This window comes from Numenius arquata, chromosome 17 (genome assembly GCF_964106895.1).
Source record: "Numenius arquata chromosome 17, bNumArq3.hap1.1, whole genome shotgun sequence".
NCBI classification, from domain to species: Eukaryota; Metazoa; Chordata; class Aves; order Charadriiformes; family Scolopacidae; genus Numenius; species Numenius arquata.
This window is the reverse complement of record NC_133592.1, coordinates 13,473,999-13,616,415: the sequence shown is the minus strand read 5'-3', so window position 1 is coordinate 13,616,415 and position 142,417 is coordinate 13,473,999. Positions and strand designations below refer to the sequence as shown.

General features: G+C 43.9%; 4 protein-coding genes across 5 annotated transcripts in view; all 4 read right to left on the bottom strand.

The window, feature by feature from the left end:
* LOC141472955 (myosin heavy chain, skeletal muscle, adult-like) overlaps nt 1–6,340 on the bottom strand; it is a 16,844-nt gene extending 10,504 nt beyond the window's left edge. For both annotated transcript variants that reach the window (XM_074160248.1, XM_074160247.1), the window contains exons 1-13: nt 6,137–6,340; nt 5,901–6,044; nt 5,649–5,805; nt 4,534–4,561; nt 4,321–4,435; nt 4,135–4,227; nt 3,277–3,340; nt 3,019–3,117; nt 2,813–2,916; nt 2,597–2,735; nt 1,267–1,385; nt 1,024–1,173; nt 144–314 (exon numbers count right to left, since the gene is read on the bottom strand). In XM_074160248.1, coding sequence (XP_074016349.1) covers nt 144–314; nt 1,024–1,173; nt 1,267–1,385; nt 2,597–2,735; nt 2,813–2,916; nt 3,019–3,117; nt 3,277–3,340; nt 4,135–4,227; nt 4,321–4,435; nt 4,534–4,561; nt 5,649–5,805; nt 5,901–6,044; nt 6,137–6,340 — 1,587 coding nt within the window. The remainder of the gene's footprint in view (nt 1–143; nt 315–1,023; nt 1,174–1,266; nt 1,386–2,596; nt 2,736–2,812; nt 2,917–3,018; nt 3,118–3,276; nt 3,341–4,134; nt 4,228–4,320; nt 4,436–4,533; nt 4,562–5,648; nt 5,806–5,900; nt 6,045–6,136) is intronic.
* Nucleotides 6,341–37,828: 31,488 nt separating this feature from the next.
* Nucleotides 37,829–62,302, bottom strand: LOC141473061 (myosin heavy chain, skeletal muscle, adult-like). The gene is made up of 38 exons (XM_074160371.1): nt 62,099–62,302; nt 61,866–62,009; nt 61,614–61,770; nt 59,969–59,996; nt 59,754–59,871; nt 59,575–59,667; nt 58,823–58,886; nt 58,632–58,730; nt 58,435–58,538; nt 58,216–58,354; nt 54,605–54,723; nt 54,358–54,507; nt 53,116–53,286; nt 52,030–52,336; nt 51,866–51,936; nt 50,951–51,038; nt 50,742–50,859; nt 49,494–49,617; nt 48,625–48,761; nt 48,170–48,425; nt 47,034–47,276; nt 46,773–46,949; nt 46,542–46,687; nt 46,364–46,454; nt 45,886–46,275; nt 45,528–45,654; nt 45,305–45,423; nt 44,673–44,869; nt 44,074–44,257; nt 43,822–43,987; nt 43,526–43,650; nt 42,980–43,288; nt 42,676–42,879; nt 42,271–42,396; nt 42,006–42,176; nt 41,815–41,919; nt 41,576–41,671; nt 37,829–37,969 (listed from the first exon to the last, which is right to left on the bottom strand). Exons 1-38 carry the CDS (start codon nt 62,300–62,302, stop codon nt 37,829–37,831), a joined length of 5,808 nt encoding a protein of 1,935 aa, XP_074016472.1.
* Nucleotides 62,303–89,815: 27,513 nt separating this feature from the next.
* LOC141472959 (myosin heavy chain, skeletal muscle, adult) lies at nt 89,816–111,316 on the bottom strand. Its single transcript, XM_074160252.1, has 39 exons — nt 111,296–111,316; nt 110,267–110,509; nt 110,034–110,177; nt 109,782–109,938; nt 108,054–108,081; nt 107,844–107,955; nt 104,218–104,310; nt 104,025–104,088; nt 103,834–103,932; nt 103,634–103,737; nt 103,414–103,552; nt 102,909–103,027; nt 102,661–102,810; nt 101,670–101,840; nt 100,712–101,018; nt 100,545–100,618; nt 99,387–99,474; nt 99,175–99,292; nt 98,733–98,856; nt 97,989–98,125; nt 97,631–97,886; nt 96,397–96,639; nt 96,006–96,182; nt 95,775–95,920; nt 95,597–95,687; nt 95,119–95,508; nt 94,836–94,962; nt 94,529–94,647; nt 93,682–93,878; nt 93,193–93,376; nt 92,941–93,106; nt 92,645–92,769; nt 92,173–92,481; nt 91,820–92,023; nt 91,431–91,556; nt 91,166–91,336; nt 90,975–91,079; nt 90,736–90,831; nt 89,816–90,114 (listed from the first exon to the last, which is right to left on the bottom strand). Exons 2-39 carry the CDS (start codon nt 110,471–110,473, stop codon nt 89,959–89,961), a joined length of 5,823 nt encoding a protein of 1,940 aa, XP_074016353.1. The 5' UTR covers nt 110,474–110,509; nt 111,296–111,316; the 3' UTR covers nt 89,816–89,958.
* Nucleotides 111,317–118,207: 6,891 nt separating this feature from the next.
* On the bottom strand, nt 118,208–136,150 carry LOC141472960 (myosin heavy chain, skeletal muscle, adult-like). The gene is made up of 39 exons (XM_074160254.1): nt 136,130–136,150; nt 135,385–135,627; nt 135,160–135,303; nt 134,908–135,064; nt 131,812–131,839; nt 131,602–131,713; nt 131,311–131,403; nt 131,118–131,181; nt 130,927–131,025; nt 130,727–130,830; nt 130,507–130,645; nt 130,002–130,120; nt 129,754–129,903; nt 128,763–128,933; nt 127,805–128,111; nt 127,638–127,711; nt 127,289–127,376; nt 127,077–127,194; nt 126,627–126,750; nt 126,405–126,541; nt 126,045–126,300; nt 124,808–125,050; nt 124,400–124,576; nt 124,167–124,312; nt 123,989–124,079; nt 123,510–123,899; nt 123,227–123,353; nt 122,920–123,038; nt 122,073–122,269; nt 121,584–121,767; nt 121,332–121,497; nt 121,036–121,160; nt 120,564–120,872; nt 120,211–120,414; nt 119,822–119,947; nt 119,557–119,727; nt 119,366–119,470; nt 119,127–119,222; nt 118,208–118,505 (listed from the first exon to the last, which is right to left on the bottom strand). The coding sequence occupies exons 2-39, from the start codon at nt 135,589–135,591 to the stop codon at nt 118,350–118,352; spliced, it is 5,823 nt and encodes a 1,940-aa protein (XP_074016355.1). The 5' UTR covers nt 135,592–135,627; nt 136,130–136,150; the 3' UTR covers nt 118,208–118,349.
* Nucleotides 136,151–142,417: the final 6,267 nt, after the last annotated feature.

Here is a 142,417-nt window from a genome sequence, read left to right as displayed (position 1 = left end):
GCAATAGAAAAGATCAAGAGATTTTTCAACAACTAAAACTGAATGCATGAAACTAACCATGGAGAAGCCCCTTTTTTGAATAAAATTAAACCATTTAAATTTAACATAATAAGTTCCTCAAAATACAAGACATAAAAATTTACTTTCTCTATGAGCTCAATGCAGGCAGCCAGGTCCATCCCAAAGTCAATGAACGTCCACTCAATTCCTTCCTTCTTGTACTCCTCCTGCTCCAGCACGAACATGTGGTGGTTGAAGAACTGTTGCAGTTTCTCGTTGGTGAAGTTGATGCACAGCTGCTCCAGGCTGTTGAACTTGCAAATGGGAAAAAAAACAACAGCCATTGTCAACATGCACAGCTCTTAATCATTCTCAACCCTTTACAAGTCTCCCCGGTTAAAACACAACTGTATTATCAGCAGCACACCATAGCAGGACCTATATGCAGCTTCCCAAAGAAATACCAACATAATGAAAATTTTTTCCAGAGCAGATATTCCTAGTGAATCTACTAAAATTAATAAGTCACTTTGACATTTTTTTGTTGTCAGAGTGTATGCCCTGCTCTCCAATTTTTAACCACTTGGTATCTTTGATGAAACACTTACCTATTCATTCCTTGGTCCTTTAAACAATTTACATATATTTAAACTGTTATATAGTTGTCAACGGACTTCAAATCCTACTTCTGCTCTGCAAGCTCTTATATAAAATTATTGTAATTATGTTGGTTTTTAAAAAAAATCATTAACATTAAGTACAAATTGTTAAAATATTACAACACATAAAATTCTATTTGCTACTTCTACACAAAAAACATAAGTCTGTTCTTGTACTGATGAAGTGTCTGAGGATTTTTCTCTGTGCTACAAAGGAAAATGGACAATTGAAGGATATTTTTTTTTATTTTTCAGAAAATTTGGAATAACTAGCATATTAAACCTTCAGAAGAATATTATTTGGAAGTCATCTGATATAGCAATCTCCACCTGTAGGAGCAGTTCTCAAACCTGGAATCCTTACATCAAAGATCTCAAAGCCAGCAATGTCCAGGACACCAATGAAGTACTGTCTGGGCTGCTTGGTATCCAGCTGTTGGTTGATACGAACAACCATCCACAGGAACATCTTCTCATAGACAGCCTTTGCCAGAGCACCCACTGAATTGTTCACCTAGAATGAAGAAGAAAGCAGCAGAGGGACAATAGTAGCCGGAGCAAGAGAGTAAATCAAGACAGAGGTCCCCAGTCACCAGCTGATTGTTACCTGCTGCACGGTTTGACCCTTGGTCACATATTCATTCCCAACCTTGACTCGGGGGTAGCAGAGGGCCTTGAGCAGGTCAGCTGAGTTCAGACCCATCAGGTAGGCAGCTTTGTCAGCAACTAAGCAGAAGAAGGAGGAGACAGAAAAATTAAAACTAACAATACATGCAGCATTTTGAGTGATGAACCCTTTCCAAAGTAACTGCAATATTGAATGTCCTCATGATCAAATTCTGCTCACTAGATCTCAGAGGAAGCATGACAGTCATTTAAAAAAAAAATGAAATCATCTTTGTTTTGAAAACTTTTCAGAACAGTATGCCTAAATGGTATTTGTGTCTTTAAAGGTCTTCACAGAATCATCTGGAAACAATGTGTTTATCAAAAATTCATCCTGAAAGCTGAAGTTCATCACTTCAACCCAGAGCTGATTGGTATCCATAAGCCAGGCAACAAAACACCAAAGTGTTAGCAGGTTGGCCACCTGAGTGTAATCCAAAACATACACTTAGGTACTTGGGCTACCTGTATTCTTTGGCAGCAGCTATAACCCTAAAAGGGAATGCATTCCAAAATTAGAGGCAACAATTAAGTGGTGCCCCTTTCTGGAAACATGTTACACTCATAGCAGAAAGGCAGGCATGTTCATTCATTCAGAATCAAAACCTAAAAATTCCGTCCTGAAGCTGGCCGTCTGAAACTGTTCTTTGGAAGAGGAGGACAGTAATTTTAAACCATTTGTGCATTATATAACATTTAAGTGATTAAGAGGTCAACTGAGAAGTAGATCTCTAAGTCAGTTCTTCCCTGTCATAGTGCACCTATGCTTCACTTACTTAAACTGATGTTCAACTAACACTCCTATGTAGTGGCAGTTATGGGTTTGAATCTCCACAGGAGAAAAAAGAAATTGAAGAAAAGTTCCCTTTTAGCTGAGCAAAATTCCTAAACAGCATGTGATTTATGAAAGAGATTTTCTAACACTGAATTTAATGTCTCCATTTTCTTTAAAAAAACAACCAGAAAGATATCTTCTGAAAAATCTTTCTCTTCTCAGTGGGCCTTGTATTTAAGCACACTGAGCAGACTACGCTATCCAGAACTGTGGTAGCCCAGGAGACAATTATGGATACACGTGCAAAATATACATCAAATAAAGATTAGGTAGTAATGGCAAAAAGGGTATATTTTAGATGGTAGTTTCATACCTATATACTAGCTCCATGTAAATACTTTTTACACATTTCCACTGTTTTCTTTCTCCATCTTCCAAATACTGAATTATTATTGCTACTTCTACGTTTAAGAGGTTAACCACAGACTGCTGATACCTTCTGTGCCATCGGGCTCTGCCTGCTCCTCTCGTTGTTTCTGCTTGAACTTCAGGTTCCCATAGTGCATGACAGCCCCTGTCAGCTTGTAGATGGCTGTTTTTTCATCAGCAGTGAAGCCCAGGATGTCAATGGCGCTCTGCAACAGGAACAATAGAATAAAAGCTTTGTCTGGGAGAGATGATAATAAGTACAACATTTTTAATTGTCACTTACATCTGTAGCCATGAGCTCCTCCTGGTCATTAATGCTGGCAACAGTGATCTCACCTTGACTCACAAATTGGTAGTCATATGGGTTGGTGGTAATGAGGAGCATGTCTGAAAGTAAGAAGAGAGGACATGCAGTGTTAGTTTATTCAAGCGAGTAATAATGTGAGCTAGTATGCAGCAATCTTCTTCCAAGTTAGTAATTCTTCCTACCAATTAGCTCTGGCTTCTTGTTGGACATGATCTGATAGAATATGTGGTAGCTTCTTTCTGCCTTAAGCTGGAAAGTGACTCTGGACTTCTCCAGCAGGTCTGCAGGGAAAATTTAATGAGAAACAAGAAGCAAAAAAGAAAGTAGGGAGAAGATGGAAAGAAAACCAGGGAAGGCAGGACAGATGGTTGAGTGAAAAGGTGTTATATGGATAGATGGGTGAATGGATGGATTGTGAACAGTTGAGGAAATTGTCTTACATGTTTCAATATCAGCAGAAGCTAGTTTTCCTGTGGCACCAAAGTGAATTCTGATGAATTTGCCCTTTAACAGAATAAAAGTGCCATAAGATTTACATCATAAAAACATCTGAAATCAAGAGTTTTGCCATGTAATCCACCGGGCACGAGATTTCTACTTAGACACATTTTCTTAGGAATCAGCTATAATTCCAACAATTGACGAAAAGTTGTCTTTTACATTTTTGACCATTAAAATAATAAATAGTGGCACAGCTTTATATTTTATGTATGCTGAATGTAAAAATGGGAAGGAATGGGTGGATCTAGTTAGCCAAACTGTTCTATCTATATCCTGCAAACAGAGAGCAGTCATCTTAACAATCGGGAAATAACCATTTAACTAGTTCAGCTGCTTAAATCTGTCTTGCTATCAGATAAGCCATTTCCCTTCTGATTAATTGAAGTTGACATAAAGGAAGCATATTAGTCCAGTAGAAACTCTCGTTACCCCATCCCCTCTGTTTCTCTCTCACTTTTCTTTCTTTCTCTTTTCTTCTTTCCTTCTTCTTTTTCTTTCTTTATCTCTCTATTTCTCTCTTCCTTTCCCATCTTTCCTAACCACCCTACTTTCTTCCTGGCATTCTCTTTCTCTGTCTTTCCAAAAAACAAACAGAAATATAGGTAAAAATAAATGAATACCTACTTTAGAATACCTACTTTTGAAATCTGGAGAATTGCCTTTAGGATAAGTGGTAAAGTCATGATAAAAAAATTTAGTCTTACTCTTGAAAACATGATGGCTGAACAACAGAAACAAATGACGGCCACGCACTCCTGTTTACTACTTTTTAGGAGTGATTTGGTAAAGCAACTTACAAAGCGTGAGGAGTTGTCGTTCCTCACGGTCTTGGCGTTTCCAAAGGCCTCCAGCAGTGGGTTGGCGCTGATGATTTGATCCTCAAGCGTTCCCTGCAGGATTATAATTATTAATAGTTATCCTTTCCAAAGATGATGTCAGGAACAGAGGAAAACACTGTTTCAGGCCAGCGTCTATTAATTCACCTGCATTTTGCCTGACTGCTGCTCCTCCTTCTTCTTATCCCCACTGGCTGCAATTGTTGCAAAGTACTGGATGACACGCTTTGTGTTCACAGTCTTCCCGGCACCGGATTCTCCACTGTGCAACCAAAGAGAGAAGCAGAGAGCGTGTGGTCAGGCAGGAGGTCCCCTGGCACCGGGCAGCCCTGCAAGGACCCGAGCAGGGGGTGTACATACGTGATCAGGATCGACTGGTTCTCGCGATCTGTGAAAGTGGCAGAAACAAACAGACTTTGTAAATGAACAACACAAAAACCCTGAAAATTAATCCAGAAAATGTAAGTAATGACAAGAAAAATGTCTGCGTGCTTTTTCCTTTGCTTACTAGTAACAGTTTTAAAAAATTCAACTATTTGCAAAGTAATGCTTTTTGATGAACAATGAAAACTCTTGAAGGGACATGTCTTTCTTCCCAAATATTCTCTTTATGGTCTTATTTCTCCTGCATACAATAAATTGTTACTGACTTTGTTGGTTTGATTTTCTGCTACTGTATTTAGAGCAGTAGAGAAAGGGATAGTAAAAACCTGTGAGAAAGGAATCCTGACCATAGGTAATGGTTCTGATCTCAATAGCACAGAGAAAGAAAGGAATGCAAAGGTGGAAGCAAAACTAGCAGCAATATATAATTTTATTTCATTTTTACATGTCATGATTTTATAAAGACAAATGTGAATAAATATATTTTATACTGATTTTTCCTCTAACTCTTCAATGAATTAACTTCACATCGGTAGAGAGAATTTTCACATCACATATGGATCTCATACCATGTTCACTTTCACTGTTTCATTACAGACATAATTATGTTCCTTGCTCCACCTAGTCCATTTGGCTTATCGCTTTTCCTGACGCACTATCTAAAAAGATGTTATACTTCTTTTTAGAAATACTGATGCGAAAAAAATCCTGTTTAAATTAGCAGTGATTAATGCTATGACTGAAATAAAACTCTAATGACACGTTAAGAAAATGTCAGCACATTTCTCAGGGAAACTGTGATTCCTTTTAAAATTTCTTTTGGATGGAATCACTCTGAGAGCCACTCACCTGCTAGCATGAGCTTAAAACAAACAGCCAAGCAAAATGCCAAAACACTTTACTGTGTACAGGGTGTCTTTCATTTAAAATAGTAGAAACGATGGTGTGAAGATAGTAAAATGTACAATAGCATGCATGCTTTGAAAAAGTGCTTTGAATGCTTTGAAAAAGTCTCCTTGTATTACTGAGACAGAGTATTCCCTCAGAGAATTTCATGGTACAGTCTCTCTGAGACAGATAGAGCCACTCACCAGTCAGCATGAACTGATAGGCGTTGTCAGAGATGGAGAAGATGTGTGGAGGGGCCTCCTGGCGCTTCTTGCCTCGGTAGGCCAACACCACCTCCGGGTTGTACACCGGCAGCCACTTGTAGGGGTTGACAGTGACGCAGAAGAGACCCGAGTAGGTCTGCGAGGAAGGGAGACGGCACGTTGGCTTCCACTTGGCCACTTCCAGAGCAGTTCCTCCCAGCTACCCAAGGGAAGAGTGCTGCTGGTACTTACGTAGATCATCCAGGCTGCATAACGCTCTTTGAGGTTGTACAGCACAGCGGGTTCGTGGAGGTGGGTCATCATGGCCATGTCCTCGATTTTATCGTACTTGGGAGGGTTCATGGAGAAGATTTGATCTTCCTTCACGGTCAGGGTCTGTCAGAGTAAAGAGAGAGAAATGCATGACTGTCAGCTAAGAGCGCAGAATGGGAACCAAATGGTGGCCTTCAGCGTTGTTTCTTACTCACCTCTCCACCTTCAGTCTTGACGGTGACCTTCCCTGTTTCTCTGCTCTGGATTGTTCCTTTCACAAAGGATTCCTTAGGATGCACCACGAAGACTGATGTCTTGGCATCAAAAGGCTTGTTCTGGGCCTCGATTCTCTCCTTTTCCGACTTTCGGAGGTAAGGAGCTGCCTCCCCAAAGATGGCCATTTCAGAGTCTGACGACATGGCTGCAGTTTACGGAGGGCCTTGTTGGCAGAGAACACTGTGGAAGAACAGATATGTTGCTCAAATGTGTAAAAAAGTAAGCATTTGTTGTTGAAGAAAAGATGTGAAAAGAAAGATAATATATTAACACTAATCATAGCTTTGCTTTTTCGAAAGTATTTGTATATTTTTACATTGGTTTGACTCAACATTTACGGAAAATGTGAAAATTATATTTTGACTTAGGGTCCACTGCACTGAAATTGCATTTGAAGTAGTCCATAGTCACTTAGTAGAGACTACAGTTTAGGCACTGTGCTATGGAGATAAGAACTTCAAAATTTCCTTTCAGCTGCTTGGTCATTATTTTAAAATTCACTTGTAATAATTATAATACAGTTTCTTCCCAAGTGATACTAATTCAAAAGATTGGAAGACTCATACACAACCACCTTGAGTGTCATACAGACAACTCAAGATCTTAATGGCTCAATTTCAATCTCTAAAACATTTGTATCATAATATTAATGATACAATATTTGCTAATTTGAGTGAGTTCTTGAATCCAGGCATAAATGGCTACAATGCCTGTCAATGGTGTTCCAGGACACACTGACATAGCTCCATTTCTATTATTTTCTTTTGCTTTTTTAAAATCAATATACTTCTAGGGGACAACAAAGTTAAACACAAACATTTGAAGCTCAACTCAGGAATTTAAAAAATATGGAATTTTAAAGCCAGCATTAATTTCTCTGAAATTTTCCCAGAAAAAAACAGTTGGGACCTTAGGAAAACATTTCTTTATTTCTATCCTGTATAGAGATAGGTCCTTAATATTTACACAGCCTTTAATATTGTGTTATATTTGCACTAAAATGGGACAGTAGCATGATAATTGTTTATTTGTCTCTGTAGGAACAGGTGGTGGCTTACAGAAGAGGAAGGTTGTAGCTTCCATTTTTTGTGAGGCAGAGAACAGGCAGAGCAGCAAGGGGAACAAACGGCAGTGCTGGGTTTTACAGCGATGACAAGCAGAATGTGATTGCTCATATTGCAGCTCTTTCATCTCTTACTTCTTTAGTGATTTCATGGCAAATTTTGGACAAAATAATATGTTAATTCACATGCTCTGAGACAAAATGTTGAATTTTGTGCTTTTTCCTACTGTGCTCATCTTAGTCCTGCTGCTGTGACAGCAAAGATGGGAAGCCAGCACACCTTGATCTCTGTCAGGTCGGTTGAACAGAAGTGAAGAATTTCCCCTTCAGGACTGTCTGTTCTTCCATCAGTGGTCAGAAACTTCACACACAGCCACTTAAAGATTGGACCAGATGGTCTTTTGAGGTCCCTTCCAATCTGGGCTGTTCTATGATTCAATGATTTAATTGAAAACCTTACCAGCCTTGGGCATCCCACCGTCATCTACTGTAATTATAGTGGGTTTGAATATAGGGTGAAACGGTGACCATTCACTCAGCCATACAGAAATCCCCCCCAAAAGGATCTTTCTCTGCCCTCATAGAATTAATAAATCCGATTCTTACCTCTCGTGACACCAGATGGGTGGTTTGCAGGCTGGCAGCTGGTCAGTTCTGTAAAACAGAAATGGCAACTCCCTACTTGCTGCTGCACAGAAATCCGGAGTGAAAATGTCCAGGTGTCTTGAAAGCAGATTTAAAACCTGAGCTGAGAAGTTGAGTGCCCTCCTGGAAATGAGCACCGGAGACAGCAGGAATGCTGTGGCACAGAAGGGCACCATCCCCTTCCTGCGAGCCTGTGGACCCCATGCACTTACCTTGAAGCTTCCCGTGGAGACAGGGCAGACTTGTTGCAGGGACATTTTATACGATCTAGCCTGCAGATGCTACAGATGCCTGCTCTTTCTTCGGTCAAAAAATTTTTGGCAAACCTTCTTTGGCAAAGCATTGTCTGGCAAACTGAACTAAGGGCATAATTGTCATTTGACATTGCTAGATATAATTAGAAAATTTTGATGTCTTACTGACTATATGAATACATCTCCTATAAATAATGTGACAAGGGTGTTAAGGAGAGAATCTGGACTAGTCAAGGCACTTAGGGAACTTGGATGCAGGACTTATGGATTCTATTGCTGGCTTTCCCACCGACTCACTGTATGATCCAGGCTGGATTGCTTGGTATGTCTGCGCCGTGGCTATCCCAGCTGTACAATGGGGATGACAACATTTATCTTCCCCATGTGATGGTGTGAAGCTTATAATAAATGCCTGAGAGCAATACATTAAGCAGGGCACTAAGAGGAAAATAAGCATTACTAAAAGCATTTGGCAGTTGTGGTGGTAAAATTCTGAAAGTAGAGGAGTAATCTGGGCCCTTTGTTGTGATAGTGCTGGTGTCTGAGAATCACAGTCTCATGGCAAGATGACTGGCCAGGAGACAAAGATTTTGGCACAGCAATAGGAGGCTGGGCTCTAGCTGAACTACTGGGTTGGAGTCTCAGAGAGATGTGAGGTCACTTCTGATGTATGATGAAGAGCATACATACACTCATGCACATGCACCCATCTGTAAACTTGAAATTGCAAAAAAGTGTGAGATTCTCCAACTGTTATAAACCTGTGCATGAATTCATCCTAAGGGAGATGTCATAAGGCATGCTGTGATTTCTGCTATGTAGATCAGTGCAGCTGAACAACAAATGCTTCTTTCTTTTCTTGACAATGTTTTAATTCATTAGAAAGTACCCATATTGACAATTCAGGAAAGGACCTCAGTTCTTTCTTATGTCGTTTTTTCCAAGTCTGATCTGTTGATCTGTACCATAAATAAAGCAAATTGCTGAGGTAAAGATATGGGCCTGTAGAAATCTGTGCCATTTGAATGTTCATATCCCTTTTCAGCAAGGGGTAGTTACAGGTCATTACAGAGGCTATATATCAACCAAGTTTTTTTCCATTCCTGAAGAAATTTCCACTCCTGCAGAATTCCAGAGCCCTTCCACCATCCCACAGCTCAGCTCATATATCCAGAAGACAACCTAGGTAAAGAGATTTGCAGTCCTCAGTTTATCTATCAATACACAGCACTTCTTTCCAATTCCTCTAATGTAAACAAACCACAGTCTCAGCTAAATCCTGTCTCCCATATGTATTCTCCCTCTGTCAAATTCACCAACTGGGAAAAAAGCAGAAACCCCTTCAGCCCTTCCCTACCCACAACTCCCAGAAACTAGCATCTTGCACGCTTAGACATTCAAAAAGTTCCTGCAACAAAAGCTACTAAGACAGTGCTGCCTATATCAGAGCATCAGAGGTGATAGGCAGTCCTGCTACTCTGAGAAAGGGGAATTTGCTGATAGTCCTGGAGAATGACTCATCTAGTTTTAGGGAAAGGGCACTGTCACTTGAGCTGCTTTAAACGCTGTCAGATCTAAACACGCTCTTCTGGTTATTGGTATTTTCGTTATTGAAAGAGGTCAGGGACACAGGGACAAGGTTAGAAAAAATATGCATGGGATCCAAAGTAATATCCAGCATCAGGGACTACCCTGTGCATGAAGAGCTTGCTCCAAGAAGGGCTCTGACATTCTAGCACCCACATTTTGTGTGGCTGGGACCCAGACTGGAGTCCAAACTGTTCCAAACTGAGGCACTGGGGTGCCACGTGGTGTCCAACAGCCCAGTTGGTTATTGGTCCTGGTCGAGGAGGGAACAGGAGGGCCTTGACATATCAGAACATCGGGTTAAGAAGACCATGGGAGGACTAGGGATGTCTGAGAGTTCTCCCAGGACATGAGAGCTGAGGGTTTTCTCCCATCAGGTTGGGGAGGGCACTCTGACCTCCCATTCCCAAGGAAGTTGTAATATCTGACCTGTAAAGGCAGCATCCTCTGGTAACAACAGGTTAAGTATTAAGTAGAATGATAGAATGGCTTGCGTTAGAAGGGACCTCCAAAGATCATCTAGTCCAACACACCTGCTGTTGGGCAAATACGTCTTTCATGAGATTAGGTTGTTGAACCTGACTTCCAATGGTAGGGCATATGTAACTTCTCTGGGAAAACTGTTCCAGTGTCTCAACACCCTCATCATAAAATTTTGTTTCCTTATATCTATTTGAAAACTACCCTCTTTCCGTTTAAAATCATTGCTTCTTGTCCTGTCACTACAGACACTAATAAAACATCTTTCTTATAAGCTCCTTTAAGTACGGAAAGGCCACAAGAAGGTCCTCTTGAACCTTTCTCAACTCCAGGCTGGACAACCCCAACTCTCTCAACCTTTCTTCATAGGAGAGGTGTTCCAGACCTTGACTCATTTTCAGGACCCTCCTCTGGACCTGCTCTAACAAGTCAATGTTTTTCTTGTATTGGAAATCCAAGAGTTGGAGGCAGTACTCCAGGTGGGATCAGAGTAGAGGGGAAGAATCACTTACCTTGAACTGCTGGCCACTCTTCTTTTGATGCAGCCCAAGATCTGATTGGTTTTCTGGGTTGCCAGTGCACATTGCTGGCTCATGTCCAATTTTTCATCTACCGGTATTCCTGAGTTCTTCTCCAAGTAGCTGCTGTTTTTTTTTTTTTCTGTAGGGTCCTGTCCTCAGTAGTATGTAGCAAGCCTGTCTTATGCAGTATTGTCAGTCTGGGACAAAGTGCCCTCAGGATGTACCTGGATCTCCAGGGCCTATATGGAGAGTCTAGCTGAGTGTGACTTTAGAGACTGAAAATCTTTGAATTTCCAGTGGCCAATGACAGCGCCAGTCTTCTCAGTATAACTCTTCTGGGGTTTTGTTGTTGTGTTGTGCAGGATGTGGACACAGCTGTGAAGCAGGCAGGAGTGAGGTGCATGACCAAGTAGAAGGAGGAAAGGTCTGCTTTAAAAAGAAAACAGTCAGTGAGTCAAGGTGTCTCCAGATGGTGACAGTCACTCAGTGGTGCTTTTAGGATGGTGGGCTTCAATGCAGCATCAGGTCTGATCACAAAAGACTTTGGAAACCAAAAGCCTCCTATGGAATTGGTCCCAATCCCAGGATAGCTTCTCACATATGAGCCAGGACATGGGAAAGAATTCCTTCCTTGCTTCCTAATATCTTCTTAGTAGTCAGATGACATTTCCTTTAGCTGCAAATCATTCAAGCTTTTTTTTAGTAGAAGTTCAAGTGGGTTTGGTCAGTGTTCCCAGGAGGATAAAACTGTACCCAGTGTGCTATTCCACAGCTATATAGCAGAAAATATCCATATGTACTTTTATGAAGATATTGCATTAAAGGTACACGAAAGGTATTCCCAATTCCCAATTTTACTTCAGGAAAAAATACAGTATTGTGTACATTTCTGTGTAGTGTGTTATGAACATCAGGGAAGATAATTGAAAAAATATTCATAAAAATAATGAAAACATAGTGAAAATATTATATCTTTAAGTGTTTTATGCCATAGTCCTATAATATCCATACGTGAGTACATATGGATGTTCACACCTTAACTGTTTAATTGCTTTACAAGTTTTCTGTTCACGAGCAACATGCTGTTTGCCAATATATTTCACAGTCCAAAACTCAGGTGACACCCTGTATTGTTACAAATAGAGTTACAGTGTTTTTTCTGCCTTTTCAAATACTTTAAATTATTTAGATTTGTTTTCAGTCTTCATAATAACTTAAAAGTCTACTTTATTTACTGAATTGTATTATCAAATTCAAACTGCAGACAGTTTTCCCCACTGTGATTGTCTTATATTGTCCAAAGACAATAGAAAAAATTCAAAGAGACAATAGAAAAAGTTCAAAGTACAAAACAATGAAGAACTTTTGGTTAGCTTATGGACCCTCACACAATTTCTACACATTGAGTGGAATGGACTTGGAGGGAGTAATGACAATTTAAACTTGATGATGTGTTTGTGTATTTAGGCACAATGTCAATATCAGCTGATTATCAGTCGGCAGAGAGAAGAATACAATTGTGGAAAGTTGAGGAAAATGCCTATGTACTGAGCTCATCTACACTATGAAGGCTTCTCATAAAAGAAACTGTCCCACTGCCTTTTCCAGAAGCCACACAGTCTAGTGAAGCACTGACCTATCTTCTCAATATGACCTTGAAGTGAGCTTTTCGGGGCGCTTTTCAGATTACAGCAACAGCTGAGAAAAGAAGTAGCTGATTCCCACTCCTGCCAGGACTTAATGGAAACTCAGGAAGGGATGGCTGGAGAAATTGATTCCTTCTTATGTCCTCTTTCTGATATTAATGTCCTCTGCTCTTTGCCCCCATTCCCAGGATGACATATAACTGAATCCCTTTTCCTTATCCCTCTCAAGTCTCCTTCTATGTACAAGCATAGTTTCTGAGGGGAATAATACCATGTTGAACTAGCACAGCAAAAGTTTTTAGTGTAGCAGTCTTTGCTAAACAAGATCCAGGATCCAAGGTAACGGAGATGGCCGAGCACGACATGTTAATAAAACTGAAATTCTCCAGTATGTTTATTCTTGGCCTAATTCTGGGCCTACTCAACAGCAACTAATTTTTGTTCACTCAAATGCATCTATTTGGGGAAGCACTATGTGTATTGAAGATCGTGGTCTTACATTTGAATGAATTATGTCTACTCTATAATTCAAAGCGAAAATACAGTGCAACTAAAAGTGTCTTAATGATTTTCTGGTAACAACACCCTCTGTCCACCTGAGTAGCAAGAAAAGCCATAGTTTTCAAAGATGTATCATATGAAGGAAACTGCACCATCTCAGTAGGCAATACTGTAAATATGCTCCTGCAATGCATCCAGCATCTTGGCAGGAATGGCAAGCTCTATTTCTTCCAAAAGCAGGTGATAATTTAGAGACAGCTTAGCTAAGAGCTTGAGAGGAAATCAGTCTCATGTCTTGGAGGAAGTCTCCAACTATCCAATGAACTCGAAGACTGATTAAACTATGACTCCCTCTTAAGTTACAAGTACTTAGGAATGAGATTTAAATTATGATGGTTTCAATGTCAGAACAAAGAATCAGCATAATTAAATAGCTGGAACACAAAGCTAAATTCACTATTCCAGATTTATCTTATTCAACATTGTATGGTTGACACAGATGCCAAAGTCAGAAGCTCAGTCATCGTCAGTTCCCTGCAAGGTCCAAATTACCAGGGGGATTGAAAAGGCACAGGCAAGCAGCATTCACTTTAAGCATATTAGAGGAAAATCTCATTGCTGGGAGTATTTTTGACTACCCTATAATTACATCCCAAGCTACTAGAAAAACTTTCAATACAAAAAGACATTTGAATGTCTTAGTTGTTTAGGACCATCATTAGTCCTTACAAATCTGGTCATCTTGGTCTCACGGATCACAGCTGACAGCTCTATCTCAGTGACATCTCACAGTTAATTTTCTGTTCTAGAGGAATCCTCTTGTTAACATTAAATTTGACACACTGAGAAAACAAAAAGAAGCATGTTATCAGTTTTATTTTTTAATTTGCTGCTTGTCTTGTACATTCACCCAAATAATATTATATAAAAAGGAATAATTCTTTGCTTGATATTTTAGTAGTCAGCTGTAAAACACCTTGTTCATTAAAAGAACTACAGACCATTGAAAATTTTTGCCAACATTTGACATTTTGATTAAACAAAACAAAAAAGTGTAAAGGAAGGGAATAAAGATGAAAAATGTAGCTTATTTACATATCTTGCTTGAAAGTGTATTGGTAAAGTGATTCCAGAACAGCATGGTTTCATGAATAACTTGGGTGTGTGTCAGAAGTTTGCTAGAACTTACAACCCATCAGCACAGCGCTGTATAAGTCTTCCAAGAGTAGATTTATATATTAGCAGCCTCTCCAAAGAGACTGGCTGGCTATTTACAGACCTCAGTAAATGCACTTGATGTCCACAACAAAAAATTACTTAGAAGGGACTTAATCAGTATCATCATTAGTGTTTTGAACTGGGACAACACACAAAAACAACAGAAACATTGGCAAATATAGCTGGAAAAATTGAACTAAAACATATGGAACCAATATCCTGAAATGTTCTTAGGTAATCTTTGCCTGATTTTTTTTTTTTTTTTTTTTTAATCTATCTCAGCTCCTTGGTCACAGGCTGAGATGTCAGGAAATAATCTCAATGATTCCTACCAAGGAAAACAGCCTAAACACTAGATTAAAGTTTTCAAGGCAGGGAAAAGCAATTTGGTATGCTTACAGACGTCAAAGATGGATGAACATAATGGACAAACATTGGATATCCAGGGCTTCTGTGTCACTGACACTATCAATACAAACAGTACTTCTTTAATTTCCTGCAGTTGAAAAGCCATGGTGAAATCAAAGAAAGTTTGTAGGCAGCCTACTCTGGAGCGTTCTTCTGTAAGAAGTAAAAATTGCAAAGACTCATGTTCAGTCACTTGGCCACTCATGAACATATAATGAAGGGATTTGAGCTACTCATCCTTTCTGGCAGCTTTATTTTCTTTCACAAAGCTGGTCTTTCTCCCACCAATGATTAATTTATATTTCCTAACATGTTGTCCTGTAAGCTTCTTGCAAAGAAGTCTATAATCCGAAGTCCTCGATTCTCTTTCTTGTCTGCTCTAAGTTCACAGACATTGGTGAATTACACCAGAGAAAACTCTGTCTTGTGCTATGTCTTTGCTAGTGTACTGCACTGTGCCAGGGAACATTTGCAGATATGGGAAGCCAATATACTGATAAAATATTACTGGATTCCCTGTCAAGCTTTTGACCTGTGCCAGCTGCCAATTTGCTAAACAGATTCAAAGCCATAACTGGACAGCTGGCATTTTCTGGGACCGTTCCCAATACAGTCTGCATCCAGCTTCACCATTCTTGATACAGAAATAGTTTACTTCTATAAGCATAAGCAGTTCTATGCCAGTTGGCCTGAGTTCCTGGACATGTTTAATTTCCTAGCGTAGCTGTAGCGCTCCTGTAGAAAGGTTTGGAACAGCCACAAAGGTCTCTGTCCTTGGGAAAGGAAGGACCTGCTGGAAGAAGCAACAGTAGCTTGATGGAAAAAGGGAAAGAAAATAGGTCTTGCCCCCATTAACTTTCTGCCAATGTTTCCATCTCTGCAGGGCTGGACTCCACTGTAGCTGAATGCAAAACACAGCAAAGTCAAAAGAGAAGAGGCAGAATGAGAGTAGACCCTGGATACAGGCTGTCCTGCACAGCAGTGCGGCATGGGCAAGGCTCTGCAGTACTGACATTCCCATGGAAGAGGGAGGATTTGGGCATGCTGAAAATAGATCCTTCTTGAGATGTAGATCAGGCAGCTGCCTCACTTTCTGCCACCCCTTAATACATGGCTTCCCCTCCACCAAGTTCTGTGACTCTGTGTAAGACCAGGAGCAAGAAATTACATCTTAGCAGGGCAGCACAGGTCGAGTGGGAAAGTGGAGACATCTCAAGACTGCCAGTCCATATTCCATTAGAACACCTGTACCTCCCCATGTTTTTTTCGTGGTGCTGTTTGTCTCATGAACTGGAAACTACTTCTGCTGAAATAAGTGTGTGGATGAGGACTCAGTGGTGGAAGTAATACACCTTGTGAAATACCATGCTAAACAACTTTAGGCTCTATGTAAAGGTGTAAGGATTTTCATAGTATATCTTGCAAGTGTCTCATTTGGAAGTTGAGCATGTATGGGCTGGACAAATGGATTGTTGTGACATTTGAAAATTGTCTGGACTGTTCAAGGGATAGCAATCAGCAGCTAATTAGTAGTTAGTTGGCTGGGAGTTGTTAATGAGAACAGTACCCCTGTAGTTAACAAGGAGATCCTATCTCTCAGAATCTTCAGCAATACCCTGAGTATGACACAGAATGCACCTTTGGCAAATTTACAGATAACACAGGTCTAGGGGGATTGGCTGAACATCCCAAACAGCAGATTCAATCCAGTGGGACTTTGATAAACCTGATAATGAGGCCAACAGAAACCTCATGAAGGTCAGTAATGAGAAGTGCAGAGTTTTCCACCTGGAGCAGAGTAACACCATATGGACAGGGAACTGTCTTAGCATTAGCCCTGCCGGAAAGGATGTGGAAGTTTTGGAAGATATTAATGTAAGCCAGCAGTGCTTTCTCACTGTGAGGAAAACAAATCCCATAGTGGGTTGCATTAGGAACAGTGTGTCCAACAGAATGAAAGAACTTACTTTCCCTCCCATACTTGGGGCTGATGCAGTCACACCTGGAATGCAGTATTGCATTTTGGGCTCTGCAGTTCAAGGGGGATGTGGAAAAACTGGAGACAGTCCAGTGAAGGGCTACCAAAACGGTGAGTGACCTAGAGAACACTACCTGGGCTAAAAGCTCCCAACAAGTAGAGGACAATGACCTGCCTTTACACCTCCCACTATTTCCTAGCTGTGCTTCCCTCGAGCCCTATGCTCCTTTGGTAAAAACATTTCCCCCCATAAAGTAGTGGAATAGAAGCATAGTGTCAGAGGTGGGTCATTGTGAGAGTGACTGAAGAAAAATTTCATTGTATTCAGTGACTAAAGTCTCTACACCTTCTTTGGGCCAAAACACACTCTTAAGGGCTTTACTGTTGTGGTTTAACCTGGTAGGCAGCTAAGCTCCACTCAGCTGCTTGGTCACTCCCTCCCAGTGGGATGGGGGACAGAATTATAAGGGTAATAGTGTGAAAATGCGTGGGCTGAGATAAAGTCAGTTTAATAGGTAAAGCAAAAGCCATGCACATGAGCAAAGCAAAACAAGGAATTCATTCACTGCTTCCCGTTGGCAAGCAGAAGTCTTGGCATTTTCAGGAAAGTGGGCTCCATCACACATAACAGTGACTTGGGAAGGCAAACACCATAACTTCAAATGTCCCTCAGTCCCTCCTTCCCTCAGCTTTTATTGCTGAACACAACATTATATGGTATGGAATATCCCTTTGGTCAGTTGGAATTAGCCATCCTGGCCCTGTCCTCTCCCAGCTTCTTGCATACTGCCAGCCTATTTGCTGGTGGGGCAGTGCGAGAAGCAGAAAAGCCCTTGGCACTGGGTAAGAACTGTTCAGCAATAACTTAATCAACCTTGTGCTAACAACAACACAAATCCAAAGCATAGCCCCACACAAGCTACTATGAAGCAATTTAACTCCATCCCAGCTAAAACCAGTACATGGATTCAGTAACTTTTGGTGCAGAAAAGGTGTTAATGATGTCTTATTTCCTCCTTTAAAGTACTGCAGCAATGGAATATCCAACCGACCTGTGGAAACACTCATAACTTTTTCAGGCTCAGCAGGTACCACTGTCAGTCCCAGCAGCTGATCTGACTATATTCAAACCTGATGTCCTAGGATCATGTTGTCAGTAGTTCTCAACTGCTATGAGATTTGGTGGCTGTTCCTTGTTCAAACTAATGACAAGAGTTTACTTTATGAAGTAGGTGAGCTGAAGCTCTCTCATCTCTTTGGGAAACCTGAGGTCTGTCTCCCTCTTTCACCCAAGTTTCCTATTTCACCTCTTTCTGACAATGTTTCTTCTATCAAATGGCACTAAAGTCCACCCAGATATTCAACAAGCTCCAACAGGAAACTTCTCCTAGTGTCCTTTCAGCCTGTGTGAGCCCAGCCTCTTGCCCTTCCTCTATAGATGAGCTCCAAAGGTGATGTCTCTGCACATTAACTTGATTCCCTCTCTAGTCAGCAGAACAATTGAAACTATTCTCTTCTATGTTACTGGTTGTCCTGGTACCAGAGTTCTTCCTGTCCTGAAAAAAAAAAAAAAAAAAAAAAAAAGCCTCAAAATCTAGAACTTACTAACATAGCAGGCAGATGCTCCTGGCTTCAGAGCAAGACACAGTTTTATTACAAGAACACAGAAAGGCAGCTGGGTGTTGAACTAGGAGAGTCAGGTTGCTGCTGATCTGTTCCACTTGCACAAGGAGACAAACCTGATCTCACTGACCTGTGCTTCCTGTGTGTGAGGCTGCATCAGCAATTTAAACCTTCAGGTGCATCCTTTGGAGTTGAAAGTTGGGACCGGTGATAAGTTCTCATCCCATTTCATGTGACAATTGCCAGAATGCTGCAGACACACACAAATGATCCTTGGGAGATCCTTGCAGTCTGTGCAATCCCAGCTTGTAAGGACTTGTGCTAGAACCTGACTTAGTGGCACAAAAATAAAAATATTTCAGGGAAATGATGATCTGGCCTCAAAACTCAGACTGTCTTTCTCTAAAATATCTTTTCTTCACTGACTTTCTGCATAATGTTTTCTTACCTAATTATTCATCGGTGGTTCCGTTTCTAAGAGGCTGGACCCCAAGAGCTTTCTGCACAGCAAATACGTCACACACATCTTTCCTATGGGACTACATCTACATTCTCTGAAGATTATGTAGTGTACAGATGAAAGGCCTGGGGGGTCTTTACTCCTGCACTGCAGTTATGCAGTCATTAATGAAATGATATGCATTTGCAGTTGTAATTTCCAAAGAATGAGGCTTATCAGATAATAACTATTGCAGTTAACTGAGTTACTTTCCTTCCTAAAGCAAATTTTGTAGATTCAAAATGCTTTCAGACTGCTCTCCAGCCCTTGCAAATACATATAGGTCTTTTGTGCACATCCAGGAACATATAATTCCTAGCTCCATTGGATTTGCTTTTTGTTGTCCTTGAATCCAGATTTCTTCTGCTCATAGCTGTACTAACAATCCTGTACCACAGTGAACACAGAGTCATGGTGCAAAACATGCCAGAGATATTCCTATCTAATGCAAACCGGAGCCAGGTGATGAGAAAACAGACTGCAGTGATAACCGGGGCTACCACAATGCCCAGCTCTGTACTTGAGCTACTGTAGTTCCAGCTAGACAATGTAGAACTGATTCATGACGGCAGGCAAGCCCAAAGCCTTTCTCAGCTGGGAATTCAGGTTCCCAACAAACAGACGGCAATGACCTGCCTTTACATCTTCCACTAATTCTTATCTGTAGCAATAAAACGAAGCCTTTAAAACGAGCCACAGGATCAAAGCAACTGTATCACAGGCAAGAAATCTCTCAGCTGGACTCCTGTCCCCTACAAGATATTGAGATAGCAGATATTATGGGAGTGTTTAGGGGAGGTGGTCTCAGCATAGATGAGTCATGACTCTCCATCACCCAAAGGATATTAGAAAACTAAGTAAATAGCTACATTTTGGTGGGAAAATTAAGGCACTGGGTTACCTTCTGGAGACTTTCCTGTCAACTGTTGGCTGCTAGTTACCTTAAGAAAAAGATAAAGTTTTTGCTGAACCTATCAGCAGGGCAGGTGGACAGCAGGCCAGAGCTGCAGCCCACAAACTTATCTCATCTCATGGGGATGGCAGGGAAAAGTCAGCAGGAATGCCAAGATCCAAGAAGAAATAGCTTGTCCCCCATGTCATGAGCAGGCCCTTCCTTCACACCCGCATGCACAGTTCTTCCACAATTGCTGGAGTTATTAGGTGTTGCCTTTAAGCAGCTGCTCTCCCAGCTGATGGGATGTCGGAGAAGGGGCAGTCAGAGTGTACAAGAGGCTTCTGGGCTCTGTGTTTTCACACTGGCTACTGATGGATAGAAAGGTCCCTGAGGAACTCCCCAACACACAGGTCTAAGTCCCCCCTTGGTGCACAGGCCCTATTGCTGCCCATTGCTGGCTCAGTTGGGCTGTGGTTGCCTGGACTATAGGCAGTGAAAGCTTTTAATAGGTATTGTCCTGCCCTGCTCAGGAAATTTCTTGCCTGATCTGCAATAGAGGAGGATGAAAAGGGTAATGAAGAACGGAGAAAATTCCTGTGCTTTTACTGGACTGGCAGGGCAACTGGTCACTCTTTCAGCCTTAAAACATATCTTGGGCACTAGAATTCAATAAGTGTCGCTGAAAGTCAGCAAATATGAATGTGGTAATTAAATAAAGTAGTAGGAAATCCCAGCATGAAAGATCTTGGCTCTGTATCTCATCGATCTTGAATTGTACCAGTACACCAAAACAGAATGTCACCAGTTTCCCTGTTGACCTGGGACTGACAAACTATCACAGTCTTTTTTGGAAAATGACTGGGTTTTGTGTGCTGGTTCACGAGAAAGCAAGAAGGGGTATGATGTCAGTTTTTAAATTGGCAGAGTTCTTGCAAAAACACTACTGGGACATAGGGAATGTCTACAAGCATTTTGGGAGAAGCCTCTACTATTCATTAAATCCCTTGATCTAAAGACAGTCACAGGTGTATCAAAATAGCTGTGATTGCTGGGCAATCTGCACCATAACATGAAAATTTGGATTGAGTTTGTTGCTGCATTGACAACTGAGATGATAACAATATTTGAGTCGCATGTGTTGTGTGGGACTGCGGTAAGTACCATACTCCCCCATCAGTTCAGAGGTAAGATGAGAGCACAACAGCAAAGAGTGACTGAAAATAAGAGTCAGAGCATCAGCCAAATCATGTGTGCTGTGATTTCCCAAACACACACAGTGATGTTGAGAGCACCAGCTGTGATACTTTGAAAACTGTTAGGGGAGCACTGATGGCCCTGTATAAAGCTCTTGTGATACCTGCTCTGAAATACCCTGTACTGTCCCAGCCATACACATTCAGAAAACAATGACTCAGGATATACAGGGTGCAAAGAGAATTTGTGAGACCACAGGGGAACAGAGAAGCTCCCTTGCAGGAGGAGCCTGGAAGAATTCAACTTAGCAAAAGCATACTATTGCAGTGTGAAGGCTGAGGTGGGAAGAAGCACTGTGAATAGATCTGCATAACTCTCTTGACCCATCTCATCTGGGGCAGTAAAGCTTGGGTCCACTCCTGGAGTTCACTGCTGCATTCCTGTTTGATGTCCTGCTCAGGGAAACTGAAGCTGTAAGTGAGCTCTCACACTTGCAAATAATGACGCCAATGCCCAAGCAAAAGAGCTGCATGCCAGGGAGAAGAAAGTACAAGAAAATAAACCACCTAACTCTTCCTTTCTGAAAGGAATGGTGAAATCTTATTAAGACAACTGGGAGAGGACTGGGGTGACTACCCTATGCCTAAAATACCTCCCCAGGGATCTGTGACCTGTCCCGACAGGAGGCAAGACATCCTTGAGCTTCAGCTGACCCCACAGAGGAGCTGCTCACCAAACCCCTGCTCAGCTCCAGACCTGGGGCAACATACTGCAAAGTGACCGTGTCTGCCCAGCTGCCACGTGTTCATGCCACCATACTCACTCCTGCCTCTGTCTGATATGGCATTTTTCTGTCCCCTCACCATCCCCAAACGTAGTTGAACATGTCTCAGGCCTGCCATCAGTCCTAGTCATTCAGTTCCTCCTCTCCCAGCATAGTGTCCATCCTCTGGAGCTGCTCCTTTGCTTCTGGGCCTTGGCCAGCGCCCAAGAGGCACTGACAAGCCACCCACTTTCTTTCAGATGGGACAGATCCTTACAAAGCAATCCTATGGCCTGTTGCCTCCCTGGGCTCTCTGTCTCATGCTATTCACATCGATGACTTGCCAAATTCAATACCAACAGCAGCCTGGAGCCAGTATCACCAGGCATGGCACAAGCTGCTTTGTCCAGACAAAAAAAGGGTCCCAGCTAGTCCTGGGTCCAGCAGCTTTCCATCCACTCCATGAATGCATAGAGTGCTTTGTCGCCCATGTGCACGCTCTGCCCAGAGACACAAGCAACCGCTGCTTCTGGTGCTGCCCGTGCTCAGCCTGCCGGCCTGTGCAAACAGAGGGGTGTCCTCCCTCCCAGGGACCAGCACCGGCCCTGGCTCTGCAGCAGCAGCACCTGGGCTCCATGCTCTCCATGGCCTCTTTGCCAGGTGCTGACCTCGAGGGGGACCTACCTGCCTTGCTGCTGCCTGTTGGCTGGTGGTGACAGGCAAGTCAGGACCCGTCAGCAGCTCTGGGTCATCCCAAAGGCCAGCCTGGAGCAGTGTCTCCCTGGAAGTGGCTGAGCCTCCATGATGTCTGAGGCTGACAAAGTACGGGAATTATGAGAACAAGTAGATGCACTGAGGTTTTTGCTGAGCACTGGCCCATTCTGCAAGTACTCCTGTCTCAGGCACCTCTCAATCCTGATGCATTTGTTGTGTGTGGGATCAGGAGTCTGCACCTGGTTCTCCTCCCATGGATTTGTGTGGCAGCTTTTTGAATGAATGGAAACATTCAGTAGCCACTCTGTTGGTGGTAAGGAGCTGTGAAAATTAACTACTAGTTGTTTGAAGAATATTTGACACTAAGTGGTCTCCAAAGGATGGTTCTTCATAGTAGAGCAGGCTGAAATGAGACAAAGAGCTCTTCCTAATCTACCAGGTATGAACTGTGCACATAATTTTTCAAATTTATGTTGCTGGTTTGAAAGGACCAAATCACATTGAATTTCATGTGGACATCTGCGCCGTCTTGGCCTCAGCAATTCTGTCAGTGGTTCATCCCTAAGGATCCCAGACCAGACAGTTACTTTTATGGATGTTGAAATCATTGCTCCTCGGGGTTGGGTTTCAGCAACATGGAGCTTGTTCTTTATTGATATCTTAAAATTTAAGGGGGTGGTTAGAACTTTCTAGGGAGTGAGTGTAGCATTTGGTTTGTCAACTGCACAGAAGATATGATCTGTCTCTATAATGAGAACACAAGGATTTATATAATTAAAGACATCATTAATAGTCTAAAGTTGTGGCAGGGGAGGATTAGATTAGATATTAGGAAGAATTACTTTACTGAGAGAGTGGTCAGGCCCTGGAACAGCCTGCTCAGGGAGGTGGTGGAGTCACCATCCCTGGAGGTATTTAAGAAACGTGTAGATGTGGCACTTCAGGGCATGCTCTAGTGCCCAGGATAGTTGGTTTGTGTCTGTGGGTGGGTGTGGTGTGTGGTTTTTTGTTTTTGTTTTGTTTTGTTTTGGGTTTTTTTGTGGTTTGACTCGATGATCTCAAAGGTCCCTTCCAACCATGAAGATTCTGTGATTCTGTGATAAGTTCATCTAAAATAATGACTTTTTTTTTTTTCTGCATTCTGAATAGTACATATATGGAAAAATGAATGGACACCCACATTTGCCCACACACTGTTTATGGCACTCCAACATTCTCCTTCTGTGTTGGTTCTGTGATGGCTATGCAGAGCTTGGACTCTTCCTGGGAAGAAATCTCTACAGGAATGCACAGTGTGGTGACTTTCTTCTGAGAGACCCATGAATGTTTCTGAACACAAATTCCATTATTCCACCTATTATTTCATTTTCCCAGTCCTCAGTTTACTTATTTCCAAGTCAATTCATCCAAATACTCATCAGCTTTTTTGGAAAAAAATAGATTCCTTTGTGCCAGTGGGTTAAAAACCTTCCCAGGGTGATGTGATGAAAGACCTCCTGGAAGAACTATTTATCCACTCCTGTTTTTCCATGGAGGAGAGGGGACTCATTTTCTTCTTTGGCAGCAGGACTGAGGCGCTAGAAATGTCCCCCTTGTCTGGTCTCATGGAATTCACCTGGAGAGAGGTCTCCTACGTGGCATCAGAGTTCCTTATGGAACCAGGATCATCATGTGTTGGGCACATTACAGGTACCACTGAGAAATGTCTGCAGCAGCTTCTCTGCCCCCTCAGTCTTCAGTATCAAAGACTGTAACAGGCACTAACTCAGCCAAGTCGTCAGGGGGTTTCCTGAATTTTACTATGGAAGATTTCACACAGCCATGCTTAGATGTGCCCTACCCTCCCTCCATTGCAATGCTTCCAATCAGTTCCCGGAGCTTTTGGGAAAAGGAGACAGTGAGTGGGGATGTAGTTTGGGAAAGTCGTCCCTACAGCAGGGTGAAGAAAAGAAGAATGAGCCTTTGCAGAGATGTGTTGGCACCCCACACTGTGGGGCTTGACTCCTGTGCCCTCTTCTTCTGTCCCCCCAGACCCATGGAACAGGGAGGAGTGGAAAAGCCTGGGACCCCACTGCCACAGCTGGGCACACTCAGCATGGGGCAGTCAGCCCTGGGACAGACCAGTACCAACATGCTTCTCCTAAGGGGGCAGGGATGGAAGTGAAAACTGGGCCAGAGAGAAGTCTTATTGCTGCTTTGCTGCTCTGGTCCAGTGCATCTGATGTAACACACCCTTTCCAGAGCATGAAAACATTACTTACCCTGTGTGAATCTGACAGTTTTTTCCCTCCCAGGAAAAAATTCTGGTCCCCTGCCATGAAAGGACAACCCTGCTCTGGGTCTCTTCATATCTGTAGGGAAAGAGGGTTGTTGATGATGGTGCCTCACATTTAGCCCAGGTGCTGGGCTTCCATCAGTGCACTCTTGCCAGAGCAGCAGTTTCCTCATGTCCTCAGCTGAGATGTCCATGTGGCAGTCCTGCCAGAGGCAGTCCTGTGCCAAAGGGCTTGTTATCATGCCCAGGAAACAATTCACACATGCAATGGCTTCTTGGATTGTTTGGGAAGACCCTGAGTGTCGTGGCATCTACTGAAGAGTGGATTATCCGCATAACAAGGAAGTTTGGCTTCTGTTTTATGCAAAGCACTCATGGCTTTTCTGATGCAGTCCAACAAAGTATTAGGTAATGTGGGCAGAATGTGATTCCATTTTGTTGTCACAATCAGTGAGTATAATGTGGCATGAACGGACCCTTTCTGTAGCATGGCACCGTATAATCTCTAGCCAGTAGCTTATCCAGAAGAGAATGCAGGTGGGTGCCAGTGAGTACAGCGATCTCCTGTTAATAACATAATCTCCAGTAATCTCCTGTTAATAACATAAACAAAGAGAAGCAAAGTAAAAAAAAAATAAAAAATTAATGATGTGCAGCGACAATTCTGGAAATAGTCCATTGCATCAGTCATTTTAGAAGAACAGAAGACACTAACAGTCAGTGCAATATTCCCACCCCTTCTTATAAATTCAATATTTAGAAGGTACATGGTTCTTCCCCTAACAATTCTCTCCATAAGGGTGAGAAATGTTTGGTATGGCATGAAAGTTTTTGTTAAATAATTCTTGTGATTGACAGATTGCTATTGCTGAGTGTTCATTTTAGTATATTAATTTGTCTACATAATAATAATACAGTTTGTGCTCTACAAATCTAGCCAGACAGAGAAACTTGACAAGTGTCCCTGTCATTCGTTATCCATTACACTGCCAAAAATTCTTGAGCAGAAGGCTTGAGCCTGACAGCCCAGCTGGGATCAAAAAAAGAAGGTTGAGCTTTAAATTAGAAACAAGAGTGCTGTCACTTGGAAATCAGAAGGATGGGAACACAGAACTAGGCACCTTCTCAGTCTGTCTGTATCAATCCACGGGTTTTACAATCAATTCTGCAATCTCATTGGAACCCAAATTACTACAATTATAATGAAAACCAATACAGGGATGGAGAAAAATTTATGATACGGTGTTCACCACTGCAGTGACCAGAATTTGATTGCATCTTTTCAGTTCTCAATTTCTATAAAATTTATTTGTTCACCTCTAAAATTTTTACCTCCAAAATTCTCAAAACATGGATCTAGCATATAGGTGTTTACATCAGAAATGTACCTCTAATTCTCAAAATGAATTAGCATAATCAGTATATGGTCTCTTTACATTCATTTATTTTACTCCTTATATTTTCCTTCAGCCTAAAGAGATTTTTTTCCTCCTTGTTTTTTTCTCCTCGGTAGAGTTGCACAAAGAAATCTATCTTGTGTCAGGTTCATCTCAATAGACAAAACAAGCTAATCTTTTCAAGTAACTCATAATAAACTAGTTCATCCATTATCATGGCCATTTGAATAATCCTGAGCTGCACTTGTTTCAGATAAATCAATCTTTCTCAACTGTTTCATCAGTACTTGTTTTATTGAGATGGCTCTTTATGAAGTATGCATTTTCCCCATTCTTCAATATGCTTTATTCTTGGGCCTTTCTGCATTTGTGAAATCACAGAATCCAGTTAGTTCTGGTCTCCAGATCTAAAAATAATACTATTCTCTAGTAATTCATAAGTGTGGTGACAATATTTGTGCATTTGCCAATTGAATAGTAGCCTACACTGATCTATCAAAACCAGAAACCAAACCATGCTTAAATGTTCTATGACATTTTGAGAGGCTCTCAGGATAGACGAAAACCAGTAAGTGACTTTAGTAAAACTTCTCAGAAGTCCTGATATCCCCTTAAAACACACAGACATACTAAGACACAAAGGCTGAGATCAAAAGAAATCCTTTTTTGCTGAAAGAGTGGTAATCACAGGGTCAGTGTCAAAATGGAAGAATGTGCTGCATTGTGCAGCAATGAATTGGGATGAGCATTGCCATTAATATATGGATGGTAGATTACAGAGTTTTAATAGTTAATTTTCAGGTGATCCTAGAAGTTAAGAGACTGCAAACATACCAGAAGGCAGTGCTGAAAAAGTGACACTGGAAAAATAAACTGAAACAGTTGCTTCAGACAAGAGATGTAACTTTATAAGGACAAGTACAAGCTATTCAAACTACAAATAAACAATAAAGTGCACAAGATGAAGAGCAACTGGTTAGGTCTCATTTTGCACAGAGGAAAGCAGAAATGCTGCTGCAGCAGTGGCTGGGCATTCCCTGTCAGACGGCTCATCAGGGGTGCCACAGGGTACACCGCACACATTATGTCTCCACATGGACAATTATAGTGCCAAAAGACAGTGTGATAGAGCTTCCTATTCAGTCAGAGCAATCCTACCTTCACAGCAAAGGGAGAAAGAAATCTCAGCAGTGCAAGTTGTGACAGAAGTGTTAAACTGACAGTGCTCTCCACTGCAGACAGGAGCGACTATCAGGCTTCAGTAAGAGAGTGCATGAACAGGATGGAACAGGAGAGACAGGAGAGCAAGCCAAAAAAGCAATAGAGAGGTGAGCAAAAAGAAAGCTGGGTTCAAGCATTGTGGGAAAGCCTTTACTGCTCAACAGTAACTCTAATGCCCACCTTGTACAGAAAGAAGTATTTGTTTCTTCCCAAATCAATCCTTTTACTGACCCAACGATCACTGACTGACAGTGTTTTCCACCCCGCCTAAGACTCCCCAAACTGTTTCTGGACAGGATACACTCCTTCAGTGGTCAGGCTGGCACTGTGAGAAGGACCATGATCTCACTGCTCTTTGCTTCATAGTTGTTTGCCTGAAGGTCACACTCAGCCTATCTGTATCTCGAAGAGTTACCTTCTCGTAAAATAGCTTGGCATACAGTGCCCTTCCTTTGTTGTTTTCAGCCATTTTTTTTGGGCAAAGCAGAGATTTGGCAAATGGATAATTTCCCAGGGCACTCTTTCAGTACCCAGGGAGACAGGCATTGAAGTACTCAGGCAATGGGCATGAAATGAAGAACTCAGAATTTGCTCAAGACTGGTAGATCTCTTTTCCAGACATTTCCCGGAGATTCACCTCCACTCTTTCTTCTGGAATTGCACATTTGTCTTTAAATATTGCAAATCTCCACTCATCACTGCATAAATAGTATTTATTCATACTAGTACCCTCTTTATTTTGAAAGAGCCTAGCAACATGTGCAAATGGTGAACATTCTCCACTGTGAAAAAAAAAATGACATTATCAAGCATGAAATTACATCTCAAGAGTCAGATACAGTTTCTTCCTGGGCATCAGATTACTAGGGTTAAAGCAGTTTCACCAGTTAGTCTTCCAGAACTGAAGTCCCTCAAGAAAAAATATGTTCTGTGGAACTGAGATGTGTTTGTCTAACTCTGATGACAGGAAAGGGAAGGGAGTTCATATACTCTAAGAAATACACATCGCTCTTTTACATCAAGATTATTATGAACTTGAAAGTCTATACAATACAAACAAGGTATCAGATGCAGCTGTTTTAAACTTTCTCTCAGAGTTGTTCCTTTATGCCTATTATGGATCCATGTTTTCCCAAGATCAGTTACCTTTGCATCAGCACTTCCCAGCTGACAGGTAGCCTGACTCCAGAAACAGTGTCAGTGCAAAATGACTCCTGTCCTCTGTGCATGGCAGCAAATCACAAAGCAGGGAGAAATTAATTTTCCATTCCACCTCTATTAATATACCATTTTGATCCTCATAATCCTCTGTACTTTATAGGGTGTCTAGTGGAGTTCTGTACAGTCCAGTTTGTGGGAATTGCATGTTTCCTGGTTGTACCATTTATAACATAAAACCCAACTGATATCTTTATTTTTAAAAATTTGTAGAGTTTTCCTATACAAAAAATTCTACAATATCAAAAATTTGTGCAAAACACTGCAAACAAATAACTTATTAATAAATAAATAAAAATTTTTGCTTTAAAATACTATGTGACTGCTTAAAATAAATAGGTGTCATTCAATTCATATTCTTTGTGACATCATCCTAAGTAAATAGAATTGATTATGGCTAATAATAAACCGAACTGGTTCCTCAGGGGTCAGTACTGGGACCAGTGCTGTTTAACATCTTTGCTGGTGACGTGGACAATGGGATTAAGAGCACCCTCAGAAAATTTGCTGACGACACTGAGGTGTGTGATGCTGGAGGGAAGGGATGCCATCCAGAGGGACTTGGAGAGACTTGAGAGGTGGGACCGTGCCAACCTCATGAAGTTCAACCAAGCCCAGTGCAGGGTCCTGCACCTGGGACATGGCAATCCCAGGCACAAATACAGGTTGGGCAGAGAATGGATTGAGAGCAGCCCTGAGGAGAAGGACTCGGGAGTGCTCATGGATGAGAAGCTCAACATGAGCCAGCAGTGCGCACTGGCAACCCAGAAAGCCAACTGAGTCCTGGGCTGCATCAAAAGAATGATGGACAGCAGGTCACGGGAGGTGATTCTACCCCTCTACTCTGCGCTTGTGAGACCCCACCTGGAATACTGTGTCCAGCTTTGGAGTCCTCAACACAGGAAGGACAGGGACCTGTTGGAACGGGTCCAGCGGAGGGCCACGAAGATCATCAGAGGGCTGGAGCACCTCTCTTATGAAGACAGGCTGAGAGAGTTGGGGTTGTTCAGCCTGGAGAAGAGAAGGCTCCAGGGAGCCTTCCAGTGCCTGAAGGTACTACAGGAGAGATGGGGAGGGACTTTTTTATCAGAGAGTGTAGTGATAGGACGAGAGGTAATGGTTTTATATTGAAAGAGGGCAGATTTAGATTCACCTGGGACGTGGCAACCCCAGGCACAAATACAAGTTGGGTGGAGAATGGCTGGAGAGCAGCCCCGAGGAGAAGGACTTGGGAGTGCTTATGGATGAGAAGCTCAACATGAGCAGGCAGTGTGCACTGGCAGCCCAGAGAGCCAACCGTGTCCTGGGCTGCATCAGGAGAAGTGTGGCCAGCAGGTCTCGCGAGGTGATTCTGCCCCTCTACTCTGCGCTCGTGAGACCCCTCCTGGAGTACTGTGTCCAGCTTTGGAGTCCTCAACACAGAAAGGACATGGACCTGTTGGAACGGGTCCAGCGGAGGGCCACGAGGATGATCAGAGGGATGGAGCACCTCTCCTATGAAGACAGACTGAGAGAGCTGGGGTTGTTCAGCCTGGAGAAGAGAAGGCTCCGGGGAGACCTTATAACAGCCTATCAATACCTGAAGGGAGCCTACAGAAGAGCTGAAGAGGGACTCTTTGTCAGGAAGAGTGGTGACAGGACAAGGGGCAATGGTTTTAAATTGGAAGAGAAGAGATTTAGATTAGATATAAGGAAGAAATTCTTTACAGTGAGGGTGGTGAGGCACTGGAACAGGTTGCCCAGGGAAGTTGTGGATGCCCCATCCCTGGAAGTGTTCAAGGCCAGGCTGGATGGGGCTTTGAGCAACCTGCTCTAATGAGAGGTGTCCCTGCCCATGGCAGGGGGGTTGGAACTAGATGATCTTTAAGGTCCTTTCCAACTCTAGCCATTCTATGATTCTATGATTAGATACTAGACAGAAATTCTTTGCTGTGAGGGTGGTGAGACACTAGGACAGGTTGGCCAGAGAAGTTGTGACTGCCCCATCCCTGGAAGTATTCAAGACCAGGCTGGATGGGACTTTGAGCAACCTAGTCTAGTGGGAGGTGTCCCTGCCCATGGCAGGGGGGGGTGGAATTGGATGATCTGTAAGGTCTCTTCCAACTCTAACCAATCTGTTGTTCTATGATTCTAATTATAAATTTCCAAAAGTATGATTAAAATCTTTGCCCCTCAGCAAATAAACACAGGCCTCAACCTTTTCTACACTTCAAATACAATTTTTTTTATGGATTCATGAGAGAAAAATGTAAAATAAAGGCTTCACATTCTCTCTTTTCTTTTACTCTGTGTTATGAAGACTGTGGGATGGTTCCAAACACTTTAAGTCCCTCTGGTGCTACTGGTATCCAGATACCAAATATTATCATTGGTGTCCAATAAGCCTTTACAGAGTTGAACTTGTCCTCTATAACCTTAGGTGAAACAAAATTATCTAAAATCATGGAGTCATGGAATTACAAGATCGTAAGGGGTCTCGGGGGACTATCTAGTCCAACCCTCCTGCTCAAAGCAGGATCAAATAGAACAAGATGCTCAGCTGGGTTTTGATTATCTCCAAGGACAGACGCTACTTAAACACTCTGGATAACCTGTTCCAGTGTTTGAACACTCACAATATAAATCCTTTTTTTCTTATGTTTAAGTGGAATTTCCTACATTTCAGTTTGTTCCTATTGTCTCTTGTTCGGTCACTGGATGGCATTGAAAAGAGTCTGGCTTTGATTTGTTTTCCTGTACACAGATCTTCGTCTGGCTATGAGATTCTCTGCCACAGCTGAGTGACCCTGCCATTTCCCTTGCATACACAATGCTGGAGGGTTGTTAGCTATATTAAACTAAACATTTTCTCAACCCTTTGTATAATCACAAGTTATTACGAGAGTAAAAATGATCCATCTAGATCAAATAGTTCAGAAATGCCTGCACAAAAAAAAGACACTGGAGAGAAGGAGTCAGAAAATCTGATACATTTTTAGTGTATGTAAAAGACTACTGGAGAAGGACTTCTTACAAACACTGGTTCTTAATAGCACAGTTGATGCTCCAGAGCAAGAGTTCATGCTGGATCAGCAGTAGTCCATTAGACATGACAGGTTAGTAAATCACAGAAGAAATTCAACACCATATTTGACAGTAAAAGAAGAACAGGTGCATCACACTAATGTTTCTGGACCTTGGCAAATCTTCAAGAGTGTTTAATTTCATTTCACAACAAGCAAAATGAAGTTGATCATTTTTCAGATTGGCCAGTAACTTGGTTTTCCTTTAAGAGGTTTCTTTTAACAAATTTTACCTATATGGTTACACAATTAGGCATACTAATAGTTTCAGAGTGGGATCATGAAGAGAACCAACTGAGGCAAAGCGGCTGGCAAAGCACCAAAGCCATCTTAATCTGACATTGCTTCTTCATTTCAGTCTTGAACACAGAAGTGAGGCATAAACACTATGTAATGTGTTCTCATGAGACAGAGGGACACATCCAGTCAAGATGCCACTGGGCACCAGAAGATTTTGGGCCCCAGGTGACATAATTACCAAGGAAATATGATTCTTTGCCATCACCACATTCTTACTCAGCATGGATATTGATTTATGAAAGACATGCAAACAAAATCAGAGGGAAGATAAAACGAAAAGGACTCAGAATGATTGTAAGGAGTCTGAATCTAGAGTTGAGCAGAGAAAAAAACTGTGGCCCTGTAAAAGTGTCCTGTGAAAGAGCAGCAAAGCATCTAAGTATACAGAAAAGCCAAAGAACCTGATGCTGGGTGACAATCACATAATCACAGAATCTTAGTGGTTGGAAGGGACCTTTGAGATCATAGAGTCCAACCATATAAAAAAAAAAAAAAAAAAAAAAAGAAAAAAAAACACACACACAAACCCACACAAAAACAAAACAAAACAAAAAAAAACAACAACAACAACAAAAAAACCCACACCAGAAAGAAAAAAGAAAAAAAAAAAAGCACCCACCAACTAAACCCCACACCCATAATCTCACACACAACACCCCACCACAAACCAACAATCCCGGGCACTAGAGCATGCCCTGAAGAGCCATGTCTACACGTTTCTTAAATACCTCCAGGGATGGTGACTCCACCACCTCCCTGGGCAGGCTGTTCCAGTGCTTGACCACTCTCTCAGTAAAGTAATTCTTCCTAATATCTAATCTAAACCTCCCTTGCCGCAGCTTCATACCATTTCCTCTGGTCCTGTCGTTATTCCCTTGGGAGAAGAGGCCAACCCCCGCCTCTCTACAGTTTCCTTTCAGGTAGTTGTAGAGGGCAATGAGGTCCCCCCTCAGCCTCCTCTTTTCCAAACTAATCATGTCCAGTTCCCTCAGCCTCTCCTCATAGGACTTGTTCTCCAGACCCCTCACCAGCTTGGTGGCTCTCCTCTGGACACGCTCCAGCACTTCAATGTCTTTCCTGTAGTGAGGGGCCCAAAACTGAACACAGTACTCGAGGTGAGGCCTCACCAGTGCCGAATACAGAGGCACGATGACTTCCCTGCTCCTGCTGGCCACGCTATTCCTGATACAGGCCAGGATGCCGTTGGCCTTCTTGGCCACCTGGGCACACTGCTGGCTCATGTTAAGCCGGCTGTCCACTAACACTCCCAGGTCCTTTTCTGCCGGGCAGCTTTCCAGCCACTCAGCCCCAAGCCTGTAGCGTTGCTTGGGGTTGTTGTGACCAAAATGCAGGACCCAGCACTTGGCCTTATTAAACCTCATCCCATTGGCCTTGGCCCATTGATCCAACCTGTCCAGATCCCTCTGTAGAGTCTTCCGACCCTCAAGCAGATCAACACTCCCACCTAGCTTGGTGTCATCTGCAAACTTACGGAGGGTGCATTCAATCCCCTTGTCTAGATCATCAATGAAGATATTGAACAAGACTGGCCCCAAAACAGCCCTGAGGGACACCACTGATGACCGGCCGCCAACCAGATTTTGCTCCATTAATCACAACTCGCTGGGCACGGCCATCCAGCCAGTTTTTATCCAGCGGAGGGTACACTTGTCTATGCCATGATTCTCCAGTTTCTCCAGGAGAATGCCGTGAGGGACGGTGTCGAAGGCCTTACCAAAGTCCAGGTAGACAACATCCACAGCCTTCCCCTCATCGAGAAAGCGGGTCACATGGTCATAGAAAGAGATCAAGTTGGTCAGGCAGGACCTCCCTTTCATAAACCCATGCTGGCTGGCCCTGATCCCTTGGCTGCCCTGCACTTGCCGTGAGAGCTCACTCAGGATGATCCTGTCCATGATCTTTCCCGGTACCGAGGTCAGGCTGACAGGCCTGTAGTTTCCGGGATCCTCCTTCCGGCCCTTCTTGTAGATGGGCATCACATTGGCCACCCTCCAGTCATCTGGCACTTCTCCTGTTGACCAGGATTGTTGATAAATAATGGAGAGACGCTTGGTGAGCTCTCCTGCCAGCTCCCTGAGAACTTTTGGGTGAATGCCATCTGGCCCCATAGACTTATGGGTGTCCAGGTGCATGGACAATGGGGGTCATGGCTCTCAGAGAACAGGCATGAACAGAGGACAGCTTGCAGGAACTGTTTTCTAACAGTTAATTCTGGAGGTAGTTCTGATTTTAGCTGCCACCTCTGCTAGGTTGGACCTAACTGCTTTCAGTTTTGCTTTGGCTTGGAGCAGTGAGTGGCTAAGCCATTCAGAAGTGTACCCTTTCCACGCAGCATGACAGATTGATGAGGATGCCAGGGAGTATCTAGCTGCCACAGGAGCTCAAACAGAAGTCTTTTCACATACCTTAAACTCTGTCTATTGGTGGGAAGGTAATTGGTCTTTGCATTTACCTGTTGATTTAGCTTCATGGGCGGAATCTCTCATGCTAGACATTCCCTCAGACAGGCAGCCAGATCCACCAGTGACCCACAACAGGAGGGAAGACAAAGTATTCTTTGAGCATGCAGTTGTTAATAAGATAAATTATCTGAGAATGAATAGCAATACTATAGTGAGAATAACTATACTCTGTCCTTTCCAGTGCCTCCAGGATCTCCAGGATGCCTCCAGAAGATGGATATTTTACTATGTGTTCAGTAATTATATTCTTGGCTACAGTTTCTTCAGATTTGGTTTCCTTAAAATCATTCTTGAAATCTTTTTGAAACACTGATGTCTCTTTTTCCATACTTTGTGTACTGACGGGGAATTAAAAGTTAAGTTATACAACAGACCGAGCAGTTTTGAAGCCGTTAGCTCTCCTGGGAAAACACCCTGCGATTTTAATGCACTCTGGTCTTCACAAGTTATCACATTCTAAAACCTCCTTTTTGGATGCACTGGAAGGAGTTTGGGATTGGAACCTCTTTAAGCTTTCAGTATCAAAAATTCAGGTTTCTGAGTCTGAACACAGCTTCCTTGCATGGTCAAAGACGAGAAAATCTGAGACAGGTGTCTAAGACCAGATGAACCGCCTCATTTTATAGCCCATTCTCTTAATAAATTCAAAACAGCCAATTAAAGAGTCATTAAAGATCAGATATTAGTGGGAATGATTCTTTACAGTTAAACCTTCTTCACAGGCTATTCAAGCTCACAAGGGAAATGAGGGAGAAAGTTCAGATTTCACTACATTGTTTCAAAGATTACATTTACAATACATTATCACCTGAGTTTGACATACCATATTTGGTTTCACTTCACAGGGCTAATAGGAATTACCTAGTAAAGTAATGGATCTAAGAAGAAATGATGAAAGGTTATTTTACTGTACTCTATTTCATTGACTGTCTCATTTGACATCTGAAAATGAAAGTCCTGCACCCCTGGCTTCCCATCCTCTGAGCAATATTTTACTTTTTTTCCTAGGAATTAACAAAAACCCCTAATGATATGAAGAGAGAATATGCCAGTACTTCCATAGCAGCGGACTTCAGGTCCACACAGGAAATACTGCTCTAGCCAACTGCTATTTAGTATCAAACTTCCCACTTCTGACTCTTTGAGAAGGCAGAAAAGGCCAGCCAAAAGCTATTTGAACCAAGATCATTATTCTAAAACCAGCGCGGTCTGGCTGGTGGAATGAAAACAGCTCTTTAGTGGCACTGATGCATGGTGCCCTGCTGCCAGTAAATAAATGCAGAAACATTCATTCTCATACTCATCCGCAGGGTCAGTGCTGCCAAATATGATAGTGCTGTTCTGCTTGAGAAAGCTGTCACAGGCATGCTCTAAAGCAATCTACAGAGTTCCAGAGGTGAAATGTAGAAAAGGCAAACAGCACATCTACTGCCAGATCCTGCTCACTATCCAACAAGATCCAGTTCTCAGCTCCAGTTTAACCTACAACTGTAAGTAACTAAGGTAGCAATATTAATTTTGTGACATATAAGAACACCTGATAAGTCTCATCTAGTCAAAGAAATATGTGGGAAGATCATCTCAATGGAAGTCCAAATGATAGCTATATAAACTATAGCTTGTAATCAACATACCTCCTTTAACCACATATAAACACACAGAGTGTAATTTAAGTGTGTGCTTGCTTTTAGTCACATTTATTATTATCATGCCACATCTAGTCATATTGTAAACTGATCTCAGTAGGTCTAGAATACAGCTGATTAATATATAGCACACATGCAGGAAAACACTTACTGTAAGGATAGACAGACCATTGTTGCCAGGTTGAAGAAGTTCTGCCAAAATCAATACAGCTGCCTACTCCTTTGTCTCAGGTATTTTAAGTATGCTTTTTCCCCACTTATCCTGCTTTAACTAAATGCCAACTGTGTGTGAATTGCTTTCCGATAAAGGATAACTTTCTCAGTAGCAAACAGGTGTGCATTAACTTTTACTCTGAAGATCTCCAATTCATTGAAACAAAGGTCTTTACCCTTAATTTGGACTGATGAACTTTCCTTGCACTATCTACATACACTAAACTGCATTTTAAAGCTGAGCTCCAATATAGATTACACAAAGCTTTCAGGTTACTGAAGAAAGAATGAAGTAAGGCTGTTCAGTATATTTTATTCATATTTCCCAGATATATAAACTGATACCAGAAAAGGCTACTACTACCTCTATAAAACATGCTTTGCTAGATTATGCTTAATTTAGTTGTTCTTAGTCAATATGTTATGTTTTTTTAAGCACAACAACAGGCTTGTAGGAGTGAGGTGTTCCTATTCCCAAGCAGCATCGTGCCTGGTCAGGGTGTAGTAGGTAATGGAGGCACAGCATGGTGCTAGAAGCCTGCAGTTCATTGGATACCGCAAAAACCAGGAAGAGCAGCCAGCCTGATATGGGAGTGCAGGAAAGAGCAACCTCCTGGGCCCTGGTGGGACTGGGAGGACCTTGCTGTTCTGAGGAGAGACATAAGAATTAACTAAAGTCAATTTGGATGCAAGGACCTGCCTGCAAGGTCCCTTTGGGCAGTTGACCAGTTGTTGATAAGTTTTGTTTGTTTCTGTGTCTTTTCTAGTCTTTTTTCATTTTTAATAATGTAAGTGCAACCAGGTGATATGCCGCGAAGCCTGACTTTTTACTTTATAAGCCTTTCGGGGTTTTGTGACAGCTCATTATGAAAGGTTTTGAGGTAGTTGTGCCCCAAGCTATGGCTGGCACGAATCCATCTTATCGTGCCTTCATAAGGCACATAGCACAGGCCTTAGTAGCCTACAGGGTGCATCCATGGCTTGTTCACAACACGACTACTAAAGACAGGTTTGGTGATGTCATCTCAGAAAGGATGTGACAGAGTAGGAGGAGCCCCAGGAATGGCTGAAAAGAATCAACTGATATGTCACAGTGTAATATGCTGAGTGCCAGCACAATAAACTTCTTTAATCTGTACTGTTTATCTTGATACAAATATAATAAAATGAAAATAGTCTAACAAACCCCATCTTCCTCCCACTGAGGAAATCTCCAACAAAATTGAAATCTTCATCCCACAAACAGTTCTCCCTCTGAAATGTTAAAACTACTAAATGTGAAAGATCAGAGTATAACCTTACTTGATTAAGGTTAGGACGTGGCCCTGAAAGAGATATTAAGGACAGGGTAAAAACCATACTGCAGAAAACCGGCTTAGGCTGAGGCACTTCAACACTCACTCAGTCTCAAACAATAGTTTCCCCACTTGATGCTTCTTTAACACCACTTTGCATTGTCGGTCATGTATTGCAGCATATGGAGTGTGTATATATATATATAAACGTGTATATAATGGAATATTTATAAGCATATGTATATGTACTTATACATTTAATAATTTTCCATTATTATATATAAGGATATATAAGGATACATCATAATGCATGTATACAATAGACAGCAGAGAAAGTTGAGGATTTAGAAAAGATGAATGAGATTGCAAAAGAAAAGTCATTTGAAGCATTTACTATGCCAAGACCTCTACAATCTTTATTTTCTACACATTGCTAAAGGAACAAACTACAATTTCAGAGAAAAGTGAGGGAGCTTCACATTCCGTGTGTTCCCTAGTCACTTTGCAATTTTCTAGATTCTCATTCTTCTCCTTAATATTTCCTATAAATCTCATGAGTCTTCACTCGGAGCTTGTTGACCTGCGACTCTGCAATGTCAGCCCGCTCCTCGGCTTCCTCCAGGTCATGATGGATCTTGCGGAACTTGATGAGATTCACATTGGAGAGATCCTCCTGTGGGGAAGAGGGAGCTGTGAAAACATAAAGGCTGACACTTCCATTTTCCTCTACCTGTAGCCTTGGAATTCCTGAAGGAAGGGGAAGGTCCATAGCCTCTGTTTCTACTTTCCAGCTCTTATCTAGGCTCTTAATACAGATCTTCTTAATCTTTTTGCTTTCTTACCTAGAAAATTCACTAAAAGTTTGATGTAACTCCTTTTTATCTACAGAATAATACTAAAACTGTATTTTTAAACCAAATGCATATAGCACTAAGGAGACTGACAACGTGCTATGCTGTATCTTAGAATAACTTGTCAGATCAGGAGTTCAGTGCATTCACGTATATCTGGATTTCAGAACTAAACTGAAAAGAAACCATTGCTGGTCTCCTAAATATCTTCAAATATGACTGTGTTGAATTTGGAATCCTCCTTTTAATGATCCAGACTTGCTGACCTGTAGAAGCAACCTTCTGTTTGATGCTCTAGGCCTGTTGAATCTGGCAAAACATTCACAGAAAACAAATACCTGTAAATGTATACAGGCAGAAATTGCCTGTCTCAAAGAAAAGACACAAGAGTAAACACCAGTCACTTCCTAATCCAAACAGTTATTAAACCCCTTTTCCCTCTTTCTGCCTGCCTGCCTTCAATGACCATCTATCAACCTCTTTTGATTGGCATGTATTTTTAGAACAGGTACATGTTACCTCTGAATGAAAGACTCGGACAATCATGAACAACTGTTATTCAGTCCAAGGACTGGGACTTCGAATTTTGAAGTTGGCAGGAACCTTAGGCCACCATCCAGTCCAGTCTCCCACTCACACAGGGCTAGAACCAATATTAGATCTGCTTGCAGGGACTTGTTGAGTTTTGAGCATCCACATGAATGAAGATTCCACAGCCTCTCTGGGCTCCCGTTTCAGGACTTAAGCATTTTCACGGTGAAAATATTTATCCTACTCTTAGTCAGAATTTTGCTGAAGCAACTTGTGCCCTTTGGGCACCTGTCCTTTCAATGTGCACCTTCGAGACAGGTTGTCTCCTGCTCAACATCACATTTGACCAATGAAAACACCAGAAGAACTCTTTTTTTTAAGTTAATGCTTGCAATTTCCACTTATCTTCTTCTCTTTCATTTGCTTTGACATTACTTCCAGGAGGTAAGTATCTGGAACATGATCTTCCCAGTGTGTGAAGTAAGGCTGACTTGCTGTGGCTTCCTAAATCCTCCATCTTGCCCTTCTTTAAGATGAGTGTTTTTCCAGTCATTAGAGACTTTCACCACTTGCCATAAGCTTCAAAGTTAATAGAGAAATTGCAATGGCATTGTCCAGCTTCCCTGGACAGTCAAATGCTTCTGTCTAGTCTACTGGAATTGTGTATGTCCAGTTTGCTTAAGTGGTTCCTAGCTCAATCTACCTCTATAGTTCAGCTTTCTTGGCTCCATCCTTGCATGTTCAGGCAATGTCCTTATAGTCCTCATGGGATGCTCATCCCTGCTTCCACTTTCCATATACTTCCTTTCTGATTTTGAACTTTGTCAGGTTTTCTCTGTTCATAATATATAGCCTCCTGCTATATATTACTATATACTATACTACTGCTATATATATACTGCTTGACCTTTTGCACATTCCTGTGCTCTGTAGAAGCGGTCCTTAAAAACACAGCACATCAGTCACAAGAGCTAGCATACTGTGTCTATGATCCCAGGGAGGTCTTAGCTCTGCAGTGACTGCAAAGACTTCTAATTCCTCCTGAATGTTCCCCATGTTGTATGAGTTGGTCTACAGACACGAGATAGATAGTTTTCCTGTCATGCTGCTTTCCCAGGGGAGGTGTGAGAACTTTCCCTGACTTGCTGTCCCCAAGATACTTCCTCCCTGCATCCATTTGTCTTTTTGTTTGGGGAATTATGTTACCATCCCCCAACAAACCTAGTTTAAAGGCCTCCTCACTAAATCAGCAAGCATGCTAGCAAATATGCTCTTACCTTATTTGTTAAAATAAATTCACTACTCCCCAGAAGTTCTTGTTCCTCACAAAACAAGATGTAGTCATAAAAAACAAAGCCCTGCCTGTGACAGCAGACATATAACCAGCTGTTGACCTGAAGAATGCATCTTTTCATACCCGAGCAGTCCCCTTGATCAGCAGAATCAGGGAGGACAACACTTGAGCTCCCATGTCCTTCACTGAAGTCCCCAGAGCTCTGTAATCTCTGGGCAGTATCATTGAGTACCAGAAAAAGTTATTAACTCATGATGAAAGAGATCTCAGGAGCTTTCCCAGTCCTGCTTCCTTCTCAAAGCAGGCCCCACATGCCCAGGAGAAACAATGGTTGATAATCTGATAGCTAGCCAAAATTTGTTAGTCCCTCCACAACATTTTGGATTAGAGCCCTCGGCAAGTAGAGAGAGCTCCTGAGAAAGCAGATCTGGTTAGCAGATTAGTTCCTCAACCCTATTTAGAAAGGAGTGTCCAGCCACTTTCACCACCCCTTCATGGAAGCGTGGGTCAGGCTCACCTGGCCCAGATGCCTCCTCTGAGGAAGGGCATCCCACTTGTCACCAGACCCTGTATCTAGTCTATTAGTGTACATCTGTGGGTGGTGAATATGTCTTCTCGTAATGGCAGATGTCAAAGGCTCCCAGCTTCTTGGAAGTCTCCATCAAGTGTAGCCTGAGGCAATTTGTCCTTCCATGTAATGCAGAGTTTGAGCTCTTGCAGCTCTCGAGTCTCTCTGAGAACCCATTGATCATTCATGCCTGTTTGGCATTCCAGAAGTAACACCTGCTCACCTCCTCCTGAAGCTCCTTCACTTGACAATTCATCACCTGACCAGAACGTATAAGCCCAAGCCTCAGGAATAAAACCTGTGGACTCCAGCAAGAAAAATCTGTTTTTTCTCAGAAGCTCTGTTTTGACTGAGAATTCTGAAGAGCTGGGATGATCACTCCACCTGGTGCTGTAAACTGATATATAGAATGTTGCCACCGTGTCTGGAGCACTTCTAGGAGCCACCAACAATCTTGAATAGCACCTCTGGGCCCCCCATCTGCATTTAACGCAGCATGAAATGTTAAATTGCTGTTTGCACACCCTGGTCACTCATATTCCCTAGAGATAGTATAAATAGAAGCACAGCACCCTTCTAAGAATTCAACTTTTTTGCAGAGGTACATTTCCATATTATGTGTAACTTCCATAAGCCTAGCATACTTATTAAAACCACAATTCTATTATCAGGGGACAGAAATATCAAATAAAATAATGATTTTCTTTTTTTATAAAAAGAAACAAAACCATTTAAAAATATTGTATTAGCCAGACAGTTAATAAGAAATTATTTAATTGCTGTGTTCTTGTTAAGGAGAGTTGAGGATTATTTACATTCAAAAATAAGTAAATTTATAATCTGACAGTCCTCATATTTTCAAATATTTCCATATTATTCTGTGAAATCCTAATCAGCCCCAAGGATACATAATCAAATCTAAAACATATCATGATAAACAGAAAAAAACAACGCATAAATGCTCAAAATCACTTCCTCAGTACCCAAGTTTCCCCCTTTAAAAGTGACTTTTCCACAATTCAGGGTGATACTTACAGCCTCCTCAGCTTGTCTCTTGTAGGATTTCACCTTCATTTGCAGCTTGTCCACCAGATCCTGGAGCCTCAGAATATTCTTCCGGTCTTCCTCAGACTAGAGTGGCCAGTAGGGAGGAAAGGGAATGAATCGTTGGTTTCCCACCAGGTGAGGTTAACAATTCCCCGTGGGAGTGGTGTTCACAAAATGTGACTTGCTGTGAGAAAACTCGTTCAGCCCAAGGAGGCCTCCTGCCGTACCTGGTAGGTCAGCTCCTTCACCCTCCTCTCGTACTTGCGCACACCCTTCACGGCTTCAGCGCTGCGCTTCTGCTCAGCATCCACCTCCCCTTCCAGCTCCCGCACCTGCAACAAGAAACCCAGCTTTGGAGATTCCGCGCTGGCTGCTTACGTGACATGTTCACTCACGCACAAATAAAAGCCCTACGCACTCTGGCCTCCAGCTTCTGGAGCTGCTTCTTGCCTCCCTTCAGAGCCAGCTGCTCAGCCTCATCCAGACGGTGCTGCAGGTCCTTCACCGTCTGGTCCAGGTTCTTCTTCATCCTCTCCAGGTGGGCGCTGGTGTCCTGCTCCTTCTTCAGCTCTTCTGCCATCATGGCTGCCTGATGAGAACAAAGGATGAAAGCCATTTTGGGGCCGAGGCATTTTGGGGGAGAACACCTCCACCACCAGCCATGAAAGGACCCCCCGACTCACGTCTGTGATGGCCTTCTTGGCCTTCTCTCCAGCATTGCGTGCTTCCTGGATCGTATCCTCCATTTCACCCTGAATTTGCATGATGTCTGTTTCCAGCTTCTTCTTGGTGTTGATCAAACTGGTGTTCTGTGCAGAGAAAGATTTCAAGACTTGTGTTCTGAGGGCTGCAGTACTAAACATACCACCTGAGCCAGGTCTTTACTCTTCAAGCTTGCAGTAAAAACCTGGAATTCTTTTTAAAATGGTTGTTTACAAAATGTCAGTGGTGGGCTCAGCTGAGGGGTTGTAAGTATGCCTTCCATTCTACACAACAGTAGGGAAGCTCTTCCAGATCATTCAGATCTCTGAAATACACCAGTCCTCCACACTGGATCTATATGACTGGTTTCCACAAAATGCACTGACCTGGGTATGGAGGAGCTGCACACGTTCAGTGGCATCTAGAAGCTCCTGCTCAGCCACTTTCCTCGAGCGCTCCGTCTGCTCCAGGGCTGCCCGTAGCTCCTCAACTTCAGCCTGCAGCAGGTTTGCTCTGCGCTCCACCATGGCCACCTGCTCCTTCAGGTCCTCCTGTGTCCTGAGAGCGTCATCCAAGTGTATCTGGGTGTCCTGTAAAAGAGGCAAGAGCAATTGCAAGGTGGCAGTGTGAGCTTGGGTGCCAAAAATATCAGGGATGTCATTTCTCTTTCTGTAGATTTGCTGAACAGACCTTGAGCACTCCCTGTGTGTTCCTCAGGTTCTTTTGTGCCTCTGCAGCCACGCGGTTGGCATGGCTCAGCTGGATCTCCATTTCATTCAGGTCTCCCTCCATCTTCTTCTTCAGCCGCAGGGCTTCATTCCTGCTCCTGATCTCAGCGTCCAGGGTGCTCTGTAAGGACTCCACAATTCTGAGGTGGTTTCTCTTCATCTGGTCGATCTCCTCATCTTTCTCCGCTACCTTCCTGTCAATCTCAGATTTCACCTGGTTGAGTTCAAGCTGGAGGTGCAGGACCTTCCCCTCTTGGTGTTCTAGGGAGGCCTGAATAAGAAAGAAACATTGTGTCGATAAAAGGATTTCATCTACAGCTCATCTCTTCCAAATGACCTCTTACAGCATAAAATGTGATGCTTTGCTCTGGATGATGTGGAAACTGAGGCTTGACCTTCAGACCAAACACGAAGAGAGCAATGGCATTTCCTTGACAGTCCCAAGATTTTATCTATCACACTATTCCTCAGTATCCCTCTATAGAAAACAGTGATTATGGGCATGTACCTCAGCTTCCTCCAGAGCAGCCTGGATTTCAGATTTCTCCTGCTCGATCTGCTTCTTGACTTTCTCCAGCTCATGAATGGCCTTTCCTCCCTCGGCAATCTGCTCCGTGAGGTCAGAAATCTCCTCTGTGGGAACAAAGACCAATGGCATGGTCAGGCACAGAGCAGAATGGGAAGAGCCCTGTCACACCAAGGTGACCAGCATCTTTGGTGACCTGCAGGCACAGACCCATATGGAATGGTGGTAGCGGCGGACAGGGAGAAAGGCCTGCCAGGAGCAGAGGGCCAGGGACTTACGCTGCAAGTTCTTGTTCTCTCGCTTCAGCGTTTCCAGGTGGTCCAAGGACTCCTCATAGGCATTCTTCATCTTGAACAGTTCCGTGCTGAGAGAGCGAGACTCCTTCTGGGAGGCTTCTAGCTCAGCCTGCGTTTCCTCATACTTCTGCTTCCACTCTGCCAGGATCTGAAGAGAAACAGGGCGTGAGTATGGATGTGGCAATCAGGAGGGGAAGCTCTGCCCAGGAGCCCCAGGCCTGGAGCCCAAAACACCTTGTCAAAGTTCTTCTGCTTCTTGTCCAGAGCTGCGCAGGCAGCATTGGATCTCTCCACATCAATCATCAGGTCCTCCACTTCATTCTGCAGCCTCTGCTTTGTCCTTTCCAGGGAGGCACATTTGGCATTGACAGCTTCAACGTGTTCCTCTGCATCCTGCAGGCGCTGTGCCAGCTTCTTCCTGGGAGGAGATAAGCACAGCTCATTGTTTGAGAGTAAAGGGAAGGCTGTTGTGTGTGCCTGATGAGCTATTCACAACAGCACATTTTGCCACTTCATTGAGTATGTATCCTATGCACAGACAGTGCAAATACTCTCCCGGCCAGTAATTGTTTTCCCAGATCTGATTCCCAGGCTTAAACACCCAGTGTGGCTTCTGTGTCTACCATCCACAGGTTTTCTGTACCATTCTCTGGGTCAGGGGAATATTGTCCTCTACATTTCCTAAACAACACCCTTTGGAGGATACACATTACCTTCAGCCCTTACACTGTGCAAAAGCACAGCTTTAGCTTTTCATGGCAATACCGCAGTTGTGTCTTCAAATTTCCCTTGTTAGTCTGCCTCTATTTTGCTTCCCCACCTTCCCCACATACTTGGCCTCCTCCAGCTCCTCCGTGCGCTGAATGGCGTCCGTCTCGTATTTGGTTCTCCACTGGGCCACTTCGCTGTTGGCCTTGGACAGGGCACGCTGCAGCTCCCCCTTGGCCTCCTGCTCCTCCTCGTATTGTTCCCGGAGCAAGTCACAGTCGTGGCGAGCAGACTGCAAGGCGTGGGCCAGGGCGTTCTTGGCCTGGATAGAAAGCGGGGTTGGGACAGGCATGGTAATATCCTGGGTAATCTCTTCCAACTAATTAATTTAACACTGCAAGCATAGCTGCTGGGAGAGTGTAGCTGTTTGCAATGAAGGACAGAGGTAAGCCTGGAGGAAACAATCCACTAATTGCACTCCCCACAGAAATGAAACTCTTCTCCCAGTATGGCCTGTGCTAAGCAGACCCTGCCACCACTAGGCAGTGGGGAGTTAGGAGTGCTTTCAGTGGCCAGCTGTAGGAAAAGTCATCACCTTTATCTCTTTAGCTCTGGAATAGCTAAGATGAGAAGACTTGAACTGAATGACCTAAGCTGTTTTGTCTCCTGCCTCATCATGATTTGAGTTGCCTGTCTGAAGCACCTCTTAGAGAGGAGGAATCTAATGGATAAGGCAGAATTTGGAAAGTCTTCTCACCTTTATCTCTTCCTCTAAGTGCCTCTTGAGTTCCTCAATCTGTTGGGTGAAAGCCTGCTTGCCTCTTGACAGCTGAGAAATCAGAGCATCTTTCTCCTCCACCTGCCGCGAATATTCACCTGGGAAAGCGCACAGAAAGGAAGTATTTTCATTGTCATTTTTGACCCAAACAAACTGTTTTAGGATGCTCTCCCATTCTGCAGCGCAGAGGAGGGTTTCTCACCTGATTCTGTCTGCAGACGAGCTCTTTGAGCACTGAGGTCGTTGATCATGCGCTGATGCTCTTCTTCCTTTGTCTTAATCTCACTCAGCTGGTCTTCCAGCGTGCGGCACATCTTCTCCAGATTTGCCTGTGGAGATCACAGAGAACGAAAGAAGATGAGTATCTGGACTCCTCTTTCTTCTGAGCCGCGCAATTCTCATTAGAATAGTGTGACCAGATTTGCAAGCTATATTCTACTTACTGGTGTTAGAGGGCTATATATAGAGAGAGAGAGACAAAGAGTTATACTGGAATATTTTAAAAATATATGTTTCATCATTTTTTATTTTCAAGTTGTTTTCGGTATATTTTTCAATACCTTGGCTTTGGAGACAGACTCCATGTTACTGGCCAAGTCGTCAATCTCCATCTTCAGCTCACTCTTCTCCTTCTCCAGCTTCTGCTTCACTCGCTGCAGGTTGTCGATCTGCTCCCCAAGCTCAGCCGTGCTGTCCGCGTGCTTCTTCCGCAGGGCGGCAGCCGTGGCTTCGTGCTGCAGCGTGGCCTCTTCGAGGTCGCGACGCATCTTCTGAAATTCTGCCTCACGCTTCTTGTTCATATCGATCTGAGCTGCGGTAGCCCCTCCTGCTTCTTCCAGGCGCTCGCTGATCTCCTCCAGCTCCCTCGAGAGGTCAGCCCGATGCTTCTCTGCTTTTGCCCGAGAGGTTCGCTCTGCCTCAATTTCCTCCTCCAGTTCCTCAATACGCGCCTGGGGAACATTAGGCACCCTTCACACCCATGCCCTTCTCCTTCCTGACCCAAGACTGCCTGAAAGAGGGGAAGGAACAGACACTTGCCTGCAGCTCCTTGATCTTCTTCTGTAACTGCATGCCCAGGGCTTGCTCGTCCTCGATCTTGCTCTGGATCTGGCTGATTTCAAAGTCTTTCCTTTGGGCAAAGCAAACCATGTTAGAGCTCAAAGAACACAGACAAGTCCACCAGCCCAGCACTCAGGTGCCCCACAGCCACACTCACTTCTTCAGTTTCTCATCCAGCTGCTGCTTGTCATTTTCCAAATCCATTATGCTGTCATGGGCCAGCTTCAGGTCTCCTTCGAGTTTCCTCTTAGCTCTCTCAAGGTCCATGCGCAGTTTCTTCTCCTGCTCCAGGGACCCTTCCAGCTGAACAGAACAAGGCCATCAGTGCTCTACCAGCCGGGTCTAACTCCATACCTGTCCTGTTCTTGCTGTATGGCTGTGTGCTTACATCGTCCACTTGCTGCTCCAGCTTGGTCTTAGCTTTGGTCAGCGTGTTGACTTTGTCCTCTTCTGCCTGCAGGTCATCCAGTGTCTGCTGATGGGCCTCTTGGAGGGCTTTCTTCTCTTTTGTCAGCTTCACAATGGTCTCATCCAGGGCTGCCATCTCCTCTGTGAGGTTTTTCACCTGTTGAAAAAGAAAACAACCTTGTTACAGGAGTTGTAAATGGATCTCTTTTCCTTGAATGATGTCACAAAACCTGTTGTATACCTTGTTTTCTGTGGCATGTTTTTCCTTCTCAACCTTGGCCAGTGTTAACTCAAGGTCATCAATATCTTTTTTCAGCTCTGAACATTCATCCTCCAGTTTCCTCTTCTTGGCTGTCAGCTCAGCATTCATCTCTTCTTCATCTTCTGCTCTTTCACTTAGCTCCTTAACTTTTGTTTCCAGCTGGATTTTGTTTTTTATCAGCTGGTCACACTTTTCCTCAGCATCAGCCAAGCTGTCTGCTTCCTACAATAGAAAGATTTCTTGAAGATGTTCTCATTACTAGTTATATCCTGTAATTTTTTTTCACTCATTCAATTTTGTTGCTTTAAATACTACATAAAATATAATCAGCTTCATATTTTTCACTGAAGGGATATGTCACAGCACAGCCCTATACAGACTCACATGTATTCTGTAAGGTTTTCTTCTGACCTTTGCCTCAGTGATCATTGTTAAGTATCCTGTTAATAATTATGGTGAGAATTTGGAACCCAGCATCCTGACTCATGAAGGAAATGCTCTTTCAAAGAAGTTGAACCCACTCATCTGCAAGTTTATTCTGTGGATAAAGATGTCTCCCATGCTTTTCATCATACACTGAAGCTCTGAAATCGTGGGAATTCTTTCACGCTTCTGTTTCATCTTGTTCCTTTTAGAATACTTCACACAATATTTTATTTAGAGTATAACCATATGGTCACATGTAATTCATATGTATTTACCTATTTCACACTGTGCATATACATGTACTTTTGTAAACTTTGTATATATGCATTTTTTATATATAGTTTCTGTGTAGATTTATAATATACATATATATTCACACGTGTTTACACATAGATATATATGTTTCTATTTTTTTAATATATTTTATATACACACCTATACTGTCATTGAAAATATTTTCTTCTTTACATTGAGTCTGTAAGGATGTAAGTTTAAAGTCTCTCCAATTCAAATCCCCTGCCAGGGCCACATATAGGACAGTCTTACATATCACCTTTATTTGTAAATTTGAGATTCATCATGGTTGCTGTGCAGATTAATATGTCCTATTTGATTCTGTTATTTGGAAGGCATATTTGATCTTCATTTTCTACAAACCAAGAAGCATGAAGTGCACTGGTGGTACTCACAGCCTGCATTTGGAGCTGCAGGTCATTTTTTTCCTGCACCAGTTTCACCATTTTCTCCTCCAGCTCTTTCCTCTTTGCCTCAGATTTTGCAAGCTCTTCCTTGGTTTTCTCAAACTCTTCCTTCATGTTGGCCATTTCCTTCTCAGATTCTGCGCTCTTCAGCAAGGGCTTGATCTTGAAGAATAGCTTCATCCAGGGCCAGTGCTTGACATTCATGAATGCACGAATGTTGTACTGGATGCAGAAGATGGCCTCCCTGAAATGCAAATAAACAGAGTGACTAAATCACAGAATCACAGAGTGGTTGAGACTGGAACTCTAGAACAACTTGTTGAACCCCTCCTGCTCAAGCATAGTCACCTAGAGCAAGTTGCTCAGGATACATAGGAAGAATTCTCAGTGTCATGTCTGCAGAAACAATGTGCAATGAGATGAACTTTAAGAAGAGTGTCTACCTTCTCTCCACCATTCTCTGGTACTCCACTCTCATCAGGAAGCCCCTGCATCTGGCTTGTGTGCGAGTCATGAGCTGTGCCAGTTTCTCATCCCTCATCTCCTCCAGAAGACCTATGAGTCCAGCTTTGAAGAACACCTTGAGAAAGAGGATGTCATAAGGCATCAATCCTAGATCATCACAACACCAACAGATTACATTTCCATAGGGATTACTGGTTTTGGTAACACTGTTACTTTATGAAATGAGAAGGTGATGTTTTTATTTTAGTTAGTTCTCTAAATTGACTGTAACCACTCACACTGTCACACCAATATACTCACAGACATCAGTGTGTGTGTGTCCAGGCAGTCTGAATGGTATGAGTTGTCTGATACACAGAAGACAAGGAATTTCAGCTACCAATTCCTCACTACATCCTCTAGGTTTATCTTGATTGGCAGTCAGGTAACTGGACAGGCCTTTTTATCCCTTTTAGGAATCAATAACTTTGCAGAATGTTCTTTTATCTCAGAATATTTCTTCATACTTCACAAAACACAGTGAAGGCTGCTGTCCATTTTATTTATTTATCTTTTGAATGCAGACTTTCTGTTGTCATCCTCCGAGTTAACAGCGCACACACTGTCTACTGGTGGGACCATCCTGTGGTCTTGGTGCAAGCTACGTCTTCCTGCTACCAGTTATATACGCTACCACTTTTGCTGCTGGCAAACATATCCTTGGCTGTTTATGCATGCTGTTGCTTTAGTCCTTGCACTGATTTTGTTTCTACTGCTTTTATGTATGTACATTTCTATTTATATTTCATTCATACCTCTCAATATTTCTGTAAAAAATGTCCATATTTTAACCAAGTTGTACTTGTACCTTGGTGTGACCAAATTTATATTGGGTGTGATCAATGGCAATGGATCCAAGGAGCTTCTCCGAAGCTTTCTTGCTATCCATGAACTGTCTCTCTGGGACAGCACTTGCATTCAATATCCTGTATCTGTAGGAAAAAAATAAAATGTAAGAATATTATTATTACCCAAGCCAACATTCTTTTTTAAGACAGGCTTGATGGCTTCCCAATATGGCAGGACAATGTCTTGGCTGAACGTTGACTGATTTTTTGAGACATTCCTTTGCTAAGTAGGAATACATTTTCTGAGCAATGTGAGAAACTTTTGCTATAACTTACCCATTACAATTCTTCATGGAGCAGATGATACTGCAGTATCATTGACAGTAAAATAATTGTTAAAAAATAGGAACATATTATAATGAATGTATTATTTAAATAACTATAATATAGAATTTACAAAAAAGGTGCATTAGTTTGAAATTTGAGCTAGCTGGGACTAGAAGAAAACCTGGCACACCAAATTATCTGTGTTTAAGTAATCATATAGCTCTCAGGGTCCTGAAGGAACTTAATGGCCCTGACCAGCCTCACCTAGGGCCTCTACCATGGGCCCATGGTCTCCATTTCAGCTTAGGCCTTGGATCTCATTTCTTGTATGAGTTGCATCATAGCTGTTCTCCAGCTCTGTCTCTGGCCTTGCTTTCTCAATGGACCTTGGACCAATACTGTAGGTGGTCTTCTCCTCCACGGAGCTCTTCTACAGATATTGCAGCTTTGTTGCCAGTGCTGTCTGCTGTCTCTATCCCCATCTCCTGCTGCTCCTGACAGGACCACCCGGGTGCACCCTGAATCTGATTCAATGCTTGCCTTGACTGGGATTGTCAATGTACCCCTTGCCACCCCCCAGCTCTGGCCACCGTGTTCAGACCCTCTTGGACTGCACCCTGCACCCAGTTCTCCTTCTCTTAGGGAGCAGTTGGCCATTGTTGCTTGCTGGTAATTGCTTATACAAATTCCAGCTGTTCTTACAACAGACAATGTCAGGACCTTTCTAGGGAGGGTACCAGTATGTCCTGTTTGCTTTCAAAATCATGTAATACTATCAAAAGAACAGGTGAGACATAAGGTGCTGAGTAAAGACAACTAAGATTATTTATCCCATCTCTACAAAAGATATATCAATGTCATAACATGGTCTTAAGTTGTCCCACCAGGTTAAGCGTGCATAGACTTAGCTATAATAAGACAGTATGCTGTAGAAACCTGACCTCTGTTTAAAGTCAGCATAGACAACTCTGCTGGGGAATCCTTTTCTGCAAATTCTGATCCCTTCCAACACGCCATTGCACCGAAGCTGGTGTAGCACCAATTCATGCTCCATGACACCTAACAATTCAGAGCACAAGTGAATATTGTGGATCACAACATAGAGATCTTCAGTATCACAGGAAAACCTTTACATATTTGAGGATTTTACCAGGTGTTTTTGTTTCATTGGGGATGATGCATCTCACAAAATGTGGGTGAGTGCTGCGCAGATTGGTCATCAGCTTGTTTAAGTTCTCCTGAAGAATTATGAACAAAAGTTTATATTAGTAAATTTATATTATAATATATATTAAATTTATATTAGTAAATATTTGTTCTGTGGATTCCCTTTACAGTAAAACTACTACAATGCCATCAAGCTTGCTGTAGTCATATGAATGGTCCATTTTATGAATACTGTGATAAAATGTTAAAAAAAAAAATGTCCTTCACCTGTGAGAGGTCTACACAGTTTACTTCTCCTAGGCGAATCTGCTGTTCTTACCTGCAGGTATTCAGGACCACGGCTTGTGGTCAGACCAGCAGCTTCACCTGGGATAAGCATATGCAAAAGCCAGGCAGGAAGGCCCAGGCTTGAGAAAGAACTATTAAGCTTCTGACTTGTTAGCAGTCTAGAGCTCAAGACACATGGATATTTCACACACACCAGAATAACTCCTAGAGTGCACAGCTGACATGGTAATGGTAAAGAAGACATTTAACCCAAAAGGCAAAACAATGTCATTACAACACTATATTTCACCTTGAAATCTGGAGGAGAGGGAAAGAAGGCTTCTAGGCTATATAAGAGAATTTTGTTATGATAGATGACAACTTCGTTGTAAATTAGGGGATAAAATGATAAGCTCTGTATCCACTGCAACAGAGATTAAGTGACATGATGGATTTCTTTGCTATAAGAACATGGGTCAAGAACTCTAAAAAACTATGACTACAGCTTGCCAAACTAGAACCAAGAAAACTATGACTACAGCTTGCCAAACTGGAACTAAGAACTATGGGAATTTCAAGGAAGCTTATTTTCTATGTCCAAATCAGCAGAGATAAAAAATTATGTACTTACCCGGAAAAGAGCTGAGACAGTCTGGAAAGAAGAACCCTTCTTCTTCCCACCCCTCTTACCACCACCACCTTCTGCAGAATTTTTTAAAAAAAAGTATTTTAAAATTTTAATTTGTGATTCTCCATATACATTGTACATGCATGAGCCTAAAGATTCTTTTTTACCTGCTTCTCCACCGTAAGAAGCGAAGAGTGAGGCCAGTGTCTTCACAGATGATTTCTGGTACAACCCAATGACAGTTTCGTTCAGGGGATCCTTGTTCTTTTCCAGCCAGCCAGTGATGTTGTAGTCTACTGTGCCAGCATAGTGCACCAGGGAGAAGTGGGCCTCAGCCTTGCCTTTGGCAGGCTTGGGCTTCTGGAAGTTGTTGGACTTTCCCAGATGCTGGTCATAGAGCTTGTTCTTGAAAGAGGTGTCAGTTGCCTTGGGGAACATGCACTCCTCTTCCAGGATGGAGAAGATGCCCATAGGCTGGAATAAGGCAAAAGAAACACAGATGTTAAATTGGCCTTTATACACAAAGGTGGCTGGGCTTATCTCAATAGAGCATGAAATCAAAATAAAGACTGTGGTATCAGCAAGGCAATACTACTCTCTCTTTTCAAATCCAAATAGCAGGGTTAAACATGGATACTTACCCAGTTTACTTTCAAAGGTTCAGTGACTGATGGAAATTTACATTATTTGTGCAAGAAAAATTGAAAAATAAAGTTAAAAATGTCATATTCACAAAAGCTCTTGGTCTAAACAGCTCACAGTGTATGGATATGTCTTAACAAAAAGTCTCTTTGCTCAAGATCCTCCTAGTCACTGAATGCCATGTCCTTTAATAAACTTGACCGCTGACTTAGCACACTAATTGATGCACATGAAAGGATGACTATCAACTGGAAGTTGTGAAATTCCATGTTTTATTTTGCAAATATAAAAAAACCCCCATAATTAAAAATCTCCTGTTGTAGCTAGGCAGAAATTAATCTATCAGAGTTTAAGAGAAACTTGTAGGCTTTATAGTGGAAACTAACTCTAGTTGTTATGAATGAATACTATTATCGGGAGCTTTGCAGTGTTTTAGCTCTTGAAAAGAGGTCTGTACAGAGCTGTTGCCATGAAGGTATTGAAACTTCACAGATAAAATAAGTTACATGTCAGGGATTTCAAATAACCAAAACTGAATGTTTGGTGTGAAAACTGATGCCAAGTAACAACAGAATTCCCAGATTCATAATGCACCTGAACAGGAAGGATACCTTCTCAATGAGCTCAATGCAGGCAGCCAGGTCCATCCCAAAGTCAATGAACGTCCACTCAATTCCTTCCTTCTTGTACTCCTCCTGCTCCAGCACGAACATGTGGTGGTTGAAGAACTGTTGCAGTTTCTCGTTGGTGAAGTTGATGCACAGCTGCTCCAGGCTGTTGAACTGCAAAACACAGACAGATGCAGCTATTTTTGAACTGTGTTCCTACTCATAAAACAGTGAGATTTACTCCATTACTTTCCAGCTCAGACTAGATCTATGGTTAGATCCACTTATAATTCACGTGTAGCACTCTTCTACAGCATCTTTTCTGTAACAAGCATGTACCAGACACAGCTGAAAAGCCTGATCTGTGATTTACTTAACAGCTATATCTAGCAGAAAGAACCGGTGGCAGGGCAAGTGTCCTTTTCCTAACATTGACTAGGGTTATTCGACATACTAATTGCCTGTAGTCAGAGGAACTCTATGTAATTGCATGTCATGCATCTGAAGACTAGCACTGCAGCTCCCTTCTCTCATGTCAGCTCTCTGCTCTTGTCATGCAACAATGGTATCATATATTGGAATAGGAGAAACTTAAGAAATTTAAATTCACAAACTTCCACAGTGAAAACTACACTATACTAAGTGCTACATGCAGCATTCTCAATAACACCTTTCCTTTCATACTGAAGAAAGACAGACTTCAAATTCAGTGCTCTCAAAGGATTTTCTGGTATTTTTTGCAACAAATATTACTAATTTGTACACAGTTATAAAGCATACTCAGGGGAAGAAATTAGAAGATTGGTCCCTAGGCATGTTATAGCACTTCTTTCTGATTCAATTTTAATCTGTCAAGTATTCCATTCAAAATTTTCTCTTCTTTCAGATCAAATCCTTGGTTTTCACTGCATCCTTAAACACATAATTTCATAATTTTTGGTGCCCTAATACATCAAAACTGACATTGCAAAAAGCCTGTGTTAATTTGCCACCATTTTCAGCCTACAATGGCATACCTGATAGTCCTTTAATACCCATTTTCTATGTTTTATGAGAATTTTTGTATTTCTGGAGAGTATTATTACTGAGTTGTTCTTCATGTAAATCCATGACCCAGGTGCTTCTGAGGTCCTATAAGTGCATAATGATTTTTCCACTATCGTGTAAATAAAACAACATATTTATTGAATTTCCTTCATAGTTGGATGTCTCTTCTAAGAAGCATCAACAAATTCTTTTCCTTACATCAAAGATCTCGAAGCCAGCAATGTCCAGGACACCAATGAAATACTGTCTGGGCTGCTTCGTATCCAGCTGTTGATTGATGCGAACAACCATCCACAGGAACATTCTGTCATAGACAGCCTTTGCCAGGGCTCCTACTGAATTGTGCACCTATACAAGGAGGAAAGTGAGTTAGCATATGGATCTGAAGAGAATGCTCATGACGTTAATTCAAGTTAGAGATTCCCAAACATGAACTGGTTGTTACCTGCTGCACAGTTTGACCCTTGGTCACATATTCATTCCCCACCTTGACTCGAGGGTAGCACAGCGCCTTGAGCAGGTCAGCTGTGTTCAGACCCATCAGGTAGGCAGCCTTGTCAGCAACTGATAACAGAAAGAGAAGAATAAGTTATCTGATGATGCACAGGTTTTGATAAAATTATTTCAGAACAAAATATTCTCTGAAGGGTAGTTTAAAATGTCACAGAATATCCTGATTTGAAATATACCCAGAAGGATCATTGGGTTCAACTCCTATCTCCACAAAGGGCAACGTGGAAGTTAAACCATATACCTAAGAGCATTGTCCAAATGCTTCTTGAACACCAACAGGCTTAGGACCATGATCACTTCCCTGGGGATCTTGTTTTGATGCTTGATCACCCTCTCAGTGAGGAACTTTTTCCTTATATCCAATCTGAAGTTCCCCTGACACAACTTTCAGCCACTCCCTCGCATTCTATCACCATACACCAGAGAGAAGATCAGAACCCCACTCTCCACTACCCCACATTAAAGAGGTCACCCCTCAGTCTCCTCTAAACTAAACAAATCTGAGGATATCAGTTGTTCCTCATGAATTATGTCCTTTAATCCTTTCACCATATTTTATGCCTTCCTTTGGACACATTCAAATATTTTTATATCCTTTTTATATTTTGGTGCCCAAAACTGCACACAGGGCTCACGGTGAGGCTATACCAATCCTGAGTATAGTGGTACAATCACATCTTTTGACCTGCTAGCTATACTGTGTTTAATGCACCCCAGGATATGGTTGGCCCTTTTGTCCACCAGGGTAGATTGTTGACTCATCAACCAAAACCTCCAGATCCATTTCTGCAGGGCTGCACTCCTGCATCTTGTCCCCCCATCTACATGTACATCAAGGATTATACTGTCCCAGATGCAGAATACACCATTTGTCCTTGTTAAATTTCATGCATTTGACAATTGCCCAGCACTCCAATCTATGACGATCTCCCTGTAAGACCTCTCTACACCCAAGGTAATCACTGGTTCTCCCTAATTTAATAACGTTGGCACACTTAACTTAGTGTGCATTTAACTGCTGTTTTCAAGCCATTGATAAAGATATTGAAGAGAATTGAGCCATGGGGAACACTACCAGTGACCAGCAGCCAGCCAGATGTTACCACATTTAGTACAACCATTTGAGTCTGAACCTTCAGCCAATTGTTCACTCATCATATTGTGTACAAGTCTAGCTGTATGCTGGATATTTTTTCCAGAAGGATACTGTGAGAGATATTATCCGAAATTTTGCTAAAATCCGATAAACCCACATCCATTGCCTTCCCTTCATCCACTAGGTGGGTAACTTTGTCATAAAAGGATATTAACATAAAAGGACATTAACATTAAGGGATGACTTTACCTTCATGAACCCATGTTGGCTTTTACCAATGACTACATTGTCTTTCAAGTGTTTTTTTAATAATTCCCAGCATAATCTTCTCCGTATTTTTACCAGTAACCAAAGTGAAACTGACAGGCCTATATTTACCAGGGTCTTCCTTTTTGCCCTGTTTGAAAATTGGAGTAACATTTGCTAGCTTCCAGTAAATTGGGACCTCTCCAGATTCCCAAGACCATTGATAAATAACTGTATGAGGTCTCACAATATTGGCCAACTCTTTCAGTACCTTGGGAGGAATCCCATTAGGGCCCATAGTCTTATGTGCATTCAGTTGCAGCAGCAAATCCTGTACAAGTTCAAACTCAGCTAGGAGCTTATCACTGCCCTAGTCACAGTCCTCCAACCCTGGGTTCTGGGGGTCCCAGGGTCCCATTGGTGTTAAAGACAGATCCAAAGAAGTCATTAAATGTCTCCACTTCATCTTTATCCCTATATCCTTATATCTCTGACCAACCTCATTGAGTAACAGACCACTGTTTCCTTTTGCTCTTAACATACTTTAAAAAGCCTTTTTTGTTATCCAGCACAGTACTGGTCAGCGTCAGCTCTAACTGAATTCTGTCTGTATGCATTTTCTTCCTACAGTGGTGAACAGCATCTCTGCAGTCCTCCTGTATAGCCTGACCTTGCTTCCAAAGTCCGTACACATTCTTTTTCCTCCTAAGTTCCAGAAGGAGATCCCTGTTCAGTCAACCCATCTTCTGCCCTACTTGCCTGACTTATGACACATTGGAATTGCCTGCTCCTGTGCTCTTAAAAGATGGGTCTCAAAATGTGATCAGTGGACCTCAATACCCTTGAAAATATATTCCCAGGGGACCTTACTAACTAGTTCCTTGAGCATCCTAAAGTCTGCTCTCCCAAAATTCAGGGTAGTAGCTCTGCTGACAGTTTTTCTCATATCACCAAAGATTTTAAATGCAACCATTTCATCATCACTGTGGCCAAGACAGCCACCAATTGTCACATTACCTACAAGGAGATCTCTACAAACAACAGATCTAGTTGGCTCCCTTAGTACCTGTATCAAGAAGTTATCTTCAACATGTTTCAGGAATTTCCTGGACCTGTTCATGTCTACTCTATGATAGTCCCAGTTAACATCTGGTAAACTGAAAAGTAAGCCATAAGGACAAGGGCAACTGACCTAGAGATTTCCCTTAATTCCGTATAGAACAGTACATAGGTGTCACCATCCTGGCCAGGCAATTTATAGTAGACTCCCACAAGAACATCTGCTTTATTAGCTGTTCCCCTAATCCTTACACAGAGGTTTTCAGCTATGTCATCCCCTGCTGCAAGCTCTGTACAGTCCAACTCCTTTACATAAAGAGCTATCTCTTCACCTTGCCTGTCCTGCCTCTAACTCCTGAGGAGCCTATAACTATCCATCACAGCACGCCAGTCACAGGACACTTCCCACCAAGTCTCACTTACACCAATGACGTCGTAGCTCTGGGACTGAGCCAAAGATTCTGGTTCCTCTGGTTTATTCCTCATACTGCATGCATTATTGTATGCACTTTTCAAATGCGTTCCAGAGCACTCAGTACATTGTGGAGATAAGCATAACTCTCACAAGCACACCATCCCTCAGATGTTGTCATACCTCCACATGGCTTATCTCTAGTAAGCCTAATTTTATTCTATTCCCCCTTTGAATCTAATTTAAAGCTCTTTCAATCAGTCCCACTAACTCATGAGCAAAAATATTTTTTCCCCACTGAGAAAGGTGAATCCCATCAGGCCCCAGAGTCCTGGTGTCACCTAGATTATCCCGTGATTGAAAAACCCAAAATTCTGCTGGTGACACCAGCTTCGGAGTCAGGTATGGATAAACTGTCTGCCTGCTTCTTTCAGTGTCATTCCCTAGAACTAGGGAGATAGAGAATGTGATGTGAGAGAATGGAAAAGGTTTCAGAGACAAGAAAACTAAAAATTTAGAATTCAGGCTTAAAGACAATGAGAAGAAGATATCTAAGCAATGCTATTGTCCTTGGAATGCTGAACTCAGCTTCTTAAAAAAAAAAAAAGTCTTTTCTTCAAAGGAAAAAAGTTTATCATTTTCAAAAAACACCTTTTCTATAGACTGTTAGTATTGCAATACAAAATTTTGCTGGTAGTACAGAGAGATCAGTAGCAAATTATCCTAATACCTTCTGTGCCATCTGGTTCTGCCTGCTCCTCACGCTGCTTCTGCTTGAACTTCAGGTTCCCATAGTGCATGACGGCCCCTGTCAGCTTGTAAATGGCTGCTTTCTCATCAGCAGTGAAGCCCAGGATATCAATGGCACTCTGGCAACAGAATCAGTCAAATAAACCTCTGGGCCATTAGGTGGGACTTTCACCGTACTGGTATGCTCTGTGTCACTTACATCTGTAGCCATGAGCTCCTCCTGGTCATTAATGCTGGCAACAGTGATCTCACCTTGACTCACAAATTGGTAGTCATACGGGTTGGTGGTAATGAGAAGCATCTCTGTAAAGAAGAATAGGACATATCTGCCAGTAGGAATGAAGAAAAATGCCAAACACATTTAGATTCCATTGAACAATTTATAATACTTCCTACCAATTAGCTCTGGCTTCTTGTTGGACATGATCTGGTAAAATATGTGATAGCTTCTTTCTGCCTTAAGCTGGAAAGTGACTCTGGACTTCTCCAGCAGGTCTGGCAAGGATGGTAGGACAGAGTTAGGCCTGAGAAAGTACACTGAGGTGGAAAGGGAGGAAGGAATGTGATCAGGTGAGGAAGTCTCTTACATGTTTCAATGTCAGCAGAAGCTAGTTTGCCTGTGGCTCCAAAGTGAATCCTGATGAATTTACCCTTAACAGAAGGGGAAACAAAAAAAGAGATGACAGTCTTAAAGAGAGGATGAGTAGACTGAGTTTGGAGAACAGGAGGGAAACTCTACTCACTAAAAGGAGTTATAGAGAAATCAGAGCTAGACCTTTTTCAGAGGTTTACTATGAAAGCACAAATGGCAACATCACACATTGCAGCAAGAGAAATTCTGACTTAACATGAAAACCAACATTTTTACTATAAGTGCATTGTGGTTTTAGGAAAGGTACCCAGAGGCTGTGGAATCTCTAGTCCTGAAGACTTTCAAAACTTGACTGTATCAGGTCCTGAACAATCTGATCTAAATTTGAAGTAAATCCTGCTGAGGGCTGAACAAGAGAATGAACATTTTATACAGTGTAAAAAAGATATATATTATACCAATCAACCAATTCTACCTACCAACCAAAGATACCATTCTACCAATCATTCTACCAGTCTACCATCTCAGGATATGTTTGTATTGAATGTAAACTTAGGTTCCATTTTAAGCTTTATTTCTGTCATTTATATGTGTATTCTATCTTTCGTTTCAAAACTTAGCTGTAAAATGAGGAAATATTTGAGGAAACACAAATACAAATTTCTTACGTTGAACTTCAGGAAGCAATCAATATCAATACAATTCTTCCTACTTGTAAACTGAAGCTGGTTTTGACTGAAAACTCACAAAGCGTGAGGAGTTGTCATTCCTCACAGTCTTGGCATTTCCAAAGGCCTCCAGCAGTGGGTTGGCGCTGATGATTTGATCCTCAAGCGTTCCCTACAGGATAATTACTGCTAAAACACATAGTTCAACCCACATAACAACTGCAGAACTAGACAAAACGTTGGTAACTGGTAACTCACACGCATTTTGCCGGTTGGCTGCTTCTCCTCCTTCTTCTTCTCCCCGCTGGCTGCAATTGTTGCAAAGTACTGGATGACACGCTTTGTGTTCACAGTCTTCCCGGCACCGGATTCTCCACTGTGCAACCAAAGAGGGAAGCAGAGAGCATGTGGTCAGGCCGGAGATCCTCTGGCACCGGTCAGCCCTGCAGGGACCCGAGCAGGGGGGTACATACGTGATCAGGATCGACTGGTTCTCGCGATCTGTGAAAGAGGCAGATACAAAGAAACTTTAATGCCAATGAACAATATAGAAAACACTAAAAGTGGTCTAAAAATAAGGTATCATGGTAGTTGTGTGACAAAAACATTTTTTTGGCAGTTAAGTAACTCCCTTCAGTAATACTCTGCCTTCGGAATAATTCTGGATACTATCAAAAATGAAACCTTTATTCAAAAATTTTTTCCTCCCTTTCTTTTTCATTTCCTTTGCTCAGTCATCTTTTTATTAAATACAGAAGAGTGAATGTTTTTGAATGTATGTTTTTTCAAAATCCTCATGTTCTCTTTTTATTTTTTGCTAAGTTTCTTGCAAATCTTCATATTTGAGTATTCTTTAAAAGTTACAGAGTTAAAAAAATAGAATAAAAGAGAAAAAATTCCAATGAAATCAAAATTGCAGGTTAATGTTAGGTTACATGATAAAAGTCCATCTCAACTCCCCAGCACAGACAGTCAATGGCAAGTGAGGGAGTCCAAATAATATCCTGCCCCAGATTTTTCCAAGCCCATCAAAGGATCCATCAGCCCATTGAAAACATATTCTCTCTTTCTCTACCTTAGGCATGATTCTGTCAAGCATGTATATTCTTGGTTGCAGAAGATTAAAGAAGACATCTTACCAGAAAAAGATTTTATAGGTATATCTAAACTAACTTTTTAATGTAATCCAGGGAAGGATTCTTATTCATTCAAGCTATTAGCCCAGAGAGACACAAATCCATATGATTCATGGCCAGTTCCCTCTAGAATATACTGTTGTCTGCATGCAGTTGACTAGCATTTGGAATAATCCCTGACTCAACGCCCAACACCTATACCATATTGCCATACCTGATCTTAATTCTTTACTCACTGAAGTACAAAACACCATTCCTTACGCACACCCAACTTCTTGTTTCCAGCATATTATGCACATGACACAGCCTTGTGTGCTCCAATTTTACCACATGATCAGATAGGTATGTGCAAGTCAAAACTTTTGTCATTTTCAGTTTGCATTCTTTCAAGTGGAAATTCTCAGAGCTACACTTACGAAATCCACCCCACCGTGTGCCACAACCAGCCACAGAGATATCTATGCTAAGGAATTCCTAAAATGTTTGATAGACTGGGGTAGCTACAACACACTGCTACAAGAGGAGGCCACTTTTTTGATTTGAAACATTCTAATTATTTTCTTATGGTTCTTAGAATTAATATCTTTCAATACTATGCCCAAAAGAAGGAGAAATGGCTTTACTGCCCATCGAAATAATGGTTTTTTTGCAGCGTAAAGCTCAGATATGCACTGTTGAAACCCTGAAATGGTATGTTAAATTCTGATACTGTGATAATACTGAGGGACTTAAACAAGAAGAAGATAAAAGATTGGGAGTAATTCAGTCTATGCTACTTCTTGTAATAGTCTTTAGAGCTAAACACAGCTTCTCTCAGGTTTGGTTTAAAGGGACATCTAGAATCTTTGGAGTAATACAATATGGGTGGTCAGGGAAATTACCCTGGAAAGAAACAATTGAAACTGAGCTTTTAGACACAACTTGTTATTCCCCTGAAAGACACTCACAGTAGAATTAACATAAGGGAGTTACAGCCGCTCACCAGTCAGCATGAACTGATAGGCGTTGTCAGAGATGGAGAAGATGTGTGGAGGGGCCTCCTGGCGCTTCTTGCCTCGGTAGGCCAACACCACCTCCGGGTTGTACACCGGCAGCCACTTGTAGGGGTTGACAGTGACACAGAAGAGACCCGAGTAGGTCTGCGAGGAAGGGAGACGGCACGTTGGCTTCCACTTGGCCACTTCCAGAGCAGTTCCTCCCAGCTACCCAAGGGAAGAGTGCTGCTGGTACTTACGTAGATCATCCAGGCTGCATAACGCTCTTTGAGGTTGTACAGCACAGCGGGTTCGTGGAGGTGGGTCATCATGGCCATGTCCTCGATTTTATCGTACTTGGGAGGGTTCATGGAGAAGATTTGATCTTCCTTTACGGTCAGGGTCTGTCAAATGAAGAAAGAGATGCATGACTGTCATCTAAGAGCTCAGACTGGGAATTATATACAGTTTTTAAGCCTTATTTTCTACTCACCTCTCCTGCTTCAGTCTTGACAGTGACCTTCCCTGATTCTTTGCTCTGGATTGTTCCTTTCACAAAGGATTCCTTAGGATGTACCACAAAGACTGATGTCTTGGCATCAAACGGCTTGTTCTGGGCTTCGATTCTCTCCTTTTCTGACTTCCGGAGATACACAGCTGCCTCCCCAAAGACGGCCATCTCAGCATCTGACGACATGGCTGCAGTTTGTTTGGGCTACACCTGTAGAGGACTCTGATGGGCAAAACAGATTATTTTTTTTTTTATAAACATTAACTGGATCCACCTTTAAAAAATAAAGGAAAAAAATTGTTGCTTCTACTGGGGAGCTGTGGGTCAGTGTGTGCATGAAAGACCTGTGAGGAAGTACATGATTGTCCAGTGTCCAAGGTTGCCTGGCATTAATAGTGACAGCTTGAGTCTAATAATTGTAGCAAATTAATTAATGATACTCATTCAAATAAATATTGGTGGTGATCCGTGTCGTCACTTGACTCAAATCTGTTACCACCAACTAGAGAATTTGTAGCACTAAGAGGACACTCTTAGTTTCATCATCTGCATCACGTTTCAAAGCTAATCAGCAGGACTGATTACACAATGCAACACTATACATTCCAACACAATGTATTTTAATAGAAAACACAGGATAGAGTGATAGACTGACTCACATGTTTTTCACTAATGAATAAAATACATAAATATTTTCTTCTGGTGTAACGTCATCAGTTTGGATACTGCCAAGTCAAAGATTTAGCGATAAAAGCCCTGCACTCTGTTTTGGTCTGTAATTAAATATGAGATATCAGCTGCAAGTGGGTTTAAGTCTAGGTCAGTGGAATTATGGGATTTTACATAACACAGACAGCAAACAGCCTGTCAGCAGGAAAGAAATGCTATCTTAAATGGTCTTCTATCATATGTTTACAGCACATTACAAAGCACCATGGACTTCATAGTGTCCTGTGTACAGGATAGCCACCATCAGCTCTGCAAGATCTAGTACTGGAAGCAGCAGAACTACATCAGCATGCTCTTCTCCACCCAAGTTACCTCATCCTACCAAAGAGCAGGGTTTATTATTAAAAGTGCAGCGTGACAGTGATATAGTCATATTGCTTCTAAGATACGTGTTATTTTTCTTACATGTCACTACATTATACTTTTAGACACACTCTTTGGAAGGCAGTTGAACTCCCAACATAATTTCCATCTCTCCCCCTGCATCCCTCCAGTAAATACATATTACAAAGTAGAGCTGCTACACAAGTCCAAATCCTTTATATGCCCTTTTTATGCACAATGAATGAATAAAACAGTGTCTTACCTCTTGTGGGATATGATGAGTTACTTGCAGGCTGGTAGTATGTAAAATGGAAAAAGAACTTCTTTACGTATTGCTGTGAAGTAATTCAGAGTGAATTTGCAGAATGAATATTTATAAATGCCTTGAAGGCATATTTAAAATACAAGCTGAGACACAGATCACCTTCTGAAAATGAGAGCCAGTAGGACTGCAGTATAACAGAGAATGCAAGGCTCTACCTCCTCTTTGCTAGTCAAGACGCCTCACACTTACCTTAAAATTTTCTTTAAAGGCATAGCTGTGTTGTCTCAAGGCATTTTATACTCTTGTTTTCACATGGTACAGATACCCTTTCTTTCTTCAGTCATAACATTTTTGGCAAACTTTGTTCCTGGCAAAGCATTGTTTGGCAGAGTCAACTAAAGGAAAAACTGTCAGGTGATGTGACCAGATATAATTAGAAATTATTGATATCCACTGACTGAATAAATCCCCCATAAATAATATGAGAAGGATGTAAAAGAAGGATTGGACAAGTCAGGCAGAGACAGTTTGAAAGGGCCTGCTGGGTTTGGTCAGTTAGACACTGAAAATAATCCAGGGTGCATGTTTGAGGACACAGAGGTCTTGCTCTTGATGGAGAAAAATCACTGAATCATGGCATCCTGAAAAGATTTAGGTCAACATATTCTCTGGAAGTCTCTCATACAATTCTTAAAGCACAGCAGGATCAGGCTGTTCAGGACCATGTATAGGCGAATTTTGGAAATCTCAAAGAAGGAAGTTGCCACAATCTCTCTCAACACATTTTCCAGTGCTTAAACAATTGTTTGTACTTATTCTCATAGCATATTCTAAGGTTTATGAAGAAATGTGCTAGAAGTTTTTTTAAAAAAAAAGCCATAAAGGAGCAAGTAATTTTTTGTTACAGCTTACCAGCTGCAATAGCAAAGCAGAAGAGATAAGGTGTGTTACAGTCCATGGTCTTTCCCATGACAGTGCTGGTGCTGGGGCTCCCTCAGTATCTGAGTCCATGACCATACTGAGTTTCTGAGCTAGACCCTCACATAGAGTACATCAAGTGAATTCTGAGGTAGGTAGTTAAGTACATACACGAATGTACATATCCATTTGCATATGTGTACACACATACAACTCAGCCTTCATATTCCTTGTAAAAGTGGGAGATGCTGTAGAAATGTTGCTCTGTCCTGAGACACCTGGGAACAACATTCCTAAATTGCTGCAGCTAAATCCAACAGAGCTCATCTGTTGGGCCTTACACATCAGCAGCTTTAAATCCTGCCAGGTCTAAACACACTCTTCTCCTAGTCATTGGCATTTTGGTTATTAAAAGAGCCCAGTGGATAAAGCTCAGTCAATAACACTGTGGCAGGGTTAGAAAAATGGTGCCTGTGATCCAAGGTAATATCCAACATTAAGCACTGACCTGAGCATGAAGAGCTTATTCCAAGAAGGGCTCTGGCACTGCAGTATCCACACTTCGGGTGTCTAGGCCCCAGCTTGGAGCCCAAACCCAGAGCTGAGGTCCATGCTCAGGGCATGGGGAGGCTGATGGAAACACCCTGCACCCTGCCCAGGAGCAGCCCAGAGCCAGCCTGTGGGCAATGGTGAGCACAGGGGTGTATCTGAAGTCTGGCCTCTCTGGGGAGCAGGCACCAAAGGGTGCTGGTGGGGACACATCCCTCCAGCAGGACCCAGAGCACAGCTGTGCTCCCCAGTGTGGGGCCAGCAGGTGTTGCTCTGAGGGGCTCTTGCAGTTGAGTCCTTACACATGGTGTCCAGCAGCCCAGTGGCTATCGGTATTGGCCGAAGAGGGGGCAGGAGGGCTTTGGCATCTCAGAGCAAGTGGTTACGAATGGGCAGGGAGAAACAAGGCTATACCCAGACCCAGGTGGCAAGGACACTGCCTTGAACTGGAGCCCTGGTTCTCTCAATATATTTTCCCAGTTTATCAAATCAATATTTTAAATGCTCTACATAAAGAAATATTTTTCACACCCTTAACTTCATAAGTGAGCAATACCTATAGTATTATAATCTTGCTCTTTTCTTTATATGATCAACTTGCTGTCTCTGTACATCTCAACCTGACAATTGTGATGTAAGGGCTAGTGACAACTACTACAAGCATTGTTTATTTCTGTGTCCTTAGTTTATAACTCTCAATTTTTCCAGCCCTTGCTTTTTTTAAAGATCTGGTGGTTTACATCCTTTTATCCCTTCACTGATAACAGTTCAAAACTAAATACAATTTTCCTCACCGTGAAGCAAATTTCATGACCTATGATACACAAAAAAGATTCAAGAGTATTAAATTAGAAAATATCAAGGAAGTTACAAATACTTCACAGTCCTTCAAGATTTGCTACACTTAGAATCAAAAGGATTTGAAGAGAACAATATTTAAACATGATAATCTGAATTTGCACAAAGGCACAGTGTTAAATTTAACTACTTGTTAATCCAAATGCAAGGATAAACATAGTTGCTGTCTCTGCACTGCTAGTTCAACATTTAATGACACTAAGCTCAGCTAAAAATACAAAGGCTCCTCATAAAAGAAGGTATTTCACTTTGCTTTTTCTAGAAGCCAAGTGGTGTATAGGAGAACTGTTCCATCTTTGGTCCATGACCTTGATTTGCATGCTCAAAAGGGTTAAAGGATCTTTCTGTGTTACTGCAAGAACAACAACAACAAAGAAGTAGCAAGAGCCATTTGCCGTCAGGACTTCATAGAAATCCAGTAACTAGATGGTAGAAAAATCTTTAATCTTTATTATTATCTTGTTTTGACATTTGCGGTTGTTCTCTGCTTCTGCCCTCAGAGTAATGTTTAACTGACTCCTCTCCTCCACAGAAACATTTGCCTCATAGCAGGGATTGCAAAGCTTCAGAGAAGATCTTGGTATTGAGCATAATCAGAGAAATTAGTACAAAATCTTCAGCAACCTTCTCATACTGAAATAAAGTGAAGCAAAAGTGAAGTAAAGCAACATAAAAAAACCAGCTCATTTTAGAAGATAGTTTTCTAAACCACATTTAGAAAAAAAATAGATGCACTGGCATAACAGTGTTACCACCCACAGTAGTGCAAAGGATCAAGAAGTCTATGACAAATGCAAATAGATGTAGAACTTATCTTCCCTTTAGGCTATCAATGACAAGAAAGTTTCATAGGATCTTTAATTTACTGGATTTTAATATGTATATAACACACTGAGAAAATTTCCATTTGACAAGAAAAATAAATGCCACTATCTGCTTAACTCCAATCGGAAAAGACCATCTTGCATGCCTATGTAGACTCAGACATTTGCAGTATAGTAGATGTCACTGTCTAAAAATTCAACTTCTGGTCTAATTTGGTTTTCTAGACTTCCTATGGAAAGAGATAGGTACCCCTGCAAGTGATAAACCCATCTCTACAAAACATGTCATTGTCATGGAAAGAAACACCTTTCATAGTGGCTTACTTCTTCCCATATGCTACAGATTGAACTCAAAATTAACTCATGAGAATGACCATTCTGGGCCAGACCAAATGTCCAGCCAATTCAGAAGGTGCCTAAAGCAGTTTGCTAGTGTGGTCCTTTAGCATATTACATTTCCTGTTGCCATTTCTGTCAGAAGGTCAGCCTTCTGAGCTTGACTGGACTGCCTTGAGTTAGCTTTGCAATACAAGGCCTCATGAGAGCTTGATTGGACTTGTTGAGTTTTGAACTTATTTAGCTTTGTTTAGCTGAAGCAACAAGTTTCCCAACAGTTTGGAGATGAATATCTAACTTGTTTTTAGCTTTAGCCTAGTTTGAGTGAAATTATACCCTATATGTTGATTTGGAAAAAACCCCAAGTTTTCATTGGGTAACTAGATTTATGGACCCAACATGAAGGATGAAGAATGTAACCAAGAGAAGCAATTTTGAGGCTGGGCTCAGCACTACCTCTCCCCTCTATACTTCCCCAGACATACTGGGACACTGGCTGGCACTGGAAGGAGCCACAGCTCCAGAAGAGTGATCTTAAGCTCCTCATCCCCGGCCAGGGTCCTGCAACCTGGCTACAAACTTGTGTGAGTTAATGGAGGGGATGCTCAGATGATTCTTCTGCTCTCCTTACCTCATTGCTACCTGCTGGGCAGCAGTGCTTCTCTGCTGGCATCCCTCTCTCCTCCACCACAGAGACAGCAGGTGAAGAAATGATCCATATGGCCTGCGGAAATAAAGGCAGCTCTTGCTCATAGGCGCAGAAGTGTTTCTACCATCCTGCTATCACAGCAAGTGTTGTGCAGGAGGGACATGTCCCCTAGCACTTAACACCCTCCTAGAAAGCAGCCTGGCTCTCTGTCCCCTGTGCTGTTAACTGGGACTGAGGGTCAGGAATAGGCAGAGACCTATCCAAAGGTGCCTCCCCTCTGAACTCTGTCCCCATCCCTGGGGCTATCAGGAGACAGGAGGGATGGGAGAGCCCTCATACAGCACTACCCAACCTCTGGTCTGTCCTTTTGGGTATCTCTAGTCACCTTCTGTCTGAAAAGCACTCATTTCCTTACCTCATCACAGCACTACTGCCCTGAGACCAGAGTCAGCCCCCAAAGGCTGGTGCCAGAAAGAAGGGGAAGCAGATTCCCATGCAATACTTGCTTACTCTGGCCCCGCCAGGTACCAGCCCCACCATCCGTGAAGGTGCCCTGAGCATTTCCCAGGGGCTTTGCACTGGGATGCAGATGTTCAGGGGCTCCTGATCACAATGCAGCTCCCTTTAGAGCAAGTACTGCGGTCTTCTCTCCACCCTCCCTCAAGCCTGTCCTCCTCCAGGAGCGTTTTGTACCGCTGGTCTGTGCCCAGGCTCCCAAGTCAACCGAGTCCCTCTGCTGCAGCCCTGCCACAGATGTGTCCTTGCAGTTCCCTGTTCCCCTTTCTGAAGCCCAACCTCAGGGGTGACTCCTTATCTCCTCCAAAGTCACTTGGGCCAGGTTCATTTGTAGCCATCAGGTATTCACTGTTCCAACCCAAATTCCCTGCAGCCCTCTTTGTCAGCTCTGAGGAGGGGAACAAAGAAAACAGCTTTTATGCAGCATGCCTCGCTGCTCCTTTTGGGATACTGCTTGAAGGACAAGGCTAGCCCACAGGCTGGGTGGTGGCCCCTGTGCAAAGCTCCCACCAGGAATCACCTTCTGGGCTGGGGCGGTGGCAGGCTCCTGCCCACAACCCCTTCCCCATGCAGACTGAAAGCTAGAGCCCTTCAAGTGCCTGACCAGTAGCTGGTTTGCACTCTTCCAGCTCTGTAGCGGCAGTGGCACCTCCCCAGAAACTGGCAACCCCAAGTTTGCACAACTTGCACGGGGATAGAGATGGGGCCACAGCACCTGTGGTCCAGGGGGTCCCTTGGGCACAGCAAGGCCCTCACAGTGGCCACCCTTCTCCTGGTCCTGCAGGAAATATTGTCCTTCTCACACTGGAGCAGGCACACCTTTATGGGACTGTGGCCCATGGATACACCCACGCAAGGGCAAGGCCAAGGACAAGGTGTCACGGTTTGAACTGGACTGGGTAAGGAGTTCATTGCAAATGCTAAATCCTCATTCAAAGGGTCAAGAGGTGGAGACTGTAACAGCCATACCTTTAAATTGTTGTAGTCCTTGATTTGCGTTACATGTCACAGGAAGTATTATAGCAGGAACCAAACAAACCAGTGAAGGACTAGCCTTGCAAGAAGACATACAAGTGCAGTAGTGAGCCAACCTGAGCTGGATTTAGTGCCAAATAACCACACTGTTTCTTCTGTTCTAAGTGACCACTGTAATAGATGAAACCCAAGTCATGGACTACATAAACTCAATGCATATTTTATAGGCATTTTATTTACGTTTTACAGGAGTAGCTCATAGACCACCCCTGTCATAGGAAATGACATCTGTGTATATATAAAAAGATGGAGAGGAGATAGTGGTTAATAAGGATGCATTGGACAGTATGAGGCCAGTGCATGACTTAAATGGTACGGAATAAGGGGTGGAGATGGTACTGCTTTTGGCTGTGATGGTGACAGTGGAAGCTCTGATGAGCTCATCATTCCAATATTCTTTTTGCATTCACCAGCACTTCATCTAGACAATGCAATGAAGAAAGACCTCATTGTACTAACAGATCACATTTTGACAGGCCGGAAGTGTGATTCTAGAATGAAGGAAGAAGAGGCACTCCTTAACTGAATCAATAAAGAAATTTAACATGGCACAGTAAACACTGAATAAGCGTGATATTTCATCCTATAACTACAGTCTATCGTGAACCCCAGAAAGTACTACATCTGTGCCTGTAAATACACTGTCTGAAAGAGACACTAGTATGCTTTTGATAGATGTAGGAAGTGGTCTTGTCTTAATAATCTGGCCAAAATTAACTCTAAATAGAGATTCTGCTTAAAAAATTGGGTTAATTTAAGAGAAAATAACTTTTTGAGCTAAAAGAGAGAAATTGAACAAAAGGGTTCTGGATCAGAATACCATTAACAGAAGGGCAGAAAACAAGGTATTTTATACATGAGTTGTAGTCCCTGATGTGCTCCAGCAGCTTTTCTGTAAGACCTGCTGGTGTGTCCCCACTGCCCATAGCACCCCATGAGCAGGATTTGCTCAGCTGTGAGGAGTCCCAGCTGTGCAGGTCACACCTCAGCATCTGAACCCAGTGAACATCCAAGGCCACAGCTTGGCAGCCATGGGAAGGATGAATGGAGTGCCACGCACAGGGGCTGCACCTGAAGTTGCCTGTGCTCAGCCTGCCTGCCCATGCAGAGGGACATCCTCCCTCCCATGGAGCAGAGCCTGCCCTAACACGTGAGCAGCAGCATATAGGCTCCAAGCTCTCAGTAGCCCAGCCTCTTCTCTGCTGATTCCAAGTGGGACTCATAGCCTAATAATGACAACAGTCATTTTCAAAGAAAATACAATTTCTCAGAGGCTCGTGTCACATGTTTACGGTAGGCAGAAGGTGGGAAGGCCATCCCCTGGAAATGCATGAAATATCGGTAATTTTGAGTAGGGAGTATGCAGGGACACAACCCTAATGTTGCTCCTTTCCCTGCCACACATGAAGTGTGCGATGACTTCTTAAAATAGACCAAGCTGAAGTGAGGGCCCCACAGGGTTGGTCTGACCTGTTATGAAAATGCCTGTTCTATACTGAGCTCAAGAATCCAACAGTAAACACTTCTCTAAGGACCCCAGCCCAGACAGTTATTTTTATGGATGCTGGTATCATTGCTCCTTGGAGTTGAGTTTCAGCAGAAAGAAGCTAGTGTTTCGCTGACATCTTAAGATATGAAGGAGACCCTCGAGCTCTCTCAGGAGTGAGTGAAACATTTGGCTCTAACAGCTGCACAGGGAATATGATCTGAGCCAAATATAAGAACTGAGGGATTTATACATTTGTTTCAAACATCTTAAGTTCATTTTAAGAAATTATTCTCCCGGCACACGTGCTCACACACTTACTCACTTACAATTGCATGTACCCACACATCACTTACCATGCTCTAACATTTTCCCTCAGGGTCGGTCTTACTGTTGCTGTGCAACAGGATTTCTCCTTGGGAGAAATCTCTATGTGATGTACAGAGTAGCTACTTTTTCCACAAACTTTTCTGAACATGTCCATCATGATCACCCTCTTCTGCCCTGTTTTATCACATCCCCAGCTCACCTTGGTAAGAAAAGAAGTTCTTTGGTACAGGAGACTGAAAACTTCTCTCAGCTGATCAGAAAAAAGAGTGCCTAGGAGGAAGATTTCTTTGCCCCCAGATGTGGATTCCCTTCCTCAGCAGCAGGATTGAGGTGGTAGATATGCTTTCCACAAACACACTTTGTTTCCTATTGAATACTGCTGGAGGCAGGTCTCGTGTGGCATCAGTGTTACTTAGGGAAGCAGCAGCATCACATGGTAGGCAAAGCATAGCTACTATTCAAAAATGGCTGCAGCAGTTAATTTTTCCCTTCAGTCTTTAATACCAAAGGCCTTACAAACTTTAACTTAGGAAAACTATGTGGGAAATTTTCCTGAATTTTACAATGCAAGGTTTCACTATCAGCATGGTCCATGCTCAGAAGTGCTTTGCGGTCTGTCCATTGCAGCATTACCTATCAGTCCTCAGATCTTTTAGGAAAAGGATAATATGAGTGCAGTTGCTTTGGTTACCCATCCCTACAGGAGCATCAAGTGAGGAAGAACAATCCCTTCTCATTGTCCATAGCAGGAACATTATGGGTGGTCTGAACAGCTTTGCTTGCTGATTTCAGAGTACTTGTCCACAAATAAGCTGTTTTTTGATCAGGGGAAGCTGGTATTCTCTTTCCCTCAAGAGATATTAAACTCTTCAAAGTCATGACAGCCAGCATTGTGGAGAACATATCTCCTTTTACCCTGAGTTATGTGGTCATAATCAAACACCAAGAACTACACACACTGCTTCTGGGATGTTAGACAAATCTATCTACACACAAAATCAAGGATAACTCCTTGATAATGCCAAAAAAGAGTACTTAGTCTGCATTGTAGTAGAAAGATGCACAGACTGTTATTTACCCAGAAGTGGCCAGTGAGACAGGTGTCCCTTCACAGACAAGGTATGAAAAGCAGAATAGCAAACATCCCCGGGCTAGTATCTCTGTACTGTTCTCACAGCAGCTCTGTTCCAGACCTGATCCCTGGGACAGAACACAGTTTTGTGCCATCCCCTTGTCCATACAGTAGCAAGGAAAGAATATCAGAGCAACATAATTCTTCAGAGAAAACAGCAGAGACATAAAAAAGTATTACAAAACATCTATAACATTCAGAGACAACCAATGACATCTGACTGGAACGGGGGCAGTCCTGTCTGTGGCTGCTTTGGGAGTGCACAGACTGGCATGGTTAAAGGCATCAGCTATAAAAATTTGCCACTGGAATGACTTGCCCCTGAAGAAATATAAGCAGGGGCTATTCAGGCAGGAGACTTCGGTACACTTGTATGTGTATTCAAACAGATCCTGAATGGTCCATCCTGCTGCTAACCCGTTATTTCTTGATTCCTAAATACTGTGCAGAGCCTACCCTAGAAATGCTTATCCCGCCAGCCCAAATGTTTTCTAAAGTACTTCCCCTCCATCAGCACGCTTGTTAGGAACAGCTGGTTCAAGTGAAAATAATCACCACCACACAGCCTGCAGCGATAGGACAAGGGGTAATGGTTTTAAACTAAAAGAAAGTAGATTTAGACTAGATATAAGGAAAATATTTTTTTACAGTGAGGGTGGTAAAACACTGGAGCAGGTTGTCTGGAGAGGTGGTAGATGCCTCATCCCTGGAAACATTCCAGGTCAGACTGGACAGGGCTCTGAGCAACCTGGTCTAGTTGAAGATGTCCCTGCTCATTGCAGGGGGTTTGGACTAGACGACCTTCAAAAGTCCCTTCCAATTCAAACTATTCTATGATTCTATGATTCTATAGTACTGATGATTGTATTGTGCTTTCTCAGTTTTTATATTGAGATGGAACTGCACAGCACTGTGGCTACACTGGGTAGCATTGGGCTAAGATGCCACCTCTTTATAGCAGTTATGAGAAATTGTTGGTGAATCACAGGACTGGGCCAGGTCGGGTGGAAATACAGCTTTTTATCTCTTCAATAATAACCTGCAAAGTGCCACACTTTTCTCAGTGGTGCTCAGTGATAAGAGGCAATGGGCAAAAACTGAAATATGGGAAATTTCTTTAAGTGTAAGAAAAGGTTTTTGTTGTGAGGGTGATCAAACATTGAAGCTGGGTGCCCACAGAGGTTATTTAGCCTCCATCCCTGGAAATATTCAAATCCAACCAGGCAAGGTCTTGAGCAACTTGCTTTAGTTCACCCTATTTGAGCAAGGAGGTTGGACTATAGGATTTCCAGAGGTGCCTTCCAATCTCAAGTATTCTGGGAATGCAATGTAGAATGGAATGTAGACTGGAGTGTAGAATTCAATATGGAATGTAAAAATGGTCCACACAACTGGACAAACAAAATACATAAAAGAACTAAAGACCAGGAACTGTTGTGAAAGTTAAGAGTTAAGAAGGAATATTAATGTCAGTAACTCTGATAGTCCCTTTCCTCCTCAAAGCAATAAGGAACATAGGTAAAAAACGGCAAAGTTCTCTGCTGCTGTGTCAATAGAATAGAATAAAATAGAATAGAATAGAACAGTTTTAGATTTATGTCATATAATTGTCAAAAATGTTATAATAATTGTCCAAATTGCACTTAATTTGTGCAAAGAAATGGAGTTCATTCATGATCAGCCAGACATTGCCTCATACTGGCACCTAGGAATTTCCGTTACTCAGAAGAGAAAATGCTCAACTTAAGTTTTTGCTTGAATTGTTTCTGTAACTCAAAATAACTCTTGAATAGAAAAGAGCTCTTCTTGACTACATATGTAACTTTTATAAGCCGAATGCTCTTTAGATATCTTCTCCATTTGCACTGATACCTGAGGGAATGGTTCCTAAATGTGTCTGAATTTGGCTTAATAACTCAGATTCTATTCAACAAGAAGATGTAAGATTCAGAAGTAGGACAATTTGCCTTCCTGAACCCTATCTATTTTGAGGGGTTCTTCTCCCTCCTTCTTTAACTGATTTACTTTCCAACAAGCTTCCTACCTGTCAACACTGACTGGTTAATTAGTGTGTTTAAAATAGATGAGAAATGCTAAGATTTGTGTCTTACAAGCCAGTCAGACTGTGGAGCTTTCCAAACATGCTTGTCATTCACTAGTTATCTAAGACACTGCCAAAGTATCTTTAGTGGTGGTTACTGACTTCTACCAGTCCAGCTAAGGCCAGCTGAAAGGTTAGCTTTATCATAAGAAAACAAGCCTAGATGAAAAGCGTCATAGGAACACTGAACAAGCAATGAATCTCACCCTCTGCTATTATAAGCCTCAAAATTACAAACAGGAAAATGGCAACTGCCTGAATTCTATTAAATGCAACAAACCTGATTGCTTTCTCTGTAACACTAGTTAAACTTCTTATTGCCTAAACAAGTACCATCTGGAACTGTTCTTAGAAGTTCAGTGTTAGGTGTTTTGTTCACTCAGAAGCAGCTTCAACCTGGGGAAACAGGTGCCTTTTTGCTTCCTAAATCTTTTGGGATCTAGGTTAGACAGAGTGTTATCTACAAATCTCTTTCAGTTTCCAGGATGTGTAATCAAATGTATGCTGCAGGAATGCCTGGTGACTAAAGCACATGCTGAGATAGAGAAATAGCTGTGCTGTGGGCTCTCATTAGCCTGAATGACCATCAAATAACATTGTATGACAATACTATAATTATTAAGGTATAGGCCCCTTCATGTAGAACAGTATTCAACTTTCAAGATCTGTGGACCAGAAGAATAGCAGACAAGAGAATACAGTTAGCAGACATGGGTCTGTTTCCTGGTAAAATGTTACTTAGCAAGACATCGTGAGGGAGACCTAAACCCTAAGAATGCCAAGCAAATTTGCAGCTGCAGTGCAATTGGCTGATTCTATATTAACTTGTTTGACAGTTAACTTGAAGCACCTTGTGACAAAAACAGGGGTGTTAGATGGTATAAAAAGGAGGCATTTTGGGATGGTAATGGTGGAAAAGGGATGAAAGAGAAAGTACTATTCATTTTTTTATGGATAAGATAGCAGAAGTACAATGATTTCAAGCACAAAAGCAATTCACACATAGTCACTGTGAAAAAACCTCAATAATGAGGTTTCACAAAAAGGTGCTTACAGATATGTTAGGAAAGTAATTCAAGATGAAAGATTGTTTGGGCAAGACTCATTAGCCAGGAAGTAAATTTCTGCTTCTAGACATTATCTAAAGAGTTTTAATACATTCTAAAAGCAGCATGACAGAATGTGAACACGTTTTTTTCATAGAAAAAAAGCATTGTGATGGAAAAATTCTGAAAGAGTCAATATAGATACAGATCAATGTTAACACAGCATGAATGAAATTACTGGAATTGTTAAGTACTTGCAGTTCAAATCATATGAACCCAGACTGGCCAGTCACTGGCAGTCCATGTAGCTGAAAGCATTCAGCCCAGCTCATACTCTCATACTGCAAACAAATTTTTTAGAATGAAGCCAGAATAGCAACAGATGTAGTTGAAAAAAGACTAGATAAAGCCAGAAAAATACAAGATGGAACATGGGGAAGCCACTTAAAGATTATCAAAAGAGATCTGAATCCTTGAAGTAAGAATTACAGACAATTATGCCCAGAGATTTTCTCAAATTCCAGGAAGAGTAGCTCTACGTTTTTGAAGCAAGCTCATGGGCCATAAATTTATGCCTTTGATTGCCCTATAAAGTTAGCTAGTCTACTGGTAAAGAGAGCTTCCTAAAACATCCAATCCATCCTCCAGCAGAATGACCTAAAATTCAAATGAAAGCCACGCAAATGTCAGGATGCTTTGTTAGCAAAGGGTTCAGGAGCCCAAGTTTTTGCATAAAGAGAAGGTCAGATCTGAAAGCAAGATATATTCTCAAACAACCTTGTGTAATAGGCATTGCAATAAAGAAAGGCTGAAAATCCCACTAACCATGGCTGCAGCAGTACTAAAGTTGGAGCACCCCTTTTGGTAGAAGAGAGTATTCCGTTACTGATGGGGAACTATATTATTCTTCCCAAATAGTCAACCCAATAAGCTGCACTGTAATTAAGAAGACAGCCTATGGGTAAGGGGTTGGTCTCCGTTCATTCACCAGCGAGTATGTGCTATTTGATTAACCACATGGTCAAAAAGATGCAAGGTCAGAAGGGTCCACAGATGTCATTGGCAATTTATGGGAAGGCAGTCCTAAGTCTCATGTAGATCAAGTCATTACATATGTTCAAACGTCATGTAAATTCACATTAGATCTGGTACAACAATATGTGCCCAAGACTTGTAAGTTTAAAAAAAGTGTTATATGATAAAAACACATAAATATTATGAAAATGTGAATGCAATGATTTCAATGGAAAACTTGAGGGTTTAAGACAGGAAGGGGGAGGTTGAAATAAATAATAATATCGCCTATGATATTAAAAATCCTCAGAGCTAGATCATTCAGCTTTTATGGATGAGTAGGTTAACATCTTATTGTGGCAGGGGTAAATAGAGTAGGTGGTAAGGAGATATATACATTGTTAGATCTGTGCACGGACGGTTCAGAAGAAATAATTTCCAATTTGATGAAGAATTAAATAGAAAGAGAAACCATATGTTTTTTCAGAAGGATCAGAAGACAGTTTTTTCCTCAATCCAGGTTTAGCTGATAAAGAGTTCATGCTATTCTTATCGAAGACAGCCAATAGACATTTAAGTGTATCTAGTTGAGGTGATTTTGAGAGTAACTCTGTAAAGAATATTGGAACTAAACATTACAGAATCACAGAATCTTAGTGGTTGGAAGGGACCTTTAAATCATCGAGTCCAACCACATTAAAAAAAAAAAAAAAAACAACAAACACACACAAACAAACAAAAAAACACAACACACAAAACCAAACAAACAACACCCCCCCCCAAAAAAAAAAAAAAAAAAAAAAAAAAAGCACCCACCAACTAAACCCCACACCCACAACTTCACACACAACACCCCACCACAAACCAACAATCCCAGGCACTAGAGCATGCCCTGAAGAGCCACGTCTACACGTTTCTTAAATACCTCCAGGGATGGTGACTCCACCACCTCCCTGGGCAGGCTGTTCCAGTGCTTGACCACTCTCTCAGTAAAGTAATTCTTCCTAATATCTAATCTAAACCTCCCTTGCCGCAGCTTCATACCATTTCCTCTGGTCCTGTCATTATTCCCTTGGGAGAAGAGGCCAACCCCCGCCTCTCTACAGTTTCCTTTCAGGGAGTTGTAGAGGGCAATGAGGTCCCCCCTCAGCCTCCTCTTTTCCAAACTAAACATGTCCAGTTCCCTCAGCCTCCCCTCATAGGACTTGTTCTCCAGACCCCTCACCAGCTTGGTGGCTCTCCTCTGGACACGCTCCAGCACTTCAATGTCTTTCCTGTAGTGAGGGGCCCAGAACTGAACACAGTACTCGAGGTGAGGCCTCACCAGTGCCGAGTACAGAGGCATGATGACTTCCCTGCTCCTGCTGGCCACGCTATTCCTGATACAAGCCAGGATGCTGTTGGCCTTCTTGGCTGCCTGGGCACACTGCTGGCTCATGTTAAGCCGGCTGTCCACTAACACTCCCAGGTCCTTTTCTGCCGGGCAGCTTTCCAGCCACTCTTCCCCAAGCCTGTAGCATTGCTTGGGGTTGTTGTGGCCGAAATGCAGGACCCGGCACTTGGCCTTATTAAACCTCATCCCATTGGCCTTGGCCCATTGGTCCAACCTGTCCAGGTCCCTCTGTAGAGCCTGCCGACCCTCAAGCAGATCAACACTCCCACCTAGCTTGGTGTCATCCGCAAACTTACTGAGGGTGCACTCAATCCCCTTATCTAGATCATCAATGAAGATATTGAACAAGACTGGCCCCAAAACTGAGCCCTGAGGGACACCACTGATGACCGGCCGCCAACCAGATTTTGCTCCATTAATCACAACTCGCTGGGCACGGCCATCCAGCCAGTTTTTTATCCAGCGGAGGGTACACTTGTCTATGCCATTATGTCTACTTACTTCATGCTTCCTCACTAATTTTGGTATCTGAGAAAAATGGGATGCTAAGATTTTGAGCAGACTGCAGAAAACTTAATGAAGTGGCTCTGCCTAGTCAGTATGCCATATAAAAAACAGACTAATTTATAACTCTTGGCAGAACAGAACGCTTCACTATGCAGGGTTTAAGACTACTGACAAATCACATTGATAAAAGAATTTTCAGGAATAATTTCTTGTCTTATCACGGACATGGGACAATGAGTTGAGTTTAACACAATTCTTTCTAGATAAAAAAGATAATTACTTTTCTTAGGTCAGTCAGCTGAGTGTAGAGTACTTGTTCTTGCTACTCCTGATAGTTCATCCACAAAATGGAACCTACCTTTTTTTCCATAAAAAGAGATATGGAAAAAATCTGCATTTTCTTGAGGTGATTTGCACACTCATTTCAAAAAAACAACTTTTGTATGATCTGCAACTTGCAAATGCTGTTGTCAGCCATGCTATCGGAATTAGAAGAGCATGCTTGGAAAGATCAATACGGCCTATAAACCGTCAGTGTATATGGTATGATGTAGGAAGCGTAGCCTCATTCTGCTGTTCCCTGGGTAAAAGGAGAGCTCCCAGGAATGTTGGCAGATGATAAGCAGAAATGCAAGAACACTAATCCTTCAGAGTGAATCTTCTCGTTGCTACACTTCGACAAACATTGCTGTGAACGGGACCTGGAGATGGTAAGACACAGTTTCTTTATTAGATTTGATAAGTATTGGATGAGATTAAATTAATTACAGGGAATGCCTCCTATATCTGCCATCGAACTTGTCTGTTAAATATGGAGCTTAACATGCTGTGTTACCCCTTAAGATTTCCTCTAAGAATTTGTTTGAATATTCCTGAAAAAGACTTCACGTGCTGTGGCCAGGGAAGATGGAATTTTGAACTGATTTCTTGAGATAACCCAGTAATCATCATTACTAGTGTGAGTTAGGGAATAATTCTCTAGGAAGAAAGGCAGCTGGGACCCCAATAATTTACATACATGTGTAAAAGGCAACGTCTAGGGCTAAATGTAAATCTCCTGAGAATATTATTGATGAAGACTAGGTTGTGCTACAGTTCATACAAGGCAGGGGCAGAGGTGTCCATCCTCTTTCATAATCCTGCTCTTGTTTTCAAGAACTAGTATCTGCAATGCATTGTGCATTTCTAATTTAGCCTTACTACATAAACAGGGGGGAAGCAAACATTCCATGTCTCCACATAGGGAATTTGGAAAATGGACTTTCATAAACACGAAGTCTTCTCTTTCTAGCTATAACTCTCTGTTCCACACCTAGACTAAAGGAACTTAGTCACTTGGAAAGGTCCTGAAACAGCCAACTGAGAGTACAGAGGTGGGTAAATGTGCAACCTGTGATCGAAAATGGACAGTACTGAATGTGCAGCCAAGATGAACAATGCACACACCTCCTATTTCCACAGCAAATATTAAGTAACTCTTAGGTGACATTCAGAATGCCGTTTCCTTCACACATTGAAGCAGCTGAGTGACTCCAGTTACAGAACAGGTGAGTGAAGTAAAAAGACTTAGAAGTCTTTGAGTAAAGTGCAGAAAGCAGAGGGACGACAGGTGGCAAAAGAGTCACAGAAGGACAAGGAGGTGGATGGAAGGGAATTTAGGGTTACATCATATCAATATTAGGATGCAAATGACTCAGAAAAAGAGGTTAGGTAGCATGTTCCTTAGCTGACCCTCCATCTGTCACAGAATTGGAGAGGTGTCATGATGCAGGCAGATTATCCTAAGTCTGATATGGGACTTTCAGACACTATAAATGGAAAATACAACTAAACTATGTTTTGCCTGAACTTTGTGTGAATATTTCCTATCCATCTTAAGCTGCAAAGATCATTTCACTCAATCACTGCTTTATCAAGCATGCAGGCATGACCTTTGCATTCTGCATCCATGTTGTCAACTCCCTGATGCTCCCTAGGGATTTCTCCAGCTAGCCTGTGTCCTCCTGGAGCAGGGTGACCTCTAGGGGCCTCCGGGCAGAGCTGGCATGGAAGGAGCATGTCCGTGCTCTGCCACACACTCTGTCTTGCACGTTTGCAAATCTTGGACTTTTCCTATTAGTGCCCCCAGTCTGAGGTCTTTATGTATGTCGAATCATATATTCCCAGCAGTATTGTCTTACAAAGAGCTACCCAGGTAGGTAGAATAAAATGCTTCAACAGACTTCTTTTCTCTCTTTTATGAGAAAGACAAGATCTTTTTCAGCTAGTAGTTTCTTCGGGGGTTTGAATAGACTATTAAGTTATGAAGAACTGAATTGATTAATTTGGTTTGTCAGAATTCACTGAGTAGAAGTTTCCTTCTGCAGAACAGGAATATTTTCAGTTAATGTTGTGCTGCCAATTAAACAGTGCTTATTTACTTAGGAGGCACATCACTGGTGTCCAGATTATTACAGCTCTGAGAGTCTTTGCAATCCATGCAGCTTCACTGGAGTACACCAGCTGCATCTATTTTAAACTTTTTCTCAGAGATGTTCCTTTATGGTAATTATGGGCCAATGCTTTTTTCAAGGTCAGTGACCTTTGCATTACTTACCAGCTAGTAGGCAGTCTGACTGCACAGGGTGTACATATGAGCTGATTCTAATTTTCAAGGTAAGGCATCGAACTGGAAATACCGGAAAAATGAAACATACTTTCATTTATATGGAAGAATAAGAGATATTTCTCCAATATAAATAAGGAACATTTCAAGATTCATAAGAACTAAGTGAGTGTTTAAAACATAATGCTTATTATTTGACTTTTTCTGGACGTATGCAGCCTGGTGGCATATGCAGGTTGAGTTGTTGCTGTTAGACACCATTACCACTGTAAACGTTCAGCATGTTAATCACTGATGTAGTTTAACGTTTTACTTTTTTAAAAAGATAAGAAGAAAATTTCTATTTCAACTACAGAGTACTCATCTTGTATTCAAAGAAATAATCAATCAGATGAAACATGTAACGTCTTTGTAAAATTTCATTGCAAAATAATACCATGGCTCTGTGTATGAACACTATGAGGTCTGCTTATTGAATTTTACCAAGATAATTTTTCTGGACACTGAACAAATGGTAAGCAGATGGAAAACAAATAGTTCTATAATAACACCAACTAAAAATGTTTTATTTTAGTTACTAAAAACATAATCTGGACTGAGATAGGCATATAGTATTACCCCAAATTATACTGATTGTATACAGACCTTTCTTTATGTCTTCAGAAATGCCAGCATAAAAAATGTTGACCAGGAAAGTTTTTTCAATAAAACAAAATTCAACTGCCAGTATTTTTCTTCATAGACATTTTCTTTTATCCAAGATGCTTAGTGTGACTTCAAAAGTTGTTTAAAAAAACCAAAGATATGATCTACATAATGTGATGCTGTTTGCTCAAATTGTCTTTTACTAGTAAACCAAATGAAAAAGCTAATTAGAATAACGTAATAACTATGGTTATAGTTGTTCATATAATCATAATGTAACTATTTTAAACATTTAAAAGATCAAACCTAACAATTCTTACAATAAAAAGACAGCAAAGGTTCTCATCACTTTTCCCCACCTCAAACTCCTATTCCTTTCTTTTTGGTGTCACCATTAACTGCAGCACTCTTCCAAGCCCAACATCTGTCAGTTTTTATTTCTCTTCCTCAAAGCTATCATCAGTTTGCTTCTTATCCCTAAATGTCCTCGTCCCTTTTTCATATCCTTTCCTTTCACATATAATCACACCTTTCCAGTCCATATTTCGGGTATTTTGAGCCATTGTCAATTCTCTACTTGTCTCAGACTTCATATGTGAATGTCCAATTCCACACAACTGTTATGGCTATTTCTGTCCCGACTCATTTCTCACTCTATTTTTATATTTCTGTCATGAGCCAGATTGAGCTGACTCTGGCTCTTTATGCTTGTATACCTTAATTCATCAGGACCCAAAATCTGCCTGAGGATGCCCATGGGAAAATTTTGACTGTACATATATTACACCAGACCCTTCTACCCCTGGACCCAGGTCTCTGGCAGGCTCACGCTGGAACAGCCTGTTACCATCTCAATAGCTGTATCATGAAGGAAATGTCACATTCTGGCCACAGACTCCTCCTTGGAGAGGGGATCCACAAAACCAAGGGCATGAAGCAGAGCTCACCTAAATAAGGCAAGTATCTGTTCTTGGCCTTCCAAAGCCCTCTCCTCCTGCAGACATGGCTAACTCATTGCCACATGCCAGGGCAGAAGTAGAGGAAAGACTTCACCTCTGTCAGCAAGAGAAGAAGAGGATTTTAGGGCATTGCAGCCAGTGGGCATTTCTGTGCCTGCAGCCTAGGCCGCACAGGCACTCCCAGACTGGACTGTCCCCTCTGGGACAGGGACAGCGTCTTTGGTGGTGGGTGTCACCCAGCCCCTTCCTCACCTGGGGTCCGCACATGCCACCATGGTGCAAGCAGCACTAATTGCAGGTCTTTGAGCATGTCTTCATTAATGCTTAGTGTCAAAAGGAAAATGCTATGGAGGCAGATCTCCCTGATGTCCCACACTATGGTTTGCAGGACAGGTGCGCTCCAGGGGCACATGATGGGCATTGAGCTCTTGGGACTCCCACCCTTTCCCCCAAAACCCATTTAGTCTAGGTGCCAGGTCCTCAGCACTTGCTGTTCTGCCCCACTGATCTCCTGTCATGGGGAGAGACAGCCTGTGTTTCAAGTGTGTGTTAGTGGCTGGTCCTGTCCCCCACTGCAGCCCTGTCTCCCAGGGAGCCGATGCTGCTGACATGTCCCAGAGGGAAAGGGGTTTGCTTCCTCTGCAAGAGAAAACCTCAGGACAGGAGAGGCAGACAAGGGAGATGAGGGGCAGGAGTTCTTCTTCCCACTTCCCAGCCCTGCTCTGCTTTTGCGCGTGAACAGTGAAGGTGGCCTTTGCTTGTGTTCACAGTGCCATTTTCACATCCACTTCATGGGGAAGAATATTGTGATTACTTGTGTGTTTTGTGCCAGCATAGAGGTAGAGCACGGGAATGACTCATCGACACTTCAGGCCGCAAAGGGCTTGCTGGCTCACCCTTGCTGGCCTAAGAGTTTAGGAGGTCCTCATCTGTGGAGGCTGGATCTCATGGCCATCCCAAGATGAGTGAGGGTGATCCAGGGCCCTGGGCCTCTCCTGGTACCCGCACTGTAAAGGTCCATCCAGATCACAGCTGTCAGAAGAGGTGCTGCAGTCGCTCTCCTTAGACTGCTCTACCAGTGGAGTAGGCAGGGCCATTGATTCTTCGTGTTGGCCTTTCAATAGTCACACGCTTCCAAGCACCTATGTGGTGCCCTTTATGTGCCCCTGCAAGCGAGGCCCTGCACACTGACCAGTGGCTGCTTCTGTCAGCTCAGGGTCTTTTCTTTCACCACTGATGACCCTAACATTTCCAGTCCTTCTTTGGCCCATTCCACCTGTCTTTGTGCTCCCCCAGTGGTGAACACCTGATTCTGGCTGACCCATCTGATTGGAGTTTAACCCATCTGGTGTGATTCAGTGATAACACGTGGGCCAGGAAGTTGCAGCAGTTTTAAAAGCACCCATTTTTAAGTGAGACCTCCTAGTGGCTGGTCAGCCACAGGCCAGCCACCCAGAGGAGGGTCCACCTTGATGGCTCCATGCTGCCCCCACCTGGCAATGGGTGCCTTGAGCAGTGGGCCTGGTCAGCTGCTGCCTGGCTGAGCTCCCTGACTGACAGGACCCTACTGGAGCCCCAAGCCAGAAGAAAGCTGATGGCGCCTGTGTCCTTTGAACAAGACTCTAAGTGGCAAGGTGAAAGGTACGGCCATCGTCCCAAGTGAAGTCTCTGGACCTTGGTTTCCTCTGCCTGATTGCCTGTGGTGACTGTTCCAGGCAGTGACACTGGCTTTACTGAGCTCTCTAAAGGGCTCGTGGAGTCAGGCTGCAGGCAGAGCTGTGTCTCCATAGCCATCACGCAATAGCCATGGGCCTATCTAATGCAAGTGTGACCTCTCTAAGCAGGTTATTAGAAATCTATGTCTCCAAAAGATTCCTTGGAAGTACTGAGAAAAGAGCGAAGCGAGCGCGTCCTGGTAGTACAGCCTCTGCTCGCTCTTGCCTGACAGCTGTGAGGAAGGATATGCTTCGTATCTCAGAATGGATTAGATTTTTCCACGGGGCACAAACAAAAATATTATTGGTGTTGGCTCAGTGAAAAATTTTTAAGTCCTGATTTAGGCATGCAACTAAAAAGGGCACTCCAGATTTCTTTTGACCTCCATTTATAGGCTAGAGATGTGCTGCTGAGGTAGAACCTCCAGGTATACATCCCAAGATTTTAGGTCCAGTCGCAGGATTCAAATCTGTAAGGCTAGTCCCTGGAATAGGAAAAGATCAGCTAAGTCATTTTACACATTTCCAACAAATAGTGCATCTTCTTGCAGAAGTGCAGTTTGCCCTTTTCCTTCTATACAAGGTTATCATAGAAAATTTCCCCAAAAAAGGAAAACTGCCTTTGACAGAGGCCCAGACCATTCTGTCCCACGCTCCTTTCTAACAGGGAAGGTCCCTCTTACTCAGCTGGTGCTGACACATGCTAAAGATTTCACAGTAACCTGTGCATTGTCTGTGAGTGTGATTTTAAAGTGTTTCTAAAATATATTCTACATGAAAATTCGTACATTCTGACTAGTGGGAACATGGAAGTGGGTATTTCCTTGCTATGGGAAGTTTGGTACATACCATATATGTGGATCTAAGTTCCCATTCTAAGTCTAATAATAAAAGTAATCTAATTGATATTGAAAAGTCTCATTAATAAAATAGTTAAAATTTTTATACAAAATACTTTCTCATAACAGCCTCTTTTGTGTGGTATCATAGTTATACTCCCAATGTTACTTCCTGTCCTAAGGTTGACTCTTTCTTAAGAATGGTGGTGCAGCAAAGACAGAGTCTACTGAGTTATCAGCACCCTCAAGTCTTTGGCAGGAGGAATATGGTACAGCAGTGATTTCTTCCTACTTGGTCTTGCATATCCCTGGGTTTGTTTTTACCTATTTCCTTATCACAGTCTACTTCCCTTTTCCTGGTTCCCAACTGAAGTTTAAAAGGTACAGAGTAGCTTCCCCTGCCTTAGTTATCAAGACAGGTAATTCTTCATTATGCAGTGACCCCCAAGGCTTGTCAGACCTTTACCATATATGGTATTCACAGACCTTAACCTAAACCAGGTTAGGTAATAGTTGTTTGACTACTACACAGTTATTAAAACAACCTAAAACCACTTGAGGCCCAGACAAGCCCCAAGACCATGCACTGTCAGGTCAAGACAAACCCTTAAGCCTTTTGCTATTAATGGAAAAGAATCATATTTACTGCTTTACAATAACGTCGATTTTAAGGAACTGAAGCATCTTAGTATAGACAGAGAATGGTCAGGTATTCAGAAGGAGGAGTGAAAAGAAGATACATTGGTGGCAAAGCTGAAAAGTGATTAGCTCAGAAAAAGCTCGCTCTCATCACTCTGTCTTCCACCTTCTGCCTTCTGCCCTCTCCTCTTTCTTTTAATGCCAGAGCCAGTTAGAACATTGATCTGTCAAGCTTCTCCACAAAGTGCTGATTTTATAGTTCTGTTTTGTATGCCGACTCCATTCTCTCCTTAAGTCTCTGGCTTTGTTTAATTAGTCCTCCTATGGAAGCCCTTCCATGCACTTGATCAACTTTATTGCCTTTGGAATCACATTTCCTTGTAAATTCAGATTGTCTCTGGATATTTCAACGTTTACACAGCACTTGGGGAAGACCTTGCTCCTGATGGCTAATTGTCAGCTCAGAGTCCATCTTTTTATATGTGACACTGCATTATGTTTCCCCACATGTACAGTTTTGTGGTTTTAAATGTACTGAATTTTGTATGCTATTTAATGGCACTGTTTGCTCCGTGTCAAGAAAGCCTTCTCCAGTTCTTAGGCTTCTATCATTGTCCTTACTGCCTGGAATAGCGTAATTTCATTGCAAAACTTTGTGCACCTTCCTGTTCAACCCCTCTTCATTTCACTTTATCAATAGCTTGTACAACACAGGCCCCAGCACAAATTATTTTTCTCCCTCATTCTGTGTCTTTGAGGATTATTTATCTGAGTGAGAAGCTTCTTTCTTATCCCATGGCTTCATTGCTTCTATGAGAGCCTTTGTTGGAATACCTTCCTGAAAGGTTTTAGAAATCCCAGTTGATTATATCTGCTGGATCTCCCTGTCCACATGCCCATCTGCCCTTTCAAAGGTTTTGGTGTTGATTCACATATAAGGCTGAGTTGGATTTAATGGAATACTCCCTTTGGAAGGACACAAATTATCTATCCTCAGTTCCCCATACCAGAAGAAAGATTCCCCAAGGCAGGGTAGTGTTTCAGAGCATGGTGTGTCAGAGACTCAGCTTTTGTGGACACTGATCTCATTTACAGGAATTAAAGGAATTGTCACAGAACTGTCACTAGCCTTCTTCAGTTTAGGTTCAAGGGGAGGTGATACTCTTCATGGTTCTAATTAAATTCATAAAGCAACCCTAGTGGCAACTAAAGACGGCCTTCTGTCAGCTTCCCAAAAAAACATAAACTCTGTTGATTATCCACAGATCTGCCTTGGACAGCAAAAGGAGCAACTCACACCTGACATGCTGCACAACTGGAAAGTGCTGGGGTGCTGTATGGGAAAATATAACATAAGATGTTGTCTGGGAAAGAACACTAGAAAGGCTGAAGAGATCACTGTTCTTGTCCTTGCTTTCTATTCATGTGAGGTTAAATTCTATTCATGCCCCAGACACTAAGTAATAAAAAAAGGATAAGAAGTTAGGAACTAGAAGAAAAAAAAGCCATACTGTGACATAGGTACACAGAAGTTATAAGCCAAATTTGTGAACGAAAGCTAATGCTGATATAGGGTTAACCAGTAAAAAGAGAAAAAATGAAAACTGGTTCTCACGTTGCGTATGCGAAGGAAACTACATTATTTATTCTCTAAACATTGAGATTTGCATCAGCAAATGCATTGACTTTGTATCAGCACTTAGCAGGTGACAGCAGCCGGACTCCAAAATTAGCGTGTCAGGGGAAACTGGCTCCTCTTCTACAGGTATGGCAGCAAATCCCGAGTCAACACTCTCTGCTGGGCACGCAGCCCCATGGAAATTGCAATCATAACTGTACCCCAAATTTACAAAATCTTGTCCTTAAGGACGCCTAAAGTAGTTGGCGGGCATCCATAGAGGCAAATGTGCAGAGCACAGGCATGTAAACTCAGTAGAGCTGGCCTAAAACCTACCTCCCTCTTCTCTGCTTCTCTGTTAAACAATCCCATAAGTGTCTTAACCGGGAAGAGTCCAGAAGCGTTGTTGCCGCAGCAAGCCCAACATCTCCTGCGTAAAAGCAGTGAGATTTGTTTGTGCCTGTGTTCCCTTGGAGTGCCTGATTTGGTGGATGTGCTCTGACTGGCAGCACCATTTTCTACCCTCAAAATCCACCTGAGGTGGAGGCTGGCCTTCCTCCCCCTGTCCCATGCACAGAACTCAAAGAATCAGTGTCTTGCTGTTTGGCGCAGTGTATGGGAGCACCCAGCCAAACCGGTTTCGGAGCACAATAGGTGAGATGCAGGGGGTTGTCATCCGACTCAGCTTCATCTCCGCCTTGCCTTGTCTATGCAGAGATAACTTGGGGGGAGCTGCAAAAACGGCTCAGCCCGGGGTTGTCTCAAGATTGCATCACAATAAGAACCGAAACCGAATGGAGCCTTAACTCCCTTAACAAATAAAATGCCCTGAGTCCCATCCCACCACTAGTCCCATGACTTTGAGTGCTAGACATCACAAAATTGGCAACAGAGACTTGGCCATCGCACCACCAGAGGTAAACATCCCAGATAGTGTAATCCACTCAGGCATAATCCTGCACCCCCCCAGAATTAGGAAATATAAACCGCAAGGTTTGAGGAGGAAAATGGGGGTAATCTTCCAACGATACAGCTGGCCTGTAGGAGATTCGTCCCCCCCCTTGTCCAGGACGCTGTACAGGGTAACTTCCCAGGGATTGAGCGACCTTACCTGAGAGAAAGGGTAAGTGATAAAGAAACATACGTATGGTATATGGCATGCTATTAAGATCGTGATTTGTGCACTCTTTTAAGGTATTAATATCTAGCGCGCTTGTGGTTTGTGTTGTTACTTTTCGGGATCACTTGTAGGTTGCAATAGTGTATTCCGTGAATTGTTTTTAAATTGCAATAGTGTAATCGCCATTGTACACATAGAACTCGCAATAGTGACGTATTGGACCTGTGAGTGAAGTCCAAATAAATTGTTAATTTGAACCTCTCAGTGAAGTCCTTTTTCCCGTTTCGTCACACGCAGTTCTCAGGAAGTGGATGTCCAGGACTCTGTGCCTGCTCCCAGTCCTAGGAAAGAGTCAGGTTCTATGGAGGGACCGGAATGGAGCTAGGAGTCAGGAATGGTCCCTCAACAGTTCAGGTGTGCATCCAGCAGGGAAGAGACGTGGTTCTCTGCTCACAGCTGCCTCAGTTTTTGCCTTTTTACCCTGATACTTGCCAATAGGGAAATGCGTTCTCTGTCCAAATACAAGACACCACAAAGCCCAGACCTCCTGCGGATGCTTGCCTGCACATTTTCCTCCTCGGCCCGCCGTGCCATCTCCACTCCTATCCGTTGGGCCCTGCTAGACCCAGTGCTCAGTGCGGGAACTGGCTCCTGCCTCAACCATGAGAACGTGCATGGCAGAGCTGGAAAAGGATACACTGTCAAAAGCATCCAACATCAACACATACTCTGGCCTCCACTTCATAGTGTGCTTCTTGTTGCCCCTTCCTTACCAGCTGCTCTTCGCTCCTCATTTTTTTCTGACTTGGATCCGGTTCAGTTAGCATTGGTCTCTCACCCAGAGCTCCTTCAGTCTTTCTGGTTTCTGAGAAAATCCTCCAAAGTTGTCTGGTCTTCCTGAAAATAAGGGCAGAAGTTACCTGGAAGCGCTGAGCTGTTGGTGCTATGAAAATACCAGCTTAGGCAGACATTTCTGTGTACCTTTTTCTTTGAACATAGTGTGACACTGTCCGTGTGTCTTTCAGCCAGCGGCCACACAAAATGCATAAGGATAATCCATCCAAGATGGCTGAGAGAGCACACGAGCATTTACAGCTGCGCATGCCCGGTGTGCCTCTGCTGTTCGGATCAGGGTCCGAATAAAGGAAAAAGTATTTGCCAATGTCCTCCATTCTCTTCCCCCCTCTAAAAAACATGTTGTCGTGATGTGGCCCTATGAAGTGCGCAGAAGCTCTATGCAGTTCTGGAGCCAAGAGGTGTAGGTGAAGGGAATAGTAGCCAGCTTGGGGGGATAAGAACAGCATAATTATGGGATATTAATGAAGCACCTAAACAGCGCTGTGTCTGCTGTGAATTGGTTGTCTTCTCTGCCCTTTCCCTAGCAAGAAAAACAACATTCTTACTTATACTTTTAGCTGCTTGTGAAATAAAAGCATCTGCTACACCTCAGACAGCTAATGGACACTAAGCTAAACGTTTGCCAATAGCCAACGATCCCATAGCTAATTGGGAGACCAAAGTTGGAAAACAGAGAGTGAGAAGAAGCTACTCATATTGTGTATGCACAGCAATCTACGTTCTTTATTCTCTAGACATTGACATGGCTACAAAGACTCATTGCAGAAGAAAGCAACCAAGAGGTTCACATTTTGTGCAGCCCTCGGGTCACTTTGCTGCCTCATGACATTCCTCACTCTTCCTCTTCTATCTTCTTGCCATGAAACTCCCGACTCTTCACTCGCAGCTTGTTGACCTGCGACTCTGCAATGTCAGCCCGCTCCTCGGCTTCCTCCAGCTCGTGCTGGATCTTGCGGAACTTGGAGAGGTTGACGTTGGAGAGCTCCTCCTGTGCGGGGAGAGGGAGTCGGTGGTGAGGAGCCCAGGGCAGGGGTTTTGCTCCTCCTGCACCTCGGCCTTGCGGGGCTGTGCCTCTTCCCTGGGGGAACGCTCAGACCTCCATCCCCCACCCACCACTGCTTACACATAAGCCTCACACAGACCTCCTCATCCTCCCTTCGTCAGGAACCCACTGTGACAAGCTTCTCCACTACTGTGTCACTCCTGAGGAGCTTCTTCATCACTTGGTTTTGACGTTTGTGTACTTATTCTCCCACTACTTGCTGCCCAGCCACCAGTGTGACTTACTAGGTTGAGAAAGACCCTGAAGGCTTCTGCTGTCGATCAGCAGCAGAGATTCACAAACTTCTTGGTCAGTGGATGTGGCCCCTGGGTTTGTTTAGTCTGACCTCCTGTATAGAACAGGCTGCAGAGCTTCCCTCACTTCATCCTTGACGCAGGGTGCCCAGAACACAGAAAGGCCTCATGACACCATACTGAAACGGCGTGGCCAAGTCAATTGTGTCACGGGAGATTCTTCCATGCTCCCTTCCTGGTATTCATACTCATCTCAATGAGCGTGCTGCCCCAATGGAAGGTGTCCCTTGCCCATTCTCCAGGCAATACTTACAGCCTCCTCAGCTTGTCTCTTGTAGGATTTCACCTTCGTTTGCAGCTTGTCCACCAGATCCTGGAGCCTCAGAATATTCTTCCGGTCTTCCTCAGACTAGAGTGGCCAGTAGGGAGGAAAGGGAACGAATCGTTGGTTTCCCACCAGGTGAGGTTAACAATTCCCCGTGGGAGTGGTGTTCACAAAATGTGACTTGCTGTGAGAAAACTCGTTCAGCCCAAGGAGGCCTCCTGCCGTACCTGGTAGGTCAGCTCCTTCACCCTCCTCTCGTACTTGCGCACACCCTTCACGGCTTCAGCGCTGCGCTTCTGCTCAGCATCCACCTCCCCTTCCAGCTCCCGCACCTGCAACAAGAAACCCAGCTTTGGAGATTCCGTGCTGGCTGCTTCCGTGACATGTTCACTCACGCACAAATAAAAGCCCTACGCACTCTGGCCTCCAGCTTCTGGAGCTGCTTCTTGCCTCCCTTCAGAGCCAGCTGCTCAGCCTCATCCAGACGGTGCTGCAGGTCCTTCACCGTCTGGTCCAGGTTCTTCTTCATCCTCTCCAGGTGGGCGCTGGTGTCCTGCTCCTTCTTCAGCTCTTCTGCCATCATGGCTGCCTGATGAGAACAACGGATGAAAGCCATTTTGGGGCCGAGGCATTTTGGGGGAGAATACTTCCACCACCAGCCGTGAAAGGAGCCCCCGACTCACATCTGTGATGGCCTTCTTGGCCTTCTCTTCAGCATTGCGTGCTTCCTGGATCGTATCCTCCATTTCACCCTGAATTTGCATGATGTCTGTTTCCAGCTTCTTCTTGGTGCTGATTAAGCTGGTGTTCTGTGTAACAAGAAAGACGTGATTTGTACTTTTAGACCTAATGCCTCCAAATCAAGAGTTGAAAGTGTGAGCACTGTTTAGGAAATTCTTTAATGCTCTTTAGAGCCACAGCCGCAAACCAGACACAATCCAGTCCTGGCTGGACTGGCCATATTACGGCACAGCTCTTCAAGTGTTTCATAGTAATCACTTACAAGATGCATAGCAATTGCTTTCTGTGTTATTCCTTGCTGATGGGATTAATTTTGAGCCTAGTGCCTGACCTGGGTATGGAGGAGCTGCACACGTTCAGTGGCATCCAGAAGCTCCTGCTCAGCCACTTTCCTCGAGCGCTCCGTCTGCTCCAGGGCTGCCCGCAGCTCCTCAACTTCAGCCTGCAGCAGGTTTGCTCTGCGCTCCACCATGGCCACCTGCTCCTTCAGGTCCTCCTGTGTCCTGAGAGCGTCGTCCAAGTGTATCTGGGTATCCTTTAGAGAAGAAAGGGAAATTATGAGATGGCACAGCATGGGAGCAATGTGGGATGGTGACATGCATGGCTCATTTCCTAATGTGTGTGTGATTCTGACATCAGTACTGCAGTAGAATAGGCAAGCGAGCTACCTGCTGGCTTATATACCTTGAGCACTCCCTGTGTGTTCCTCAGGTTCTTTTGTGCCTCTGCAGCCACGCGGTTGGCATGGCTCAGTTGGATCTCCATTTCATTCAGATCTCCCTCCATCTTCTTCTTCAGCCGCAGGGCTTCATTCCTGCTCCTGATCTCAGCGTCCAGGGTGCTCTGCATGGACTCCACAATCCTGAGGTGGTTTCTCTTCAGCTGGTCGATCTCCTCATCTTTCTCCGCTACCTTCCTGTCAATCTCAGACTTCACCTGGTTGAGCTCAAGCTGGAGGCGCAGGATCTTCCCCTCTTCATGTTCTAGAGAAGCCTGCACAGATCAGCAGGAACAGTGACTTAAACTACTGACTCCTTTCTAAGTAATCTCTTATGCAGTATTTCATGAAACCTAAGCTCCATTTCCTGCCAGCTCTGCAGAAAATTATTACTTCCACACTTTCAGTCTGGACATCATTTATTAGCACTGCGTCTACCTCGGCTTCCTCCAGGGAGGCTTGGAGTTCAGATTTCTCCTGCTCAATCTGCTTCTTGACTTTCTCCAGCTCATGAATCGCCTTTCCTCCCTCGGCAATCTGCTCCGTGAGGTCAGAAATCTCCTCTGTGGGAACAAAGACCAATGGCATGGTCAGGCACAGAGCAGAATGGGAAGAGCCCTGTCACACCAAGGTGACCAGCATCTTTGGTGACCTGCAGGCACAGACCCATATGGAATGGTGGTAGCGGCGGACAGGGAGAAAGGCCTGCCAGGAGCAGAGGGCCAGGGACTTACGCTGCAAGTTCTTGTTCTCTCGCTTCAGCGTTTCCAGGTGGTCCAAGGACTCCTCATAGGCATTCTTCATCTTGAACAGCTCCGTGCTGAGAGAGCGAGACTCCTTCTGGGAGGCCTCCAGCTCAGCCTGCGTTTCCTCATACTTCTGCTTCCACTCTGCCAGGATCTGAAGAGAAACGGGGCGTGAGTATGGACGTGGCAATCAGGAGGGGAAGCTCTGCCCAGGAGCCCCAGGCCTGGAGCCCAAAACACCTTGTCAAAGTTCTTCTGCTTCTTGTCCAGAGCTGCGCAGGCAGCATTGGATCTCTCCACGTCAATCATCAGGTCCTCCACTTCATTCTGCAGCCTCTGCTTTGTCTTTTCCAGGGAGGCACATTTGGCATTGACAGCTTCAACGTGTTCCTCCGCATCCTGCAGGCGCTGTGCCAGCTTCTTCCTGGGAGGACATAAGCACAGCTCCAGGTTAGAGCTAAATGGCTGATGGCATTTGTGTCCTAGCACCTACTGAGTATTTGGCCTGTCTTGTGCTTTCTAGCCCTAAAGGCTACGTTTGTCTTTCCAATCTTCACTTTTTCCACAGCATTCCTTTCCTCTCCCTCTCCCTCTCACTCCCCCTTACCACAAAGACCGTATATCCCTGCCTTCAGCCCACCCCTGTCCTAAGCCACTCTCAGAGGCTCCAGTTTCCCTTGACAGTCTCAGTCTTCTCCAGCCATTCGACTTCCCACCTTCCCCACATACTTGGCCTCCTCCAGCTCCTCTGTGCGCTGAATAGCGTCCGTCTCGTATTTGGTTCTCCACTGGGCCACTTCGCTGTTGGCCTTGGACAGGGCACGCTGCAGCTCCCCCTTGGCCTCCTGCTCCTCCTCATATTGTTCCCGGAGCAAGTCACAGTCATGGCGAGCAGACTGCAAGGCGTGGGCCAGGGCGTTCTTGGCCTGTGGGGACATTGGGATTGGTAACCTGAATATCTGTCTTGAGATGCCTCTTGACAGTGACAATGACAGTGAAATTAGACTGAAACTCTAATTAGGCAACTGCAAAGCTGGGACCTGATGAAGCCTTCATCAACGTGTTCTGGAGGATGGGGATGTGTTAGTGACAGGTGCTCCGGGGACACTAGTCATAGAATCATAGAATCACAGAATCATCCAGGTTGGAAGAGACCCTTGGGATCATCGAGTCCAACCATCTACCCTACGCTGCAAAGTTCTCCCCTATATCATATCCCCCAACACCACATCTAAACGTCTCTTAAACACATCCAGGGATGGTGACTCAACCACCTCCCTGGGCAGCCTATTCCAATGCCCGACCACTCAGTCCCCTGTTTCTGAAACTGTGTAAACATATGTGTCTGAATCCTGTCTTGGAGAGTATCGTCAGACTCCCCTGAAAGCCTTGTGAATTACTTTCTCCAGCCTCAAAATCGTTATGCTTCCTTCCCTCTCTAGCTTATGAGTTGGGGGATGTGCATTACTGGTGTTCCCTCCAGTACCACCTGTGTTAGGGGAAAGAATATTGAACCAATATTCTCCACATGCTTTGAGGGGTGATGTAGGTTGTGGACAGTAGGGTAATTCCAGACCTTGATTTCTTCCTCTAGATGTCTCTTGAGTTCCTCAATCTGTTGTGTAAATCCTTGCTTGCCCCTAGACAGCTGAGAAATCAGAGCATCTTTTTCCTCCACCTGGCGTGAATATTCACCTGGGAAGGGTGAAGGGGAAAAAAGTAACTAAGCTATCAATGATATGACTATTTTGACAGTTTCTTCCTGTAAACCCATGAAATCAGGAGTGGCCTGGAGAGGTGACACCAATTGTCCCTTTTCACCCTGTGGTGTGTTCAGGGAATCCAGATCCTCCCATTGCATCTCAGGAATAAGGGCGTCTCACCCGATTCTGTCTGCAGACGAGCTCTTTGAGTGTTGAGGTCATTGATCATGCGCTGATTCTGCTCCTCCTTAGTTTTAATCTCACTCAGCTGGTCTTCCAGAGTGCGGCACATCTTCTCCAGATTCGCCTAGATAGCAAGCAAACCCAGGGAAGGAAAGGAGATGAACACCTGGGCTCTGCCTTAAACTCGCCGCAGGGATTTTTTTAATGTGAAGGTGGCTGGTAGGTGTAGCCTATGTGCCATACCTTAGCTCTGTGAGCATGTTCTACTGCATTTGCTTACCTTGGCTTTGGAGACAGACTCCATGTTACTGGCCAAGTCGTCAATCTCCATCTTCAGCTCACTCTTCTCCTTCTCCAGCTTCTGCTTCACTCGCTGCAGGTTGTCGATCTGCTCCCCAAGCTCAGCCGTGCTGTCCGCGTGCTTCTTCCGCAGGGCGGCAGCCGTGGCTTCGTGCTGCAGCGTGGCCTCTTCGAGGTCGCGACGCATCTTCTGAAATTCTGCCTCACGCTTCTTGTTCATCTCCATCTGAGCTGCAGTGGCCCCTCCTGCTTCTTCCAGGCGCTCGCTGATCTCCTCCAGCTCCCTCGAGAGGTCAGCCCGATGCTTCTCTGCTTTTGCCCGAGAGGTTCGCTCTGCCTCAATTTCCTCCTCCAGTTCCTCAATACGCGCCTGGGGAACATTAGGCACCCTTCACACCCATGCCCTTCTCCTTCCTGACCCAAGACTGCCTGAAAGAGGGGAAGGAACAGACACTTGCCTGCAGCTCCTTGATCTTCTTCTGTAACTGCATGCCCAGGGCTTGCTCGTCCTCGATCTTGCTCTGGATCTGGCTGATTTCAAAGTCTTTCCTTTGGGCAAAGCAAACCATGTTAGAGCTCAAAGAACACAGACAAGTCCACCAGCCCAGCACTCAGGTGCCCCACAGCCACACTCACTTCTTCAGTTTCTCATCCAGCTGCTGCTTGTCATTTTCCAAATCCATTATGCTGTCATGGGCCAGCTTCAGGTCTCCTTCGAGTTTCCTCTTAGCTCTCTCAAGGTCCATGCGCAGTTTCTTCTCCTGCTCCAGGGACCCTTCCAGCTGAACAGAACAAGGCCATCAGTGCTCTACCAGCCAGGTCTAACTCCATACCTGTCCTGTTCTTGCTGTATGGCTGTGTGCTTACATCGTCCACTTGCTGCTCCAGCTTGGTCTTAGCTTTGGTCAGCGTGTTGACTTTGTCCTCTTCTGCCTGCAGGTCATCCAGTGTCTGCTGATGGGCCTCTTGGAGGGCTTTCTTCTCTTTTGTCAGCTTGGCAATGGTCTCATCCAGGGCTGCCATCTCTTCTGTGAGGTTTTTCACCTACAAATATGAGCAAGAGTCAAAATCTGGTGGAAAGGAAGCCTGCGGGTCCAGTGACCTTGTATTTCATAGCCAGGAGTTTCATTTTCCATTTAACTCCTCAAGGTGAGTCCCTGCTCAGGTGTTCCAAGGACAACATATCCTGATGCAGCATGCTCTTTTGCCTCAAGGAATAATGATATTATGACCCCTATTTGACTCTGTGTGTGTGTACCTTGTTTTCAGTGGCATGCTTTTCCTTCTCCACTTTGGCCAATGTTAGCTCAAGATCATCAATATCTTTCTTCAGCTCTGAACATTCGTCCTCCAGTTTTCTCTTCTTGGCTGTCAGCTCAGCGTTGATTTCCTCCTCATCCTCAGCCCTTTCGGTCACCTCCTTAATTTTGGCTTCCAGCTGGATTTTGGTTTTGATGAGCTGGTCACATCTCTCCTCTGCATCAGCCAAGCTGTCTGCTTCCTGATGGGGAGACATGGATTTTAGTGGGTTGAAATGTTTTGAAGATTCTCCGCCCTGTCTTTTACGTCACCAAGTGGGAATGTGTTAAAGTGGGGGTGGAACCTGGCCTTCCTCTCCAGCAACTGGAAGATCTTGCCACCTGTCAACTGGGAAAACTGTTCATCTGGAATCAACATTGATTCCAAATCTTTTGTGTCTCTTCAAAATGATTCACAGGGAGGGTAGCTGTGAGAATACCTCATGCACCCACAAGCAGTCGTCACTTCAATTTCTAGTTTCAGCAAGCGCAAGAGCTTGTAGTCTTTTTTCCTGACAGAAAAAAATAGTAGCTTTTTCTTTTTAATTGAGAACCTTATAATATTTGGGAAGTAAAGGCTTTTCCTTTTCTGGGAATAATTTAGTCGAGAAAGAAATTTAGCACTTTTCTAACTGCATTAAAATTTGGTGCAAGACCAACAGAGTTCTTGCCTTTGCTATCCCCTAACTTTGTGCCTTCTTCCCAGGCCATGCCCAGCATTTCCAGTGCTAACTAGTTGATCATTGCATGTGAAGAAACTGCCTTTCCCTAATTGCTTTGGAATGGGAAGTATCCATGTTTCTGAAAGTCATCAAGGCCTTCTAGTGTAGCTGCAAGTAGGAAAAGGAGGGGCCTTCTCAGGTTTGCCTTTACTCCGTTGGGCAGAGACAGTGCTTTGAAAGCTGAGTAGGTGGAGATGCCTCCCTTCCAGTCTAGTGCGCTCTGCTGGGGATTATGTGTTGGCTACTGTTGCCTGGCTCTTTCCTCAGACAGCAGGAACACGGAGTCTGAGGTGGGGCTGCTAGGAGACTCACCACCCCCCTGCCAGTGCCTGTTTACTCAACGGTAGAGCGTGGGTTTCAGACTGTTTTCTACTGCACGTTTGTCAGATTCCTGCAAGTCTCTGCTTAGGGTGAGAAGCATTCTGGCTGTATACAGTTCTTTTCCCAGGGACAAATGAACAGTCATATTCACCGCCTGCACTTGGAGCTGCAGGTCATTTTTCTCCTGCAGCAGGACCACCATTTTCTCCTCCAGCTCCTTCCTCTTTGCCTCAGATTTTGCAAGCTCTTCCTTGGTTTTCTCAAACTCTTCCTTCATGTTGGCCATCTCCTTTTCAGATTCTGCGCTCTTCAGCAAGGGCTTGATCTTGAAGAACAGCTTCATCCAGGGCCAGTGCTTGACATTCATGAATGCACGAACGTTGTACTGGATACAGAAGATTGAGTCCCTGAAATAAAATTCACATGGCTATTGCATAGCTTTGATGTCATGAAATTGAACTTCTTTAGTCAAGTATCACAAGAACAAACTAAATATGAGAAATGTCTACCTCCTCTCCACCATTCTCCTATACTCCACTCTCATAAGGAAGCCCCTGCACCTGGCTTGTGTGCGAGTGATGATTTCTGCCAGCTTATCATCCCTCATTTCCTCCAGGAGTCCCAGCAGCCCAGCTTTGAAGAACACCTTGAGAAAGGAAATGTTGCAGTATGTCATTGTCAGTTAATACAGAATAGGGGCACATAGTCTTTCAGGATCCTAAGGTAGACCTTAATGGCCATGACTGGCCTCACCTTGGGCCCCCTCCCAAGCCCTCTGCCCATGGGTCTATGAGCTTCCTGTAAGTTCAGCCCTAAGCATTCAGTTCTCTAAGCTATATTGTATGAGTTATGGTTTCCAGTTCAGCCACAGCCTCAGCCACACCTATGCCTGGTCATGGATTCCAGTGATCTCTTCCATGACCTGTGGTCTTACTTCCTGGCTTGATGTTAGACCAATCTCATTGCTGTGCATCTCTCCAGGAATTAATGAATAGTGCCTGGGCCTTCTTATCATAGCTATCTGTAACCCTGACCAATCTCAAAAACCAAGGCTTTATGGCTTCACCTCAGACCTTCCTTAATGTCATAAACCTGCCTGATGAGCTGGACTCTTGGTTGAACGTGATTACAATTCCAGGGTCTTCCACACTTGCCTTGCTTGGGTCCTCTGGGGCCAGGTACTTCCTGCCCCTGACAAAGCAGCCCACCCTTGCCACTCCCTGACATAATTTTAATGCAGGTCTTGTTTCTACCTTGGTGTGACCAAATCTGTACTGGGTGTGGTCCACATCAATGGACCCAAGGAGCTTTTCTGAAGCCTTCTTGCTGTCCATGAACTGTCCCTCTGGGATAGCACTTGCATTAAGCACTCTGTATCTGTAGAAGAAAACAAAACAGGAAGAAATCCACATCACCAAAACCACCACTATGATTGAACCCCACAGCCTTCTCAGACTCTGTCATTGAACCAGTTTCATGCCTGGAGACAATTCATCCTTTCAGAACAGGATATGAAGAGTATTTTTACTATTAACTCTAAGTGCAAGAGAATCCTGATCTCAGCAATGTCATATCATCATGAACTGATGGTGAAACATTTCCGTATTACTGCTTTAGTACCAATTTAAAGTATAATGGTTTATACTCAGGCTCTTCAGCTTGGTCTGAAAGGACAGAAAGGTGGAGCACTCTTACCTTTGCTTAAAGTCAGCATATAAGACTCTGCTGGGGAATCCTTTCCTGCAAATTCTGATCCCTTCCAGCACACCATTGCACCGCAGCTGATGCAGCACCAGCTCATGTTCCATGGCCCCTAACAAATACCACCATTAGTGAGTACCCCATTGTTTGATACTCAGGAGAAGAGCATCTGTGGCTTGTGTTTTCCTCCTATTGGATCCCCTTACCAGGTGTTTTTGTTTCATTTGGGATGATGCATCGTACAAAATGGGGGTGAGTGCTTCTCAGGTTAGCCATCAGCTTGTTTAAATTCTCCTGTGAGATCAGGAAATTAAGTTTATATTAGTAAGCATAAGCACTGGAAGCTTAATAGTGGATGTATCAAAATGAGTGTTTCAGGATGCAGACCTGTCTTCTCTAAAACATCTTACAGAGCTCCCAGAGGGAAACTTGGAAACTGAAGATCCCCAGATTTTTTATTTTGAAATTATTTTGTAGGATAATTGTTAGTATTATTTTTCCTTGATGCCCTTACACAAATACAGAGCTGCCATCTCAAAGCTTTCCTTGCAGCTCGTATTTTGTGTTGTATTTAGTTGGGCTTTTAAGTGGATGATATGTACTCTTGCATAAGCGTCATTAGCATCTGATTTGGCAGCTAAATAAGTTCTTTTTAAATGGATGGAATATTTGTACAGCCCATATAAATTGACTTTTTTTCATAGTAATTCAGTATGCCTAAGTATCTCCACCTCAGCCAAATGGAATCCTTGAAAATATAACTGAAAACTTACCTCAAAACTCATTAAATTGATGTAATTTAGCACTCATTCTTTTCCTCTATTGAAATGAAAACAGTGTCTTACAATCTCAAGGAATTTTTTTGCTTTTGATGTTTAATCTATCATTTTTGAATTCTACAGTGTGTCAACACTGAAAATCTTCAGGTATGAGAAGCATCTCTGAAGTCTCCAAAGATTATTTTAAAGCTCAGCTGATTGGTTATCAGAAAGAACTTCACACTTTGTAGATTTTTGTGGACTATTCAGAGAAGGTAATAGCAAACTAAGGCACATGGAAGAAACCAGCCAAAATACACGGATGCAGTATCAAAAGTTATTTGGAAAAAAAAGTCCAACACAATTACCTAAGGCATTCCAGGAGGCTGAATATATCATTCTATCTCTAGAAATAAAAGGAATACAATGCATGCATTGAAGTAGAGATTTTGTGGTGTTCTGAGGGGGTAATTCTGTAATTTCCAAGGATGGCAAGGGAAGGATTTTCAAGGATGACAAGAGCTATGACCAAAACTGAAACAATCCTTTCAGATTCAGAATAAGATTGCTTTCCATCTTCAAAAAGATAATGAATTCTGCCCTTACCCGGAAAAGAGCTGAGACAGTCTGGAAAGAAGAACCCTTCTTCTTCCCACCCTTCTTGCCGCCACCACCAGCCTCTGCAAAATTGAAGAAAATGAGGAGATGCCTTCAATATTGTCTTTGAGATTCCCCTTTGTACAGTATGAACACATGGATTTTACAGAGCTTACCTGCTTCCCCACCATAGGTGGCAAAGAGTAAGGCCAGTGTCTTCACAGATGATTTCTGGTACAACCCAATGACAGTTTCGTTCAGGGGGTCCTTGTTCTTCTCCAGCCAGCCAGTGATGTTGTAGTCCACCGTGCCAGCGTAGTGCACCAGGGAGAAGTGGGCCTCAGCCTTGCCTTTGGCAGGTTTGGGCTTCTGGAAGTTGTTGGACTTGCCCAGATGCTGATCATAGAGCTTGTTCTTGAAAGAGGTGTCAGTTGCCTTGGGGAACATGCACTCCTCTTCCAGGATGGAGAAGATGCCCATGGGCTGGAAGGTACCACAAGAAGTAACAGAGAAAGATGATCATGATGTGAAGCATGTGCTATGAACATCAAAGGTACCAGCGTGTTGCTGGCAGTATCTCAGCCTGGATAAGGCCTACATTTGTCAGCAGTTATTCTCAGCCAGAGAGCTTATTTCTGCCCTCCCTGACCTTTCTGCAGCCTGTCTTCACAGAACTGGTAAGAACCTCTGTCCAGTTCAGGTTAGAACTGTGAGTAGAATTGGAGGGAGAAGTGGTAAACAGAAAAATAATTGGGAAAATAGCTACGAGAGGCCTAGTACCGTTTGGAGGTCAGGGGAGACGATATTTATTTCCCAAATTTGTGTATGGAGTTCTAAGTCGACTCTTTGAAAGAAAAAGGAAAGGAGTCTGACTCCAGTTTTTTTGAAAGAAGTCTGTTGGTGGGAAGCCAGGCTACCTTTTCCGTGCTTGAAGACCGGGTAATGCAGGATTGCATTACCACAGGTTTGCATTTCCTAATTTATCTTTCCCACACTAAAATAAATTTCAGTGCAAAGTATTTTGTTTACCTGACACTGAATGTCTGGCTGTGAGTTCTTTCTGAGCTGAATCTGGCTCAGAAAACGGAATCACGCAATTCCAAAACACATCGTACACTTGTATGGAAAGGGTACCTTCTCAATGAGCTCAATGCAGGCAGCCAGGTCCATCCCAAAATCAATGAACTCCCATTCAATTCCTTCCTTCTTGTACTCCTCCTGCTCCAGCACGAACATGTGGTGGTTGAAGAACTGTTGCAGTTTCTCATTGGTGAAGTTGATGCACAGCTGCTCAAAGCTGTTGAACTGCCCAAAGCAAAGAGAGGTGCACAGGCTCTCAAGGTGTGACAAACACCACAGCATTTTGCTAACATTCTCCTAGTGCTAGCTAATGCTGTTGGCAGTTCCCCAGCTGGAACGCCACTCCTAACCAGACCGTAAAAGCGTGTGTTTCCTTAGCAGGACGTCTGCTATAAAATTTACTGTCCTCAAAGGATTTAATTCTTATTGCTTTTGAAATCAAACTAAAGGTAGCATTTCTTTCTAACTGTGCTACTCAACAGCAAATCCTTCCGTAACCTTAGCTGCAGCATCATGTAGGTGTCTCGGCTCTCTGACCACCCAGAGAGGGGAAACCTCCTCAGTGTCCCACCCGAGGACTTCTCTGCACTCAGATCAGCAATCTGGGGGTTTCTCCACCCTGACACAGAAGTCCTGGCATCGTCACTGCATTCACAACACAGGAAACATGCTGTGAACTTTTCCGTCGCACTACCCTTTCCTTGGCCTCTCCAAGAGTGTCCACACCCTTGGTCCGCACCTGTGTGAGCCTTATCCCTAAAGCTGTCTCTTTGTCTGCAAAGCCTAAGACCTTTGCAAGCTCAAGGGCCTCTGAGACCATTTGTCAGAAAGCAGAGCTTTCTTCTGCAGGTTGACCATGTTACAGTCAAAGTGTTTGTTAGAAAAGCCATTTGCGGGTGCTACTGTGACAGACAGAGGGGTTTCTGGAAAACTGCAGATGAGCAGGATAAACTTCTGGATCTTCTTAAAAAGAAGTGTGTTTCTGACTCGGCATGACCCCACCCTGACCCTTCCTTGACTATGGTGCCAAATCCATGCTCCTTACATCAAAGATCTCAAAGCCAGCAATGTCCAGGACACCAATGAAGTACTGTCTGGGCTGCTTGGTGTCCAGTTGTTGGTTGATGCGAACAACCATCCACAGGAACATCTTCTCATAGACAGCCTTTGCCAGGGCGCCAACAGCATTGTTCACCTAAAACAAACACAGAAGAAAGGACCAGAGTTACCTCCTAGGGTCAAAGAAGAATCCTCGTTTTCTTTCAAGCAATTTTCAAACTATCTTCTGTTTACCTGTTCCACATTTTGACCTTTGGTCACGTATTCATTCCCAACCTTGACTCGGGGATAACACAGGGCTTTGAGTAACTCGGCTGAGTTCAGGCCCATCAGGTAGGCAGCCTTGTCAGCCACTAAAGAGGGGCAGAGAAAGAGAGAAGCATTTATCTTTGGACAATGGCTAGAATTTGTCAATGTGAACAACTCTGCTGGTCATGTTCTAGGAATGGAAGAACATTGGTCTAGTCTCATATACAAGGTCTGGGAAGAAATCCTGTGTAGAAGTTGACAGCCTCCCTTTCAGGCTGTGTTTTTTAGGCATATTCTTTTCATAACATACTGGTATTTCCCATGTTCAGGGAAGCACCTCTGCAGTTAGATAGACAATGACCAAAGCTGCTTCTCCTCAGTGTTTTATGTGGTGACTCAGGCCAAGAAAAGCCTGTCTTTGGAAGCTAACATATTATCTCTGCAAACAGAGAAGTTCTTTGAACACGTCAGTTGCTGAATTTGCTGATACCTTCTGTGCCATCGGGCTCTGCCTGCTCCTCTCGTTGTTTCTGCTTGAACTTCAGGTTCCCGTAGTGCATGACAGCCCCTGTCAGCTTGTAGATAGCTGTTTTTTCATCAGCAGTGAAGCCCAGGATGTCAATGGCACTCTGCAGTCAAAACAATGGATTAAAAACATTGCCTAATAACCTCAACAATCTCATTAAAAATATTTTCCTTATAGTACTTACATCTGTAGCCATGAGCTCCTCCTGGTCATCAATGCTGGGAACAGTGACCTCACCTTGACTAACATAGTGGAAGTCAAACGGGTTGGTGGAGATGAGGAGCATGTCTGAAAGCAGGAAGAGACAAGGCACAGGCTTAGTTTTGCCAGCCAGGTAATAGAGGGAACTGTTTCTCCTCAAAAAGTCATAATGATCCTTCCTACCAATTAACTCTGGCTTCTTGTTGGACATGATCTGGTAAAATATGTGGTAACTTCTTTCTGCCTTGAGCTGGAAAGTGACTCTGGACTTCTCCAGCAGATCTGTCATGGAAGGTAGAAAGAGTTTGGCCCAGGAATGCACATGGAGGTGGGAATTTGGGAAGGAAAGGGATCAGGCCAGGAGAGTCTCTTACAAGTTTCAATGTCAGCAGAAGCCAGTTTGCCTGTGGCTCCAAAGTGGATTCTGATGAACTTGCCCTGTCAAGGAGAGGAAGCAGCATTTCAGCCTGGATGAGTTCTTTTGGCATCTCCTTTATGTGGAATGCTCTAGGGCCAACACTGATCTTGTAATGAGAGGGAGAGATTTTGTCCAAAGTAACAACTTACAAAGCGCGAGGAGTTGTCATTCCTCACGGTCTTGGCGTTTCCAAAGGCCTCCAGCAGTGGGTTGGCGCTGATGATTTGATCCTCAAGCGTTCCCTGCAGGATGATAATTATCACTGGTTATCCTTCCAGAAGTCATGTCAGGAACAGAGGAAAGCATTAAAGAATCACAGAATTGTCATGGTTGGAAAGGACCTTTGAGATCACTCAGTCCAACCATACACACACACAAAAAAAACCAACCCTGCAATCTCGGGCACTAGCGCATGACCTGAAGTGCCACGTCTACACATTTCTTAAATACCTCCAGGGATGGTGACTCAACCACCTCCCTGGGCAGGCTGTTCCAGTGCCTGACCACCCTCTCAGGAAAGTAATTCTTCCTAATATCTAATCTAAACCTCCCCTGCCCCAACTTCAGACCATTTCCTCTGGTCCTGTCATTGTTCCCTTGGGAGAAGAGGCCAACACCCACCTCTCTACACCCTCCTTTCAGGGGGTTGCAGAGGGCAATGAGGTCTCCCCTCAACCTCCTCTTCTGCAAACTAAACCTGCCCAGTTCCCTCAGCCTCCCCTCATATGACTTGTTCTCTAGACTCCTCACCAGCTTGGTGGCTCTCCTCTGGACACGCTCCAGCACTTCAATGTCCTTCTTGTAGTGAGGGGCCCAGAACTGAACACAGTACTCAAGGTGAGGCCTCACCAGTGCTTAGTACAGAGGCACCACTCCTACTGGCCACTCTATTCCTGATACAAGTCAGGGTGCTGTTGGCCTTCTTGGCCACCTGGGCACACTGCTGGCTCATGTTAAGCTGGCTGTCCACCAACACCCCCAGGTCCTTTTCTGCTGGGCAGCTTTGCAGCCACTCTTCCCCAAGCCTGTAGCGTTGCCTGGGGTGGTTGTGACCCAAATGCAGGACCTGGCACTTGGCCTTATTAAACCTCATTCCATTGGCCTTGGCCCATTGATCCAACCTGTCCAGATCCCTCTGTAGAGCCTTCTGACCCTCAAGCAGATCAACACTCCCACCTAGTTTGGCAACATCTGCAAACTTACTGATGGTGCACTCAATCCCCTCATCCAGATCATCAATAAAGATATTAAACAAGACTGGCCCCAAGACTGAGCCCTGAGGGACACCACTAGTGACCGGCCGCCAACTGGATTTCACCCCATTAATCGCAACTCTCTGGGCACGGCCATCCAGCCAGTTTTTTACCGGATGAAGAGTACACTTGTCTATGCCATGATTCGCCAGCTTCTCCAGGAGAACGCTGTGGGGGGACGGTGTCAAAGACCTTATCAAAGTCCAGGTAGACAATGTCCATAGCCTTCCCCCCATCCAGAAGGCAGGTCCCATGGTCATAGAAAGAGATCAAGTTGGTTAAGCAAGACCTCCCTTTCATAAACCCATGCTGGCTGGCCCTGATCCCTTGGCTGCCCTGCACTTGCCCTGAGAGCTCACTCAAGATGATCCTCTCCATGATCTTTCCTGGTACTGAGGTCAGGCTGACAGGCCCATAGTTTCCCGGATCCTCCTTCTGGCCCTTCTTGCAGATGGGCGTTACATTGGCCACCCTCCAGTCATCTGGTGCCTCTCCTGTTGACCAGGATTGTTGATAGATAATGGAGAGAGGCTTGGTGAGCTCTCCTGCCAGCTCCCTGAGTGCCCTTGGGTGAATCCCATCCAGTCCCGCAGACTTATGCGTATCCAGGTGCATATGCAGATCATTAACTACTTCCTCCTGGATTATGGGGGTGTTGTTCTGCTCTCCATCCTTATCTTCCAGCTCAGGAGGCTGAACTCCCTGGGCGTAGCTGGTCTGACTATTAAAGATGGAGGCAAAGAAGGCATTAAGTATCTCAGCCTTCTCCTCGTCCTTGGTTGTGATGTTCCCCCCCTGCATCCAGTAAGGGATGGAGATTCTCCCTGGATCTCTTTTTATTGTTGATGTAGTTATAAAAACTTTTTTTGGTGTCCCTTATGTCAGTGGCCAAGTTGAGCTCCAGCTGGGCCTTTGCCTTCCTAATTTTCTCTCTGTATAACCTAACGATGTGTCCCAGTTTGAAGTAAAACCGAACCAATTTTCTGTTCTGTAATTTTACATCCTAGCTAGGCCTCCTTTAACTCTCTGAAATTAACGGCATATTGTGGAGAAAACTGCTCGTTCTCAGAATGATAAGACCAATGTTTGTGCTCCATGCCAAGGAATGGTATGCAGAGAGGTCCTTGCTTATACTTATTGCTATAACAACCAAGGTCAGCCAATTTCGTTATTTGGCCCTTAGAGGGTCGGAAACGGAAAAAACGTAGAGGGGTCACATCAGCGGGGAGGAGTGGACAGGAGAGGTGACCCAAACCTGACCAACTGGGGTATTCCATCCCATCTGCCCCATGCTCAGTATAAAAGCTGAGGGATCAAAGGGTCAGCGCCCTTCCTGCGATGGCCGACGTCCAGAGAGGACTCTGTCTGTTCATCTGCCTTTGATCCCGATCCGGGTGTTCCTGACTCCAGAGCTGGAATCCAGTTCCCATCCGTCACTGAGTCCAGTCTGGGACTTCCCCAGTGCCTGCTGGGGACGTGACTGTCATCCTGGGAGCTTGATACGGTTTTGTATATATTGTATCTATTTCATTATTTTCATCTTTATTTTTATTTTAATATTAATTCTTCATTAAAGTAATTTAGTTCATTCTAAACTTCTGAATCTCCTTATCTCTTTCTCCTCCTCTCTCCTCTTTTTGGGGGGGGAAAAAGGGGGGAGCGGGGGAGGGAGGACCATCTGTCGGTCTGGTTTTGGTAAATTCGGCCGAAACCACGACACGAGGTTATTCTCTGTACTCCTACTGAGTTGCCTGTCCCTTCATCCAAAGGGACCCTCCTTTTTTTCCTAAGTCCCATCAAAAGCTCTTTGTTCAACCAGGCCGGCCATTTTCCCCGCCCTTTAATCTTGCAACACATGGGGACAGCCTGCTCCTGGGCCTTTAAGATTTCCTTCTTGAAGAGCGTCCAGCCTTCCTGGACCCCTTTGCCCTTCAGGACTATCTCCCAAGGGACTCTCTCAACCAGTGATATGAACAGGCTAAAGTCCGCCCTCCGGAAGTCCCAGGTGGAGGTTTTGCTAACCCCCTTCCTTACCTCACTAAGAATTGAAAACTTGACCAATTCATGATCACTAAGCCCAAGATGGTCTCTGACCACCACATCTCCCACTAGTCCTTCTTTGTTTGTGAAAAGTAGGTCTAGCGAGGCACCTCCCCTGGTAGGCTCTCCTACCAGTTGTGTCAGGAAGTTATCTTCCATACACTCGAGGAACCTCCTAGCCTGCCTGCTCTCTGCTGTGTTATATTTCCAGCAGATGTCCGGTAAGTTGAAGTGCCCAACCAGAACAAGAGCTGGCGATTGCGAGACTTAAGACAGCCGCTCATAGAATACTTCATCTGCCTCCTCGTCCTGGTTGGGTGGTCTATAGCAGACTCCCAGCACAAAATCTCCCTTATTTGCCTTCCCCACATTGATTCAAGCCATTAAATAATGATTTGGTCCTTAAGCGTTCCCTGCAGGATGATTCAGCTACAGTGTTTAGCTGAAATGGCAATTACATGGCAAGTTTTTTCCTGACTCACCTGCATTTTGCCAGGCTGCTCCTCCTTCTTCTTCTCTCCGCTGGCTGCAATTGTTGCAAAGTACTGGATGACACGCTTTGTGTTCACAGTCTTCCCGGCACCGGATTCTCCACTGTCCAACCAAAGAGAGAAGCAGAGAGCGTGTGGTCAGGCAGGAGGTCCCCTGGCACCAGGCAGCCCCGCAGGGACCCGAGCAGGGGGTGTACATACGTGATCAGGATTGACTGGTTCTCGCGATCTGTGAAAGAGGCAGATACAAAGATGCTGCTAATGGCATTCTTGAGTAATATAGAACACAATGTGTGTGATAAATACAAGTGGTGCTCTTAGAGATCCTATGGATTATATAGAGAGGGCTGGAATTATCAAGTTTGGATTTCTTCAGTGTTTTTTCACTTCTGAGTTATTAATTTAAACTCCTTTTTTGGTCATTGAAATAGGACATCTCTTCTTAATTTAACCTATTTCTCATATGAGTCTCTGTATGAAATGAAAAATGATGCAAGAACACCTCCAGTGACTTCAAGAAGTCTGGAGGATTGATTATCTTCCTCAGAGAAATCTCATATAGACATTGGAAGATTTTGATATGAAAAAACTCCCATAGAATCCACAGAGAATAATATCAAATTTCTTTTGTGCCCTTTTAAGGTCCCACCAAGTATAACTAACTGCTTATACATCTGTGAATCCTCGAACAATTTAGGACTCTGAGATCAATTGATACCTGTTCCCCTTTAACAAAATGCCCTTTGTGAAGTCTGATTAATTAGGTCTCATCTCTAAGTTGCAAGGGATTGTAGCCCCTAACTCTATGGGTCAAAAGAATTCTGATCTCCCCCTTGTCTAACTCATTTGTACAAGTGTAGAGTTTCAATCAATGTTGAAATGTTTGAACAAGATCTTTTTTTTGGTCTCCTTTTCTTCTTTTTCCTTCTCACCAGTGAATTCAAAGGAAGGAATCCTTTCTGGGGTAGAAAAGAATGTGGGGGTTTTGTTGCTTTGGGTTTTTGTTTCAGACTGTTCCTGCTAAATTTTTGTTTATTTCTGTCTTTGCAAATCCGCTTTAAATGCAGTAACTAAGAAAAGAAAGAAAGAATATAGCAAATGTAAAAAAAAAATAATAAAATGCCAAACTACCTGCTGTTCACGAACCTTATCCAGTTTTAAATGTGGAAGTGGAAAAGGAGAAAAAAAGAATATTCAAATCATCATTGTATTTGTATTCAATATTCAGGGACTTTTTTTAACAATCGATCTTATTACTCTGTGATGTTCACTAATGTCCTTGTAGAATCATGAAAAAACTGTAGATGTGTGACCATCAGATCATTGATTCCCTTCTACATATTGAAGTTTTGGTGTAGAGAATTCTAGTTGTTTCTGGTCAAGTAACATTCATGCTTAAGAAGCAAATCCATAATATGGGAGTATTAACTAAGAGTTAAATTGAAATGGAGGCATTTATCATTGTTTCCAAAGAGTGCAAATTTGCTGGGATTCTGTCTCTTGTTCTTTCTTGTTGTAAATATCAGAATAAAACTTGAAATCAGATCATTTGCTTTTTCAAACAATGTCTTCATGAAGCCAAATCAGCTAGAAATTAACCTACAATACAGTTTTGGGAGAGATTAATTCAATCAGAGCTCTATTAATATTTTCTGTCACATTTTGAGAAAATCAGATCTCAGTAACAGGTAGGGGACAATTTTTGTTTCAACTGACTCACTTCATCCTATTAATTATTCTTCACTGTAGCTTTCTCAATGCTCTTGCCTGTATGCTGTCAATTAGAGTTTTAAAAATCATTAGGCACAATACCAACAACTGTAAAATAAGTTAAGTACAGGCTCATGCTGAGGTTTACACCTCTACACACATGATTATTATTTTTTTTTTAAATTTTGTATGGCCATGAAGATGTTGCCATTGTCTCACCAGTCAGCATGAACTGATAGGCGTTGTCAGAGATGGAGAAGATGTGTGGAGGGGCCTCCTGGCGCTTCTTGCCTCGGTAGGCCAACACCACCTCCGGGTTGTACACCGGCAGCCACTTGTAGGGGTTGACAGTGACGCAGAAGAGACCCGAGTAGGTCTGCGAGGAAAGGAGATGGCACGTTGGCTTCCACTTGGCCACTTCCAGAGCAGTTCCTCCCAGCTACCCAAGGGAAGAGTGCTGCTGGTACTTACGTAGATCATCCAGGCTGCATAACGCTCTTTGAGGTTGTACAGCACAGCGGGTTCGTGGAGGTGGGTCATCATGGCCATGTCCTCGATTTTATCATACTTGGGAGGGTTCATGGAGAAGATTTGATCTTCCTTTACGGTCAGGGTCTGTCAAATGAAGAAAGAGATGCATGACTGTCATCTAAGAGCTCAGACTGGGAATTACATACAGTTTTTAAGCCTTATTTTCTACTCACCTCTCCTGCTTCAGTCTTGACAGTGACCTTCCCTGATTCTTTGCTCTGGATTGTCCCTTTCACAAAGGATTCCTTAGGATGTACCACAAAGACTGATGTCTTGGCATCAAACGGCTTGTTCTGGGCCTCGATTCTCTCCTTTTCTGACTTTCGGAGGTAAGGAGCCGCCTCCCCAAAGACAGCCATCTCAGAGTCTGCAGAGGCCATGTCTGCACTTTACTGAAGACACGTCAGCAGAGTACTCTGTAGGAAGGAAGATATGTTGAGTAAGTGAGTGAACAGCTTTATGTGGAAGAGAGGAAATCCCTTGCACTTTGATCTTTTCAAATATTTAAGTAGGTATGAGCAACTCAAAAGTTGGATTTAATCTTCCCAGTCTTGACTGAAAATACTTGTATACTTTTCTGAAATTAGTCCTTAGACATCTAGCTATGTGATATATAGTTAAGTATAGAACAGTTCTTTAGCGCTGCAGTATTGTAGTACAGTTTAGCAGTATTATTTCAACTTAGTGGACTCTAGTGAATTTTGCAGTTACCGTTGCAGAGACTTCCTATTAAATAAGTCTCTGATTAATTTTTTTTTTAAATTCAACCCAAGATTTCTGAGATACTTCTTGTCTCATAGCAAATAGTGGCTTTTCACTGGAAAATTTACTTGCTATGGACAATTCATCTTGCATTATAACAGATATAAATATCACTATTGCCTGTTCTGCTTTCTAAAAATCTCAAAGTGTTGGATTACTTCCTGTTCCTTAAAAGTTGGTAAATTTCGGTATTAATTCTGGTGGCAGAGGCTGGAAGTCAGTCACTGCTGTTTAAAAACATATCAACTCATTTTCTATTGCACAGATATCCAAAACTAATGTATAAGCTGAAAGAAAAAATGCTACTTTCAAACCTGGAATAAAATCACTGGTGACAGAGACAGTCTCTGATAGAAATGGATATCTGAGGTTTATCAGGAGTTAAATAGAATAAAAAAGTATATGCTTTGCCCAGAAGTTCACAGAAGTCATACACTTACCTTGAAATTTTCTGTCAAGACGGGGCACAGGACTCCGAAGAGACTTTTATAGAGTCTGGTATGCAGATGCTCTGGATGTTTCCTTTTCCTTCAGTCAAAATATATTTTGGCAAACCATCTTTGGCAAAACATTGTCTGGCAAACTTAACTAACGACATAATTGTCATTTGATTTGCCTAGATATATTTAGAAATGTTTTACATCTTAGCATTCCTGTGGATACATTTCCTATAAATAGTGACAGGGCCATTAATAAGGGAGTCTTGACTAGACAAGGCACTTAAAGAACTTGGATGGAGAATTTATGGGTTCCTCTACTGGGATAACTTGATCTTTGACCCATGTGAGATTCTTTGGCATTTCTATACTACAACTATTTAAGATGTAAAATGGGAATAATACAATGTATCTAGCGCACATGCTCCATGAATTTAGAGATTACCTTTCCAGCATTAGAAAAGACAATTCTACAAACAACAAATCATGACTAAATATCATTCAATAATTCATTATGTGTTATATTGAAAAAGAAACCAGAGGCCTATTGTGGATGAGGACTTTGACTGCAATAGCGAGGGAATACAGAGGGAATCCAAGAGACAGCAAGTCAGAATAGCAGTTCAAGTTTAGACACACAATTTGTTCCTAGAGTGTGCAAGGTGGCTCCTTAGCTATAAAAAGAAATGAATATCTATGCGAGCAAATCTGCACTTTGTATTTTGGAGAAACTGAAAAATTCAAAATGTATATACTACAGACATGTTCCCTGTTGCTGCAGCCAGTCGTAACTAATACTAGAGAAAAGTCTTACCTAGTTTAAAAAAACCAAATCACTCACGGTACCTCATACATGAAAAAGAAGACTATACTGGTTTTTTTCTAGCTGATCTAGAAGAAATGTGTAACATTCAATTGCTAGAACATTTATTAATAGAGAAGTTATTCTTAGTTAAAGTTACGTCTGATTCTCAATCTTTATCGGAGAACTCTAAGGGTTAAGAAAGAGCAATATGCAGAAGTAACCTAGACCAGGAAAAACTCCAAATATATGTGTACTCAGTAAATACACAGTGATACTTCCCATTTCCCCTCACACAACAAAGAAGTGTTAAAAGGCCTTAAAGAGTTTAAGTCTGTGTCTCCACTATGCATGTACCCACTGTCGACATATCAAGCAACGTCCTCAACCAAATGAGGAAGCAAGGGAGGTCCCTGTAGCCCTTCACTACCTACAACTCCAAAAAAACCCCACCCCTCCACCCAAGCACAACTCTGCACACAATCACACACAGAGCATACACTCTGAGACCCTCTGCACTCTGATACACCCTCAGTCCAGCACTCCCATCCCATCACAACTATCTTGCACACTTACACATTCATACAGTTCCTGCAACAAAAGCTATCAACACAGTGCTGCCTATATCAGAACATCAGAGGTGGTAGGTGGTGCTGTACAATGCTGATACTCTGAGAAAAGGGGAATTTGGTGGTAGTCCTGGAGAGCGGCTGATCTAGTTCTAGGAAAAGGGCACTGTCACTTGAGCTGCTTTAAACACTGTCAGCTCTAAACACACCCTTCTCCTGGTCATTGGCATTTTGGTTATTAAAAGAACTCAGTGGACAAAGCTCTGTGAAGAGCACAAGGGCAAGGTCAGAAAAATTATGCCTGTGATCCAAGGTAATACCCAGCGTTGAGCACTGGCCTGTGCATGAAGAGCTTGTGACAAGCAGGGCTCTGGCACTGCAGCACCCACTTTTCTGGAGTTCAAACCCAGAGCTCACCCCTGAGCTCCCTGCACAGGTCATGGGGAGGCTGAGGGAAGCACCCTGTGCCCTGCCCAGGAGAAGCCCAGAAACAACCAGTGAGAAACAGTGAGCACAGGGGTGCGTCTGAAGTCCTGCCTCTCTGGGCGATCTCCAAGTCCTATGGACATGCAGAAGTTCTAGGACAGAATCACAGAATCTTAGAATGCTTTGGGTTGGAAGGGACCTTAAAAAGATGCAATTACTGCAATGCCTCCTGCTGTGGACAGGAATATCTTTGACTACATCAGGTTGCTCAAAGCCCCAGTCCAACCTGAGCTTGAACACTTCCAGTGATGGAACATTCCCAAATTCTGGGGCCAGTCTGTTCCAGTGTCTCACCAGCCTCATCTTAAAAAAATCTCTCCCTTATGTCCAACCAGAAATCGACCCTCTTCATCTTAAAACCTTTGCCCCTTGTCCTGTCGCTACAGGCGTTGGTAAAAAAGTCTTTCTCCATCTTTCTTAGAAGCATCCTTCATATATGGAACGGCTGCAATATGAGGTCTCCTCAGAGCCTTCTCATCTCCAGACTGAAGAAGCCCAACTCTCTCCGTCTTCCTTTATAGGAGAGGTGTTCCAGTCCTTGGATCACTTTTGTGGCCCTCCTCTGCACCTGCTTGAGCTGGTCCTCGTCTTTCCTGTACTGGGGGTGAGTACAAGAAAGTGATACAATGCTCCAGGTGGGGTCTCATGAGTGCAGAGCAGAAGGGGAGAATCACCTCTCTCTGCAGGGCTGCTCTCAAGCCAGTCATCCCCCGGTGTATACTGATAGTGAGGATTGCCCTGACCCAGGTGCAGGACCTTGCCCTCGGCCTTGTTGAACTTCATTGGGTTCACATAAACCCATTCTTCAAGCCTGCCAAGGTCCCTCTGGAGGATCCCTTCCCACCGGCGTATCAACTGCACCACTCAGCTCTGTGTTGTCTGCAACCTTGCTGAGGCTGCTCTCAGTCCTTCTATGTATGTCATTAATGAAGATATTGACTCGTATTCATTCCGGTACAAACCCTTGAGGAACACCACTGGTTTCCATTTGGACACCGAGCCTTTGACCCAGTGACTTCTTGGATGCAGCCATCCAGCCAATTCCTTATCCATCCAACAGGCCATCCATCAAAACCATAACTCTCCAATCTAGTGACAAAAATGTTGTGGGGGACCATTTCAAAGGCCTTAGAGAAGTCTGGGTAGACAACGTCTGTTGCTCTTCCCTTGTACACTCCATCGTAGAAGGCCGCTAGATTAGTCAGGCACAATTTGCTCTTCATAAAGCAATGTTGGCTGTCTGTAATCACCTCCCTGTGTTCCATAGTCTTTCGACAGAAAGTTTCTCTCATCAAATGCTAGCAGCAGATACAAATCCACAGCATGAATGTCTGCACTGGCTACCGCTTGAAGAAGAAACTGCAGTTGCAATGGAGCTCTGTTTGGAATTTCTGTACTCAGGGCGGAAGTTAACCTCTGTCTATCAGTAGCTCTGCATTGACACCTTAGTCCCCAGGTACATGCAACAGAAGCTAGCATAAAGCAGTTACAGCTGTGTGGGCTGTGTTTGGTGTGAAGGAGCAAAACATACCTTGAAAGGTGACTGCTATTAATCAAGTAGTAGTCAGGAAGATTATGGAAAGCAAACAAAGACCACTTTGAAAAAACAGTCCATGTGGGATTTGCAGCATGCTGGTGGTGTTATCAGCCACGCTGTCTGGATTAGCAGAGCATGCCTGCAGGGATCAGTGCAGCCTGTGAATCACCAGTGGATCGTGTGACATAGAAGATCTAGCTTCAGGCTTATGTGTAGGAAGACGGACTTGGTCGGCAGCATTGGTTGCTGAAGCAGGATCTACAGCAGAGGTGAGATGTCAGTGGTCATCAAAGCATCCACAATCCCGCCCTTCTTTCTTTCCTTCCTTTCATCCCTCCTTCCTTCCTGATTTTATAATTTGTTTCACAAGAGTGGATTTCCTATGCACGGGGTTAATGGGATCGTGTCTGTCGTGGATGGTGGTGTGTGGCACTTCTTAGGTGAAAAAATAAAGATATCGTAAACCTCTCTTCAGTAACGGATAGGGATTGCGTTTGTTCAGCATTGAACCCGAGGTGCTTAGAGATGAAGCAAAAACATTTCCCGTGTGTGCAGAGACAAAGGGTGTTTGAAAACATCCACTGTAAGAAGTGCAGCTTTCAAATGGTGGTGTCAGTTATGCTGCAATTATTTGTTAGGCGTGCTGGGAGAGACATCGCCAGACCCGATGGGCAGCCTGACAGGGAATGCCCAGCCTCCATTTCAGCAGTGTCGCTTCAGACAGCAGTCCTCTGTGTAAAAGGAGAACTCCCAGGAATGCTAGCCCAAGCTGAACAGAAATGCTGGCACCCTCATCCTCTGGAGGAACACTCCTCTTCCCTGCCCTTTGGCTAAGACATGGCTGTGTGCTTGAGCCTGCATATGGTTCGGACACACTTCCCACGTTATGAAGCCTGGTAATTCTCCTGAGGGGCAACAAGTCATGGGGAATTAAATACGAAGTGAGCTTTCTCCGTGCCTAGCATACCATATCTACTCCACGTAGGTGTTTGTGGGTTATCTGGTTCAGATATATCCTATCTCAGGACAGCCATGAAGAGACCAGGCTGGTCTTTTGTTATCTCCTCATGCTGCTTCTCCACTCAAGGACCAATTTCTGCAGGTCTTCCCTGACCCAACAGCCAGGAAAAGGGAAGTGAATGGATATTTCCTTCAGGAAGTTTGATTTACAGCTTTTTCTTTTGGTCGTGTCTTCTCTTTACAGAGATGACATTCCTATGTGGCTTCCTGCAGCCTGGAAAAGAGTGAGCATCTCAGTGGAGAAGGACCAGATTGTCTAACTGGAAAGGTAAGCAGAGCGGCTGGTATGACAGACCTGTCCTTTGAAGTTGGGCTGGACTAGTATGAGTGCCCGACTTGCACAGTTGCTCAGACGCCTCATGTTCTCAGCTAATGTCTCCGGAAGCAGTCACTGCTGGGTCTGGCTTTCCATCACCCATCAAAACAACTGGGGGGCTCCTGCTACTGGGCAAGTGTGGAGGGGAACAGACCAGCAGCCATAGTGTCAGGGTGCTCAAATGGCATTTGCAGCCCCTGTCCTGAGGAGATTCCCTGCTCACCCCGCTAAAGGCTGCTGGGGACACATCTTTCTCTCCATGAGGCTAGTACTTGGCAAGGTCTGAGTTTAACATGCAGTCCATATGGGGAATACACCAACTGCATCTATTTAAAACTTTCTCTGAGAGATCATCCTTTATGGGCCCATATGGAGCGATGATTGCCCCACTTTGCATCAGCACTTAGCAGGTGACAGCAGCCGGACTCCAAAATTAGCGTGTCAGGGGAAACTGGCTCCTCTTCTACAGGTATGGCAGCAAATCCCGAGTCAACACTCTCTGCTGGGCACGCAGCCCCATGGAAATTGCAATCATAACTGTACCCCAAATTTACAAAATCTTGTCCTTAAGGACGCCTAAAGTAGTTGGCGGGCATCCATAGAGGCAAATGTGCAGAGCACAGGCATGTAAACTCAGTAGAGCTGGCCTAAAACCTACCTCCCTCTTCTCTGCTTCTCTGTTAAACAATCCCATAAGTGTCTTAACCGGGAAGAGTCCAGAAGCGTTGTTGCCGCAGCAAGCCCAACATCTCCTGCGTAAAAGCAGTGAGATTTGTTTGTGCCCGTGTTCCCTTGGAGTGCCTGATTTGGTGGATGTGCTCTGACTGGCAGCACCATTTTCTACCCTCAAAATCCACCTGAGGTGGAGGCTGGCCTTCCTCCCCCTGTCCCATGCACAGAACTCAAAGAATCAGTGTCTTGCTGTTTGGCGCAGTTCTCAGGAAGTGGATGTCCAGGACTCTGTGCCTGCTCCCAGTCCTAGGAAAGAGTCAGGTTCTATGGAGGGACCGGAATGGAGCTAGGAGTCAGGAATGGTCCCTCAACAGTTCAGGTGTGCATCCAGCAGGGAAGAGACGTGGTTCTCTGCTCACAGCTGCCTCAGTTTTTGCCTTTTTACCCTGATACTTGCCAATAGGGAAATGCGTTCTCTGTCCAAATACAAGACACCACAAAGCCCAGACCTCCTGCGGATGCTTGCCTGCACATTTTCCTCCTCGGCCCGCCGTGCCATCTCCACTCCTATCCGTTGGGCCCTGCTAGACCCAGTGCTCAGTGCGGGAACTGGCTCCTGCCTCAACCATGAGAACGTGCATGGCAGAGCTGGAAAAGGATACACTGTCAAAAGCATCCAACATCAACACATACTCTGGCCTCCACTTCATAGTGTGCTTCTTGTTGCCCCTTCCTTACCAGCTGCTCTTCGCTCCTCATTTTTTTCTGACTTGGATCCGGTTCAGTTAGCATTGGTCTCTCACCCAGAGCTCCTTCAGTCTTTCTGGTTTCTGAGAAAATCCTCCAAAGTTGTCTGGTCTTCCTGAAAATAAGGGCAGAAGTTACCTGGAAGCGCTGAGCTGTTGGTGCTATGAAAATACCAGCTTAGGCAGACATTTCTGTGTACCTTTTTCTTTGAACATAGTGTGACACTGTCCGTGTGTCTTTCAGCCAGCGGCCACACAAAATGCATAAGGATAATCCATCCAAGATGGCTGAGAGAGCACACGAGCATTTACAGCTGCGCATGCCCGGTGTGCCTCTGCTGTTCGGATCAGGGTCCGAATAAAGGAAAAAGTATTTGCCAATGTCCTCCATTCTCTTCCCCCCTCTAAAAAACATGTTGTCGTGATGTGGCCCTATGAAGTGCGCAGAAGCTCTATGCAGTTCTGGAGCCAAGAGGTGTAGGTGAAGGGAATAGTAGCCAGCTTGGGGGGATAAGAACAGCATAATTATGGGATATTAATGAAGCACCTAAACAGCGCTGTGTCTGCTGTGAATTGGTTGTCTTCTCTGCCCTTTCCCTAGCAAGAAAAACAACATTCTTACTTATACTTTTAGCTGCTTGTGAAATAAAAGCATCTGCTACACCTCAGACAGCTAATGGACACTAAGCTAAACGTTTGCCAATAGCCAACGATCCCATAGCTAATTGGGAGACCAAAGTTGGAAAACAGAGAGTGAGAAGAAGCTACTCATATTGTGTATGCACAGCAATCTACGTTCTTTATTCTCTAGACATTGACATGGCTACAAAGACTCATTGCAGAAGAAAGCAACCAAGAGGTTCACATTTTGTGCAGCCCTCGGGTCACTTTGCTGCCTCATGACATTCCTCACTCTTCCTCTTCTATCTTCTTGCCATGAAACTCCCGACTCTTCACTCGCAGCTTGTTGACCTGCGACTCTGCAATGTCAGCCCGCTCCTCGGCTTCCTCCAGCTCGTGCTGGATCTTGCGGAACTTGGAGAGGTTGACGTTGGAGAGCTCCTCCTGTGCGGGGAGAGGGAGTCGGTGGTGAGGAGCCCAGGGCAGGGGTTTTGCTCCTCCTGCACCTCGGCCTTGCGGGGCTGTGCCTCTTCCCTGGGGGAACGCTCAGACCTCCATCCCCCACCCACCACTGCTTACACATAAGCCTCACACAGACCTCCTCATCCTCCCTTCGTCAGGAACCCACTGTGACAAGCTTCTCCACTACTGTGTCACTCCTGAGGAGCTTCTTCATCACTTGGTTTTGACGTTTGTGTACTTATTCTCCCACTACTTGCTGCCCAGCCACCAGTGTGACTTACTAGGTTGAGAAAGACCCTGAAGGCTTCTGCTGTCGATCAGCAGCAGAGATTCACAAACTTCTTGGTCAGTGGATGTGGCCCCTGGGTTTGTTTAGTCTGACCTCCTGTATAGAACAGGCTGCAGAGCTTCCCTCACTTCATCCTTGACGCAGGGTGCCCAGAACGCAGAAAGGCCTCATGACACCATACTGAAACGGTGTGGCCAAGTCAATTGTGTCACGGGAGATTCTTCCATGCTCCCTTCCTGGTATTCATACTCATCTCAATGAGCGTGCTGCCCCAATGGAAGGTGTCCCTTGCCCATTCTCCAGGCAATACTTACAGCCTCCTCAGCTTGTCTCTTGTAGGATTTCACCTTCGTTTGCAGCTTGTCCACCAGATCCTGGAGCCTCAGAATATTCTTCCGGTCTTCCTCAGACTAGAGTGGCCAGTAGGGAGGAAAGGGAACGAATCGTTGGTTTCCCACCAGGTGAGGTTAACAATTCCCCGTGGGAGTGGTGTTCACAAAATGTGACTTGCTGTGAGAAAACTCGTTCAGCCCAAGGAGGCCTCCTGCCGTACCTGGTAGGTCAGCTCCTTCACCCTCCTCTCGTACTTGCGCACACCCTTCACGGCTTCAGCGCTGCGCTTCTGCTCAGCATCCACCTCCCCTTCCAGCTCCCGCACCTGCAACAAGAAACCCAGCTTTGGAGATTCCGTGCTGGCTGCTTCCGTGACATGTTCACTCACGCACAAATAAAAGCCCTACGCACTCTGGCCTCCAGCTTCTGGAGCTGCTTCTTGCCTCCCTTCAGAGCCAGCTGCTCAGCCTCATCCAGACGGTGCTGCAGGTCCTTCACCGTCTGGTCCAGGTTCTTCTTCATCCTCTCCAGGTGGGCGCTGGTGTCCTGCTCCTTCTTCAGCTCTTCTGCCATCATGGCTGCCTGATGAGAACAACGGATGAAAGCCATTTTGGGGCCGAGGCATTTTGGGGGAGAATACTTCCACCACCAGCCGTGAAAGGAGCCCCCGACTCACATCTGTGATGGCCTTCTTGGCCTTCTCTTCAGCATTGCGTGCTTCCTGGATCGTATCCTCCATTTCACCCTGAATTTGCATGATGTCTGTTTCCAGCTTCTTCTTGGTGCTGATTAAGCTGGTGTTCTGTGTAACAAGAAAGACGTGATTTGTACTTTTAGACCTAATGCCTCCAAATCAAGAGTTGAAAGTGTGAGCACTGTTTAGGAAATTCTTTAATGCTCTTTAGAGCCACAGCCGCAAACCAGACACAATCCAGTCCTGGCTGGACTGGCCATATTACGGCACAGCTCTTCAAGTGTTTCATAGTAATCACTTACAAGATGCATAGCAATTGCTTTCTGTGTTATTCCTTGCTGATGGGATTAATTTTGAGCCTAGTGCCTGACCTGGGTATGGAGGAGCTGCACACGTTCAGTGGCATCCAGAAGCTCCTGCTCAGCCACTTTCCTCGAGCGCTCCGTCTGCTCCAGGGCTGCCCGCAGCTCCTCAACTTCAGCCTGCAGCAGGTTTGCTCTGCGCTCCACCATGGCCACCTGCTCCTTCAGGTCCTCCTGTGTCCTGAGAGCGTCGTCCAAGTGTATCTGGGTATCCTTTAGAGAAGAAAGGGAAATTATGAGATGGCACAGCATGGGAGCAATGTGGGATGGTGACATGCATGGCTCATTTCCTAATGTGTGTGTGATTCTGACGTCAGTACTGCAGTAGAATAGGCAAGCGAGCTACCTGCTGGCTTATATACCTTGAGCACTCCCTGTGTGTTCCTCAGGTTCTTTTGTGCCTCTGCAGCCACGCGGTTGGCATGGCTCAGTTGGATCTCCATTTCATTCAGATCTCCCTCCATCTTCTTCTTCAGCCGCAGGGCTTCATTCCTGCTCCTGATCTCAGCGTCCAGGGTGCTCTGCATGGACTCCACAATCCTGAGGTGGTTTCTCTTCAGCTGGTCGATCTCCTCATCTTTCTCCGCTACCTTCCTGTCAATCTCAGACTTCACCTGGTTGAGCTCAAGCTGGAGGCGCAGGATCTTCCCCTCTTCATGTTCTAGAGAAGCCTGCACAGATCAGCAGGAACAGTGACTTAAACTACTGACTCCTTTCTAAGTAATCTCTTATGCAGTATTTCATGAAACCTAAGCTCCATTTCCTGCCAGCTCTGCAGAAAATTATTACTTCCACACTTTCAGTCTGGACATCATTTATTAGCACTGCGTCTACCTCGGCTTCCTCCAGGGAGGCTTGGAGTTCAGATTTCTCCTGCTCAATCTGCTTCTTGACTTTCTCCAGCTCATGAATCGCCTTTCCTCCCTCGGCAATCTGCTCCGTGAGGTCAGAAATCTCCTCTGTGGGAACAAAGACCAATGGCATGGTCAGGCACAGAGCAGAATGGGAAGAGCCCTGTCACACCAAGGTGACCAGCATCTTTGGTGACCTGCAGGCACAGACCCATATGGAATGGTGGTAGCGGCGGACAGGGAGAAAGGCCTGCCAGGAGCAGAGGGCCAGGGACTTACGCTGCAAGTTCTTGTTCTCTCGCTTCAGCGTTTCCAGGTGGTCCAAGGACTCCTCATAGGCATTCTTCATCTTGAACAGCTCCGTGCTGAGAGAGCGAGACTCCTTCTGGGAGGCCTCCAGCTCAGCCTGCGTTTCCTCATACTTCTGCTTCCACTCTGCCAGGATCTGAAGAGAAACGGGGCGTGAGTATGGACGTGGCAATCAGGAGGGGAAGCTCTGCCCAGGAGCCCCAGGCCTGGAGCCCAAAACACCTTGTCAAAGTTCTTCTGCTTCTTGTCCAGAGCTGCGCAGGCAGCATTGGATCTCTCCACGTCAATCATCAGGTCCTCCACTTCATTCTGCAGCCTCTGCTTTGTCTTTTCCAGGGAGGCACATTTGGCATTGACAGCTTCAACGTGTTCCTCCGCATCCTGCAGGCGCTGTGCCAGCTTCTTCCTGGGAGGACATAAGCACAGCTCCAGGTTAGAGCTAAATGGCTGATGGCATTTGTGTCCTAGCACCTACTGAGTATTTGGCCTGTCTTGTGCTTTCTAGCCCTAAAGGCTACGTTTGTCTTTCCAATCTTCACTTTTTCCACAGCATTCCTTTCCTCTCCCTCTCCCTCTCACTCCCCCTTACCACAAAGACCGTATATCCCTGCCTTCAGCCCACCCCTGTCCTAAGCCACTCTCAGAGGCTCCAGTTTCCCTTGACAGTCTCAGTCTTCTCCAGCCATTCGACTTCCCACCTTCCCCACATACTTGGCCTCCTCCAGCTCCTCTGTGCGCTGAATAGCGTCCGTCTCGTATTTGGTTCTCCACTGGGCCACTTCGCTGTTGGCCTTGGACAGGGCACGCTGCAGCTCCCCCTTGGCCTCCTGCTCCTCCTCATATTGTTCCCGGAGCAAGTCACAGTCATGGCGAGCAGACTGCAAGGCGTGGGCCAGGGCGTTCTTGGCCTGTGGGGACATTGGGATTGGTAACCTGAATATCTGTCTTGAGATGCCTCTTGACAGTGACAATGACAGTGAAATTAGACTGAAACTCTAATTAGGCAACTGCAAAGCTGGGACCTGATGAAGCCTTCATCAACGTGTTCTGGAGGATGGGGATGTGTTAGTGACAGGTGCTCCGGGGACACTAGTCATAGAATCATAGAATCACAGAATCATCCAGGTTGGAAGAGACCCTTGGGATCATCGAGTCCAACCATCTACCCTACGCTGCAAAGTTCTCCCCTATATCATATCCCCCAACACCACATCTAAACGTCTCTTAAACACATCCAGGGATGGTGACTCAACCACCTCCCTGGGCAGCCTATTCCAATGCCCGACCACTCAGTCCCCTGTTTCTGAAACTGTGTAAACATATGTGTCTGAATCCTGTCTTGGAGAGTATCGTCAGACTCCCCTGAAAGCCTTGTGAATTACTTTCTCCAGCCTCAAAATCGTTATGCTTCCTTCCCTCTCTAGCTTATGAGTTGGGGGATGTGCATTACTGGTGTTCCCTCCAGTACCACCTGTGTTAGGGGAAAGAATATTGAACCAATATTCTCCACATGCTTTGAGGGGTGATGTAGGTTGTGGACAGTAGGGTAATTCCAGACCTTGATTTCTTCCTCTAGATGTCTCTTGAGTTCCTCAATCTGTTGTGTAAATCCTTGCTTGCCCCTAGACAGCTGAGAAATCAGGGCATCTTTTTCCTCCACCTGGCGTGAATATTCACCTGGGAAGGGTGAAGGGGAAAAAAGTAACTAAGCTATCAATGATATGACTATTTTGACAGTTTCTTCCTGTAAACCCATGAAATCAGGAGTGGCCTGGAGAGGTGACACCAATTGTCCCTTTTCACCCTGTGGTGTGTTCAGGGAATCCAGATCCTCCCATTGCATCTCAGGAATAAGGGCGTCTCACCCGATTCTGTCTGCAGACGAGCTCTTTGAGTGTTGAGGTCATTGATCATGCGCTGATTCTGCTCCTCCTTAGTTTTAATCTCACTCAGCTGGTCTTCCAGAGTGCGGCACATCTTCTCCAGATTCGCCTAGATAGCAAGCAAACCCAGGGAAGGAAAGGAGATGAACACCTGGGCTCTGCCTTAAACTCGCCGCAGGGATTTTTTTAATGTGAAGGTGGCTGGTAGGTGTAGCCTATGTGCCATACCTTATCTCTGTGAGCATGTTCTACTGCATTTGCTTACCTTGGCTTTGGAGACAGACTCCATGTTACTGGCCAAGTCGTCAATCTCCATCTTCAGCTCACTCTTCTCCTTCTCCAGCTTCTGCTTCACTCGCTGCAGGTTGTCGATCTGCTCCCCAAGCTCAGCCGTGCTGTCCGCGTGCTTCTTCCGCAGGGCGGCAGCCGTGGCTTCGTGCTGCAGCGTGGCCTCTTCGAGGTCGCGACGCATCTTCTGAAATTCTGCCTCACGCTTCTTGTTCATATCGATCTGAGCTGCGGTAGCCCCTCCTGCTTCTTCCAGGCGCTCGCTGATCTCCTCCAGCTCCCTCGAGAGGTCAGCCCGATGCTTCTCTGCTTTTGCCCGAGAGGTTCGCTCTGCCTCAATTTCCTCCTCCAGTTCCTCAATACGCGCCTGGGGAACATTAGGCACCCTTCACACCCATGCCCTTCTCCTTCCTGACCCAAGACTGCCTGAAAGAGGGGAAAGGAACAGACACTTGCCTGCAGCTCCTTGATCTTCTTCTGTAACTGCATGCCCAGGGCTTGCTCGTCCTCGATCTTGCTCTGGATCTGGCTGATTTCAAAGTCTTTCCTTTGGGCAAAGCAAACCATGTTAGAGCTCAAAGAACACAGACAAGTCCACCAGCCCAGCACTCAGGTGCCCCACAGCCACACTCACTTCTTCAGTTTCTCATCCAGCTGCTGCTTATCATTTTCCAAATCCATTATGCTGTCATTGGCCAGCTTCAGGTCTCCTTCGAGTTTCCTCTTAGCTCTCTCAAGGTCCATGCGCAGTTTCTTCTCCTGCTCCAGGGACCCTTCCAGCTAAACAGAACAGAAGATCATCAGTGCTCTACCAGCCGGGTCTAACTCTATACCTGTCCTGTTCTTACTGTATGGCTGTGTGCTTACATCGTCCACTTGCTGCTCCAGCTTGGTCTTAGCTTTGGTCAGCGTGTTGACTTTGTCCTCTTCTACCTGCAGGTCATCCAGTGTCTGCTGATGGGCCTCTTGGAGGGCTTTCTTCTCTTTTGTCAGCTTGGCGATGGTCTCATCCAGGGTTGCCATCTCCTCTGTGAGGTTCTTCACCTGTCGATTGTAGAGAAAGTGCAGAAAGTTGTTGTAGAAGATTTGACTGCTAGCATATTGAAGTTTTCACTTTGCGCTGCCTAGTCAGAAGCTTGTTTTTCATTTGGGCCACCTAGATGCCCCCTTCTCATGCTGCTGGTATGTTCCAAACCAAGCTTCTTTCTGAAGCTGCCAGGCTGATGTGGGATGTGTTAATCCCTTCACCCTTTTAGAGATTCCCTGTGTGTGTACCTTGTTTTCAGTGGCATGCTTTTCCTTCTCCACTTTGGCCAATGTTAGCTCAAGATCATCAATATCTTTCTTCAGCTCTGAACATTCGTCCTCCAGTTTTCTCTTCTTGGCTGTCAGCTCAGCGTTGATTTCCTCCTCATCCTCAGCCCTTTCGGTCACCTCCTTAATTTTGGCTTCCAGCTGGATTTTGGTTTTGATGAGCTGGTCACATCTCTCCTCTGCATCAGCCAAGCTGTCTGCTTCCTGATGGGGAGACATGGATTTTAGTGGGTTGAAATGTTTTGAAGATTCTCCGCCCTGTCTTTTACGTCACCAAGTGGGAATGTGTTAAAGTGGGGGTGGAACCTGGCCTTCCTCTCCAGCAACTGGAAGATCTTGCCGCCTGTCAACTGGGAAAACTGTTCATCTGGAATCAACATTGATTCCAAATCTTTTGTGTCTCTTCAAAATGATTCACAGGGAGGGTAGCTGTGAGAATACCTCATGCACCCACAAGCGGTCGTCACTTCAATTTCTAGTTTCAGCAAGCGCAAGAGCTTGTAGTCTTTTTTCCTGACAGAAAAAAATAGTCAGTAGCTTTTTCTTTTTAATTGAGAACCTTATAATATTTGGGAAGTAAAGGCTTTTCCTTTTCTGGGAATAATTTAGTCGAGAAAGAAATTTAGCACTTTTCTAACTGCATTAAAATTGGTGCAAGACCAACAGAGTTCTTGCCTTTGCTATCCCCTAACTTTGTGCCTTCTTCCCAGGCCATGCCCAGCATTTCCAGTGCTAACGAGTTGATCATTGCATGTGAAGAAACTGCCTTTCCCTAATTGCTTTGGAATGGGAAGTATCCATGTTTCTGAAAGTTATCAAGGCCTTCTAGTGTAGCTGCAAGTAGGAAAAGGAGGGGCCTTCTCAGGTTTGCCTTTACTCCGTTGGGCAGAGACAGTGCTTTGAAAGCTGAGTAGGTGGAGATGCCTCCCTTCCAGTCTAGTGCGCTCTGCTGGGGATTATGTGTTGGCTACTGTTGCCTGGCTCTTTCCTCAGACAGCAGGAACACGGAGTCTGAGGTGGGGCTGCTAGGAGACTCACCACCCCCCTGCCAGTGCCTGTTTACTCAACGGTAGAGCGTGGGTTTCAGACTGTTTTCTACTGCACGTTTGTCAGATTCCTGCAAGTCTCCGCTTAGGGTGAGAAGCATTCTGGCTGTATACAGTTCTTTTCCCAGGGACAAATGAACAGTCATATTCACCGCCTGCACTTGGAGCTGCAGGTCATTTTTCTCCTGCAGTAAGGTCACCATTTTCTCCTCCAGCTCCTTCCTCTTTGCCTCAGATTTTGCAAGCTCTTCCTTGGTTTTCTCAAACTCTTGTTTCATGTTGGCCATCTCCTTTTCAGATTCTGCGCTCTTCAGCAAGGGCTTGATCTTGAAGAACAGCTTCATCCAAGGCCAGTGCTTGACATTCATGAATGCACGAACATTGTACTGGATACAGAAGATTGAGTCCCTGAAATAAAATTCACGTGGCTATTGCATACCTCGGTTTAGATGTATTTAGACTCAGTTAGTCAAGCCCCAGGAAAACATGATACATGGGTGAGAAATGTCTACCTCCTCTCCACCATTTTCCGATACTCCACTCTCATCAGGAAGCCCCTGCACCTGGCCTGTGTCATGGTCATAATCTCAGCTAGTTTCTCATCTCTCATCTCCTCCAGCAGACCGACCAACCCAGCTTTGAAGAACACCTTGAGAAAGGGAACATTGTAGCACATCATTCTCAGATAGTGCATAACAGAGACACAGTTTTTTGAACACAGGTCTTGTTTCTACCTTGGTGTGACCAAATCTGTACTGAGTGTGGTCCACATCAATGGACCCAAGAAGCTTCTCTGAAGCCTTCTTGCTATCCATGAACTGACCATCTGGAATAGCACTTGCATTAAGAACTCTGTATCTGTAGAAAGCAGAAAATGAAGAAATCCACATTACTGAAACCACCACTGCAACCAAACTCCACAGCCTTCTCAGCAACAGCTGACTGACTGAGTAACGTCATGTGTTAGGAACAGTGCATTCTTTGAAGACAGTGTAAGTGAACTTTTCGTATCGATTATTCAGAGTCAAAGAGAATCTTCACCATCAGCATAACATCAGTCATAGACAATAAAACATGTCTATGATAATAATTAGATCCTTTCTGAAGTATAATGCTTCAAGTTTTTTAAGAGAATCAGGGTATTCATCTTCATCTGAATGGACCAAAAGGCGTAGTGCTCATACCTTTGTTTGAAATCAGCATACAGGACTCTGCTGGGGAATCCTTTCCTGCAAATTCTGATCCCTTCCAGCACACCATTGCACCGCAGCTGATGCAGCACCAGCTCATGTTCCATGGCCCCTAACAAATACCACTGTTAGTGACTACTCCATTGTTCGATACTCAGGAGAAGAGCATCTGTGGCTTGAGTTTTCCTCCTATTGGATCCCCTTACCAGGTGTTTTTGTTTCATTTGGGATGATGCATCGTACAAAATGGGGGTGAGTGCTGCGTAGATTTGTCATCAGCTTGTTTAAATTCTCCTGTGAGATTACAAGGTAAAGTTTAGATTAAAGCTTGTAAGCAATGAATGCTCATATATGATGTGCATATACAAAACTGCATCTTTCAGCCTCTTGACCTATCAGAAAGGCATGGTTATGTTGGTGTAAACTTCCTTCACTAAATATGAATCAGAGTGTGCTCAGGAAATTACAAGGATTTTTTCTTACCACAAGCTTACTCAACTACACTATTATTTCAGTGGGTGTTTTTAATAATGAGGTAGTGAATTCTGCCCTTACCCGGAAAAGAGCTGAGACAGTCTGGAAAGAAGAACCCTTCTTCTTCCCACCCTTCTTGCCGCCACCACCAGCCTCTGCAAAATTGAAGAAAATGAGGAGATGCCTTCAACATTGTCTTTGAGATTCCCCTTTGTACAGTCTGAACACATGGATTTTACAGAGCTTACCTGCTTCCCCACCATAGTTGGCAAAGAGTAAGGCCAGTGTCTTCACAGATGATTTCTGGTACAACCCAATGACAGTTTCGTTCAGGGGGTCCTTGTTCTTCTCCAGCCAGCCAGTGATGTTGTAGTCCACCGTGCCAGCGTAGTGCACCAGGGAGAAGTGGGCCTCAGCCTTGCCTTTGGCAGGTTTGGGCTTCTGGAAGTTGCTGGACTTGCCCAGATGCTGATCATAGAGCTTGTTCTTGAAAGAGGTGTCAGTTGCCTTGGGGAACATGCACTCCTCTTCCAGGATGGAGAAGATGCCCATGGGCTGGAAGGTACCACAAGAAGTAACAGAGAAAGATGATCATGATGTGAAGCATGTGCTATGAACATCAAAGGTACCAGCGTGTTGCTGGCAGTATCTCAGCCTGGATAAGGCCTACATTTGTCAGCAGTTATTCTCAGCCAGAGAGCTTATTTCTGCCCTCCCTGACCTTTCTGCAGCCTGTCTTCACAGAACTGGTAAGAACCTCTGTCCAGTTCAGGTTAGAACTGTGAGTAGAATTGGAGGGAGAAGTGGTAAACAGAAAAATAATTGGGAAAATAGCTACGAGAGGCCTAGTACCGTTTGGAGGTCAGGGGAGACGATATTTATTTCCCAAATTTGTGTATGGAGTTCTAAGTCGACTCTTTGAAAGAAAAAGGAAAGGAGTCTGACTCCAGTTTTTTTGAAAGAAGTCTGTTGGTGGGAAGCCAGGCTACCTTTTCCGTGCTTGAAGACCGGGTAATGCAGGATTGCATTACCACAGGTTTGCATTTCCTAATTTATCTTTCCCACACTAAAATAAATTTCAGTGCAAAGTATTTTGTTTACCTGACACTGAATGTCTGGCTGTGAGTTCTTTCTGAGCTGAATCTGGCTCAGAAAACGGAATCACACAATTCCAAAACACATCGTACACTTGTATGGAAAGGGTACCTTCTCAATGAGCTCAATGCAGGCAGCCAGGTCCATCCCAAAATCAATGAACTCCCATTCAATTCCTTCCTTCTTGTACTCCTCCTGCTCCAGCACGAACATGTGGTGGTTGAAGAACTGTTGCAGTTTCTCATTGGTGAAGTTGATGCACAGCTGCTCAAAGCTGTTGAACTGCCCAAAGCAAAGAGAGGTGCACAGGCTCTCAAGGTGTGACAAACACCACAGCATTTTGCTAACATTCTCCTAGTGCTAGCTAATGCTGTTGGCAGTTCCCCAGCTGGAACGCCACTCCTAACCAGACCGTAAAAGCGTGTGTTTCCTTAGCAGGACGTCTGCTATAAAATTTACTGTCCTCAAAGGATTTAATTCTTATTGCTTTTGAAATCAAACTAAAGGTAGCATTTCTTTCTAACTGTGCTGCTCAACAGCAAATCCTTCCGTAACCTTAGCTGCAGCATCATGTAGGTGTCTCGGCTCTCTGACCACCCAGAGAGGGGAAACCTCCTCAGTGTCCCACCCGAGGACTTCTCTGCACTCAGATCAGCAATCTGGGGGTTTCTCCACCCTGACACAGAAGTCCTGGCATCGTCACTGCATTCACAACACAGGAAACATGCTGTGAACTTTTCCGTCGCACTACCCTTTCCTTGGCCTCTCCAAGAGTGTCCACACCCTTGGTCCGCACCTGTGTGAGCCTTATCCCTAGAGCTGTCTCTTTGTCTGCAAAGCCTAAGACCTTTGCAAGCTCAAGGGCCTCTGAGACCATTTGTCAGAAAGCAGAGCTTTCTTCTGCAGGTTGACCATGTTACAGTCAAAGTGTTTGTTAGAAAAGCCATTTGCGGGTGCTACTGTGACAGACAGAGGGGTTTCTGGAAAACTGCAGATGAGCAGGATAAACTTCTGGATCTTCTTAAAAAGAAGTGTGTTTCTGACTCGGCATGACCCCACCCTGACCCTTCCTTGACTATGGTGCCAAATCCATGCTCCTTACATCAAAGATCTCAAAGCCAGCAATGTCCAGGACACCAATGAAGTACTGTCTGGGCTGCTTGGTGTCCAGTTGTTGGTTGATGCGAACAACCATCCACAGGAACATCTTCTCATAGACAGCCTTTGCCAGGGCGCCAACAGCATTGTTCACCTAAAACAAACACAGAAGAAAGGACCAGAGTTACCTCCTAGGGTCAAAGAAGAATCCTCGTTTTCTTTCAAGCAATTTTCAAACTATCTTCTGTTTACCTGTTCCACATTTTGACCTTTGGTCACGTATTCATTCCCAACCTTGACTCGGGGATAACACAGGGCTTTGAGTAACTCGGCTGAGTTCAGGCCCATCAGGTAGGCAGCCTTGTCAGCCACTAAAGAGGGGCAGAGAAAGAGAGAAGCATTTATCTTTGGACAATGGCTAGAATTTGTCAATGTGAACAACTCTGCTGGTCATGTTCTAGGAATGGAAGAACATTGGTCTAGTCTCATATACAAGGTCTGGGAAGAAATCCTGTGTAGAAGTTGACAGCCTCCCTTTCAGGCTGTGTTTTTTAGGCATATTCTTTTCATAACATACTGGTATTTCCCATGTTCAGGGAAGCACCTCTGCAGTTAGATAGACAATGACCAAAGCTGCTTCTCCTCAGTGTTTTATGTGGTGACTCAGGCCAAGAAAAGCCTGTCTTTGGAAGCTAACATATTATCTCTGCAAACAGAGAAGTTCTTTGAACACGTCAGTTGCTGAATTTGCTGATACCTTCTGTGCCATCGGGCTCTGCCTGCTCCTCTCGTTGTTTCTGCTTGAACTTCAGGTTCCCGTAGTGCATGACAGCCCCTGTCAGCTTGTAGATAGCTGTTTTTTCATCAGCAGTGAAGCCCAGGATGTCAATGGCACTCTGCAGTCAAAACAATGGATTAAAAACATTGCCTAATAACCTCAACAATCTCATTAAAAATATTTTCCTTATAGTACTTACATCTGTAGCCATGAGCTCCTCCTGGTCATCAATGCTGGGAACAGTGACCTCACCTTGACTAACAAAGTGGAAGTCATAAGGGTTGGTGGAGATGAGGAGCATGTCTGAAAGCAGGAAGAGACAAGGCACAGGCTTAGTTTTGCCAGCCAGGTAATAGAGGGAACTGTTTCTCCTCAAAAAGTCATAATGATCCTTCCTACCAATTAACTCTGGCTTCTTGTTGGAGGTGACCTGGTAAAATATGTGGTAGCTTCTTTCTGCCTTGAGCTGGAAAGTGACTCTGGACTTCTCCAGCAGATCTGTCATGGAAGGTAGAAAGAGTTTGGCCCTGGAATGCACATGGAGGTGGGAATTTGGGAAGGAAAGGGATCAGGCCAGGAGAGTCTCTTACAAGTTTCAATGTCAGCAGAAGCCAGTTTGCCTGTGGCTCCAAAGTGGATTCTGATGAACTTGCCCTGTCAAGGAGAGGAAGCAGCATTTCAGCCTGGATGAGTTCTTTTGGCATCTCCTTTATGTGGAATGCTCTAGGGCCAACACTGATCTTGTAATGAGAGGGAGAGATTTTGTCCAAAGTAACAACTTACAAAGCGCGAGGAGTTGTCATTCCTCACGGTCTTGGCGTTTCCAAAGGCCTCCAGCAGTGGGTTGGCGCTGATGATTTGATCCTCAAGCGTTCCCTGCAGGATGATAATTATCACTGGTTATCCTTCCAAAAGTTATGTCAGGAACAGAGGAAAGCAATGATTCAAGGTAAGATCTATTAATGAATGATTTGATCCTTAAGCATTCCCTACAGGTTGATATTTATTCAGCTACAGTGTTTAGTTGATATGGTAATTACACGTCAAATGTTCCGTATGTTCTTCCTGACTCACCTGCATTTTGCCTGACGTCTCCTCCTTCTTCTTCTCCCCGCTGGCTGCAATTGTTGCAAAGTACTGGATGACACGCTTTGTGTTCACAGTCTTCCCGGCACCAGATTCTCCACTGTCCAACCAAAGAGAGAAGCAGAGAGCGTGTGGTCAGGCAGGAGGTCCCCTGGCACCGGGCAGCCCCGCAGGGACCTGAGCAGGGGGTGTACATACGTGATCAGGATCGACTGGTTCTCGCGATCTGTGAAAGAGGCAGAAGCAAAGGGATTAGTAATATGTATCACGAATATTCTCAGTAAAAATATTCCTGGGACTTCAGAAGATGCACTAGCAGTAGATATCTAATTCCCTTTATAAACCTGCGTGCCTTCATCTCTAATTTTAAACATTTTAAAGTTTGAACATTTTAAAGTTCCCAGCTATATATGGGAAGCTCACGTGTCCGGACTGTAATGTCATGATGTCAGTTGTCATATATGAGCTTCTTTTTCTGGATATTCTCTTTATGTCAAGCTTCTTTATGAAAGGGATTCCAACTAAAGTATTTTTGTAATCTGTAACCTAAAGTGAACTGGAGCGGCTTCTTCTCAGAAACTTTATAACATAGGAACAAGCACTACTGATCAGTCCATAGGCTCCCCTAGATGGTTTTTCTGTCAGTGGCCAATTGATTGTTGCCTAAACAAAATCACAAAAACATCGTAAGTGTATAAGTAATATTTTACCAGAATACTCTCCCATACTCTAGAATATTGAAATTTTAGTACTTCCAGGGCTAGATTTGATGTTTTTGTTTGTAATAGTTTGGGCTGAGTTTGCTTTCCAGAATTTTCTCTGGTTGTATTTTTAACCCATGCTCAGTTCTTTTTGTGTTGCTTCAACTTTTTTCATCCAGTCTGCTCTGGTATTGAACCACTTACTGTGTGAAGGAAAAAAATGTCATTGTTGCTGAGCTTGTTTTTTCATGTACCCTTCTCTTGTTTATTCATCTTCTCTATGCCATGCATTATTTTATAAAGTAGCACAAATCTTTAGTCTAGGGTTACCTGAGCAGATGTCCTGTCATACCTTTTTGAAACCTTTTCATTTTTGTCTTGACCTGTTCCATTTCTACTATATTCTTTTTTGAAAAAGGAAGGGCAGAAATGCATACAGTACACAAGGTGCAGACATTCCTTGGATTACCACCATGATATAATGATGTTTTCTGTTTTAGTCTCTTTTCCTTGCCCAGTGATCTCCACCTTTCACCTTGTTATTTTGTAGATTTCTGATCACTAAGCAAAATTTTTTGAAGCTGTTTAAAGGATATCTATAACAAAAGCAGCAAAAGCAGAAAGCTTGTCAGCATTTTTAGGTCATTGAAAAAAATGTTGAACAGCAGAAGTCCCAGAACAGATCCAATGCAACTTCATTGATAAAACATTTGCATGAGGAGACCTGAAAAAAAACCCCTATTTTTACCATGTCTTCCTTTTTCTTAAACAATTATTTTTGAACCTTTTTAATTCTATAGCTGGTAGTGAATGTAAGCATAAAAGATTATGCTAAGAATAGCTGCTTTATCAGCTGTACTGAAGATCTTTGTTGAATTCAGATACACTAGCTTGACCAGCTCTCCCTTATTAAAAACAATCACTATTCTGGTAAGACAAGACTTCCCTTTAAAAAAAAAAGCACCTTTTCTCTCTGGGCAAGTCACATATATTCACATGCTCGGTAGTTACCTTGTTCGGAAATTGCTGGCAGCTTGCCTTTTACAAAAATCAAGCTTACTGGTAGGCTGTTCCTTAAAACTCCCTCACAACTCTTTTTAAAAGTTAGTGTAGCCCTCACCATTTTCCAGGCATTTTTCAGTGAGAATTTTTTATCTGTAGAGTTCTACTGGAATGCCTTGTTGAATTCTATCCTGGCAATTAGCTAGGGTTTATTTTATTGTTGGTTTTTTTTAAGGATACTTGAACCAAAAGTTCCTCTGATGAATTCCACTATAAGGAGGAGTTCCAGAAATGAATGCTTCCCACACTGCTTTAAGATAAACAAATTAAAATCTCATATACTCTTTGAAATGACCTTATATTTTCCAAGTTGTCTTTTTAAATTTTGACTGTGTCAGTACAGACCCTACACACTCATTTTAAGCCCTTCTGCTCCTTATGTATTTGGAAAAGAAATAAGAATAAATTTTTATGCATGCTACAAGTTGTTCTCAAACCTTTAATTTTGCATGCCTTCTTGTGTTTTCACACTTGAGTTGTGTTTTGAAGAAAGTCTACGTGTGTTAAATAACCTGCCTTAATAGGCTGTGTAACTGGACTAGGCTTTAAGGTGCTTTTTGCCTGATTATTTAAATTTGGTCTATGCCTCTAGGATGCTGTTTTCCAATAACCTGCATGCAGTCTGAAGAGACTATGCCATTAGGTAACTAACTGCCAGTGGAAAAGTATGAATTAGCAATCACCAAGTTCCTGCATGCATCATAAAGGTGCCAGTGAGAGTAAATGTGTGATTACTTAGATAAATATTGCCATGATAAGGCACAGTAACCAAATATCAATTTATTATTGATCCATTTTCATAGTCTTTTATTCAAATTAACCTTCTTACTGCTCTGAATACTGCAGTAATTGTGGGAGGGGGGATTTATTCTAACAAATAAAAATATTCCTCGCTTTGTTTAATATTTTTCTAACTAATCTGTTCTTTTGTGAAAATCTGGAAAACTAGAAGATATTTTGCTACCATTCTTTCTTATTGCTTTATAACAATGAATGGAAAATAAGAAATTATTTCTGAGATGGAGGGAGGAAGTATCCCTTTTCTGAGCAGGTTTCACAGTAATATCTGACTAAGACTGCTTCCTGAGTTTTCATAAAAACACCACAGGAAGCATTGGCTTCAATGTTGAATCTCCTTTCCCTGTACACAAAATCTTATTTACAGAATTCCACCCCAGTGATTTTCAGTCATGCAAAGCAAATAATTGAAGAACTCAATTCTCAAATTTTCTCAACTAAGAAAAAATCAGAACTTTAAAAGTTTATCCAAAGTTCTTACAAGGAAAATCTGACAATATATTCAGCGTTAAATCATATCCTCTCAAGTATCTTGGACAGCAAATTCTAACAATCATTGTTAGAAACATGATCTCAATGATGATGTCCAGTAAAGAAAACATTTCCAATGATGAGAGGACATCCACCCTCCTCCCAAAAATATTAGACTGAACTATTTTGCAGTGAAAAGATTTTTTTTATTCTCTGCAAGTGTTCACAGCCAAATAATTTTAAAGAAAACCAAGCAACTCACCAGTCAGCATGAACTGATAGGCGTTGTCAGAGATGGAGAAGATGTGTGGAGGGGCCTCCTGGCGCTTCTTGCCTCGGTAGGCCAACACCACCTCCGGGTTGTACACCGGCAGCCACTTGTAGGGGTTGACAGTGACGCAGAAGAGACCCGAGTAGGTCTGCGAGGAAGGGAGACGGCACGTTGCCTTCCACTTGGCCACTTCCAGAGCAGTTCCTCCCAGCTACCCAAGGGAAGAGTGCTACTGGTACTTACGTAGATCATCCAGGCTGCATAACGCTCTTTGAGGTTGTACAGCACAGCAGGTTCGTGGAGGTGGGTCATCATGGCCATGTCCTCGACTTTATCGTACTTGGGAGGGTTCATGGAGAAGATTTGATCTTCCTTCACGGTCAGGGTCTGTCAAATGAAGAAAGAGACGCATGACTGTCTCTGAGACTGGGAATTACATACAGTTTTTAAGCCTTGGATTTTCCTCACCTCTCCTGCTTCAGTCTTGACAGTGACCTTCCCTGATTCCCTACTCTGGATTGTCCCTTTCACAAAGGATTCCTTAGGATGTACCACAAAGACTGATGTCTTGGCATCAAAAGGCTTGTTCTGGGCTTCGATTCTCTCCTTTTCTGACTTTCGGAGGTAAGGAGCCGCCTCCCCAAAGGCAGCCATCTCAGAGTCCGGAGAGGTCATGTCTGCACTTTACTGAAGACAAGTCAGCAGAGAACCCTGTGGGAGAAACAAAATGTGGCATCAATATGTCATTATTGTACCTTGCTTGCAAGGAGATGTTTTCCAATGTTTTAGAATGAAGCACATACTAGAATTGCTAGAACTAGCAAAACTAGCCTTCTTCCCGTTTAATAATTTAAATCCAGAAAAGAAAAATCTTATTTTCATCTTTGAATAATGCAGAATAACCTTAAAAACATTGCTCTTATTTGTGTCTTGTGACAATGTACAGATTGTACATTGGCTTTACAGATTGCACAGATTGTACAGTGTCATATATGAGAATAAGAATTTCGTTAAAGGAACCTTCTTACTCTTATGTAAAATTAAAAAAAAAAAAGAAAGAAAGAAAAAAGGTGTAAGTAGAAAATATACAGATGCCTTGAAAGCAGATGGTAAAACTTATTTGGAAACCAGTTTCAGAGGTTTTATACACTGTCTAACATGCAGTAAAGGAGGTTGCCGAATTGCAACAAATCACTAGACCCAGCACACTTACCTTGAAACTGTTCTTGGAGACAGGGCCGAGCACTGCAAAGACACTTTTATAGAGTCTGGTTGGCAGATGCTCTAGATTCCTCCTCTTTCTTGGGTCAAAACATTTTTTGGCAAACATTCTTTGGCAAAGCATTGTCTGGCAAACTTAACTAATGGCATAATTGTCATTTGATTTGACCAGATATATTTAGAAATGTTTTGTATCTTACCAATGATGTGAATGTATTGACTATAAATAATTTGACAAGAGACTTAATGAGAGAATCTCAGTTAGTCAAAGCACTTGGAGAACTTGGATGTAGGACTTATGGATTCTATTGCCGCATTTCCTCCTGGACCCAAGACAGATTTTTATTGTATGTCTCTGCTACAACTCTTCCAGTTGCACTGTGCAGATAACTTTACCCATGCTAATGAAGAAACACATTAAGGGCAGTAGATCAAATGTGTGAAAAAAGCTAAAATGTTCTTTTAAAATGAATTTACTGTTTATGTTCATCTAATATTTAAAATGAGAGAAACAAAAAGTGTTACGGTCCAAATTGCTACATACCACAATTCTGCCAATTCAGACATAGCCCAAAACAAACAAAAAAATCCATTATTTTTCTAAAAATTCCTGTTGAAAGAAGGGTATATACAAAAATGTATTAGGTACAGAGATGAGTAAGTATGAATGTGTAATAACTAGCGACAAGCACTAAATAAATTAACAAAGCTTTTATTGTACCTCCACCTTTGGTACAGATTTTCAAGACCATGATAGAGCCAAAATTGAAAAGTAAATTTCTAAAAAGCTTAAACCTATTCCTCACATATATACCCTTGGTCAACACATATGGAGCAATGCCAATTACTAGAACATTTATTAATAGAGAAGTTATTCTTAGTTAAAGTTACGTCTGATTCTCAATCTTTATCGGAGAACTCTAAGGGTTAAGAAAGAGCAATATGCAGAAGTAACCTAGACCAGGAAAAACTCCAAATATATGTGTACTCAGTAAATACACAGTGATACTTCCCATTTCCCCTCACACAACAAAGAAGTGTTAAAAGGCCTTAAAGAGTTTAAGTCTGTGTCTCCACTATGCATGTACCCACTGTCGACATATCAAGCAACGTCCTCAACCAAATGAGGAAGCAAGGGAGGTCCCTGTAGCCCTTCACTACCTACAACTCCAAAAAAACCCCACCCCTCCACCCAAGCACAACTCTGCACACAATCACACACAGAGCATACACTCTGAGACCCTCTGCACTCTGATACACCCTCAGTCCAGCACTCCCATCCCATCACAACTATCTTGCACACTTACACATTCATACAGTTCCTGCAACAAAAGCTATCAACACAGTGCTGCCTATATCAGAACATCAGAGGTGGTAGGTGGTGCTGTACAATGCTGATACTCTGAGAAAAGGGGAATTTGGTGGTAGTCCTGGAGAGCGGCTGATCTAGTTCTAGGAAAAGGGCACTGTCACTTGAGCTGCTTTAAACACTGTCAGCTCTAAACACACCCTTCTCCTGGTCATTGGCATTTTGGTTATTAAAAGAACTCAGTGGACAAAGCTCTGTGAAGAGCACAAGGGCAAGGTCAGAAAAATTATGCCTGTGATCCAAGGTAATACCCAGCGTTGAGCACTGGCCTGTGCATGAAGAGCTTGTGACAAGCAGGGCTCTGGCACTGCAGCACCCACTTTTCTGGAGTTCAAACCCAGAGCTCACCCCTGAGCTCCCTGCACAGGTCATGGGGAGGCTGAGGGAAGCACCCTGTGCCCTGCCCAGGAGAAGCCCAGAAACAACCAGTGAGAAACAGTGAGCACAGGGGTGCGTCTGAAGTCCTGCCTCTCTGGGCGATCTCCAAGTCCTATGGACATGCAGAAGTTCTAGGACAGAATCACAGAATCTTAGAATGCTTTGGGTTGGAAGGGACCTTAAAAAGATGCAATTACTGCAATGCCTCCTGCTGTGGACAGGAATATCTTTGACTACATCAGGTTGCTCAAAGCCCCAGTCCAACCTGAGCTTGAACACTTCCAGTGATGGAACATTCCCAAATTCTGGGGCCAGTCTGTTCCAGTGTCTCACCAGCCTCATCTTAAAAAAATCTCTCCCTTATGTCCAACCAGAAATCGACCCTCTTCATCTTAAAACCTTTGCCCCTTGTCCTGTCGCTACAGGCGTTGGTAAAAAAGTCTTTCTCCATCTTTCTTAGAAGCATCCTTCATATATGGAACGGCTGCAATATGAGGTCTCCTCAGAGCCTTCTCATCTCCAGACTGAAGAAGCCCAACTCTCTCCGTCTTCCTTTATAGGAGAGGTGTTCCAGTCCTTGGATCACTTTTGTGGCCCTCCTCTGCACCTGCTTGAGCTGGTCCTCGTCTTTCCTGTACTGGGGGTGAGTACAAGAAAGTGATACAATGCTCCAGGTGGGGTCTCATGAGTGCAGAGCAGAAGGGGAGAATCACCTCTCTCTGCAGGGCTGCTCTCAAGCCAGTCATCCCCCGGTGTATACTGATAGTGAGGATTGCCCTGACCCAGGTGCAGGACCTTGCCCTCGGCCTTGTTGAACTTCATTGGGTTCACATAAACCCATTCTTCAAGCCTGCCAAGGTCCCTCTGGAGGATCCCTTCCCACCGGCGTATCAACTGCACCACTCAGCTCTGTGTTGTCTGCAACCTTGCTGAGGCTGCTCTCAGTCCTTCTATGTATGTCATTAATGAAGATATTGACTCGTATTCATTCCGGTACAAACCCTTGAGGAACACCACTGGTTTCCATTTGGACACCGAGCCTTTGACCCAGTGACTTCTTGGATGCAGCCATCCAGCCAATTCCTTATCCATCCAACAGGCCATCCATCAAAACCATAACTCTCCAATCTAGTGACAAAAATGTTGTGGGGGACCATTTCAAAGGCCTTAGAGAAGTCTGGGTAGACAACGTCTGTTGCTCTTCCCTTGTACACTCCATCGTAGAAGGCCGCTAGATTAGTCAGGCACAATTTGCTCTTCATAAAGCAATGTTGGCTGTCTGTAATCACCTCCCTGTGTTCCATAGTCTTTCGACAGAAAGTTTCTCTCATCAAATGCTAGCAGCAGATACAAATCCACAGCATGAATGTCTGCACTGGCTACCGCTTGAAGAAGAAACTGCAGTTGCAATGGAGCTCTGTTTGGAATTTCTGTACTCAGGGCGGAAGTTAACCTCTGTCTATCAGTAGCTCTGCATTGACACCTTAGTCCCCAGGTACATGCAACAGAAGCTAGCATAAAGCAGTTACAGCTGTGTGGGCTGTGTTTGGTGTGAAGGAGCAAAACATACCTTGAAAGGTGACTGCTATTAATCAAGTAGTAGTCAGGAAGATTATGGAAAGCAAACAAAGACCACTTTGAAAAAACAGTCCATGTGGGATTTGCAGCATGCTGGTGGTGTTATCAGCCACGCTGTCTGGATTAGCAGAGCATGCCTGCAGGGATCAGTGCAGCCTGTGAATCACCAGTGGATCGTGTGACATAGAAGATCTAGCTTCAGGCTTATGTGTAGGAAGACGGACTTGGTCGGCAGCATTGGTTGCTGAAGCAGGATCTACAGCAGAGGTGAGATGTCAGTGGTCATCAAAGCATCCACAATCCCGCCCTTCTTTCTTTCCTTCCTTTCATCCCTCCTTCCTTCCTGATTTTATAATTTGTTTCACAAGAGTGGATTTCCTATGCACGGGGTTAATGGGATCGTGTCTGTCGTGGATGGTGGTGTGTGGCACTTCTTAGGTGAAAAAATAAAGATATCGTAAACCTCTCTTCAGTAACGGATAGGGATTGCGTTTGTTCAGCATTGAACCCGAGGTGCTTAGAGATGAAGCAAAAACATTTCCCGTGTGTGCAGAGACAAAGGGTGTTTGAAAACATCCACTGTAAGAAGTGCAGCTTTCAAATGGTGGTGTCAGTTATGCTGCAATTATTTGTTAGGCGTGCTGGGAGAGACATCGCCAGACCCGATGGGCAGCCTGACAGGGAATGCCCAGCCTCCATTTCAGCAGTGTCGCTTCAGACAGCAGTCCTCTGTGTAAAAGGAGAACTCCCAGGAATGCTAGCCCAAGCTGAACAGAAATGCTGGCACCCTCATCCTCTGGAGGAACACTCCTCTTCCCTGCCCTTTGGCTAAGACATGGCTGTGTGCTTGAGCCTGCATATGGTTCGGACACACTTCCCACGTTATGAAGCCTGGTAATTCTCCTGAGGGGCAACAAGTCATGGGGAATTAAATACGAAGTGAGCTTTCTCCGTGCCTAGCATACCATATCTACTCCACGTAGGTGTTTGTGGGTTATCTGGTTCAGATATATCCTATCTCAGGACAGCCATGAAGAGACCAGGCTGGTCTTTTGTTATCTCCTCATGCTGCTTCTCCACTCAAGGACCAATTTCTGCAGGTCTTCCCTGACCCAACAGCCAGGAAAAGGGAAGTGAATGGATATTTCCTTCAGGAAGTTTGATTTACAGCTTTTTCTTTTGGTCGTGTCTTCTCTTTACAGAGATGACATTCCTATGTGGCTTCCTGCAGCCTGGAAAAGAGTGAGCATCTCAGTGGAGAAGGACCAGATTGTCTAACTGGAAAGGTAAGCAGAGCGGCTGGTATGACAGACCTGTCCTTTGAAGTTGGGCTGGACTAGTATGAGTGCCCGACTTGCACAGTTGCTCAGACGCCTCATGTTCTCAGCTAATGTCTCCGGAAGCAGTCACTGCTGGGTCTGGCTTTCCATCACCCATCAAAACAACTGGGGGGCTCCTGCTACTGGGCAAGTGTGGAGGGGAACAGACCAGCAGCCATAGTGTCAGGGTGCTCAAATGGCATTTGCAGCCCCTGTCCTGAGGAGATTCCCTGCTCACCCCGCTAAAGGCTGCTGGGGACACATCTTTCTCTCCATGAGGCTAGTACTTGGCAAGGTCTGAGTTTAACATGCAGTCCATATGGGGAATACACCAACTGCATCTATTTAAAACTTTCTCTGAGAGATCATCCTTTATGGGCCCATATGGAGCGATGATTGCCCCACTTTGCATCAGCACTTAGCAGGTGACAGCAGCCGGACTCCAAAATTAGCGTGTCAGGGGAAACTGGCTCCTCTTCTACAGGTATGGCAGCAAATCCCGAGTCAACACTCTCTGCTGGGCACGCAGCCCCATGGAAATTGCAATCATAACTGTACCCCAAATTTACAAAATCTTGTCCTTAAGGACGCCTAAAGTAGTTGGCGGGCATCCATAGAGGCAAATGTGCAGAGCACAGGCATGTAAACTCAGTAGAGCTGGCCTAAAACCTACCTCCCTCTTCTCTGCTTCTCTGTTAAACAATCCCATAAGTGTCTTAACCGGGAAGAGTCCAGAAGCGTTGTTGCCGCAGCAAGCCCAACATCTCCTGCGTAAAAGCAGTGAGATTTGTTTGTGCCCGTGTTCCCTTGGAGTGCCTGATTTGGTGGATGTGCTCTGACTGGCAGCACCATTTTCTACCCTCAAAATCCACCTGAGGTGGAGGCTGGCCTTCCTCCCCCTGTCCCATGCACAGAACTCAAAGAATCAGTGTCTTGCTGTTTGGCGCAGTTCTCAGGAAGTGGATGTCCAGGACTCTGTGCCTGCTCCCAGTCCTAGGAAAGAGTCAGGTTCTATGGAGGGACCGGAATGGAGCTAGGAGTCAGGAATGGTCCCTCAACAGTTCAGGTGTGCATCCAGCAGGGAAGAGACGTGGTTCTCTGCTCACAGCTGCCTCAGTTTTTGCCTTTTTACCCTGATACTTGCCAATAGGGAAATGCGTTCTCTGTCCAAATACAAGACACCACAAAGCCCAGACCTCCTGCGGATGCTTGCCTGCACATTTTCCTCCTCGGCCCGCCGTGCCATCTCCACTCCTATCCGTTGGGCCCTGCTAGACCCAGTGCTCAGTGCGGGAACTGGCTCCTGCCTCAACCATGAGAACGTGCATGGCAGAGCTGGAAAAGGATACACTGTCAAAAGCATCCAACATCAACACATACTCTGGCCTCCACTTCATAGTGTGCTTCTTGTTGCCCCTTCCTTACCAGCTGCTCTTCGCTCCTCATTTTTTTCTGACTTGGATCCGGTTCAGTTAGCATTGGTCTCTCACCCAGAGCTCCTTCAGTCTTTCTGGTTTCTGAGAAAATCCTCCAAAGTTGTCTGGTCTTCCTGAAAATAAGGGCAGAAGTTACCTGGAAGCGCTGAGCTGTTGGTGCTATGAAAATACCAGCTTAGGCAGACATTTCTGTGTACCTT

Coding starts and splice junctions, on each gene's coding strand:
- LOC141473061 (XM_074160371.1), bottom strand. CDS start 62,302: ATGTCGTCAGATGCTGAGATGGCCGTCTTTGGGGAGGCAGCTGTGTAT. Junction 58,355..58,434: donor AGGAGCTCATGGCTACAGAT/GTAAGTGACACA, acceptor TTCTGTTGCCAG/AGTGCCATTGATATCCTGGG. Junction 45,655..45,885: donor AGTCTGTCTCCAAAGCCAAG/GTATTGAAAAAT, acceptor TGATCTCCACAG/GCAAATCTGGAGAAGATGTG.
- LOC141472959 (XM_074160252.1), bottom strand. CDS start 110,473: ATGGCCTCTGCAGACTCTGAGATGGCTGTCTTTGGGGAGGCGGCTCCT. Junction 91,557..91,819: donor TGCAGCTCCTCCATACCCAG/GTCAGGCACTAG, acceptor CTTGTTACACAG/AACACCAGCTTAATCAGCAC. Junction 91,080..91,165: donor TCCAGAAGCTGGAGGCCAGA/GTGCGTAGGGCT, acceptor TTCTTGTTGCAG/GTGCGGGAGCTGGAAGGGGA.
- LOC141472960 (XM_074160254.1), bottom strand. CDS start 135,591: ATGACCTCTCCGGACTCTGAGATGGCTGCCTTTGGGGAGGCGGCTCCT. Junction 127,712..127,804: donor CAACTATGGTGGGGAAGCAG/GTAAGCTCTGTA, acceptor TCAATTTTGCAG/AGGCTGGTGGTGGCGGCAAG. Junction 121,768..122,072: donor GAGGAGCTGGAGGAGGCCAA/GTATGTGGGGAA, acceptor ATGTCCTCCCAG/GAAGAAGCTGGCACAGCGCC.